The 130,800-nt window shown below is 40.0% G+C and overlaps 1 protein-coding gene across 1 annotated transcript; it reads left to right on the forward strand.

Annotated features, from left to right (window-relative positions):
- Positions 1 to 22,996: 22,996 nt before the first annotated feature.
- PDGFD (platelet derived growth factor D) lies at positions 22,997 to 119,396 on the forward strand. The gene is made up of 9 exons (XM_031066055.1): positions 22,997 to 23,010; positions 28,440 to 28,471; positions 60,588 to 60,792; positions 64,780 to 64,960; positions 65,668 to 65,709; positions 89,158 to 89,217; positions 94,469 to 94,670; positions 105,001 to 105,215; positions 115,939 to 119,396. Exons 1-9 carry the CDS (start codon positions 22,997 to 22,999, stop codon positions 116,071 to 116,073), a joined length of 1,086 nt encoding a protein of 361 aa, XP_030921915.1. The 3' UTR covers positions 116,074 to 119,396.
- The last annotated feature ends 11,404 nt before the right edge of the window (positions 119,397 to 130,800 follow it).

Consider the following 130,800-nt stretch of genomic DNA (forward strand, 5'->3'; position numbering starts at 1 on the left):
TGTAATTCTTCGTACATTTGAAGTACTGCAAACCTAAGGCTTTTTACCTCATTGGTAGGCTGCCTTACAGAGTTCTGGAAATCTTTGGAAATACCCTGAGGCATATGCTCTGGCTCTTGGGGATGGTCCTGTGCAGGGCTGGGAGTTGTACTCCTTGATCTTGGTCAGTCCCTTCCAACTCAGTTGATTCTGTGATTCCATTATTCTATGCTTCTGTGAATGTGAGCTGCATTCTAAACTTTTCCCAATGTTAAGGCATACCATAATGTTCTCCCTCTGGATTGACTGCTGAACAGTGAGGATGAGGCTTTTCCCAGCTCCCTGGGAGACATTAATACAGTCTCTCTTCTCTCTCTTTTCCTGTTAGTCTTCAGAAGGCTTACAGACCTGAAATACCTTTGAGGCTTTATCCTCAATTTAGCCAACAGGTTCAACAGTTATTAGGGAAACTCACAAGTGGGAATATAGGCATAGAGCAAATCCACACTGGTGATGTTATTTAGTGCTTATGGATTAAAAATAGATTTTGTGTATACCTAGAAGTCCATTTATGGAAACATTACAGCATGAAATGAGGCTTCAGTGCTGCCTAAGCTCTCATTTCACGGGAGTGTGGAATAAACTAGCAGTGACTTCAATGGGAATAGAGTATTGAGAGCTTTCAGAAATCCCCATCCAGTCATATTTTTATTTCTGAGAGAGTTATGGGTATTTCAGATACTAGAATTTAAACACGTAAAGGAACAAAGAGTCATAGAAGGTATGGAATTTCTCTTGTTTTTCAAGCAGAGAAAATTAATGTCTCTTTAAAATGGTAATAGTCAGAAGAAATTAATGAAAGCAAGAGCCTGGAAAGATTCTGTTTCATTAAGAATGAACATAAGGTTGTATATCTAAACTTGCCAGTAAAGGTAGTTAATGTATAATTCCTATCTGAAAGTAGAACAGATGCGTAATGTAAATGGCTGTTTGCATGGGAGAAGTAGTAGAGAGGTAAATCATGTTTTGGATATTAGACTGAGATTTATATTGTGTTAGGAACGCCATGAGTCCGTAAGGTTTGTTTTGCATTCTGCAGTGACTCTGAAACCAAAATAATTGCAGCAAGAAACTGAGTATTCTCTGACCATCCAAATACTGTTTCTGGTTCACACATACAGAATTTACAACACAACTAAAATTTTATAACTCAGCGTGCTCCATTTCTTTCTTTTCAAGAAAAGACACAGCCAGTTCTTACCCATCCCTTTACATTATTTTCTTTCAACTACTCGCGTTAAAAAAAACTTATTTGCAACTTGGATGTTTGTCTCCACATATAATCTGTAGTTTAAATGGTATAGCTATTAACTAGTTGTGTTCTCAAAGTTAAACATGAAAACTGATGTACACAAACATTCAGAGGGGGCTTTGAGTGTTGCTTTTTTTGTCTTACTGCTTTTATTTGGTTAAATTAACTGCACCAAAAAGAAAAAAAATTGTGTATGTGTATATATATGTGTGTGTATATATATATATATATATATTTATATAATAATAGTAAAAAACCTAGTAAGTAGAAATGCAGAAGTGAGAGGATGTATAAATGGCACAATACAGAAGAGCTATGCGGCTTTTTCTCTGGGGCTCTTTCTTTGACCCTCTTTGGGAATATGGTGGGACCCAATTTAAATGAAAACCAGTAATTCTGTAGAGGTCTCGTAAGGATTTATTTACTCAATAAATTCACTCACGGAAGTTCATGTGGTAGAAGTCTTGATTCAGAATATTTATAAAGGGTATTTGATTGCATCTTATGTGAGACAAATGGTTTAATATATTTTGAGCAATGCTAAAACACTTCTGGACTTGACCATATGCCCTGGAAGATAAAGACATTACTATTTTTGTTTCCAAAGTTCAGTACTGGACCCTGAATAAAATTGAATAGAAACTGTCCTTAAATTAACCGCAAGTTTATAGGGCTAGGAGTCCAAATAGAATTTAAAAAAAAAACAACAGCAATAAAACCATGAACCAAAAGATGTTTTCCTTTGTTATCTAATATTACAGAATTGCTTATGCCTGTTGTTGTTTTAAGTTGCCCTTTGAGGAACTTGGCATAAGCACTATCAGTAGAGAGTTATCAGACTGAATGACTGATTTGACCTGTTTCATCAGAGTTCTTTCTTGGCCCCTATTATTACACACATCTGCCTTGGCTTTTCTGTTTAATCTAAGTGCAATAATATGTTGGAGATAATGGTTTCTACAAGCTGTGGCTGGTTTTCCTCTCATCTGGTTATTATCTGTTGACACACTGAAAAATTCACTTGGGAGTGATCAGAACCAAAGGATGTTAGCATCAGTCCTCTCTTGGACTGAATAGCTGTCCACTGGGGGAAAGGCTAGTTCAGAATGAAGGAACTGAAGAGAATAATAGCATTTCATATCTCAGTTTTAGTCTGAAAATTGAAGGCTTTCAACATGAATTAAAAGTAAAGCTAAAGTACTCCTTTCTCTTCCTGCAGCTCTTCATCTTTTCACTTGACATCTTCATGAGGTTCACAATTGTTAGGTGGCTTTTTCCTCCTCCTTTCTGGCTTGATCTTAAAAATGCTGAGAGTCATGGCTCAAGTATAGCAACAAATTTAAATGTGTTGAATTCTGGGAGTAGATTACTTGGTGTCCTTCACATTTTGCAAACCTGTGGTCTCTCTACCCTAAGCAATAGTCCACTTTCAGATACTTGTTTTGCTTTATGTCTGGAGTTTCCTTATCTTGCTTGCCCTCTCCCATTCTTCAACTGAACTATTTCTGTCCTTCATTTTCCTGTGCAGCTCATTCCACTTTGTATCCTTCAGTAGGGGTAAGTACCACCTCACACTATCTACAGGTTGTCTTTCTCTTCTCATGCCTTCTTTATTATGCTTTATTAAACTAATTTTTCTGGGGTGTGAAGTTTTTCCCATTAAGAAAGATGAACCTATCTGCCGGCTAGGCAGTATTCCTAATTTCCTGCTCCTCATGCTTTCTATGAAATCGTTTGCTAAAATTCACATACTTAATTTGTGCTGGTACTTCACCTTTGTCCCTTTTCTTGCTGACACTGCAACTGAAAGGGTTGCCTCAGTCCAAGTATCTGTATACAGGTCAAGTGAACTCCATCTTAAAAATAGTATATTCTTTGCTACTGCTGGCACTACTTGGGGGCTGTAACAAAGCTGCTTAGCAGCCTTCCTACCATTCTGGCCATGATTTGTATGTGCCAAGTTTTCATCTGTTTGCTCCCAGATGAACTCTTCCCTTCATGTTGGGTGTTTGTTTGAAATTAACACCGTGGTGTATTTATAGAAAATGAGCATGTTGTGTACTGATAAGCTGACCCTTGCTAATAGGAAGATGTTCTGAGTAGTTTTGTTTCCTAGTCCCTTCTGAATGCAGAACTAGCATGCTGGTCTCCAGTTTTAGCTCATGAGGGCTATACTGCTGTTCAAGCAGTGGACAGCGTATTAAAAGTGGCTGAAGTCTTATAGAGATGACAGATGAATTAGGTTTTGGGTGCTAAGCTATTAAAATGCTTTCCTGAATGACAATAAGTAGTTTTATGAGCAGTGAGCTAATAAAGATTGGTTTCTTTAGGGTTTTCAGACTTCTTGATTAGAGCCAGTGTGGATTCCCTGATACCTGGTAAGGGTCCTCCAATTGTGCAGCCTTTTCCTGAGCCAGTGTCTTTAGCAGAATCCCTTTTTCTAGCTGGCATCCTGTTTTCTCTTAACTTGCAGAAATACTGTACTTTGCAGCCTCTTTTCCTACCTCACATTGGTTCCAATGGGCTTGAAGGTTAAAAATCCAGTAGTGGATATTGACAAGGAGGCATGGTAACTTAGTGTGCTTCCATGGGTAACCAGCTCTAAAATTCTGTGTGTAAATGTGTGCCTTGTACAGGATCCCTTTGGCTGTTGAATGCTATTGTGCATGCTTCAGTCAAAATGCAACTACTAAATTATAGCTCACCAAGTGAACATATCACATACTTAAAAGTAGTAAGATAGTTTGACAAAAACATATATGACTAAAGAGTTTTTGTGGAAACAGTTGGAAGGCTGCTCTCCTACCTCTGTCTGTTTATCACAGTTCTTTGTGGAAAGTGGAGATAACATTGATACTCTTGAAATACCAGGCATACACAACCCATTGAGGTGGTGTTAGAGCTCTAAAGCTTTGCACCTCTGGGGTTTTCTGTTGGCTTGAGTGGAAGAAAGTGAGCAACATCCTTGGACACTCACAGTTTACTGGGTGTTAAATACTTAGAAGAATTCTCCATCAGGGTCTCAACTTCCAGTAGCCATTTTTTGAACCTCTTGTTTTCTTTCAAGAGACATATTTTTTGGCCCTGAATCAAGATAATACTCAAGCACATACTCCCGTCCCATTGACTCAGTAGCATTAAGCTTCTTTATGTCCCTATGTGTACATCCTAAACAAAGGGCTGATTGCAGAAGTTAAATGAACCAGTGGCCTAAAGGTGAAAATCTCCTTCTGAGATGCACTGTCAAATCCTCATACTTAGGAGTTCACAGTGCTGCTGTGTGCTAGCAGCTAGAACTAGAGGGGCTCTCAGCAAATTTTCATGTTACTGGAGGATGAAATGTGATTAATACTTGCATTTTTTCAGAATTCCCTAATATATTTGATATTATTAGTTGGTGGGGTTTTTTTTCTGTTGAGGGGAATAATGTGTTTTAAGAATGAATGAGTTTAACATAAACAGTATAATAAAAGAAACTTGAATGTTATTTTAGGGTGGAAAGACTGAGGAATCTTTCTCTAACACTGAAATCTCTTTCCACGCCGTCTGTGTATTACTGTTATTTCCATTGTGGTTGCTGATCACCATGTGGATGTTGAATTGAAACACCGATCTCACCATCTCTCTCATTTCTAAACAAAAGCTGTGGTTTTTTTGAGTCTTGGAGACCTTTTTCTTGTTTCGTGCCACTGTAGCTTGAATGATTTCAGCAGAATTAGGGTGCTACAAAGGAGAGGCCTGATGCATTACAGCTGCAATGCTGACAGTGGCCTTTCAAATAATGCCATTGTGGTGGGTTCACATGATTGGTGTCAATGCAGGAGGTTTTAGCCCAGGGTAGTTATTCTACAAGAGTTCTTGCAGAACTGGTAAGCAAGTTATAGACCGGAAAAAAACACTAGATTGATTCTGGCATTCTTCATTAAACAAAGTGCACTGTTTCATCAAAAGGTTACTTCATTGCAATGACATATTTCTGAATAGGATTAGAATAAAATTTTTGTTTCATTACTTAAAAATCTTTTTAAAAAACATTTAAACTTGCTGGAATCCATTGTTAAGTTATTCCACTGGTTTGGAGTTAATTTAATCTCATTTTCAGTCTGAATTTGTCTAGGCTTGTCTGAACTGTAGCAGCTTGCTGTGCCTCAAATGTAAATATTTGTGATAATGGTAATGAGAATAGAAGATGTGTACTGGCTAAGAAAATTTTCAGTCTGTGAATTTGCTCTAGTGTGAGAGACTATTCCCAGCATTTTAAAGCAATAAAACAAGTTGTTCTTTATGTCAATTTTATATAGTTTTGTCACTTAAGAGACTGACTGGAATTCAGATTTTTCAAGATAACTTTACACTTTATTACTAAACTTTAAAATAAGATGTGACATGAAGTCAAATAGCCCTGCTGTACTTATGTGAGGTATATGTCAGGATGATTTCCAGACTCAGAGCAGCTTATGATCTACCAGTGAAAATCATGGTCATAACACAGCTGCTTTGCCTAAAAAACCTACCTTGCTTTATATCCTGGATCCTCCATGAAGGTTGTTGTTTTGAGAAGAATTTTTTCCCCCACGAAGTTGGGTCTGTTCTTTTCCATATAGGAGAACTCTGGAATTGGCTATTTTCTAGCCGATAAAAGGGGAACTCTGTCTCCTGTCTCCTCCCTGTTAGGGCATGTTGCTTTCCGTCTGACGTCTGCTGCCCTCTGCCCTCCTTACTGCTGAAGAAAGTCTCACATAAAACTTTAAAAGGAAGACACGGTTCGGTGTTTAAAACCATGTCTTCCTTTTTCTTTCCTATCATGAAGAGAGATGTTTAAGTTTTGTTTGGGAAATATTTTAATCCAACCACTGTCTCCAGTGGTGGTAATCCTTCAGATTTGGTGTAGCTTTATGATACTTCATTAGCTCCACACATAACTAGTCTGAGCTGTTACCTCTTGCTTAACAGAAGCAAGAGATTGTGGTTCAGAATGTCATTATGAAAAAGGAAGTAGTGAAGTTCACTGGGAATTATATTAATCTATTAATTGTTGTAATGAAGCTTTCAAATACCAAGATAATATTCCAGAGAGTTTGAGAGTCTTGCAGAGTCAGGAAAGAGGGGATATCAAGTAGTTTTCCAGATGAAAATAAAAAGAATAGATTGTGGAAGTGGCAGGCTTCCTGGTTGGAGAATATTTCTAGCATTTTCTAACATGCCAATAGGACAGTGAAACTTTGGCAGAGATCTCTCTGTATACAATGTTAAATATTGTGCTAAAAAATGCTAACATGTGTTGTCAGTTAGTGATTACAGGAGAAATGCTGATGAAATAGTTTGCCAGAGAGAATGAAAATAGAAAGTGATATCATCTTGTTTATAGGGAGATGCAATAGAACACAGACTTGCAGTGGTTTCAGAGTCACCAACTGCACAGATGTTCCCTGAGGCTGCCTTACAGATAGATTTTTTTCCTCACTGAAGAATATCCCACTGAAATGGGGCAGAGTTGGTGACACCTTTCAGTTCATCTCACTCAAGCAGATTTAAGCATTGTGTATGTGAAGCTGTTCATCTGGGTTCTGTCTGCAGGCAGTGAACAGTGACGGGCTCATCCTGAGAAGTCTTTACCACACCTCAGACTGATGTTAAGGCAAGATGATACTAATCCCCTCATCTTTCCTTTTTTTCTTTTTTCCTAACCTTCTGACTGTGCTGTGGGACTGGTTTTGTGCAACAGAGGTCTGCGTCCCACGGTTAACATTTCAAAGCACGCTAGATGTTTCTGACTTTCCATTCGATTAAAAACTTTGGTTAGGGCATTTCTTTGATCTGTGACCTGTCTTCTTTCTTCTGTTCCTTATTTTATTTGCCCTAGTCCCCAGGGAAAATGTATTAGTTTACATTATTTTTTCAACTTCCTTTCTTTCTCTTTGTAAATGAATAGACTAGGCCAGTGTGCTCTGAAGACGCTGTAGCACATGAAAGATGTTGCACAACTGGGACCAAAAATGGCTGGAAAAGCTGAAAGCTATGTTAAGCTGCCAATTGCTGTGTTTGTGTCTTGTTGCTAGAGAGAAGTTAATACAGTTAATATATGGTAAAAAAAATTGTGAAAAGACACAGAGTAGAGAAAAAATGAAAAATCACTTGGAATGTAGAATGTTTACTGAGAGTCTGTCCCTCATAATTTTAGCATCTTAGGTTAAATTGGACTTTTCCTTGCACAGCACAGGCTGGAAGCTGCTGCACTTTTGTGCAGCAAAAGTGGGTAAATGTGGTAGCAGAAGTTGCAGAGTGGAATGAAGGGATTCCAGTAGGTGTGATCATGAATGACCTCACTCCTTCACATCCTCAGGAGAGCCACACTATAACCAGAATAGATGCTAGATAGTTGCATAAAAGTAATTCTTAATAGGGTTTTTTTTGCCCCCAAGGAGAATGGACTGACCTTTCATTCAGAGGTCTGTTACTTGCTCGTCTACTACTATTCTGTAGTACATATGTATTTTTTCTAAGTATACCAATAATAATAGCAAGTAGCAGCATTCAGCTAAAGGTCCTGAAGGACAGGAAGCTATGAGCTGGGGAGAGAAGAGCAGCCTGTGCTGTAGCTGGGCTTGGTGAGAGGAAAGCAGGAGCAGGAGCAGAGCAGGTGGAGGGGGGAGCTCCTTGCTCCTGCTTTCCTTGCTCCACTTGCACAGGAGATGGGTGTTAGACCTGACTGTCAGCATCTTGAGGTGCCAGCTGCAGTCAGTGTCAGGGCTGGGGAGAGCTCTGCTGAGCAGAGGATGTGCTTCTGCACCCCATTTGCTACAGTGTGATGCTTGTCTGCTAGGAAATTCCCTGAATTTAAAATATTCAAAGTTCACTAAACGGCTGCGGTGGCAACACTCTCCTGTGAGTAACAGCTGTGCCTTTTGACATTGTTCAGTAACACTGCAGTCATTCAATTCTCTCCTTCCATTTTGCATAAAGGAGAGGAGATTGCTATGCCTTAGGGATAAATGTGGACATTTCTCTTTCTTACCCTTATTGATTTCCTGTTATAACTTGTAGCGTAATAGTGGTAATAGCTTGAATGCACTGTTTTTCTCAGCAATAAATGATGTGATAAAGTACTGGTCCTTTTGTCTCTTAATTTGGTCTGGCAGCCACATTAAGGCTTTTCACATAGCACAGTGATAGTTTTATTACTTTATTCAATTAGAACAGCAGACAAAGCTGAATGAAGTATGGAGGTACAAATGTAGTTCACGTCTGGTACCCAGAAAATCTCATGTCCAGAGCTGGATATTTACTATTACACACAAAATGTCAGCTTTAGTCCTTGCTTGGCCATTCCAGCTCTTTTGACTATGGAAGAAATCCAAACATTGAATTAGATGGGGTAGAAAGCTTCAGATGGCTTATCCCACCTAGTAAGCTCTTTGGCTGTAGGGACTGCATTTGTGTATACCCAGTGTAACATCGGACTACCTTAAATGCATTTTGCCATCAGCACACATATAGAGTTCTGGATAGCTGGGGAAGCTTTCCCAAGGAACTGGGCAAATGCCTTGGTAGTTATTTCACCTTAAACTTTGTGGTGCTGCACCTGTAGTGTTATAGGTATTCAGATTTAGGTGTAGTTTGAAAGATAAGGCAGGGGGTTCCATGAATTACTATTGCAGCGGAACCTGGCATAGTCATGTCTGTGTTCTGCAGTCTCTGAGACAAGATTGATCTGGAAGATACTGCTTATGCAGTATCTCATCTCCAAAAATTTCTGACATGATCCATGTAAACTTAGTACTGTTACTTTGAAGCTAGTACTGTGTAACAATTGAGAAGTGGCTATGTCATCTACATCTCATGCTCAAAGCTGTATAGCTTTAATACAATATTTTAATATACTGATGATTTTTTTAATGTCAGGTTGCTGTAACAGCTACTTCTTTGTACAATTCCTAAAGAAAATGGATTTTTAATAAATACTTTTCTTTGGGGTTTGTTACATGAGATTAACTGATGATATGTAGAATATGATATGCAGGATCTTTGCACACATGTTATCAGGGTTCATTGAGTGACCTTTAAACTAGATTTGAAGGGGAAAGGATTAAAGCCTGGAGATATCACACTGATGTTTGAGAGATTGTGTGCTAGCATGGTCATTCTGTCTGCCATCTCAGTGGAAGTCGTGGATGGACATCCAATCAGCAGCAAAGATGGAAGGGTTGGTGATGTGCCTGAGAATGGTCACATTGGAATTAGGACTTCTCTCCCCAAAAATGCAGTGAGATCAGTAGCCTGTGAAGTGCATCAACAACAATGCACACACCATGGGCAACAAGCAGGAGGAAATAGAAACCGTGGTCTAGCAGGAAAACTGCTGTGACATTGCCTTCACAGAAATGTGGGATGACTCACACAACTGGTGTGCTGCAATGGACAGCTACAAGTTCTTGAGAAGGGATAGGCAAGGAGTGAGAGATGGTGGGGTAGCCCTGTATGTTGGGAAGTGTCTTGATTGTCTGGAGCTTAACGATGGTGACCATAGGGTTGAGCATTTATGGATAAGAACCAGGGGGAAGTCTAACAGGGCAGCTGTCCTGGTGGAAGTCTGTTATAGGCCACCTAGCCAGGATAAGGGAGGACATAAAGTATTCTATAAGAAGCTGGGAGAAGTTTCACAATTACTAGCCCTTGTTATTGTGGGGGATTTCAATTTACCAGATGTCTGCTGAAAGTACAACACAGCAGAGAGGAAACAGTCCAGGGTTTTCCTGGAGGCTGTGGAAAAGACTTCCCTGAAACTGAAAGCTGGTGAGGGAGCCAACTAGGGAAGGTGTCCCCCTGGACCAGCTGTTTGTGAGCAGAGAGGGACTGGGGGGCAGTGTGTTGGTTGGAGTCTGTCCTGGGCACAGCAGTCGTGTTTTTGGTTCCCGGAGAACTTGGACTTCAGAGGGCAAACTTTGATCCATTTTACAAGGGCAGCCAAAAGTGTCTTTGGGAGCGAGTCATAAAGGGCAGAGGAATCTAGGAAGGCTGGATGTGCTTTGAGAAGGAAATCTTAAAGATGCAGGAGCAGGCTGTCCCCAGATGTCAAAGAATGAGCCAGTGGGGAACGGTGATTCTTGGATGGCTGAATGGAGTGATACGGGTGGAACTTGGGAAGAAAAGGAGAATTTGTAACCTTTAAAAGAAGATGAAGGCAACTCAAGAGGACTACAAATAAGTACCCTGAGGTTATGCAGGGAGAAAGTGCAGGGAGAAGAGCCAAAGCCCAGCTAGAACTTAGACAGGCTAGTGCCATAAAAAACAACAAGAAATATGTTTTCAAATACCTTAGCAGCAGAAGAAATGGTCAAGGAGAATCTCTATCATCTGCTGGGTACATGGGGAAATACAAGCTCTCTAGGGAAATGGTGGAGTCACCACCTCAGAAGGTATTTGAAAGACATAGTGCTTAGGGACATGGTTTATAGTGGTGAACTTGGGAGTGCAGGGTTAATGGTTGAGCTTGATGATCTTAAAGCTATTTTCAAATCTAAATGTTTCTATAATTCTATTTCATGGTTAAGACATATAAACATGAGCTAATTATTTGTCGACAGACCGCTTGCATGTTGGTGATGGCAGAATGAGAACTGAGGTCACATGCCTTCCCAGGGGCCACAACGACATTCAGTGCCTAATACAAAGTAGTTTCTGGCTTTCTTGGTGTGGCCTCTTGCACGCAGAGAGGCTCTTTTCAGTTGTGCAAAGACTGCAATAACACAAGGTCGAGCCAAGGCATATAAAATCAGAAGAAAGCTGGAGACATTTCCTCTGCTACACTATCCCAACTTTCAGTAATCAATATCACTGTGGAGGCTTGCTGAGCCATAGTTTGCATCCAAACCATATTTTACAGCTTATGATTAATCCATCCTCTACAACTGTCTAATATTTTTTAAACTCATGTAAACCTTTTCCATTTCCTGTTACAGTGAACTGTACAAGGTAATTATGTGCTGCATGGAAGCTATTTGATTTTGCTGCCTGTAAATGTTCTGCTTATATTGCACAATATTTATTTTCCTCTCTGTGATGCGACTTTCAGCCTGTCCCTGTGCAGAGGGTAAGAGGTTTTGGAGAGTGTGGCTCAGAGTACCTGGCTGAGCATGGGTACAGGGTGACCGTTGTTTTGCCTCTCCTGTGCCAAATTGTGTGTGACTGGAGTGATTGGCTTCTTTACATGACATTCCTTGGCTATAGGAAAGCAAAGGAATATCCTTTTCATTTTAAGTTCAACCCAACCATTCCTTGGTCTGCTTTCTTTTGGCAGAAAAAGGTGTCACTGCTTTCTTTTGGCAGAAAAAGTGGTACTTTTGCTCACTTCCTGAAAAGAGACCAAAGTGAAGTTATATTCAGTGGAGTGTCTGACCTTCCCCACACCCTCTGTGTTGCTAACATGCTGTCCTATTTTCAGCCTAGGAATAGGAAGGCATTTAATTCTTAAAACCACCAGCCAATTATTTCAGTTAGTTTTAGTTAAGCCTCCTAAACACACTTACTCCTGCTAATTAAAAAAGAGAAACCTAAAGTCACATGTAAAGTATTTTTTAATAGACAATCAATTGTATTTTAAATGGTGGATAGCAATAGTATGTGAGGTGAAAATTAATATGCATTGAGATCTGAGTGGTTTCTATTGTTTCTTTTTAAAACAAAGTTGAGGGAGAGGGGTGTGTGTTTGATATTGTGTTTGAATGCTGGACTGGTTTCTTAGCTTTCACAAGAGAAAGGAGCAGGGAGGAGGTGGCATTCTCTCTTAAAGCCAGTGCAATGTGATGCTCCTTGCAGAGCCGGTGCCGATCTTTGTGCAGTAGTGGATCCCTCTGGTAGGAGAGGGACCCTACAATGCAGCAGCATCAACTTTGCAGTGCAGCATCTTCCCAGGTCTGCCAGCATTGCTCAGAAATGCTCAAAAGCCCTAAATGCAAATTTTCAAGGTCTTTCTGAGTTGTTCACTTTTTAGGTGGAATTCCCATTTGTCTCAGGATGGCACTTTTCCTGATTCCTTTTGATTGTTCATTGGAGACCTTCCCACATGTGTTCCCACAGCAGCCATCTGCAATAGAATGTCTATGCAGCTCAGCTCATGCTGTTCAGGAAAGATTTCCCTTTCTCTTCTCCTCACAGAAGTAGGAGGCGAGGTGGCAGGTACTTCATCTCTTTCCTGTGCTGGGCAGCTAGCCAGCAGTTTGTGGAGAATGTGTCACCTTTTGCAGAGATCTAACAGTGGAGGGAAAAATGTCATGGAGAGACCTTTCAAATGCTTTTGGACCACCACTGGACTAACAGACAAGGATCTCAAATAAACTCTATAGGAATAAAATGCTTGCTGAAAGCTCATAAAACCTTTAATAGAAAATAAGAAAAATAAAAAGTTATATTGGGAACATACTCTCAAAAGCTGCATACCTGTAGTATTTTATATGTGATAGGTTAAAAAGCTAACAGAAAGTTTAACACCTTCTAATACATCCTGTGGCTCTTTAGAGTAATTCCTCTTGAACTCCTAATATTTCTTTAGGTCCTGGATGTACAATACCTGTTCCGCAGGACTGCTCTGCTGCAGCCTGGCTTGCTTTATAATATTTTGGGGTTTTTTATGTTTCACTGATTATCCATGGTGCTGTCTCCTGGCATCTCCCCAAGGAACTTTCTTCCCTACCTCAGAGACTAAATCCTGCCTTAATTCAATGATTCTCAATGAGATAATTGATGATCTTGTAGGATAAAACTTGGCTTTGGGAGATACTGCTTTTTCAAGTTCAGCTGGGCGGAGAAGCTTGGGTGTTGGTGAGGAACGGCTCCACACCCACCAGAAATGCTCTTAAAGGAATGTTGTCTGTGTTTGTGCAACTCCTTGTGCTCAAGACACACCACACAGGGCCACCCTGGCAGAAGCCAAGAAAATAAACAAAACAGCTAACTCCTGCTTTGCCTTGGGAAGCCAAGATGCTTCAGCAGCTTCTGTTCCCTCACTGAGGACTTGGGAATTAAGGATGCTCGAGTTCAGACCTCCTACATCTCATGGGTAGCATTGCAGTGATGGTGATGCTAGAGATCATGAGAGCAGCGAGGGGTCTGTGTCATGTATCTGGAAGTGCCAGGTACTGGTTGCCTGTGGTGGCAGCATGGGGAGTCAGGTGGAGTTAGGATTGTCCAAGATTCCCAGTTTTGGGGTTGCAACTCTCTGCACTGGGAGCTGGAGTCACTCAATGAACCGCTTGTCCTCCTTCTGACTCCCAAAATGTATCTGGGCAGCTCAGTGTGAGGAGAGTGGTGGGGTGTGTGGGCACTGTGCCTCTCCTCTCCAACATCTCAGGAACAGCAAAGTTGTGTTGTAGCCATATGCTGTGAAGTAAACCCTCTTGTTTTACTTTTTTGGCATGAAGCATTGAAATAGGTTGTTTATACAGGTATATACATGGTGATGAATGATCTCTGGTTTCTGCTACTGGAAATAAAGCAGGCCAGCATTGTTTTAGCTTTTGTGACCCACCGCTGACTAATTCTTGCTGTTTCTCTCCTTGCACTACAGAAAGGGGTTGGTATTTTTCTAGTGCCAAACCATGTAATTCAGGCAGACTTTCTTGTCTGACACAGCAGCAGTCTTTTTCTTGTGCCCAAACAGTGTCTGACATGACCAAACGTCATTTGTATATTGAAGTTTTAATGAAGTGGTCTCTTTGAAGAAAACTGCTTAGAGTCTTTCCAGCAATTGAATCTCTGCAGATAGTGGCCAGGCGCTCCTGGACTCTGCCAGCCCTTCATTTCCAGCACAACTCTGAGGGAAGCTGTTGCAGAGCTGTTCAAGGACAAGCACTCAGGAGGCTGTATGCTACATTGAAGCATTCAAAGCTTCACCAGTGATGGCATTTTATCTCTTTTATGCAGTAATACAGCAGAGCTAAGAAAAGACTGCATGACTGAGTGTCAGGTGAAGATTTTTTGCTTTCATTTCTTCTGGATACAAATTAAGCAGTGTAAATTTGTCTTCTCAGAGTGATAAAGGACCTGTGATATTTTAAATTCACAGTTTGAAGAATTTTAACAGAAAGCAAATACTTCAGCAACATGATCTCTGAAAGAGGAATTCTTCACATTGACTTTCTTCATTTTCTTATTTTTTGCACTTAGTTGTGATGATCATTTACAGGTTTGAATCTGCTTCTATGGGAGCAAGAAGCAGTTTTGAACACCTTCTTTTTCTTATTTGTTTAGGTACTCTTTCTTCAGTCAGTTAAAGTATATGATGTATATGTTTCACTATTCTTTTTGCAAGTTTTCTTGTTTATAACAAAGTAATTATACAAAAGAACATTTTAATTATTGACTTAATATGTTTATTTCTAATAACTGCATTCAAGGCTTCAGAACTGCAGTGCTCATCCTCTCACCCTGTGCTTTTACTCACAAGATGAAATTAGAAAGCCAGCTATCTCTGAAGCTTTTTGTTTTGGTTCTTATTTCCTCAGCTCTTTGCTGGTTTCAGCTTTTAATGAATTATTCAGTGAACCAAAAATACTTAAATAAACTGTCAAGAAAGATACATTATGTATATTTGCAGAAGAGACTAGTGCTGTCAGAATCGGTTTCAGCACTTGGTATTCTAGGTGCTTAACCACTGTCTTCCATTTAACTTGTTACTAATAAACCACTTCAGGTATTTGACTTGTTTTGAAACTTTAACAAGCATGTATTATTTCAATATTCCAGTGTAAGTAAAACAGTATTACTGTTATATGTTTTAATAGACATAATTGTTCTCATTTTGAGTTTAAATAGGGTTATTAGAGACAGGTGAATTCAAATGGAATAGCATACTTTAAAAATACAGTTTTTACATTCTCCTTGGTCCTTTCTTAATTGACCTTTACTCACCTGTAGTTGGACAAGAGGCACCCTGGAGAGCCAAGTTCCATCTAGTTCTTAGGTTGGAGACAGCTGAACCTTGTGCAGGGGTTTGGGAACACTAAGCACCCATTTATGGAGTCACAGAACCTTTTAGATTCAAAAAGATCTCTAATGTCACCAGGTCCAGCTGTTTACCCAGCACTACCAGGTTCACCACTAATCCATGTCCCTGAGTGCCACATGTAGAAGTCTTTCAAATACCTCCATGGGCAGCAATTCCCCTGCTTCCCTGGCCATCCTGTTCCAATGCTTGACAGCTCTTTCAGTGAGAAAATTTGCATTAATATCTAATTTACATCTCCCCTGGAGCAATTTGAGGCCATTTCCTGTCATCTTTTCACTTGTTACCTGGGACAAGGGATCAACCCCAACCTCTCTACAACCTGCTTTTAAATAAGGTCCCCCCAAGCCTCCTTTTCTCCACGCTGAACACCCCCAGCTCCCTCAGCTGCTCCTCACAGCACTTGTGCTCCAGACCCTTCCCCAGCTCCATTGCCCTTCCCTGGACACGCTCCAGCCCCTCAATGTCTCTCTTGCACTAAGGGGCTCAGAACTGAGCACAGGATTGGAGCTGTGGCCTCAGCAGTGCTGGGTACAGGGGGACGGTCACTGCCCTGCTCCTGCTGGCCACAGCCTGGCTGATCCAGGCCAGGATGCCATCGGCCTTCTGGGCCACCTGGGCACACTCTGCATCATGCTCAGCTGCTGTTGACTAACACTGTCAGGTTCTTTTCTGCTAGACAGCTTTTCAGTGACTCTTCCCAGTTCAGTTAGTAGTGATTTTTTATTTTAATCAGTTTGTATTTTCTCTTTAGACCTCCTCTTCATTGTAGCCTTTCCTATCCTTTATGAGGCTTTAAAATTGTTCTGTTTCAGGAATCATGGATCAACTCCAGCTCACTTTTTATTATGATACATAAAAACTGCTCTCAAAGTTTATCTTGAAGTGTATTCTACATTCAAGGTACCATTTTAGCCTACCTTCTTCACTTCCATTCATGGAAAAGAGAGGTTCTGAATCTTGTGGTCTACAGTTCGGGTAAAGCCACGTCTTTTGTCAATTTTTGTTCTTTTCTTCTGTACTATGTGTCATTCTTTCTTCTGCAATACTTTGCTGGGGATCCCAAATGTTCATCAGGAATAGTTGTCTTGTCAGAGTCCCTGCAAAACAGCCAAGCTGGGAAAACAATAGTTGAATAAATTGATGGATTGAGCAAACATTTAATGAGGACCAAGGGAGCAGAGGAGTGAGGCTGCAAGGAACATCTGAAGTAGTGCATCTGCCCTCTGTCTCTCTTCTCCATCACTTTGCTTGGCATGAAAGAACTGATGCCAGTTGCCTTCTAACACTTAAATGCAACAAATTGTAGCAGATGATTTTCGTCCCAGACAGTCTGTGTATGCTCTCCTGCCAGCATAGAAGTGCCACAAACACACTGCAATAGGGCTAGGAGAGCAATCCTATGACACAGAAACAACTTAGTAGCTTTGTCACATAGACCACAGACCTCATTCTGAAATGCAGAGAACGCCGATTCACTGCTACAGAAATTCCTGACTTCATCTGAAGCTGGAATTACCCTGAACTGATGTAGACCACTTCTATTTTAGTATTATTTTGGCAGCCATTTCACTTCTTGTGTAGGAAAGAAGTTACCTGAAAAATTACACATTTCACCTAGTGGGAATTTGTTATCCAGTTTTGTCCATTTAAAAGTAAATGGACACCTGTAAGTAAATTTCACATTTTCTAAGGTGTATGGAGGTTGACCTCCTTTCCAAGGCAGCCTTTCTTGGCCAGCTACAGAAAAAGCCTTGACGTGACAGAGATACCTTGGCTCTAGATGACTATACCTGGATGAACCCCACCTTGGGTAACATAACATGCATTTATTTTCTACTACTTAGAGGGAGAGAGGAGAGAAAATTACCTATGTGTGTTCAAGCTGCTAAGTATCTTGGACTCAAAGTGGTAAGAGGGTGAATGGATCATTCCCCTCTGGAGACTTTTGGGCTAGGGATAATTGCATGATATAAAGAAGCCAGTTCAATCTTTCTGTTCAGAAAGCATCAGCAACCAAGTGTCAGCTTTGCCTTCTTCTTCTGGATTTTTTTACTTAGAAGTCCTGCATCTTTGTAAAGGCCTGCATTCCTCTCTGTTGCAATGTTGATTTCATTGTGGCTTTTCTTGTTGAGAAACTTTATTGATGATCTTTCTATATCCAAACGTCTGAGCAAAGAGTGGCCAGAATATCTGTTTCAAATCTTGTTTAACGGCAGAACTGCCAGTTTTCTCATCGGGGTTGCTCTGAAAGCTCCTGCCTTTCCACCTCTGTCATAGGTCCCAGCTGTCACGCCTGCTGCCGAGATCTCTGCCAGACCTGAGCCTTGCTGGAGGCTGGCAGCCTCTACTCTGACCTGGAGCCAATCAATCTCTGCCTCCAGACTCAAGCCCAGTGAGACCAAGAATGAGGGGAGCTCAGCTCAAGGGCAGGCAGTGAATTTCTTTTGGCCTCAAGGAGGCTTTTGGGGATTTTTTTTTACAAGCAGCATACCATTTGCACATTTCAATCCCCTGATAATGCCAGATAGTTGCAGTGAGTGAAACCACAGAAGGAGCCAGAATTAGGAGAAGCCTGTCAAAAGCAAAACAATATCAAGTTGTGGTACTTTGCCAAAATGTGTTAGGCCCAGATTGTATCGAAGTCAATATAAAAGATTAAAGTAGGGGTCAGGGACAAGGTCAGGTATCAGGCTGAAGGTTCACTTTAGCTAAGAGGCAGCAATTACAGCCTGTCAATAAGCAGAAAGGACTTGCCAGACAATTCAAAAGCTTTATGAACAACCATGGCTTGTTTTCAAAGGAATATGTGTTACAACTGTTGTTTGTTTTTATGTTCATGAGATGAGAGATTCTTCACATCTTGGTGAGTGATTGGAGTGAATAGTGTGTCTTGGGTTTCTCTTCTTGCTTAAATACATAGAGCTAAACACTCTATACAGTATATTGTCAGATGTGAGAAAGTTGGCATTGATGCAAAGGCACTTTCCAGTCCTCTAGTAAACTAATCATAGGGCTCTCACAGCCTCAGACAGCTGAAATTGCTGTGCTGCTCTTGTAGACATCTTTTGCATTTGGGGTCAAGGAAGTGACCTTTATTTGTATGAACAACTCCTACTGAAAGGAGTGGCCTCACAGTGGCCTCACTGACATGATGTGAATTCAGGTTATTTGGAGGGAGCAACACAAGAAACTGCAGGGTTGTGTTGGTGCCGTTGGCATCCATTACCTATGCTCCAAAGAAACTTGGTGTCAGTAACATCAGGGGGGTGGGTCATGGTGCATTGTTAGCATGTGGGAGGGGAAAAAAAAGATTGCAAAGAGGACAGATGGTAGAACGATCCTGGGTAATCAGGGAATGATGAAGTTGACCTGAGGTGTAATAGTTGTTTTTTTAAGGATCTTATAAACCTTTTTATTAGGTGTAGATTGTACCCCACCTCCTTCTATGGCTTCCTTTAAGTTATTATGAAGTTGTGCTGAACAGCCACTGTTTCTGAGAAGTCAGAGCTGTAAATGCCTGGGGCTGGGGCCAGGTCCTTGCCCCAGGAAGGGAAGTGTAGCCCAGTGACTGTCCAGGGCCTTCCACCAGCCAGCCCTGGGTGACTGCTGTGCTCTGATGTTCCTCTGTGACAAGTGCCAGATCCCTTTCCTGCTCAGACTGGTATCCAGCTGGTTTGGGAGATTTTAAAATTACACCTCAAACCTAGGGGAGGCTTCATCAGTCTTTCTCCACAGTTGATGGAAAGAGTTACCCACCTCTGTAAGAGGGTCCATCCAGTCCTAGCATCAATATCTCTGGTGAGTGGTGTGAACCATCCACTGTCTATTTCTGGTGACAGCAAGGGAAGCTTCAGTCTGATTTCATAAGACTAAGGTTTAGCCTTCATTCTTTTTTAGATGACAATAAAGCTGGGTTCTGGAAAGGGCATTAGAGTATGGCTGTGTGGGTGGTGTGGAGCAATGATTTAGATACTGTCTTGCATGGAAAGAAAACAAATCACAGTCATATTTAAAACTTGCTGGTTTCAGAGGTAGAGATACAGGTTTCCTCTGCATTTCATCAAGTGCAAAGTGAATCAGTTTTAAATATATTCAGTTTTCGTTCCTTTTTTTGAGTAAGATTTTCATTGTTAAAGGAATTAAATGCTTAAATGGTTTCATTTTTAGTCTTTTAATAGGAATAGGTTAGAGATGTTGTCATTAAGTTTTGTTGGCTTCTAGGTTTTTTGGTCCCATTTTTAAATAGGAAATGCTCATAAGTTCCCCACCATTTTTGTACTAATATTTAATACTACTTTAATGCTTAGCTGTGATCAAGAAGAAATTGCACCTACTGTGCAAGAATTATTTTTCTGAAGCAAAAGACCAGGGTACTTAACACCTTTTGACAAAGCTGTTTTAAACATAAGCTAGTAAAAGCTGACTCTGTTATCGGAGTCTGAAATTCTATAGTTGCATGTAAAAATGTGTGTTAGAACTGTGTCATTGCCTCAGGCAGAGGCATCCCTCTGCTTTGTGACTGATGAATGTCATCTGTGCCTGCAACATCCTGTCCTTCCGCCCCATAAACGCACTGCTCAAACACAGTGAATTTTCAAAAGTACAATGATTGTACAAAAAGTATAAATGTTTGAAATATTTGAAATATCTGAATTATATTATAGTGGAAATAACTGTGTGTTATAACTGAGACTCTGCCAATGTCTCCTCTGCAAGTGTGTTCTGTTTTACATTCCCAAACACATGCCAGACTTCAACCACAATACATTTTTCTTTTATCCTTAACATAACCATGCTATTTAGATATGTACTTTTTTTTAATGGACTAGCTTTTGCCATAGTTTTTGACTGTACACAAATTATCCCTAATGCATTTAGGCAGTAGACTGTAACTGAGGTGAGGCTTTTGCATCTTCTCTTTTAGTGTGGAAACAGTCATTATAAGGCAAAAGATACCAGACATAAACTGGAAATCAAAATACATTTCCACATTATTTCCTAGGTTCTTTCTCTTTACTCATTAAAAACTTAAAGAGGCTTGAGTTCTTGATATGAGTTCCCCTTTCTCTTTTTAAGCTGATAGTTATGGGGGAACAGTAGTTCTGTAGTAATAGTTTGCTGTGAAGTCCTATGCAGATGGCAAATACCTGCATGCAGATGTCTGCATAAGTAGAATGGGAGAGGAGTATGGCTGCTTTAAAAGGGATGGCTGCATTCAAAGAGTTAGGGTCAGTGGCTCAGGGTCCAGGAGGAGACAGTGGGATTTAGTGCATTCTCAGAAAGCTTGCCATCGACACCAAGCTGTGTGGTGCTGTTGAAAAACTGGAGATTTATTTCTTTTAGTTTTGTATAATGACTTAACTACAACTGCCATTTAAAAATAAATACCATGTTTGGTGCCAAGAGTAAATGCACTCTCTAGGTTGAGATAATGGCAGTGTCTAATCTGTGGTGGGTTTTTTTTGCTTTGAAGCAGAATGAATTGCAACAGATCAGACTAATTTTATGCTATCAAAATAGCTATACTGATTAAATTATCTGTAGGGTTTTGTTGTGAACTAAGCAAATTATACTAGAAGGTAATGAAATTCAGAGGCTCCAAGATTTGTGTTTGGAACTTCAAAGCAGATGAAACAGTGCAAGCAAAATCATTCCTATGTTGTACTTTTTCACATCATTGATCTTTGTTTAGTTGGTAATTGCTTTTAATGCACTGAAGATTCCCTCATATTTTTTCCTTCAGTCTTATACAATGTTCAATATTACAGCATTCATCACCCAAAATTTCAGTGATATTCTTGTGGGACATTGTAGTGGAGCATCTTATTGAGATAGTATATCATTTCATCATAGATAATATTTCTAGAAGTTGAAGCTCTTATGTGAAATAAAATAATTTCATTTTCTCTGATCACAATCACAAAACATTTAGCAATTTTAAAAATGTCTTCAAACCAATAGATATTATGGCTTTGATTTCAGAAGAAGCTTTAGCAATGTTAAAGGAACAATGCAAGTTTAAAGTTTTTGTTGTAGTAAAGTAGTTGACCTTTTACTGTGGATAGACATTTCAATCCTGTAGGAATGTGGTTTGTAGGTTGGTTACATTCTGCAAGTGTACTGAAGGTGAAAGGATCAATGACAGGGATCAGTCCCTGTTCAAAGTCTGGCCTCTGGTTCCTGCACAAGCGAATAATGTTGCTGTGCTCGTGTTCCTGATACAATGAAAAAAAGGTTAATAGGGTGCAGAATTTCTCAGTAAGAAAAAATAAAAGCTGTTTTGCTGAAGTGTGTGGAACAAGCTGACATGAAAATGTACCCAGGTTTTATAAGCCCTTCTCAACTTCAAATATACCTACAAATAGACCTTCTAGTTTTACTATGATGAGTGAGTGCTCTTGGGCTCAGATTTGTATACTACATGACGTGTCTGGAGGAGTTACAAGCTCTTGAAATGGGAATGGTTTGCTGTTTGTTCTGTGTGTATGTATTGAAGGGTGTAGGTAATTGCATATTGACCTTTTGATACAGCAGCCCTAACAACTGCTGCTATAATAATCATCCTCCTTTCAATTCCATGGAAGAATAGAAACTGCAGTTCTACAGATGGCTTCTAATTTTATGTATGAGCTTGTTTAGGGTCATCTATCATTGAAGAACATGTTGTCTCCTCATTGTGGCTTTTAAAAAGTCTGTTGCATGCTGACTGTATTTGATGACATACGATGCTGGATGCAGGCAGATCAAGCCATCATCGCATGTGCATCCTGGCATCAGCCAAATTGAGTTGCTTTACTCCTCTGCCCATGATGAGAGGTGGTGGTGAGCACTGCTGCTCTTCCAAGTGATGGTGAGTGATGGCCCTGCCCTAAGTGCTGGCCAGGTATGGAGTGGGGCTTCCTTCTGTAAGGATTGTTCTCTGCAACCTTCTTTAAAACACTGTGGTGACTGGAAATTTATTAGCTTCTGCTAATAGGATGTGGCTCAATGTTGCTCAAAGGTGTGGTATTACCTTTAGGGGCATAGATGTCTTTGAGAACAGTTCTTGACTTGTCAAAGACCTGCTTTGGTTTGATTTTGGTTGGGTTGAGTTTTTTTGCTTGTTTGGGTTTTGAGTTTGGAGTAAGGAGAGAGCGTGGTCTGGTTGTCTGTGGTGACAAGAGAAGTCAGTGTCCTTCTGTGACACTAATTCAAGAAATACCTTTTATCCATATATCAGGTTTAGTGTTCTGGCACTGTGCCCAAATCCATGAGCTGGTTTCTGCTGTCGGTGTATAATCTCAGTGAGCCAAATCCAGAGCTTCTGGCAAAGCCCACATTCAAGTAATAGTCCCATGGCTTTTCTGTAAATGTTAATATTGTTAAACCAACAGAATAACTTCAGAAAGGATCAAAGTACCGGGGGGCAGGAATGGGGGTCCATGGAGCTGAAGGAGGGCTTGGCACTGGGACTGCACTGTTTGGAGACATGAAGGCAGAACTGTTAACATGGTGGGAGCAGAAAGTCATGGGCAGATTTTGAGGGGGATCAAACACAAGGTGAGAGAGTCAACCATGTGAGAGAACTTCCAGCAAGTTAGTGATAGGATAGAAAAAAAGTAATGAATATTTTATAAGACAGAAAATAACAGGAAAGGTGCTACATCATGACCAAGGCATAGTGATGCTGACATTGCAATGTGCCTCCCTTCAGAGGCCTCATCATGAATGATTACAGGTATTGAGTTATCTTTGTGCTCTGTGCTCCTAGAATTGACTCCAGTAGGTCCAGGAGCTAGTGTATTCTGGGGATATCATGGAGAATGTTTGCATTGTGTGCATGCATACTGCCAGTTAAAATACAAGCAAAAGCAGTTAATCACATTTTCCAGGTTGTTGTTTTGAGTTTCAGGCTTTTTTTTTCCCTCAGCTTCTCAGTGTTTTCATCTTTCCCTATATCCACCTTAGGATCCTGAATTAGAAGTACGAAAGTGGTCTTTGTTTCCCTGCTATATGGTGACTGTTTTTGTAAAAAAGAAATAGGAACTGCTAAGAGGAATCCAAGGAAACAGCTCTTTCCACGCCTTAAAAAAGCTACAGCAAGTTCATTCCACTAAAAAAGAGGCTGAAAGAAATGTGAAGGACTCAAAGGAGCTACGTGAAATTTGGCTTCAATTACATTAATGGTAAAATTTCTTAGATAGCCATGGAGCTATCTAGTGTTGCAGCTTTGGATTTAGTTTCCATTGCTGCCATTAGAAGTACTGCTGTTACCCTGATGTAAAATGAACGCTGTGGCACTTTCCCATCATTGTACAATATTGCAAGGGTCACTGGAAAGAAAGCCCACACTAAATCCAGGTATTTGCTTCGTTTACAAAGCGTTGTTTTATTGCTGATTTATCATGGGGTAGAAAGTGTGGGGAGGTTTCCCAGCTGTTTCCAGACACCTCCTGTAGGGACTCTCCCCTTCCTGACAGCTGAGGCCATATCCCCCTGTCTGGCACAACAGTTGTACTGACAAACAAGAAAGATAGCCACGCAGAACTCAATGTCTTTAGTGTGTGGCCTTAATTCCCCATCTGTCTAGCATCCTGCAGCTATTAGAGATGGTTAATTTTCCTGCAGAGTGGGAAATATTCCCTGGAGCTATGGATCATATGGGATTAGGGGTGCCATTACAGGGCCACTAGCTGAAGAGGGTCTTCACATCTCAGGCAGGCCCTTTGGTTTGTTATCAGAAATATGTGGAGTTTTGTAGTGACTTTTCTGATATAACTTGTCTTAATTTATATTGTTCTCAGTTGCTGTCTCTCAAAGCTTTTCTAGCAGCTGTTTATCATTGTGGAAATGTATCTCCAGTGGAGAGGAGCAGATGGGCACCTCACTTCAGACTCTCTGGGGAATTAGCTTTGTGAGTCTGTCTTATAAGCAAGTTGGCTTTAGAATTTCCCTTTGTTTTGAAAGCAGAATTATACATTTGGCCAGAGTACTACCTTGCCTCGGAGTGATGAGGTTAGCATGGGCCCAGTGAGTGTGCAGAATCTGAGCTTCAAATACATTTTCCTCTTGATTGTCCATGTCCACCACATTCTCTCTTGGGTTAATCAAGTTACTAACTGTATTTTAATATGAATTCTGATGCTGTGTCCCTTCTGTCTGATACTTCATATGTCCATGTATCTAGATAAGTTCATATGCATTTGTGGAAAATTACCTCATAATTTTGCATAGCTATAGTAAAGTAAACTTTACCTGAAAAATTGACTTGAGAGGAACAGGAAACTGCCAGTAAAAGTTTTATTAATTGGTAGAGAAAAAGCTAATGCCTCTTCTTCATATTTACAGGAACTTTCCTGTTTACAGGATTCAGGCAAAGCACTGAAGGTGCTTAAGCAATATCATGTCAAAGAAGTGAGTACCAAAGGAAGGAATGTGCGGGTTTGGAAGGGGCCTGCCAAACTGGTAGCTCCATCCTTGTGATCTTGCATACATGGTTGCATGGCAGAGTGGCTGCAGTTTTGCGTGTAGCAGAGAAGCTGGGCATCGACCAGGGCGGGGCAGTGATGTGCTCACACCTGAAGTGGGAAGGTGGGAAATTAAATAGCATAGGACTGTGGTACTAGAAACAAGGCATTTCATCACCAGTGCTGTTAGAAGGAATTTATGGAGATGCACTTGTGCAGAGTGATCTCGACAGCTGGATCCATTCTGTGTATCCCAGAGAGGGCCACTCCCTGTTTCTCCCCCTGAAGCACCAGCCACTCTTCTAACAGCATCTTCCCATATCCACACTTCCTGCACAAGAACCTGCCTTCCCCACACCCCAAGGCAGCAGCAACCCACTCACACCTTTTCCTTCCTTACGTATGCTGCCCACCCCATGGGCAACCAAAGATTATTCCCTCTCTCTCCCACCACCAGAAATAGCAACTCTTCCCATCTGCTCCCTCAGAGTCAGGCAGAGGAGCCCAGAGGCCTGTGAGCTGGCGTGGGAGGAGGGTTGGCTGCTCAGCCAGCCGTTCTTTGTGCTGCCCCGGGAAAGGCAGCCAGCTAAATGTAGGCACTGATTTGACACTCCAGCTGCCAATTGGGCCATGCTGCTGCAGCACATTCCAGCCATGAGCAGTGTAAAATGATACACCAGGAGTACAGATGTGGTTTGATGGCTGGCGCTTGCTTCCCAACACTCCTGATCTGTGCAGCATGCTCATCACACTTTCTCTCTTTTCATTTGAGTGAAAAATGATGAATACACTGCTTTTCTGCTGTGTAGGAGCTTGGATCAGCTCTCTCTCTTGGCACAAGAACAGAGGTTGTGGTACAACTTCCACACAGCATTGCTAGCCTGTAAAGGCATCTGCTATTCTGCTTGTGTAGACTGCTTGTGTGTGTGCAAACATGTACGCCCTTGGTGCTTTTGTGCTCTTAAAATGCTGTGTATTTTCACACTCTAGGAAGGCAACTATCAGGATACTAGGAGAAACAGAATTGCAGTCACAGGATAGTTGAGGTCAGAAGGCACCTCTGAAAATCATCAAGACCATTCAAAGCAAGGTCAGCTGCAGCAGATCACCTAGGGCTGTGACTAGCTGCATTTTGAATATCTGTAAAGATAAAACTCCACACTTTCTGTGGGCAGCCCTTTATAAAATTTGACTATTCTTGAGACTAAGGTTTTTTTTTGTCTAAATGAAGTTCCATGCATTTCAGTTTGTGCCCATTGCTCTTTTTTTTGATAGTCCCCCAGTAAGAAGATTCTAGCTTCATCTTTTTTACACCCCCATCAGGTATTTACATTCATTGATAAGAACCTTTCCTTCTCTAGGCTGAGCAGAACCAGCTCTTACGGCCTCTCATCATATGTGCTCCAAGACCATAATCATCTTTGTGTACCTTTTCTGGATTCTCTCAGTATGTCCATGTCTCCCTCAAGCTAAGGACCCCAGAACCAGGCACAGCACTCCAGGTGTGTCTCAGCAGTGCTGTGCAGAGGGGCAGGGCCACCTGCTGGCAGTGCTCTGCCTGATGGAGATGTTGGCCTTTGTCACAGGGACACATTGCTGGCTTGTGTTGAACTAGGTGCTTAACCAGGACCTTCTCTGAAGAGCTGCTTTTCAGTTGTTTGATCAGTCTGTCCTGGTCCTTGGCATTATTCCCTCACAGGTTCTTTGTTGAACTTCATGAGGTCCTTGTCAGCTGATTTCTCCATTTTTTTTTGAGGTCTCTCTGAATGGCAGCAAATCCATCTGATATATCAGCCACTACTCCCAATTTTGTATCATCTGCAAACTTTCTGGTGCGCTCTCCTCCATCATCTAGGTGATTAATGAGGATACTAGGCATTATTTAGTAGATGCCAGTATGAACTATAGGGTGCACCACTGGTGACTGGCTTTCAGGCTGGTCTGGATTTCATGTCACTGACCACAGCCCTGTGAGCTTGATGGTTTTCAGTTACACTCACTGTCCACTTACCTAGACTATGCTTCATCTGTTTATAGCTACAAAATGCAGTTGTTTCCTTGTCCTTTGTTAGCAGATCTCAATTCCTATTCAGCAGTAGGCTTGCATTTTCCTTAGCTTTTCTGTTGTGGATATACTTGTGGAAGCTTTTGCTGTTGCCTGTAATCAGATTAAACTCCAGATTGGCTTTAGTTTTTCACAGCCCCGTTCCTGCACGTTCAAGCTGTTTCAGCATTTCTTCTGTCCTTGCTTCCACCTCTTACACTCTTTGTTTTTATGTTTGAGTAGGACCTTAATCATCCGTGGAGGCTGCCTGCCACCTGCATTTGACTTCCTGATTTTTGGGAATGGACTAATTTTGAGCTTGGAGGAGGTGATCCTTGAAAGGCAAGCAGCTCTTAAACACCTCTTTGCTCCAGGATGATATCCTATGAAGTTTTTTGAAGCAGATCTCCTAACAGGCCAAAGTTGATTCTCTCAAAGTCTAGGGTTGTTATCCTTCTGTTTACCATGTTCCATCTTCTCAGGAGCCTCACTTTTCTCATTTCATGGTCCTGCAGCCAAGGCTGCCCCCAGCCTTCACATTTCTGATCAGTCCTTGTTGATGAAGATCAGGTCCAGCAGAGCTGGACATAACTAAATAATCCTCAGACAGAGGGGTTTTAAAGTTTGTCTGTGAAATGAGTTACATTTTCCTGAGTCATTGGTATCTTGTATTCATTACTTTTTATTTTTTTTCAATGAATGAAAATTCACAGCACCATTCCCCACAAGTCTTGGTCCAGAAGATTTGTACTGTGGCCTGTTCTGTTTTTGTAGGTGCCATTGCATGAACATTACTTCTCTCGTCCACTAAGTATTATCCTGTATTTCTATGCAGTGGCACTTGGGGAAGCAGAGCCACAGTGTAGTTATTTCTGGCCAAAACTTTTAACATTATTTGGAGACAATGTGGCCTTGAATGTGGAGCATGTGAGCACCATTCTTTCTGAAAAGCCTTTTTAAAGATAAGCCAAAATTAAAGACATAAAATCATGTCTTTGTTCCCTCACATTGCAGAGAGATTAAGTTGGTTCTGTTGTCTTTTGTGTGTGCTTGTCACATTGATCTCTTCCTAGCCTGTTACCTGTGCCAGTATGAACATGTCTTCCTGAAACTGAGCTTTGGGAAGAGACATTAGTACACAAATACCTCAAGTCTTTCATCTGATACTGCTTTTACCAGGTTCAGTTTGGCTTCTTTTCCTAGACTTGAATTCTTGCCCAAGGACAAGCCAATGTTTGGCTCTTGCCTTTTTCACAAAGTGCTGGTGGTGATATCATCAGTTCCTTACTGTCAGCGTGTCACTTTTCAGTTGGCTAGCACAGCAATAGATTAAAAACTTAAGTGGGTGGAAAACCAGCTTTACTTAATTCAGATGGTTCATAATTATTTCTAATGTTACTGTTCTCTGAGGACATAGTCACCCATGAATATGCTGCATTATTTTAAAAAAGACTAATTTCCCCAAAAGAGAAAGATAATTTTATATAAAAAGCTAACCACTCACTATCTATGTAGATATTTCCATTTACTTTTTTACTGCAAGTAAATGTTATTAGCATAGTTCATAAATGAAGAATTGAAGTGAATAATATAATCCTGCCTTTTTCTCCATTTGTCTCAACTCATGGACCTCAAAGTTGAGTGGCTTTGGTGAAGCTGGGGAGAATATTTGCCCTGGATATATTTAGGTAAGTAAATTTTTTATTGATAAGAAGCTGTACAGACCATAGGACAACATGGAATGTTGTGTTATTCAGTATTATCCCTTTCCCCCAGAACATTTTTATGACTGTCCAAGATTTTGATCACCATCTTTTTACATGATCAAATTCACTTTCTGTGTCTAGAGGCTACAGAGATTAAAAAACTGATATCTCTTAGAAAATTAAGCTTCAACATCCATCTTTGGTATCTCTTCCTAGATCTGTGGCACTCCCTCTGGTGAGTACTTGCCAGGAATAGTTTTCATGGGTATTTATAGCAGTATTTTTTTTGAAACTAAATCTTTTATGATAGACTTTGGCTTTTGGGCTCATTTTTATTCCATATCTCTACTTCAGTTGCACAAGACCTGTGACATGTGGTAATCCAGTGGAATGAGAAGAGTTTTCAGTTTAATATAGGTTTACACAAGTTTTGAGACTTTGTGCAAGTTTTGGAATATAATTCAAACAACTTTTTCCAGTAGCATCATTGAAGTCTTCCAAATATTTCCTAATATACTCTAATAATTCTTGGCTTCATAACATATTGATCATTAAAGTTATCTAGCTGAAGAAATAACCTGGGTGACAATGAAGATTAGATGAATGAGATACTGAAAATGCATCAGTAGGGATATTTCTTAAAGAAAAGTAGATAGATCAAAGATCTCAAAACAGGAGGAGAGGGAATTGACTGACAGCTCATCTGTCTGTGTATACTCCCTTGGGTGAAGATCTCTGATCCATAGCACTGGGTCACTAAGATAGTGGTTTATGTCAAACAAGGCTGACCAGTAAGAAATCTCAGAGTCTGTTTTGCAAGTTGTGTTGTCAATTCACTGATGTTCTTTCTGTTGTATACATGATGCCTGATATGAATTTCCAGATGTGGGCAATTTCCCACCATTAATAGCTTGGAAGTGTGCTTATCTTGAAGAAACAAATAGTCTTAGATGTTTCTTGCATGATACCTGAGGGCCTTCCTCATATCTATTCATTCTGCTGACCGGGCCTCAGTCACCTGAAAAGTCATCCCTCTCTCACCTGAAAGTAAGCGTATGCTTTCTTGGTTTTCTGGGAGAATTTAAGCAAATGTGTTAGAGTCCATTACATAACTGCAAATTTAGCTTCCTTTAGAGTCCTAAGTTTTAGTAAAAGTAATGACTTCCCAAACTTCCTATCATTTGTCATCACATTTCTATGTAGTTCCCAGCCCTGGGAAGTCACTCAACCTGATACTGTGATCCCATTCATTTTGTTTGGGTTTTGTTTTGTTTTGTTTTTAATTTTTAGCTGTTGACTTCAATTTGAGCAGATCTAGGCCAAAAGATTGTTTTACCTGGTAATATGGAAAAAATAGTTCTCAGTAACCTGAATAACTTAAGAGGCGAAGAAGCCTGGGTTTTTGTTTTCTCCCTTCAGCTAATTCATAATGGTTTTCATCCTTTCTTCTTGTTGTTTCTTTATTCTCCCTTCTTCGTTTGTAAACTCAAAATAGTTACAGTAAATATGAAAAAATAAAATAGAAGAACCCCTCATTACAAATGCTGCTGAGGTTGTAGCTCTCTTAGAAATACCTGTGGTAAGTTTCAAGGAGCTGCAATATTCGGCATGCTGTGATGTGCTGTGTGCTATGATAGCTACCCTGCTATCAACACTGAGATAGCTAATTTAAAGATAGGTCCAATATGTTCCCTTGAGCTCTGGTGACTCCTGGAGTGTTGACTGTGAATAAGTATTCTGATTACACAGTGAATGAGTATTCCATATTATATATGGGGTATACCCAACAAGATAATAGAAAATGGAAAATGGAAAAGGAAGAGTGCTTTTCTCCGTTTGCAGGTATTCAGTTTGACTGTAGGAAATGAAAAAGGTGAAGGAAATTATGTGAGGGAAGTGCAGGACACCATCATAAGAATTACTGTCTTTTTCTTCTTGTGAAAGGGCAGCATTAAAATTCAGACCATCCCAGCAGCAGGAGCAGCATCAGTGCCTTTCAGGAACAGGGAAATGCAATTCAACAGTGCTTGCATTTGTCAGCAGATCATGGGATTGGGAAGGGGGAACCCACATTAAAGATGTCAGCATTTCTGCACTGACTTCAGGTTCCAGAATAGTGTATTGTATCATAATTATTTCCTTTACATTTGATCCAGTGAACTTTACCCCACTTTTGCAGTCCCACATCTGTTTTGTTGCACAGCTGTAACTGGTTTAGAGTCCTCATAATAAAAACGAAACCTCTTTTCTTTCAAAGCAATCTGTAGTTTGGCAGGGAATAAAATGGCTACTTCAGCACTGGTGACAGAAAAATCTGCCTTTCATTGACAGAAATAATTTTCTCCAGACTCTTGTTTAGGCACACTGTCTGCAAATATATACCCTTAAGTACCTTAGGGGTTAACATGTAGCATAGAAATACAGTTTAATCTTTTATGCTTTGTAATAATTTTCTTTACTGTGTTTCTCTGTGAATGCTTCTCCCTCTTATGCTGTAGTATTTCGTTCAATTTCATGCATTTCTCTGCTGCAAAGCTATATTGCAGTTTCACTTCTTTATCTTTTGCAATAAAGCACTTATTTTACTTTATAAATAATTTGAGTTTCTCTGCTGGTATTTTTTCCAGAATCCTCATTTCCTATTCTGAACAGAAACTGTATGTAGTAGGGTGGTTTTACAATCCAAGCAGTTCTAGAAGCCCAGACCTGACCTGCAAAAATTTCAGGTTTGTAGTTCAGAAATATAACAAAAATAAATTTGGAGAGCAAAATGTTATTTGATGATCCAAACACAGCACAGCCTCTGAATGCTCTCTTCCTACTCTCAAACCAATGCAGAAAACAGGGACAAAACACATAGCACCATTTTTGTCTTGCATCCTGAAATATTTTTCAAATTTCTAGTTCCTTCTCAAGCTGCAGACTCAGCCTTTGGTGAGAAAGAACGTGAAGTTGCCTCTGGGCAGTGGGATGGCAGATTTCTGCAGCAGTTGTCTTCTTCAGCCAATCTGTCTTCTTCTGCTTTCCACAAGTTCACCTCAAGCCATCCAGCAGGGAATTTACAAGCTATAAAACTGCATTATTCAGTTATGAAGTAACAACCTCATCATCATGACTTCAGCAAGGGCTCGTAAAAGGCAGCGTCAGATTTATAAGCAGAGGAGTTGCCAGCTGTGTCTAACAGATGGTTTGCAATGACAGACTTGCTGGTTTTTGTAACTCAAGAAGGTAAAATTCTGATTAGGTGTTCGTTGATAGTCTTTCTTTGTAAATTATTAAATGGGTTAAAAATAAAGGCAATACTTCATGTGGAACACTTCTTTTGGGGACATAGTATTGTCCCCTTGGATGTGATTTTCTGCATTGCAAATGAACTTCCACATTCTTTATTGCTTTTTGCAAAAGCAATCATGATGCAGAAAAATGCTGTTCTTCCATGTCACAGTTTGGTCACTGTCCCATGTATAGTTTGTCAATTTTCTGTTCTTTTGATGCTTTTTCAATATGACACCCAAGTAGCATGTTCACCCTGTGGGTTAAGTAGAGGGCTGGGGACCCAGCTGCCTGCCTTTGGAAGGGTAAGAGGCATGTTGCTTTGCCCTCCAAGTACTTGTTAACTCTGTTTTTGAAAAACAGAGGCCACATTTTCCTTTTTCCCTTTTTTTGGGAGCTCACCAGATCTAGGCGGTCTTTCAAAACTAATTTCCAGTGGCTCAGAAAGTTCATTAATTTCCTTCTCACTTGAGGCTGTATTTCATAGCATTTGTTAGTGAACTGAAAAATATTAATGAAGGCATCAAGCCAGTTTTTTTTTTTTCCTCACACTCACAGAAGCATGAAAAAGGGTGAAAGACAATGATATCCCTTTTATCACCCACACATATCAGACTGAGTATTTGGAATATCTAAGGAATTGTTCTGAGACACAAAAACTGTTAGTGCCATCTGGACCTATTATTAAGGACAAGCTGGAACAGAGATATTGAGGGGGCTTTCACTTTACTTCAGAATAGCTTTTTTCCATTAACCCTACCAGGACCTTCTAATACTGCAGAAGTTGTTAAAAGGTATTTAGAGATCATTAAAAGATTAGGCATTTAAAGATCATTTTGAAGGTACAGAGTCATCTACATGAATCTGGAGATCTTCATAAGTCCATGACTGCCACTTCTTCTCTTTTACAAATTAGCCCTATAATATTTCAGTAGTCATGAAATTATGACATATTTAATTAGAAACATTGAGACTTCATGATAATATCAACATAGTTCTTATAATTTTTCCTGATTGCATGAAATCCTGTAGCTCGTGGAAGAGTGGGATGTTGTCTCATTTTGGCACCAGTGGTGTTCTGGTGGCATGAGTCAGTGACAGTTTAAACAGAGACCGTGTCTGCTTCTGCTTGCTGTGATTGCCCATCTGTTTCTTCTCTATCTTTTGCAATTATTTATCTCCAAATTGAGGAAATAAAAGATGGTTATTCTGGTCTTGTAATAATGGTATTCAAAGTCTGATTCCACACCATTCTGAAAATAATAGGATCCTGAGTATAACATTATGCAGTGCAAGATGACAAACAAGAATAATTTCAAGAAAAACACTCAATGCATAATGAACTTAGCAAAGTTAATAGTTGCTGACATTAGTGTTTGCCTGAAGGTTAGAGTGACAAGTCTGGTTGGATAGAGGGACACTGTGTATCATCATAAGCCTACGGTGGCGTGGACGTGTTGATATTGCCAACCCATCGGTGTACTGAAAATTATTTTAAGGAGATCATTGGTGCAAATCATAGAATCACAGAGTCATTAAGGGTGGAAAAAACCTCCAAGATCAAGTCTAACCTGAGACTGAGCACCTCTATGTCAAGTAGACAATGACACTAAGTGCCACATCTTGTCATTTCTTGAACACCTCCAGGGTGTTCAAGACTCCACCACCTCCCTGGGCAGTCCATTCCAATGCTTCTCAACCCTTTCAGTGAAGAAATTCTTTGGGATGTCTGACCTGAACCTCTGCTGGTGCAGTGCGGCTCCATTCGCTTTTGTCATCCTTTGTCCTGTCCTGTTTTCCCCCTGGTTGCCTGCAGGAAGAGGCAGACTCCCACCTTGCTACAGCTTTCTTGGGGTTGTGCCAGATACGGAGGCTGCTTTTGCACATGTGGAGGCTAAAGCTTGTTAGCTTTTGTACAAATTGATGAATGCAATATGGGCATGGGCCCTGCTGGGGGTTTGAGTACAATTAACAATAGAGTTGCATGCTATTAAAACCTGGCATTTATTAAGCACAGACAGACTCCCAAGTCTGCTGCAACTGTGGGCTTGGGTGTGCCCTCTCCTGTGGGGTGTCTGTCATCTTCCTGAGCTACACCAGCGCTGGTGGGAAAGCAGGGAAGGCTGCAGGAACTACCAAGAGACCACTTAAACTCTCTTTCCAAGGCAGTTGTCAGGATCCTGGGAATGGGAAGCTCAAATCTTCCCTCAATCTAAAATTCCAGGTAAATGCCGAACACATTGAGTTCAAGAAGCCTCACTGATTTCAAGAATTTGTCTCTGTCATTAATTTTTGAAATTGTTAACTGCATTTATCTAAAAGATTGTATGCATTTTCTACTGATTTTATCATGGCTTTCATTTAATATAAGACAATTCCTACTTACTTCTTTCCTTAGAAAATGCTCAGAAGTCAGTTTTATGCTGGCACATCAGAAAATGAGACCAGTTGTACTTCAAAACAACACTTCAAAGGTTTTATTGATTTTTGGGGTTTTTTTCAGAGGAATGTTTCGTCAAGGGCTTTCAGTGAAGTTCTTTCTTCAATACTTATTGTAATATACAGTGCTCTGGAAAGTCATAATGTTGTCTTCTTAAATGATTAACCTTTGAGGGCAAAAGCGTCTATGCCTGAGGAGTAGAATAAGTTGAGACTCATGTATATTAGTTAGTAGTGAAGGTTTTTCTACTTAGATTTACAGCATTTAGAACTATATCCTGGCAGCAAGCAAGATGTGAAGGCAATTTTCAGTTAAAGGTGTCTTCTCTGGGAGTACATGTTCAGCTTCTCAGTTTGTGTGGATGTGTGCGGCTGTGTGCACATATATTTTATTCAGTCTAAATCTACAAAATCTGAATGTTGTAATGTGATCAGCACTTCATGGTGGTCTTACTTTTTAAATTTTATACAAGATTACACTCATGAGTTGCATGTGTTTATAGGTAGAGAGAAGGGTGAGAGCGAACAAGGAGAAAAAAAGGTGTTCTGTGGGATATGAGATAAAAATTTTATTGTGAGTCTTACCGGGTCTGTCTGTATTGCTGGAGATGAGCCATGGCACAGTTATGCACTTTTCTTGGAAGAGTGCTGATCAACCCCTTGTGTCACACCAGAGCAGAGGGGGGTCTGTGGTGGAGATGGATCAGGGAAGCTCCTGAACAGTTACAGTGCTCTTAAAAATTATCTGTAGGATTATTGCTCATATCCATTTGCTTTTAAAGCTACACTTGATTCAGTCATATGGCCTGGAGTTTATCCTTCTGCTTCTGTGCTTGGAGAGAGAGCTCAAGAACTGATCACCATGCCCCTGAGAGCAGCCACCACTCAGCACCCTCCAGAGCTGGCTGGCACTCCACCCACCGTGCGGTTTGCACCACCCTCCAAACACCCCCCAGCGCGTCTTGGAAGGAAGGACTGGCTCAGCTCGGGCCCACTCACAGTCCCACTGGGCATTCTTAGGAATGACATCTCTTATGAAGACTTCATTCACTTCCTCCTTTCTCTTTGTCTTTTTTTTTTTCTCCTCAAGATTGATGACCTTGCCACACTTTGACAGCTTAGGATGAGTTTTTCCAAGATGAATATGTGCCCTAAGCCATATGATTTTAATTATTTTCTTTAGGAAAATTATGACCGGAAAATGTTGGGAATTTCTGGGAATAAAGCAGGGGGCAAAAAAGTTTGTTTTCTGGTCTTGATAAATGAGTTGACTTTGAGTAGCTATACCTTCTCTGTATTTTGATGAAGGCATGAAATTTGTTAGGGGGTTGTTGGTGGTGTGGACGAGGGGCTGAATTTCCTATAAAAAAGTAGGTTTTGTTGTGCCACTGCTACCCATATCCAAGAGAAAAGTTGGGTATTTTTCTGTGCTGAGTGGATACTTTATGGAGCTCCTGTGAATGAAGCCATGTGGAGCATCTCCTGGTTGAGGCTGAAGATGAATTTCCCCGTGGTCACACCAGGAGCTTCTGTGCTTTCTGTGACATCCCAGCTGGCAGGGTGGTGTAGAATAGTGCTGTCTTGTGTAGGGGAAGCACTGTATTTGCCAGCAATCACCAGGAGGAAGGGAGTGCTCAGGAGGGAGCCCGACACTCTGCTCCTCCATCTCCAAGCAGTGGGTGATGTGCTGCCTCATGTCAGGTGTGTTGTCTCCCGCACAGGAACTGGAGCCTGCACCTGTGCATCATTGGCTTCTACAGCATTTGGGGTCTCTGGTTCACTCCTCACGGCTTCCTCACAGACTCCTGACTCCCAAGTCATGGTACTCAGAATACCCAAAACTGGCAGCGCGAGGTTGGAAATCACACTCCTGCCACTGAACCCAGCCAGCAGTGGTCACTGATGGTGGGAGTCCTGTTTTAGTGTGTGCCCTGTTTGTTTCTAGCCTATGTAAGTGTTCAGTGGCTTTATCTTGAAGGTGAGGTAACTGATATACACCCCAGGGGTGATTTTAGATGAACTAGGCACTTTGTCTCGTGTGTGCAGGTGAGTTTTTTCAGATGTAAAGAATCACATGGTTTGGGGGCTGGCCATCACATTTATGTTAATAAAAAAAGGACGAAGAGCCAAGGTTTGTGATGCCACAGCAGCACCAAATGGTGGAAGGGTGAAAAAAACATAAATCAAACCCTACTCTTTTTAACCTCTTTATTCCACCTAAGGTGTGCTAGTTTGTGGAGGTTTATGGATAAGAAACAAGGAGGAAGAAATGCCTGCATATCCAAGCCTGTGTGACTCAGTGAGAACACAGAATCAAACCTGGTTTTCAAGAAGTCAGAAACAATATATTTCTACAAAATCAGATAAAGTTGTCAGTGTTGTCAAGTATTGTAGTGTGTATCAGATTGTGTCAAGTCTGTTACAGCCCAAGTGCTGTCTCTCTGGTTTTGAGTTAGTGGAGGGGAAGAAAAAGACCTGAAGTGTGTGGTCTTGTCCAGAAGATAAAGAACAGTGAATCTTTTTTAAATTTCTGCAGTCCCCAGTTAGGCATGATCAAAGTACTCCTGAGGTAGTTTAGCTCCCAGCCTCACACTAAAACTTAATATAAACCATTCACTGTGTGTGAGAAGCCCCCTGTTACTCCAGTGAGTGCAGGGTATTGACAGCAGGGCAGGCAGACCAGAAAGCCAATTAATCTTTCCTGAAATCCCACTTGCTGTTGTTAAAGAAGCTATGTTAAATTCTAGTAGCTGGTTAAAACTTGTGGCAGTGGTCCCCAAAGTCCTCAGCTCTCTTGGTAACACCAGATACTGTGATGGTCCTGGTCAAGGTATCCAACTGTGATGAAGGGGACCAAAGCAAAGAAGGTTGTTGGACCTTGCGCAGGAGTGAGCAGGCCCTTGGTGGATGGGATGGGTGCTCCCCAGAGTCCCCAGAGTGGGGTTGGAGAAACCAACAGCCTCATGCCATCGCCTGCAGCCTCCTACTTGAAGGTGGGCATTGCTGCACTAAACAATGAACATCCTAAAGTGAGATGATTCACATGCTCCTGCCAGCAGATAAATATCTTAATTAATTCCTAATCCACTGAATGTAAATGGAGCTTATGTGACAGGTTTAGTAGGATTTTCAGCAGCAAAGGTATGACCTTCAGCATTCCAGTCCTGGTTCTGCTTAGGTCACATTTCCCAAAGATAAACCAGTCTTGTCCTCTGCCATCAGTGCCATTGGGCATCTTTCCTGTCCTGAGTGTGGCATGAATGAAAAAGAAGAGGAGGTTACTCTGACCAGATGGAGTCCAACACAGGCAGTGTTAGATTAAATTTACAAACTGTTAAGAGCAGTCCTGTGGAGAAGGACTTCAAGGTACTGGTGGCTAAAAAATTAGAAATGTGCAATGTGCACTCACAACCCAGAAAGCCAGTCATGTTCTGGGCTGCATCCAAAGCAAGGCAGCATTGCCAGCAGGTTGAGATAATACCCACCTGAAGTGTTACATCCAACTCTGAGGCCCTGAGCCCAGAAAGAAAAGCATGAGTCTGTTACAGCAAGTCCAGAGAGGGGCCTTGAAAATGATCCGAGATAGGCTGAAAGGGTTGGAAATGTTCAGTCTGGGGAACAGAAGGCTAAGGGGAAATATTACTGCAGGTTTTCAACACATAAAGAGGGCTTATAAGAAAAAGAGAAACTTTTTACCGTGTAGTGTCAGTTCAAGGGACAATGGCTTTAAACTGAGACGAGGGTAAATTTGTATTGAATGTGAGGAAGATATTTCTGCAGCGATATGGTGAGTTTCTGGAACACGTTGGTGAGAGAATTTGTGAATATCCTATCATTGATAGTTTTCAAGGCCAGGTTGCATGGAGCCTGATCTAGTGATGTCCCTGCCAATGGCAGGGGGATTGGACTAGATGATCTTTGGAAGTACCCTCCAATGCAAACCATTAAATGCAAACAAGTTAGCATAATAGCAAATATCTGGTCTGACCTAGTCATTGTAAAGTTTCAGTGGGTATTATATGCAGGAGAGTGTAAGGGAGTATAAATGAGTTCCTCAGTGGCTGATGGGGACATATTTCTAAGTTACATAGCTAACTAATTATGGCAGTCAAGGACTGAAGATCATAGGACATAGTTTATAATCAAGAGTTGATAGCACTTAAGAAGTTATGAGTAAGGCATAATAAATTATACAGCCTTTGGAAGTCAGGACAAGTACTGTGTATGTGCTACAGCAGAGTAGAGTGGGTCAGTGAGTGATGTATAGGTGATGTAATGTGGTCAAAGGCATAGGCCTGAGAAAATTATGTTTGCAGGAGTTTTCAGGATAGATATGAATGGTGTACAAGTCCTTGTGATGAAGGTGGAGATGACAGCTTAGACCGCATTTCAGCTTGCTGTGAGACAACAGGTACAGCTTATGCATGGCAAATACAACAGATAGAGGACCTGGAGCGAGAAGGTGCTGTCTGCCAACACTACAGACCAGAAATATGATGGTAGAACCCCAATAAATGAGATGTAAGGGACTACCTGTTTCTCCTTATCAGTACATCTTTTGTCATAGATATCTACTTTATTGGATACAGCAAAGCTCGGCATGTGAGCTGTTAATTGAAATGAATTATCCCAGGCTTGTGGTGTGCAGCAAGGCTTTGATGTCTCACTGCCTGGCAGTGATGGTTTCTTAATGACTGCTGTTGTATTATGTGAAAAAGTATGCAGAGAAGTCTGTGAGCATTTTAGTGTCAGGTTTGGTAATTTACTCCATATTCTTGTTTAGAATTACAGAATATCAATGTTTTTAGTCCTCAGAAATGTGACACTTGTACATGATTTGTGACTGTCGCATTAGAAAGGAGCTTGGCACTCTGTCAGTTTGGCTCGCTGTTGACTCTGCAACAAACTCTTGAATGGGGGAAAGCAGGCAAACAAGGAATTTCAGACTCTGGCCCCTGAAAACCATGATCATGGTCTTTTAAAATAATCGTTTGTCATAAGTTTGGTTTTGAAGCGCTTCAAAAGGACTTACATGACTAATAAAACTTTAAAACTTGAACTTGTTTTTATTAGAGTTTTACCTTTGGAACAAAGCAAGTCTTCCATAAAGATCCCATTTGTTCCTGAAATCAAAAAAAACAAACCCCTTTTTTGGGCTATTCCTTACCTTGGAAAAAATTTTTCTTGCATTGTAGCTCTAAATAATTTTTACAGCTGCTCTTTTTTTTCTGACTGTGGCATGTCAGAGCGCCCTGACCTGAAGTCCAACATGCTATTCAGTTCCATTATAGAGCCTTGCTTGCTTTGAGTGCATGTGGACATAGGTGTGCAGGACCACTTGCTTCCACCAAGACGGCTCTGTCAGATTAGCATCCTGACCTGGCTCTGGACCTCATGACCCAGAGCAAACCAAACAAATTGTGAGTGGCAGAATACCACCATCCCATGGTCCATGGCTGGCTGAGCTACACAGAGTTCTTGCAGCAAGCATGTGCTACAAATATGGTATAGCCCATTATTTAATTTTTGACAACCAAATGCACACAAGCTTATCTCTGCTAGGACGGATAATCCTGAGAGGGTAGGGAGTGAATTTTGCATATATTGTTCATGCTTGTTAGAAAACAAAGAGAATGCAGTGACACTGGTCTCGCTCCAGCGTTCAGGTCCATATGTAATTTCAGAGACGTGAGAGGTTGCACCAAGTGCTGTTGAGGGGCTTCAGATCCCTTTGTCAAAGGACAGGAACTCCCTTCACCTCAGTCTCACCCTGAGCATGGGTGAAGCTCTGTGAATAGCTAGCTGGTTCTCAAGGTCAAAAGTGCTCCTTATTGAATATGGACTTATGAAAACAGCTATTCAAAAAAATATTTTTTTCTATGCTATATGCCTGACTAAGTGTGATCTGAATGTCTTCAGAATATTAAGGAGCAGCTGCTGGGTCCCATAGGAGTTTTATCTGACTCACATTATAAAGCCAAGGTGCTGCTGCAAAGGAAAAATTCTGCAAGGTTCCTGGAAGTTTTTATAGGGTCACAGGAAACTATCTTCCCTGTAGTTGAACTGTACATACCTGTCTTATAAATTGGAAATTTTTGCTTCATTTGTATAAAATGGCGGGTTTGGAGAAAAAAAAATAAAACTCACAAAAAAGACTGCAAATAAAAGCCTTCTCCCCTCATAGTAATTGACATCTTTATTGCTTGTTTGCTTCTACTACTGCTGTTTTAAGACATTGTCTAGATTGCACAAAATTTCACGATGTTGCCACCATAACATGAGTTTGATTATTTGTTATAACCCTCTTTTCTTTACCCAATATTGTTATTGGCTTTTTTTCTAAGTTGACCCTTCCTTTTTTCTAAACATGGGTTCCCTATGAAGGCTATGCTAAAAGTACCTATACAAAAAAAAACAGACAATACTGTTTTAGCAACTTCTCCTTCTGTACACATTGACCTTTTCCATCAACAGAACAACCATTGACGCACATGCTCCTTCCAATGCTTAGAATCCAAAGTGGAATAAATTGATACAGTTGCTGATCTATTTTTCTGCTTTTTTGATATGTGTGTACTTTCAAAGCAGAAAGTAGGAGAAGTGGTTGGGTTCCAAAATGAATTGTGACAAGTAATGATCCTCATACCTGTCAAACATATATATATGCTGTCACACTGGATGCAGCTGAAGTAGAGATGTTGTCTGCTTTGCTAGATAATTTCTGGAAAAAGACAGGGTTAGAAATTAATGCAGCTTGAAACTACTTTCTCTGCATTCCTTTTCCACCCTTAATTTTGCTGATTTGAAAGATACTTTAGATGCCATGTGCAGTCCCTGAGATGTCCATCACTGACACACCATTTGGAGAATTAAATTAATACCTGAATTTAGTGGAAAAAGAATGTCATTACTTTTTTTGATGTAGTTTTAATTAGTTTTGCTCATTATCCCTTGAGGCATCTAGAAGAAATCAGGTTTGTGAACATCTATTCCATCCTGCTGCTGGAATCAAGCTGGGGGACTCCTGTGTGTTGAGTTGTTAATATTTCCCTGTAAGTAGCCAAGTGCCATATCTCTTTCCCATATGCAGGTATCAGTTATCACAAATATTTGTGTCTGCTAGGCTGTTCCTCTCACATGTTCTCATTCTGCTTTTCTCTGGCCACAATTACATCTGTGCCATAACTTGTATTTTCTTCTTAAAAACGTCATCGTAGAGGTGTTACCACCATTTCTAATTGCCCCAGCCTTGGCCAGCAGCAGCCTCATCAGATTTGGGGGATTTGCCAGAGATTGGCTCTGCCAGACATGGGAGAAGCATCTGGCAGCTTCTCACAGAAGCCACCCCTGCTACCAAAACCTGGCCATGCAAAATACAATGCAGCATTTTGTCAGTTAACTCCTGATCTCTGATCTTCACAGTTGAGGTTAAGAAAGGGCAATTCTGGCATTATCTGATTTCCACAGATCTCTCTGATCCCTCTTATTAAGACACTCAGTCTGAAACCGAGAGTGAGGCTGGCCTTGGAAAATGCTCACCATGAACCCTTGAAGGTCAGGTGCTTGCAGTTCATGTCAGGTTATTCTGCCCATTCTGCCAGTGTTTTACTGCATGACCTTGAAGGGATCAGTGAAATGCTGCAGCCATAGCATCTTTGGGACCTCTTTGCTAGAGTGGTCTTTAGAATGCTGCCAAATGCTGTGAAGTTAAGTTAATAAGGAGAAACACAAAGACAGCAGAATGTCTTAATATAATTGAACTCAGAAGTTGAGAAAGCAAGAGAGAGGCAGTAGGAAACCAACCTTCATTCATTTTTCTGGGCAGAACCATTGTTTCTAATCTAATACGTTTTGACTGTGGGCTATAGCCTATATGCTGTCAAAGTTAAAATGGATGTTCATGATGTTCTGCTTTGATTTTATCATTTGTGAATTTTTTGTCTAGCAATAATGTATTTGTTGATTCTTGGATACATATCAATACTTACCTTGTCCCCATTTTTCTCTTTCCTTTTTTTTTACTGACACTGTGATTATAACCTGTACATAATGGATTTGGATAATGATTTGGGTTTGGCATGATTGGGTTATTAGTTTATTTATTAATTAGATAGCTAACTGCAGCCTGTTATCTCACAACTGCTCTGAAATCAGCTCTTCAGTGAGGTTTGAAAGAAGGGGATCCCAAATTTTGCTTCTTTTTTCTGTGTATTTTACTCCAGCTTAAGCCATGGACCTTCTGAATGAGGGAGATCCTGCAAGTCCTCAAGACCTGTCTAGGTATTACTGTGGTGTGTTTTAGCACCTTTAGGAACAACTAAGAGGCATGAACAATAATTCTCTTCATACATTATTGAGTTTCTTTCTCACAGTAGTATTCACCAGTTCTTGTATCAGTGATGCGTATAAAACACAGAGAAATAATACTGCTCTGAGCTTCGGTTATGACTAGATTGTTCTCTGTAGAAATTCTTCCTCTTTGGGAATTGTTTATCTTAGTGCTCCATAAAGCTTGTTGATTGTCACAAAAGTATATTTAATCCCAATTTTAAACTTTTATTTCTGGAAATTTGATATTGTGCAAAGACTTCACTGAAGCAAAGAGTGCATCAGGTTCAGATCTTGGGTCCCTAGTCAGTTCTGAGTCTCTTTCTCTAATGTAATTGCTATATCTAGACATAGAAAATGTCATTGAAAATGTTGCAGGAAAGCCTGATTGTTATAAGAAAAATGTTCTGAATGATTTGAATCCAGTCACAAATACATGTAAGACTACAGTAGGCATAAGATTTTCACTTTTTGGTGGTGAAGAAGACCAAAATAGTGTTGCCCATGGTTTCTCTTTAGCAGAAATGAATGAGTATTGCATTAAAAAAATTTATTCTGAAGAGGAGCAAGTTTTTCTTCTTACATCATGCATAATGCTTATGCAAGATCAGTAATTTTTGATATTATGAATTCTGTCCACTGCTTCTCTTCTCTTTATTTTCTTTGCCTGTACTCCATGTATTTTTCTAAAGAAAGGTTTGGAAGTTTTTAATGCTGATACTAATGTGTGTTTTTACCAACCACTTTCTAGCGGTAAATTATTCACAAAAATTCTAAAAAATGGTGAAATAAAAGTTATTGATGTCATGCTGGAGTGTTTTTCCTTTACAGGTTTAGGAAAAGGTCTGTTGAGAACACAGCTTTCTAAATAATAATTGAATCTTTATATTCCCCATCAGATGTCACTTTAAAAGGGAAAATTTAACATTTTTTCTTCCTGTCTTTCTCTAACTACTTTTGAGCTGTTTTTACCATAAATACAGCCCCATTTTTCAGCCTTTTCACTTCAAAAGAATCAAAGTCAAGAGTCGATTGCATCTATACTGTTTCCATGGCTGGAATGCAATTTCTTTTTCTTCAATATTTTAAGCATGTGCTGCAACCCCTGAATGGACACATTATTGAACAATAGTGAGATAATACAGAGAAATCTTCAATCTCTCATTGTGTTGAAAATATTTGCTTTATTCTTCCTTTAAAGATTAATAGTTTTGCTGGGATATATTCAGTTCCTTTGATGTTTCAATATTAGAAACTATAGCTCTTTCAGATAACGTTAAACAGAAGTGATATTTCTGTTGAAATCTTGATGGTTGGCAGAATTCTCTCACTAATATGTGAACCAACTGAAGGGACCTTGTACACCTTAATCTGATTCTCATACTAAAACACTTGGGTTCAGAGACTATGAAGTGTATGGTGACTGGGTGACTGGATTTTAAATGTGCTTTGGTCAAGGTTTTAAGTTTGGATTTGATTTTTTTTTCTTGTTTTTTAATCTGTCAAATTCCCTGGGGAGTTTTTGCATTTACTTTAGTAGCATTTGAACAGGGCACATAGGAGTCTGAAAAACACGGTTACTTTGCCAAGGAGTTGCTTTCCTTGATCTATTTAACCAAGCATTGATTTTGCTCCCCCATGTGCTCTGAATGCACTTCAGAATTAAAGCCTGCTTTTATTAGCAGTTTTTAAGGCAGGGAGCAGTGTGATGTCTTCCTGAGCATCTTTAGAGAACACCAGCATCACAGTGCCTAGAAGAGCTTTGCAATCTATATGTGTTAATTACTGCTAAAAATTCTTACAATAAAGTAGGTATGATTCTACTTACGAATTTTGCTAAAAGATGGAGTCCAGCCCTGACATCTCACTGGCATGCAGTAAGGAAGCCTGTTGTTTAAGACAGGAGTGGTTTAGCTCTTCTCCATTTTCCTCAAGATTTTAATTTCCAGGAGAAAAGCTCTGGCCCCAGTGGTCTGGAGAGTGTGCTTCGTCTGCCCTTCCTGCACTCACCAGCCTGGCATGAGAAAAGGGAGATCTTAAAAAATCCACTTCTAAACCTCACCAGTGGGACTCGGACACAAAAACAGAGAGCATCAATGAAAATCCTGTGTGCCCAAAGGCATTCTGATTTTTTTCTTTTTAAGCCAATTCAGTTAGTCTAACTAAAAATGTTATTTTTTCTGGCGAACTTCCTTTTCTACTCTCAGACCACATAATGTTTTTCAACTGGCAAATGATGGACATATAATTAGTAACGGATGTGAATATGACTTGCTTTTTATTCTATTACTTGTCATTGTTGCACTTACCTGGTTTTTGTGCTCCATCTCTAGTTTGTTTCCTGTCCTGGCAGTTGTCATCACAGCAGCTTTTGTGGAAGGGTTTTGTGTAACCATATGGTGCCTAGCTCAGGAAACTCCTTGAATCCTGAGGACTACAGGCTGCTGCCTACATGATGCATTTTAAGAGCACCAACCATGTCATGGAGAGACATGTTGTCACTGAAGGTGTCCCCAGCAGATGTGGCGTGCTCGTCTGCCAGCCCAGGAGGAAGGCTTCCAGGAAGCTGTAGGCACGTCTGTCCTGCATTGTACACCACACAGCAGGAACCAGTGGGGCGTTTTTTCTGGAGTATTGTGTATCTGTGATTTAGTTAGGTGTGAAAACCTTCTGTAGACCTTACTATGTTCAAAGGGGAAAGCAGATTGAGAAATGTGTTGCCTGTCATCCTGACCAATGATATACAAGCAGTCTGCTGGGGTTTTTTGTGTGATTGCAAAAGGAGGGGAGGGAGGAGATGGAAGGCTCACACAGCAGATGATGTGATTGATCAACATGTTAACTAGTGTAGCAAAATGCCATCTGTTTATATGATTTACATCTTTCCCAGCTATGAAGCAGGGGTGAGGAGAAAAGAAGCACAGAAACAAAATCCATCATAAATGAAAAGTTGGAGTCCAGTCCTGTTACTGATGAAACTAGCACAGTTTCAAGAAGAATAAGACCATGTCTTAAGAAGGAGTCTACATGAACATTTGCTAATACTATCCTCCCCAAATTCTGCTTGGCAAGAAAATGGGGCTTTTTCTCTCCCAGCCTCTATTTTTCGTTCAAAATGTATTAAAGCCACTGGGCGTCTTCTGCAATATTCAAACAGAATCTAGATTAAAGGATATTATAACAAGGGAGCCTTTCATAACTAATTGCTACTCAATTGTGGTTGGAGTTTTTCAGTTTCTGTCTTCTTGGTTTCTCTTATTCCTGGCAATGGAAGTGAGCGGGACAATAAAATATACTGAGATCCACACCTATTCTGACAACTGCATTTCTTCCTGTTAAAATATGATGGCACTGGAAAAATTATTGGTGCTGTGAGCAGATTCTATGGAGTAACAGCACCATGTCTGCCTCGCTTCTTTCCATAGTTTCTACGAAAGAAGTAGCTGAAGTGGCTTTAATTCTGAATGAAGCAATGTTTATGGTTTCTGTAATCACTGTTTACTTTCAGTAAGAGAGCTTTTTCAAGTAATGGGAGTAAAATATATTCTTCTATCAATCTGTCTAAACATTAAGAATGCTATGTAGAAAACTATTATAATTTAATCATAGATGTACTCATCTAGGGGGAAAAAAATCACCAGAGGCATACATGAAGAAATGTCTTAGCTGTGTATGCAGATTCTCAAAAAAAGGGCTGTGAATGTATAATTCTGCATGCACAGAAATTCAGACTATCAACATTTTGACTTCTGTCACAGTATGCATGCTCCATGGCGTGCCTGATAAAAAGCTTTTGTAATCTGCCAGAAAATAACTATGATCTCTTACAAACACAGAATCAGGGGTAATTCATGTCCAGTCAGTCTTTGAGATCTCCTGGATGTGGGCTGGGGCAGAAGGTGGAAAGTAAAGACCTGCAGAATGTGTGATGCTCACAGATACCTAAGAAGAGAGGTGGCAATTTTACAGTGAAGTTAAGAAATACAATTCTGCCAGAACTGTAGAACAAATGTGATGCCCAAGTGGTATTTTTGGATCTAACCACGATTTGGAATACAAATAATATGAGTAATGACAAATGTATTTGTTCTCCTTATAAAGTAATACAGTGTCCAGTCTCCCTGAATAGCAAATTTTGTCTGAATCCTAAGGTAATTTAGATTGCTTTGGTGGTATCTCTTCAACATATGGCCTCCTAGGACTCCAGTCTTTTTCCCATTCTGTTTGTCAACACCTGCCATATCAGAATCTTGGTCTTAGTCTGCAGGAATAACTGTGTATTAAAAATATTTCTGCTGCTACCATGATGCTAATAATTTGTAGATCTAACGTGTCTCATATCTTTTCCAGCAGGCAAGAAAACTCCCTGCTCTTATCTGCCACTGTTTAATTTAGAGAGTAATAATACTTTCTTTCATGTTCTCTCACTAACCTTAGATATTTATGGTAGCATCAGGTGCCTTGAAAGTCTTTGTGTCCTGCTCCTTATTTTCTGTATCTGAGAGAAGATAGAGTCTTCTGGCTTCCCCATAATCAGCCATGTGTTATGTTCTGGTAGAAAGCTGTTCTCTGCAAACCTTTTTCTCTACAACAGTTGGTGAAGTTTATGAGCTCTTGTCTTTTTGGGGGAGAAAGAAGTTGATCTTTACATCCATTCTATTCATTCTCATTTAAGAAAAAAAATCCCTGCTTTTTAAATTTTTTCTTTTCTTTTCAAACCTGTAGTTGGCTTGAGTTGTTTGTTGGTTTTTTTTTTTCTGTTAATATTTTTTTTTGAAAAATGGTGCTGCCAATGGACTTTTTTGAAACCACCTCCTCCAATTTTTTTTTTTTGAGCTCTTGGATTTGGCTCTTGGATTTCTTCATTAATTGTTATAGTACATAAAGACTGATAATTCTGAATCTTGACAAAACAGCCACATGTATTTGGAGAATGTGAAGTACTCAGCACATATATAATTGATTCCTAGGCTTTTAATGATTAGTTAGCATTTCTTTCAGGACTTGGTTTTTAAAAGCAGTCTTTTTATAGCCATATGGAAATATTTCAGATTATTAAAGAAAGAGAGGAAAAAAATCCCTAAAGTTAAGTATCATATACAGGAATCTGGCATTGACAGGATTTTAGGTGAGTTTTGAAATAAGGCCCTGAAAGTATCTATGTGTTTACATCAATAACAGACATTACATTAGTTTTTAAACATCCACAAATGGTATAGCATTTGTGTTTTTATAAGTGGTAAACTGTGTATTTCAATGTCAAATTCTTATTTCAAAATCTGTGTTTTAGCTCTGTGCAGTAGTGGCAATTTTGCTCAGAAGGTGTTACCAGGAAAGGAAAAAACCATGATAGGAACAATTGCCTGGTAAAAGCTCCATTTGGGCCACATGAGCAATACTGGTTTGCACTGGTTGAGGAGCTGAAATTCTCCTGAATCACATGGGAATCCCCAGTGCATGTGGGTGAGACTTTTAAGGGTGCCTGACTTGCTGATCCCAGCAAATTCTAACAGTGCTGAAGGTCTGGAAAGAGAGAATGAAAATCACAAATTTTGCTGAATTCAGCTATTACATTTATGTACAGAAGATAATTTGGAAATGACAAAAAAACCCCCAATATATTAATCTTTGTGTAGAAGCAAATGCAAATGTTTTCCTTTGAATCAAACAACTCAGTCCATGTTGATATAATTAGGAATCTTCCCCAACTTAACCTGCAAATAAAAAAAAATGCATAAGTTCTTCAATTCTGTTTAATATGTCAGAGAGGCACACCTTGAATTTTCCCTATGAGCCAATTTAGTTCAATTTCTTGTGAGTTCAGTGTACCACAGCACTGGGCACTTACTGCTGCTGGTCCTGCTCAGATTAAATTTTTCTCTCCCCCTTTTCACCTCCTGCTTTGGTCAGATCCTCAGCTGGTGTAAATAGCTGTGATCACTGTAGGGATGCTGCTGATTTGCACAAGCAGGTGGTCTGGTTCCAGGCTGTCTTACTGCTCTATGAAAATGGATTTGGTGAGCAAGCTTATTTTGTAAATGTCTGAGCTGAGTTTATTAACATCTTAGTATGCCTCAAACAAGCAAGGGGTTTTTTAGAGCGTTTTCATTTTATTTCTTAGGAGAATGTTATGTTTATTCTTTCTTTATTACTTAAAGGCTGCATTGGAGAAACAAATTGTCCATTGAGATGGGTTTAGTGGGGCATTTGTTTTGTTCTTGACAGAATGGTTCCCTGCATCCATTAAAAAGTAGGGGAAAAAAAGAAAGGCATTTTATTTAAAGCTTTATGGATGAAATAACCAAGTAAATGTGTATGTGACTAGACTTGAACTGGTAGGTGGGGGATCACCAGTCCCTTAAATAAAGTGAATGAATCAGGGAAGACTCTCAGCCTTTACCTTGCAGCTGTGTTGCAGACAAACCCTTAGCTGGTGGGAACCTGGGGTTCTGCTGGGCTTTTAGGGTTTCTGGATGCTTTTTGGGGAATGCCACCACCTTCTGCCAGTGCATGTCAGGACTGACCCTTGCTGCTCCTGGGCAGGGAGGGAAGGAAGGAGAGAGAGAGAGAGAGAGAAGGATTGCCTTCTTCTTGGCAAATATGTGTTGCACAAATCATGGTAGTGATTGCATATATCAGTGTGGGCTTAAAAAGCTCCTACAGACCTGTAATTGAGAGAAGTGCATGGATATGGGCAGCCTGTGCCATTGCATGCTCCATCCTGTCCATAGCCCGTGATGCCCCTGGGGAGCGCAGTGAGAGTGATGGCTCTGAAAAGCTGCCCCTCATTTTGGGCAATGAAAGGGCAAAGACTGGGCTGGCAAATCTGCTGTGTGGGAAGAAGGTGGTGTGAAATGTCTTGCTGTGATTCCACCAGTGCTCTTGGAGCCTCTCTTAGCTGGTGTCTGCTCCCCTCCCCTACCACTGTAGCCAAGTCCAGCATCTCACTGGTCCTTGCAGCTGCCCAGTGCTGCTGGGAGCAGAGAGGAGAAATGGCCAGTCATGGAGTGTATCAGTGTCTGTAACAGCTCATGAGGTTTGCCAGGTGGGAACTTTGTTTTAGTAGCAAATGAGGAGTGAAGGTCTGAGAAAGATGGAGCTGTTGTGAGATGGGGAGGGCCATGAAAATGCAAACAATGAACCACTTTAAATAAAGTAAGCAGTACATAGGCCAGCAAATGATAGGACACTAGTACTACATACTTAAACTTCTCAAGCCTGATTTTAGTAACATGCAATGAAGCTGTCATTTACCAAAGTTGTCAGTTACTTAATTATAGTTTATACTAGATGTTATTTAAGATCATACTTATGTTATTTTCTTATTTACAGTCTAAACTATAAAAAGTCCCAGAACATTTCACCCCAGGGAATCCAAAAATGGTTGCTGCTATGTTATCTAGAGTGTCTGCTGTAAAGTAGGACTTCTGAACTCTCTAAATCAAGAAAGGTTTAAAATGTCGTCCTTTGATGGACTTTTCTTCCATGGCTTCCGTGGAAAAGCCTGAGATAAACTAAGGACAAATAAATGAAACAGGTTGGAAGTTCAAATAAGAAAAAGAGTGGTCTCTGGAATTCTTGCCAATATAGATATCAGAAAAATACACTTTTGACGCCAAATTTGTCATTAATCCAGTTTTCATATTTGTTCTTCCAAGATTAATTTTTTTTTCCTTTCTTGTGTCAAACACATGAATGAAAACATTTTTCTCACCTGTATATTCCGTTGCTGTTGTAAGTAGAGATTTTATTTTTGTCTTACTGGACTGTAATTCTAGTTGCCAAAAAATATGCAAAGCCAATTGAGTAGAAGCCATTTGTTTGGGTAGTCCAAAGAGTGCCAAGGTATCCTTATGCATTTCAAGCATTAGTGTGGAAAACAGTTTTTTCAGGAAATGGTGCAATATGTCCCTGTCTCCCTTCAATAGCTCTGATACAGGGTGTTAATGAAATGATGTGAGAGTACTGTATTTACTGGACTTTCTCACCCTTTTTATCTCCCTTACATAAGCCTCTTATCTGGCTCCTCTTTGCCAAACAGCTGCTCGGAGCTGTGTTTAATAGTCAGCACACAGCTGTGCCCTTTGAATGGACAGGACCTCAGCACATGGTGTTCACCCAGATGTGCAGCATCAGTATCAGCATGAAACTGGGGTGACAGAGGAGTAAAATAGTTCCCTTTGACCTCGCCTTCTAAAACAGATGGAGGTTAGACCTTCTCACCTGCAGGCTACAAACCTCACTGGCTTGGTCTTGATCTCTTGGGTTTCGCAGCCTCTCAGGGACCTATTCTGGTCATGCCTCAGCCAAGCATCCAAGTCCTACCTGCTGTGCGGTCATGTGCATACCGCCACTATGTGCATTTCTCCTTTTTTGCTGTGCAATCTACATCAGGAAGTGTAAAGCAGAACCTGAGATTGCTCCCTTAAATCCTCTGCCATGATATCTACAGGCGTTTCTCCTCAGTATTATGCTTTCAGCTAGGTGGCGACAAACTGGGTTTGGTCGGTTCACTGTGTCTCTCTGGAAGCTTTAATGTGAGGGGATGCTGGTGATGTCTGCTGGCTACCCGTAAGTCATCTCATGTGTCTTCTGAAAGCTGGAGGAGTGAAATGTGTCCCTTGTGTTCCTGCTGGTGAGATCTGTAGCCAAAGCTGGCTGAATTTTTCGTTGTAACCACTGCATTCTTCTTTTAGTCAAACATTCCACTGAATCCACAGTCAAAGGATGACTTTGAAGTTTGGCTTTGTCTCCAGTGCAACTGCACAGGGGACTCCAGCTTTCTATTTAAAAGTGAGAGTTCATTGAAGGTCTATGAAAGTGAAGGATTATTTAATTACATCCTGATTTGCCAACAGTATGCTCAGCCCTGCTCAGAGCATAAAGATACATAATGTCTGCTCCCCGTGGAGTCTTAGAAAAGTTCTGGTTATCATTGCCTCCACACAGGTTTCCGTGTGTTTTCATCTGCTCACATAGGATCTGTTGTGCCTCTAACTTAAAAAAACTAAGAGTAAGTTAGGCTCTTCCTTTTTTTCATCAACATCTCCCCATACAGCCTAGAAGGAATGTTTCCAATAACTTCCTCTTGGTAATGAGCCAGACAGCTGTTTTTCCAGAAAGGGCTTGGGAAGCTGAGGTGTGTAAATCAAACCTTTGGAGATAGCTCTTTTTCCAGTTTTGGTTTTGGCTTATGGTGTGTCTGTACTGGTATGAGAGATGGTTGCTGCCTGTGGTACAGCAGCTCCTGAGCTTGTGGGCTATGCTGATACGCACCAGTATCATCTTCCCAGCCACTGGTCCCTAAATATTGGCAGTGAATGAGCTCTCCTGCACTCCAGCCACATGTAATTTTTTTCCTAGGTGAAGGACTAAGGAAATGCCTAGATGATCCTTTGGTGCAAGATCATAACAATAAAAGAAGGCCACAGCCAAGAATTTTATGTGCCTGGAAACTTTGTTGAATTGCAGTATCTATCCACATGACAGCTCTGCAGCATTCTGATGCCAAACCTCCAGAGAAAATCCTAAGCACTTACAGGAAAGATCCCCCGCACTTCAAGTTCTCAGTACTTTCAGTATGCATGACTTAAACTACTTTCCGGACTGGGAATTTTGTTTCTCAACATGGGTTTTATCTAAATGATGTAAAGCCGCCCTGGTGGCCCTGCTCGTGTTCTGCTTTCATTCCAGGAAAAGATCTCAATGTCTTCTGCTCTCCTTGCACCAGTGCTGTGGTTTTCAGCAGAGGAAAACTGAGACATGGGGGCAAAAAGAGGCTGTGGTGTGCTCTGCTCTGGTCTGAACTGTCAGAGACTGATGACAGAGTGTCTTAGAGTAAAAAGTAGAAAAACTGCTGGGCCTTTAATTTTTTGGCTTTGAGTCCTAGTCCTTGTGCCAAGAATTTTTCCTGCATTTTACCTCTGTCCATTCCTTGGAAAATGGACAAGCCATCATTGAAGCAATATCCAGAACCTATCCGTCCCTTGAGAGGAGACTGAAGTGGTCTGAATTTTCTTGAGCAGATAGAAGAATCACAACACAGGCTTCTGTTTCCTTGGAGGAGATTAAGCTGTGTCCTGATTTTGAGAATGGAGTTCATTTTTTAGCTGTTAGGCTACTCTACAAAAAGGAACAAACTGCTAACAATCACACTTTAATGCAATGAGATCTGTCTTTTTTAAAAAAGATCAAGGTAACTTTATGGTGTTAGGTATTTAGTGCACCTGCCTTAAAGAGATTAAAGTATCCCCCACAAGCTTTTATCTTTGTGCAGTTGGTTGGTATGTGGACTCTTAAGAGACAAAAAAACATGCCCATGGCAAATGGAATCCAAGGAAAGGATGTCTATTAGAATACTTTTGCCAGACTTTCCATTGTAAGAAGTGACCTTTCACTCCCTTTCAGAGTTTTTAGATCTTCAGTGCTGACATAGAGGGTAAGGAAACATCACATCACAAGAGAAAATTGCCTTGATTTGTCTTATGGAACAGATCTCCTTTTACTGCCTAATGTCCCAACATGTGACCTCCACTCTGTAATTGCCTATCTATCTGCTACAATATGTTCAACATGAGAAGACTTTCCCCTTTTGATTGGATTTTCTTTTTCCTTCTGTCAGCATTTTTTTTCTGTAAGAAGATTCCATGTCTTGTTCAGATGTAGAAGTGCCTGAGTGAAACAGTTTCTAAAACAGTATTTTAAAGCAAATTCTCTTTTAAGACTTAAGCTATGACAGACTTAGGAGGCAAAAAGTCTTGTTGGTTTGTAAAAAACTAAAAAAAAAAAAAAAGAAGGGAAAAGGAATATGTTTTTGTATATATATGGAGATACATTTTCAGGAGAATTTGAAGGAAGCTTCCCATAAAGGTCTACTTTCTTGAAGCCACTGCCTAAACAGAAAAATTCAGAGTGTCTAAGTTCACAGTTTGCTGTTTCATTGCAAAACATTAAAAGCCGATGTCCAGTGTTAGTATTTGTGTTTAATAGCAATTGTGTCTCTAATTGGCACCATCTTCTCCAAGGCACTACACAAGTTATATACACCAGCCTTCTTACAAAGATGTTGGCACTCACTGCAAACATCTGCTTCAGTTAACATGTTTCCCTTAAGCTCTTTGCAGCACCAGGAGAACCATTTCCTTCTGTATTTTTTTTTCTCACTGTTTCTCAAGGTTTTATGTGTTTTTATGCTCACAATCATGAGGATATATGCATTAGTCTTACTGCACATCATTAGAGCTACACATTCTTGATATACACATTTTCTTCTTTCATGCTTACGAAATCCTAAGGAAAAAAATACATAAATATACAAACCTTCAGTTTGCTGTTGGTTTAAGAGTGCAACAGAGGTGCATTGCAACACTACCACCCCTCAGGAATGAACTAGCAGTTAACAAAGTGTTTTATATGTTGGTCTAACATGTGTTACTTTTCTAAAGACACTTTTGCTTTACTATAACACATTCAGGATGTTATTTTGTGTAGAAGAAAATCTCTATCAAGAAGTCAAATAAAAGTAAGTAATACAAGTCACTGCTAAAAACAAACTGCTCTGAGTTTGGTATCTGTGTAAACATGATTAAGGAGTTGTTTTCTCAGTATTCATCTGTGGAAGTCTGAGCAAGTCCCCCACCGCAGCAGACAAAAGGAGAGCCTTCACCTCACCAAAATGCAGTCCCACCTGTTCTTCATTTCAGGTCTATTTTTTCAGTTCTGTATGCAAAATGCAATTATGATGATGATCATTTCACTGGGTGAAATCGTATTATTAAATGCAAATAAACCTATGCTTATTACAGTGAGAAGCATAGAGACAGACTATCTCTTTGAATTATATGCCTGGACTTCCTTATCAGTTGCTCATTTACTATTATCATAAATGGTCTTTGCTGAGGTCATGTTCAACCACAGATTGTGTACCACCAAGACTAGTGGGGTTGCTCTGCGCAGAAGCACAGGCAGGCTACTAACACTTCTGTTACGAAATGGATGGTGGCTCTGAATTGAATTTCAGATGTCTTGAGTGTTTTCATTTTTTGATACCTTCTGTACTGGTGTTGTGCCCTGGCTAATTTTGTTTCTTTCAACTAAAGCTCAATTTTGTTTCTTTTGTAAATCCTCTGTGGATATATTCTTCTAGCAAAAATCTGCACTTGGAGTGAGCTGATTACATGTGAGGTCTGGATTTAGCTGAACATGCACAGAGCATCTTTTGATATTAGGATCATGACAGAACAGGTTGTGTTTTAGATTTGAACTGTGATACTGCTGAAGTATCTTTCATGCTCCTGATAAAAAGAAGAGGCCTGTTAATAAGAGAAGGAACAGGTACCTGGAGCTTCTTTGAAGTCCAGTGGCAAACCAACTAAGTTGATAGTCTTTTATCAGCTCCTGTGGGATTTAGGTTCACTTTCTAATTGCTCATTTGCTGGGTGGTAAGTGAGATGTTAGGTGGTGTTAAAATGCTGTTCTCTTTTTCTGGGTCTTGATCCAGCAAACTCCTTATATATGTGCTTAACTATGGGTTTGTTGTGTTCTTGAAATAAATGGGGTTATTGAAGTTGTATAAAACTGAAAGCAACTTGAAGTGATGTTTTGGATGGATCCGCTGCCTTAATGTATTCCTACATACACGTCTTTATACCAGATAGACTGTTTCTCATTTTAGTGCCTCTATAAGAGACAATTTGGATTTTTTTAGCGTGGCTGGGAGTGTGCTATACCTGTTTTATCACTGGCCATCCCAATCCTTTCCCTCCTTTGGTTTGCCTTCTTGGAGAACTGCTGGTGAATAGTGATGGTAGCAGAGCTGACTTAGGTGAGTTAGGCCTCTGTCATTAAAAGGACAGAGATGTATAGGACTGGTACTACCATGTAGGATTACAGTCTGCATTAGAGAGCAGAAGTGCAATGTTGTGTTCACTGTCTAGGATTCACTTTATTGTTTATATCCATTTAAACAAACAAACCCACAAAAAATTAAAAAGGCAAATCCAAAGAAACCTCTTTTTTTAGCAAGGAAAATGATCTTACAGTTTTACATCTTCCCAACAACATTCCTGTCCCTGAGATGAGCTGATTTGTGGTCTGGATTCAAAAATGTTTTACTGTTCTTTCTCTGTGGATTCAGCTATTTAGATCAGGCTAATTTTTAACTGGAGGAGCTGAAGAGCTATTATTCTTCCTGAAGGTTATCTCATTTGTTTAAAAACTGGTGGCAAACCACTGACTGCTGTATTTTATTTTTTTTAAGACAACAGCAGTGGGGGAGGAGAGTTATATCTGGAAAACCCCCACGTGCAAAATCCCAAGGTCCTTTCCTGAAATAACAAATACTTTCATAAGTAATAAAATGAACTTCACCATGGCTCTCAGAAACTCTCTCCTCAGCTGTACCAGAGGGATGAGCTGATGAGGTTGCGCTCCATGGCATTTCAGAGGGTGTATTTCTTGTCATAATACATTCAGAATATGTATTTTTTCAGCCTTTACTGCTGTATCAAAGTTGGTTGGCCAACTTTCCCAAGGGGAAGAAAGACAGAAGCAAACTTAGAAACAAAACAACACCTTAGGAAGTGTTGGAAGTGTTGAAATTCAGAAACCTTAAAGGGTGGAGCTAAGTATTCCATATTGTTGGTTAGGTCCTTAGACAAGGTAATTTTCTCAATTTTTCTTCTTTCTAAAGGAATTGACACTTACAGACTCTCCTTGCTGGATATATTACAGAACAGATGTCAGATTAGCTGTTATCAGTTAGAAATTGCCTTTTAGGTTGGTTGGGATTTTTTAAATTATTATTACCATTGTTTTAGTGAAGGACTTCATTGCCTGTTGAATGGTGATGATGATACAAGCAGACTTCTGTCTGTAGTAATAGGCATGTCATGACTAGGAGGAGTAACTTTAAGAAGAAAGTGTTGATATATTGCTAAAGCTCACAATGAAGAACAGGTATCCGGAGAAAACACAGGATGAAATTCATCTTTCTGATTCTTGCTGCTCCTGCAGCATGGCCTCGCTGGGAAAGGGAAACATTGGATGCACTGGGCATGCATGGTGAGGACTGTCTTGAGACAAGTACATTCTCCTGAATACTGAACTGTACATCCCAGTTCCAACTCTGACATCCAGCTGCACTCCTTGCAGAGGGAGGAAGGCAAACACTTCGGAAAATGCAGTTGCCTTGAGTATTTAAGGGGGAGCTCCTCTAATTTGGACAGCTGGACTATCATGTATGCCATTATGTTTAAAATTAGTGGTTGCGAAAGAATTAAGAGGGAAAAAAAAGGAGAGATTAGTTCAGATTAATAAAATATAAAGCAAGCTGCTTCACAATCAGCTCAGACTCTCTAAGGGAATTGCCTCACCAAAAAGGATGTCTTCCAGATTCCTTCCCATTCATCTTCCTTATGAGATAGTTTTTCTCCCCCAGTGCAAGGATGTGTTTGAGGCTTCTGCCATCTAGAATATCCTCCTTCTGTTTATGGCCTAAATGGCCTTTTTGCCTTATGACTTAGCACCTGCTTTTATTCATTGTGAAATTATTTTATATGCTTTTTAGTAAGTGTGACAGGCAGTGCATTATGCACTGTCGTGTTTTATTTACTCCCATAAAGCATTATGGAATACAGTTAGAATGTGACATCCAGGACACGGTGTAGTGCTGCATTGGGTTGTGTTGCAACATGGGACAGTTCAGTGCCTTGAAATTCGCACTGTCTTTTCCTTTGCTTATATCTTTTATTAAGTGTTTTTTGTCCCAACTTTTCCTTGGTGAATGTGTGATTCCCATGAGCTCCCCCAGTGTATTTGATGAGGACAATACTTGTCTGCTTGGAAAGGTCTTATTTTAGTCTCATAGCTTTGTTGATACAAAAGGTACGAGAGTTGCTCACATCTCCTCAAGCTGTTTCCCAGATGCTTGATGATTCATGAGGAGCCAACCTCCTGGGAGCAGCTCTGTGTTGACTGTGTTCTATCTGTGAAATCCTAATGAAAATCACCTTAGAAAATTCTGTGGTGTTTGATTACAGTGCTGGCTACACCACTTCAAGTTGTAATTTAGTGCATGGTGAGGAGGATGAGAGGGAATCAGGCTGTTTCAGAGCTCCTGAAGAGTCTGCTCCAGCATCAGGTGAAGGCTCTGAATAGCTTTAGATTTCATCCCATGTGGGCTATAGAAATAGTATTTATGGCCATTCTTGTCAAACATACTTTATTCCATTATGGAAAGGGCTTTTCCTCAGAGTGGAATATTTAAATATCTCTAATTTTTCTATAGTGAGAATTTTCTCCCCATGCTTCTCTCCAGCCTTTCCTCTACAATGACTTTATAATTGCTGCGTTTACCATGATGGAAATAACAAGTCACTGTGCTTTGATTTATAAGCTTCATAACACGTGCAGCTCTATTGCTTCATGTACCTGTACAACTTGGATACTGCAGAGCTGTGCCAGCCGTGACATTTCAGCACTGGTCTTGGTCAGGTGTGACTGCCTTGTAGGCATAGCACTGTAGTCTGTACGATTCAGAGTTTAATTTAAATGAAAAGCTGTGACAGACCCTCTTTTTGATGTACAAGAGAGAAAATAGTGTTCATTCTCAGTTGGTGTGCTGTGTGCACAGATGTTTTGTTTGGGGGTGTATGTATGAGCACGTTTCAGAGATACTGTCTCCAGAACTCTTAATTTCAGCAGCTGACGACACGAGAGTAAAGCCTGTGCTAGGACTGCCCGGGAAAAGGGAACCTTTCCCTCAGAATCATGAACCAGATTGAACCACACAGTGAAGTGCACGGTGACAGAGGGAAAATGACAATAGTTTGCTGTTCAAGAAAGAAGAGTAATGGACTCTCAGGCACAGGATGAGTTTTGCCATGTTTTACTGCAGTAACTTTTGTTCCGACTTAGGGAATGGTTGTTTTTCACTAGATTTGTTATCATCAAATCTGGTTTATTTTTATCCCTTTTCTTGGACGTTTTGGATAAAGTCCTGTGAAATAGTGTCCTCATAGTGTACTGGGTGTTTTCAGAGTTCAGAGGTCCTCAGGATTTCAGTAAGAGCTCAGTAGTGTTGGCTGGACATTTTGTTTCATTCCAGATCAGGGGAAAAAAGCCCCACAGATGTCTTTTTTGTCCTTTTTTTAGAATAAAAGCAAATACAAAACAGACTTCAGTCTAGATGTCCCTGATGAAAATCGCAACAAAACTAATAGGTGGGTGGTCTTTATTTTCACCAAATTGGCACTTTTCCAAAGCAAATTGTTTGGTTAAAGCAGAACGAAACAAAACTGACTAGTTCTGCACTTTTTGAACTAGGGCTGTGTTTGTTTAGAAAGGGTGGCTTAGAGTGTGAAAGTATCTTAGAAAGATGTCACAGTTAGATCAGTGGAGATAGTTTTATAAGAAACATAGACTTTTTTCTTCTGAGTTTCAGGTTGTTTGGAGCTAGAATTACTGTGCTGTCAGAAGAGTACAATGAATGGTTAGACAACCGTGCTTTGTTTACAGCTGCATGCAGGGAGGTATTTACAGCCAGGAACCAGTGAAAAGCAACCTGAAAAATAGATGTACTAATCAAGAAGTTTGTACCATTTGTCTGGATTCCTGGTTTCAATGAGCATTTATAAAACAAGTATATTTATTTCATATAAAGATCTTAGAAAAATTCAGTCACACATTAGCTTTTATTTTAAAAGTGAAGACTTAGATTGGTGTGTGTGACAGATGGCTGTGGCTGGTTGCTTTGGTTTTGTATTTCCAGTGTTCACAGAGTGGCCTGGTGGAGATATTTTCCCTCATTTGTTCTTCCTCAGTAACCAGATTCAGGAGAAGGAACCAGTTTTCTATTTCTATTGCTTGCAGTGGAACTGGAGGTTGGTGTGGCATTCAGCAGAGTGGAGTGATGTTCAGTTTAAGATAAAGACACCAGAGTCCGGGTGTTTACATGCAAACAAGTGTCCAAATTCATGTAGATCCCCATACATCATGTGGGGAAGGAACACAGGTAGCTGTCCCACATGTGGAGGCTCAGGGATGCATGTCTTGACAGGGAACTGAAACCTGCTGTCGTCTGAATGTTGCCTTGGAGCCTTCTGATCCTCAAAATTTCCCCATGCTAAAGTTGTCAATGCACAGAAGAATGGTTGTTTGCAGTTCTTTGATGCAAATTGACTCAAATTCCCATATCAGAAACAGCTTAGCAGTGGAAGTGCATGGTGCAACTGAGAAGATATTTTGGCTTTTAGAGATCTGAGTCTTGACACAGTTCCTGTAATCCTTGGAGCCATGGATTTACAGCAGCAGAGGTTTTACCTCGGTAAAAGTAAACTTTAGGAACAATTGAATGTTTGCTCAGGCAAAAATTGTGGAATTTTTAATTAAGTAAAGACTTGGCTATTTGTCTTGAAGTTACTGAGTAAGATGGTTGATGGGATAGGATCTGGCCTCAGTTACATTGGTATAAGCATGGAGTAGCTGTTTGAGTAAACAGACCATAGGCAGAAAATGGTTCAAACCGTATAAATAAAATCAAAACATGACCTTACACATGTTTCTGGGAGGAAATACTTAAACACAGTAAAGAAATTTAAATTCACCCATACTCACTTTTCTGCAGTCCTTCATTGCTGCTTTTGTTCAGAGGGCATTGCTCCCCAGAGCACAAAATTTGGGAAGCAAGATTATTTACATTTTTCATTTCAGTCTTTCTTACTTCATTGTTCTCCAGCTTTTATTAAAGCTTAATTCTGTTTTAAAACCAAAGTGGTGAGAATGAACTTATATAATCAATATAAATGTAAAAAAATAATTGTAATTTCTTGTAAAATAAAGATTCTATATACTTGAGCTCTGTTGTTCTTACTGTTTAATAGGGGATTGAATTAAGAGAAAACACAATGTACTTCCCATTTAATAATAACTACTCCTAGACCCAACATTTTATAGACTTGAAATGCTAATAATAATTGTGCTGTGTTATAAACTGTTGTGTTTTTTGCCTTCCTGTAACTGGAACAACATACTAATTTCTACAAGTTGTGACTACTAACAGAGAGCAATCACCTCACAGACTTGTACCGAAAGGAGGAGACCATCAGCGTGGCAGGGAACGGCTGCATCCACAGTCCTCGCTTCCCCAGCAGCTACCCCAGGAACCTCCTGCTGACATGGCGCCTCCACTCCCCAGAGAGCACCAGGATCCAGCTGGCTTTTGATAATCAGTTTGGGCTGGAGGAACCCGAAAATGAGATCTGCAGGTGAGTGCCAAGTGAAAGTTTGCCAAAGGCTTCTTAATACCTTTGAGCTCACTAGCATGAGACTGCAAAGCAAAATCGGGGCATCTCTGGATGGGTTTAGGATGTCCTTGCAAGGAGGACAGACCTTTAAGGGGCCCTCCCAGTTGAAATCGGTCTTTGAGATCATAAATAAACTGAGCTGTGCTGGACCCAAAGCAGTTTTGTCAGGTTTTAGTCCTTCTATAACATTTTAAGCACAAGGTACTTGTATGCTCAAATCCAGCTGTCTAACAACATAGGTGCTACTTTAATAGGATTTTGTCCTCTATCACCTCTGTCGCATTTCAGCCAGGCAAGAAACATCTTTTTCAGTAGGTGGAGGGCTCTGGAAGGTTTGAGTGAGTAGGTAAGCATTTATATTGGAGTGTAAGGGACAGATAAAAATGTATTGAAAAATAGTATTATGTTCAAATTACTTGCTTATCTGTATTTTTACTCTTCACTGGTACAATTCCTTTTAAAATTTTCTAATGTGGGTCCACAAACGTCAGTGTACTGATGCATGCTGATGTATCTGTAAATCTGCCCTACCATATCCCAGTTGCTTTGGTTTTAATGTCACTTTTAAGCAAAAGTGACCTTAAGTTCAGCTGATCTGGCTGATTAACCTAGGTGGATAAACTGTTTTGCATTAGTAGAGTACAGAGGTAAATCTTGCCAGCATTCACTAAAACAGTATAAATCCATGTGTTTATATTTCTGTTATTCAGCTTTCTTTTCTGTGGGAGAAAACAGGCTCAGGATTCCCATGCCCTCCAAAAGGCAGATTGCTGTGATGCTGCTTACTTGAAATGCTCAATTCTCAGCCTCCAACTCTGTGTGATCATGTTGTTACTTACACCTTATCTATGCACAGAACTTGGTTGTTAGTGTTTCTGCACACCCAGCCTCTTCTTATCTTATCTTTGTCAATTAATTTGTGTTTGTAGGACTTGGCATCTCTGCAGGCATTTTACAGGATGGATTTTTTTCCTTATTTTTCTTTGTTAAATTTTCTGCATTACTGATAGAGGGAACCATTCCTGCAGGTTTGTTTTCCTTGTAGCAATAAAAGAATGCAGCCTAAAATTGGCTCTCCTTCCCCGCTCCTTGGCAGGTCTGCTCTGGTGATGTTGGTCCAAGATCAGCAGCAGAGTCAGTAACAACAGTAACCTCCCAGTACCCCAAATGCTTTCCCAGATTCAGAGCCTAATGCACACAGAAGCAGCCTGTTAATATTTACATAGTGGATAAACTGTGGCTGACCTTAAAGCATTGCAACTTTGAAACAGAGGGCTAATTTACTGTGGAAAAAAAGATGAAGTATTGTCTGTCAAAAGCCATCAAAGGTGGTGGCACAGTGAGGGAAAGTCAAGCTGTTACTGGCATTATGTGCTTGGAGAGCATCTTGGAAGACAGTCTGCTTGCTTTTTCCAGAGCAGCTAATTTAGAATGCAGAGAAAAGCAAAGACTTTCCATCATCCATAGTGCTGGAGAAATATCACATCCTTTTCTGCAGGAAAACTTTCCCTAGAGTTTCTGGAAGACCTTTGTTTGGGTAGTATTACTTCCAGAGGGAGGAATTTTTTGGTCAGACAGATTGTGATGGCTTTAAGTCTCTTGAATACCGTATGCATTTGGATGTTTTGCTAACGCTCAATATATTTTTCAAAACTAGATCCCTTCTGCAGCTTCAGTCCCTGACAATCCCTGCAGTGCTGCTTTAGAGAGACAGCCAGGACTGTTTTAATTGAAATGATTGCCCAGAGCCAAGCATGTTCTTGAAGGCATACTGGACAAGTAATTCAGGACCTCTGCACCTTACCTTGCTTTTGTGTTTGCTTTTGACCTTAAGCTTTTTTCTCCAGAAACTTCCTAGTGTTTTCTTTCAATTTTTTATTAATGCTAATTATTGTAATTTGCATACTATTAAGACTGACCTGATTGAAATTCATTCAGGCTGAGGAATTAAAAGGTATATTTTAGCAGAGCTATATTTCTTCAGAGCTTCTGAAGAAGGAGAGGAAATATTCAAGGTCTTACAGAATGTTCAAGAAGTGCTGTTAGCATTTCCACAGGCACTTGATAAGAGATGATTCTGAAAAGCAATTAAATTACCCGGCCTCTGAGGCTCCTTGGATGCACAGAAGCAACTGAGAATACAACTACTTCCATGATCGTTGCAGCAAAGCCTCTGCTGTGGAAAGCAGATATAATCCTTGAAAGTCCATGGATTTCCCCTGTTTTTTCTGCTTAGTCTGGCTTCTGGCTTCCAAAAGTTGGGAGACCAGTCAGGACAGCTTTCACCAAAGCTTACAAGGTTATCTGCTGCTGAACACCACAGCCCCTTGTGTTGCAATAGGCATTCACAATTCCATGCTTCCCAGGGAGCCAGGGTGGATGCTTGTGAGCTCTGCTGGGTACCACATCCATTGCCATCAAGGAGTGGGAGCTTGGGATGGTGGAGGGAGATTGAGACAAGTTTACCTCTGCCTGACACTAAATTTTGATGTGCTTCAAAAAAAGAATATTTCAGCAGAGTTTGGGCAGATTTAAGTGGTCATAGTGGATCTGTTATTTTCTGTTCTGTGCAATTTGGTGTTGGTGAATAGAAAAGCAGTGGAGCTGATATTATCAAGCCACATAGTACTTATAGTACTTGTGGTTTTTATCTCATGGGCTCTCAGCAGAAAAAGAAAAGCAGGTCTGTTATTTACAGAGCTATTCAGCTCCCACAACTGTGCAGGGAGGAGGGTGCTTGGCTCACAGACTTGAGGGTGGGAAGCAGTGCATTGCTAGCAAAAATCACTCAACAGTCCTGAACTCCTTCTTTGGAGGGAGCAGATGCTCTGATAATAGAAAATATTCCTGGTAAAGACCTCCAGGTTTTTAAGGCTTAACTGTACTGTGAGGATGGCACTCAAGCTGCCCCTCTTGTCATCACCTCTGCCTCACTGGCAGCAACGTGTGAGGCCTAATTCTGCCTCCAAAGATATTGAGAGATATTTTGTCGTAGATTTAGTAAAAGCAGAACTTCATTCTCTGTCCCTTTATTCTCCAGCTCAATAACTGTATTCATTTATGTATTTATTTATATGGTCATTTATACCCAAGCAGGCAAATGCACAGACTGGAGCAGTGAGTGCTGCCACTGTGTCCCTTCATCCCTGGGGTTTAGTGGCTTCTGCTCCTGGCAGAGCCCTCTTTGGGCTCAGGGACCCCTGCTGTGGCATGGGTGCCTGGCCAAGATGTGACTTTTCACAGAGCAAGATGTGCTATTGCATTTTCCCCACTGCAGCACGCACATGAACTCCCCACTGCAGCACGCAGAGCAGCACCATGCTTTCCTGCTTGAAAGCTAGACATAAATCTTTCCAAACCAGCTGCAGGAGCAATGTGCCACCTACAAGGAAGGTCTTAAAAAGCACCTTTCAGTATCATGCACTGCCCTGTGTCCCTCCAGCATCTCCCTTTGCTCCTGGCACAGTGGCTGCCCCTCTATAGCCATCTGACCGACACTGCTGGCGCCTGTGGCTGCTGCTGCTGCAGGGAGTTGGGTGACCACCAGAAAGTGCACAAGTGCTTGCAGCTGCTCAGGTTGGGCAGCTTGCCTTAAATAATATTCTACCAGGTCTCTAAATTATTTACCCACCACATGAAACACAATGTATATGCTTACTGTATACTAAGCACATGCAAGTGCCTCTTATTGCTGTTTTAACGTGGTAGCAAATACTGTCATGTTCCAGGAGCACAGAAATCAGTCATTTGAGCACTCAGGCAGTAGCTTGCAGCTGAGTGTATTTAGTGGCACACAAACTTGTCCACCATTTGTAATATTTAGTCTGATGTTTTGGAGTAGAGAACAGGGGACAGATGTCTTTGTGTCTCCAGCTGTGCTCCTGTCAATTTGCAAGCACCCTCTGTAACCAGAGTCAGCAGAAACTAATTCTTCATACTCTTTTTCAGGTATGACTTCGTGGAAGTGGAAGATGTATCAGAGACCAGCACAGTTATTCGAGGACGGTGGTGTGGACACAAGGAAGTACCTCCAAGAATAACATCAAGGACAAATCACATAAAGATAACCTTCAAATCCGATGACTACTTTGTGGCTAAACCTGGATTCAAGATATGTTACTCTCTAGTGGTAAGTCTCCTAGGTGTAATAGGGGTAAGAGACAGCTTGCAGTGTAAAAGAGCATCAGTTCTTGAAGACTGGATGGTGTAGCTAAATGTGGGATCAAAACACTTAATGACTGAAAGTAATTTTATTCCAGCAACTGCATTAATGCAGATCAAAGTAATTTTGAGATCGTGTCATTAAAAAATAAAGTCAAGTTCAGTTCAAGATTTACTCTAATTACATGTTTCAGAAGCACTAACACTTTCTACACTAAAGCTGCACTGCCACTGCCTTGAGAGATGCTGCAGAAATAGCAAAGAAATGGCTGCTCTGTGAACCCCTTTTTCATGTTCATTCGAGGTCAAATAAAAATACCTTGAGGGGTTATGGCTGTGATTCTCAGATAAAGAGTAGTTTATAATGTATTCAATAAAAGTCTGCATTCAAGACAGTGTGCTAAGGCTCAGACTGTATTTTTAATCAGATATCAACATACCTCTGTATTTGCAGAAGCATTAGTAGTGTATCATGTACTGTTTGAATGAGATGAAAATCTCCTCTTTTTTTTTTTTTTTTTTTTTTTTTTTTGGGGGTTTTGTTTGTTTGTTTGTTTTGTTTTGTTTTTTTTTTTTTTTGGTTTTTTTTTGTTTTGTTTTGTTTTGGGGTTTTTTTGTTTGTTTGTTTTTGAATGGAGTATTGCCCTGATTAATAATATAATGCTTTTGGTGCAGTGTAGCTCGAAAGAGGCAGATTTTGCAAACACTCAGGAAATGGTAAGCAATAATTTATTATACTGTCATCATTATATTTTCCTATCCATCACACTTCTTATTCCCTTTTTATTAAATCCACTGTCCTTTAACAAGAATAAGAAAGCCTGGAATAGCAATAATGTTCTAACAGGAAAGATTCATTGTTTGAGTCATTTCACTTCCACCTCTTGGCTTTGCATGCATGTATGCCTGTGTATGCTAAAAAGAGTCCATAAACAGCACATTGTCAAGACAGAGCAAAGCTATAAAGATTTTGCTCCCTTGCATTTAAATTGTTAGGCTTCTAGTGGAGGAAGGCATTAAATTTTAAGTACATCCTGAGCTCTAATTTGAAGATAATCTACTAAAACTCAAATTCAGGCAGAACAGTCTATGAAAGGCCACTGGGCATAAAAATGAGAGTGAAGCAGCAGCCTTTCTTTATACTGTTTGTATTTCGGCACAGCCACAGAAACTCTGCTGCATTTAGCAAGTTTTATTCCAGAGAATATACAGATAGTCTGATAGTATTAGGCTTTCCAAAAATGAATGTTATCACTCATAAAACACAGGACTCTCTGCACTGGAAAGCTCAGAAAAGGCTACTTTATCTAATTTCAAAACAAGGTAGTAAACTGAGAATTTGCAATCTAGCAAATCTATTTACAAGAATAATCTCTCAGTGCACCCTCTGAATGAAATATTGCTTTATTTCAGAGAAGAGCCCTGGTGATTGGTGGTATTTGTGAGATGGGGGCTGATTTTCAGTTAGCTGCTCTTCAGATTCCGAACCATACAACCTAAAAGTGCAGGATTAATTCTGAGCAGAGTCAGCCCTTATTCCATAGTCCCCACAGTGCCTAGAGTGCAGTTCAGAGATATCCTGAGCACTGCTGACCCCTGAAGGTTGGACTCGCTGTGTGTTTCTAGTCAGTAGACCAGGGAGCATTAATGAAGCATGCAAAAACATGGTATTTTCTATGAGATGAAACTAAGGACTTTTACATTGCCCTTTTTCCTTCCCTTCGTAACCTTCTCCAACAAAGGACTACTTCTGAGGCCTTTCTTGGAACATGGTGCACAAGATATTCTCAAATCTCTTAATTCCTGTGCTTTTTCTTATGTTTGGAGTTTGGATCTGCATGGTAGTTGTTTATTTGTATACAAGACTCTGATAATCTTCCAGAGAAAATAAGTGATTTGGAATTTATTGATCAGCTCCATCTTCTGTGCATCATGCCAGAATGACTGGGTGAGTTTCTTACAGTTACTCATGCAGCCAAGTAGCCTGGCAGCCTGACTCTTTGGCCTCTCATTAATAAATCTTCAAGGAAGTCAGTGAAGTTCACTACATTTGATGCAGATCAAGCTTTTACTTAGGTCAGCACTCTACATGAGGCACAAATAAGGCACCAGAGAGCTTAGCTGAAATGTCCTTCACTATCTTTGTATACTTGTTTTTCTATCAACTGCATATTTCAGTACTATTTAGAGAAACAAAAGGGGATTATTTTTCTAGAGAAGACATAAGTTAGACTTGCATCACTTGTATCCATTTGCTTTTGTGAAGGCAATAGGAAGTAAACACTCCATGTAGGATGAAAGGGCTCGATGGGATTAGAACTCAGACTGATTCTGGAAAATTAGACCAAAAAAGATACAAGGATGGTCTTTAACAATATAAGGTTGAAAACTGTATGGATACATGTAAATATTTAACTGTCCCAATATAAGCTAAGGGACAGGGGACAAAAATCTGTGCAATAAAGTCTGACCATCTAATTACAGCATTTAGCAAATTTTGTTTGCCAAGGCTGTCTCCCTCCACCTTCTTCTTCCTCCTCCTCCTCTTATCCTCTGTGTGTTGGCATCTCTGCCTCTGCTCTCCCCTCTGTGGGTCTGAGGGACTCAGAAGGGCAGAAGGGGAGAAGTGATGGGGGTCTTGAAGGCACAAGACAGGTCCTGCATGCTGCTGCCTGCTGCCTGTCCCAGATCTGCTCTTCCTTCACAAAGCTGTAGCACTCCCTGGAGTGGGAGCTCCAGGGTGGACCTGACTCCAGGAGTTCATTAGTGAGTTGAGTCTGTCCCACTTCCCACTGCTGACCTCAAGTTGCCTAAGAATCAAAATTGTCCTAACCTCTCTGAAAAAAGTCCCTCCTCCTGTGTGCTGGTTGCAGGAGGAGGTAGGTGTGCACAGCTGGTCTCTACATTCAACACTTCACGTTCAAAGGCCCAGGTTTGTTGGCTTGGTCTGGGAATCCACATAGAGAATTGTTTCCCTTAAACCTCTTCAAAAATTGCCTTTTTCTTTAAGGCTCACAGATCTGGAGCAGAAATGGTCTGGAGCAAGACCTAGACAGCTATTAGGCATGGCCTCATGCGATTGCAAATTTGTTTGAAACTCCTCCCTACCGTTATCACCTAAAGCCATTATTTAATATTTTTAATCCTTTCCTTGAATTGCCTTAGAAATATTAAATTGTGTTATAGAAGGAACTGAGGTATTCTAGGGTGGTGGTTTTTTTGTTTGTTTTTGTTTGTTTGTGGGGTTTGGGGTTTTTATTGTTGTTGGTTTTTGGGGTTTTTTTTCTTACATTACTTTTACGCTAAGGACATAATCATTCACAGCAAACAGTGTAGAAATCCATGAAGTAGAGGAGGATAAATTGATATAATCCCCTTTTTCCTTCTGAATTTCTTTCAATGTCATAATTCTGGAAAGGGATATTAACAAGATTCGATTCCATGTTTTACAACTTCATTTGCATGGACATTTAGTGAAATAGTCTAGGAACTCATTCAGGAACATGTATCAACAATAAAGGTGAATGTTGGAATTAAAATTCCAACTCTGCATCTAATTTCATTTTAATGAGACAGCTAGAAAATGTCGGATTCCATTTGCTAATTAGAAACATTATTTTAAGTTTATTGTAAACAGCACATATTTGTTATACATTTACAACAATAAATTCCCATTGCTGTACTAATTGATTTATTAATCCTAAATGAAATCTATACTTTGGAATTTTGACTAAAATCATTATTGGAAACATAGGCTACCAAAAAAACTAGGAACATATGTATATGTACTTGTATAAACATGTATGTATATAAAGGTGTAAGGATACATATACATCTTTTTTACATACATACACATATACTTGTGTATGTGGTATTAAACAGGAGAACATAACAGCATTTGTCCCAAGATAAGCTTATGCATCAAAATATCAAGATGTTAAATCCTAAGTAGTTTTGGCTTGTTTAAAAATGAAGTTTTTTAGATAAGGGAGCCATGAAAAATTAATGGAATGGAGGAGGGAGGAACTTTGAGTTTGGATCCATATGTGAAATTTTACAGGGAATAGCTTTCTGCTAACACTCTGTATATAGGTCACCACACCTATAATCAAAAAGAGAGCATTAGTTACAAACAGGGGTAAGACACCACAATAAAATTCACTTTCCCATGCAAAGAATATTGACCAGTCAAAGTTTGCTCAAATTCTAGGCTTATACTGTTTAATACTTGCCAGTTAAGCTCAGAAGAAAACAAACAAAATTGGAAGAGCAATCAGAAAATGAAAATGGGAAAAATAAGAAGCTGATCCTGAACTTGTACTCATTGCTATCACTCTGAATTAAGTGACTGGTTCCCTGTGTTTTACTACACTTATCTGCACAAGTAGTGCAGCAGCAGGCTTAAGGGTTTTTTTTAAATAAGTCAATAAATAAATGCCCTTAAGAGTTAACACGATCATAAAAAGACTCACCAGTGGGAATACAGATCCATAAAGATCATAAGGAATGATTAATTCTAAACTGAAGCCAGTCTGGATGGTGCATGAGTCTGCTGCTGTACTTCTGTTTTAGCTTGTCACTTCTTTCACAAAATGGATAGATAATTCATTTCGGTATCCAGGACAAAATACTCTGCCTCAAACTCCATGTAATATATCTCATGTGACAACAGGAGTGATAATGGTGCATCTATCCCTTCCCTGCTATTAGATAATCCACAGAAGGAATCCCAGTAAATTGCTGGGAGTACTAAAGAAAGGGCATGGGGTGATGTGGCATGTCTTGGTTAATAAAGTGATTGAACATGAAATAGATTTCACAATGAAGAAAGAAGAACTTAATTGTGACCTTTTGTCAATTCTTCTGCTACTTTCTCTGATTTCAGTTTTGGTTGCCTGACTTTATAAATACAACCCATGTGCAAAACAGTTAACCATCTATATGATGAAACTTCCATTTTCTTAAGTTTTGACAGAAAACTATTTTCTGTGTTTTGCTCAAGGCATACTGTCCTCATAAAATTATTTCCCAAAGGCTTATCATTCAGGAGAGAAGTAATTAAGTCCTAGGTTCTAATTAGATAAGGCTTGCTCAAAATCTTTAATGTTACTTCTCCAACTTCACATAAGCAGGGAATTTAAGAGATTATCTATGCAAAATTAATTTTTTTAATTTAGTTTGGAAGATGTTAAAAATTTTAAACACCAACATAAGATGACAGCATGTTAAAGAGAGATATTACTTCTTAGTTTATCTTGAGACATGGAGTATCTCAGAGTAATTTTATATGAGGAGGAGGAATGCTTTCCATTTAATAAGGGTTCCTGAGAGTCCAGCAATCCTCAAGCTGCTGCTTAATTCACAGGACCTAACCTGTGCTTTAGCAAAGTTTGATGAAGAAAGGAAGGTGGCATGGTAGAAAAGCAAAGCAGTGTGGTAGGCTGGCAAATTCCAGTTCTTCCAGCACTCAGAGCAGAACAAAAGATAGTGAAGGATTCAAAAAAAAAGCAAAAGTGGGAGTCAGATAGCTTGGCAATAAGGAAAGGGTATTCTTGGATTCAGAAGGCGTGTCTGGATGGTCAGTTTCACAGGCCGCATTGGCTGCTCCAGGGAAAGCCAAAGTTTCTAATTAAAAGATTCATGCCGACATTTGCATCAAACTCAAGAGTTTTTTCCGCTTTCAGCATCCTGTCACACCTTCCAAAACCCTAAACCTTTACTGGCTAACTCCTAAGTCTTGTCCACCCAGTCTCTTTTCCTCCAGGGTGGGAAAACTTGCAGGTTTTCAAATGTGAGATGCACCAGCTGACTGTAGCACATGAGTCACAGGCAGCCTGGGGGCTGCAGCCAGAGCAGCCAAACCTGACATGACCCAGTGCTTCACTGTTGTTGTCCCAGACTGCATTGTCCCCTGCTGTCCCCTAGGCTGTGGTCCTAATGTAGTGCTTGTCTTGGCAGGTCTTCTGAAGGTCTGATGCCCCTTCCATATTTACTCTTGTTTCAGACACTAAGATGGGTCCCAACCCTTCTGCTATGTGACTCTCTAAATTTTAAACTTCATTGGGAGTCTCCTTGTTTTGTGTCTTAATTTTTAAAGGCATTCAAAATTCAGAGGTTTCAGGGAGAAGAGGAATCACATGCCAGCTTGGCATTAGAGAGTGCTGCTAGTATTAGAGGGAAGGACTGATATAGGATCGTCCGGGAATGGCAGTGAAACAGTGGCAGCACCAAAGACAAAGGAAGACAGTAAAATACAGTCCAAGTTCAGAAATAAAGGTTTTTGTGGGTAAGGCAAACACGCATAGTAGAAGAGTCAAATCCACAGAGAGAGAGAGAAGGCAGCAGAAACACCAAAATGCCGTGGTGGGAGAGGTAGATGAAGCCCCAGACGAGCAAATATTCTTGAAAACTAAAGGAAAAATTACAAAACCGAAGGACAGAGAGGCTGTGACTAACAGTATCAAACTTGGCAAGCACACCATGAAAGAAGGAGGCTTCCCTCTTTACTAGGAAGGCATCCCCATGTCACTTGTTCTTTACAGTCACGTGAATACAATTTCACTTGGACTCAAGAGGGTGAATGGCAATAGGGAAACATTTTTAACAAGGCAATGAAGAGAAGGAAGGATTTGAGTAACACAGAAGAGTCATGGTGGCATGGTTCAGAAGGAAAAGAGGAAAAGGAATGGGAGATTTTAAAGAGGAAGTGGTCTTGAAATAGGAAGACTTTGTCCAGGAAAGGAGGGAGGGCAGGTATGGATCAGATGGAAAGCAAGACAAAATAAGATCATTTCCCTAGATCAACCTCTTTTGGCAAAACCTCTGGCTGTGAACTTGAGGACTGGGTTTGAATATATTTCAGAAGTGAAAAGAGTTGACTGGGAATGTGAATGAGGAATTGAGTTGTGGCCAGGGAAATACAGACCTTCTTGCATGGAAGATAGCAGAACCAGAAGCAATGGGACCATATAAACACACAGAAGCTCCTGGAAGCTGTCAGACTTCAACTGATAAAACAATTGTTTTAATCAGAAAGGAAAATAGACCTTAATGCTTGTGTTTTCTCAGCTGCAAGCATGTGTGCCTGGCAGTTTTGTTGTTTGAACAGCATGAGGGAGAACTGGCCATTTGCTCTCCTCTGTCCTTGATTTGTTGACAGCTCAGTTAAAGTGTGGCTTCTTTGCAGGATGTTGTCATTGATCTGTCTTAACATAGCAGTAGTCCTGTTAATGTCCAATTCCTGCGTCTCAAGTAATTGATTCTAACAAGACTTAGAGACATTTAGGTTCATTTAGGACAGCTTTAGATTTTGCAGAACTGCATTTCCTGCAGTCAGAACTTACCTGTTTAAAGAATTCCTGAGGAAATTGGTGACCCAGAGGAAGTTTCCACTTTTCCAAGATAAGTTAGAGGAACAAAAGACACCAACAGGAAAAGATCATCATGTGCAGTACAAGAGGGTTACTTACCCGTGTTAGACAAAAATAATCAGAGACTCACAAGCCTCATTCAGTATGAGGATGATTTCTTGCAAAATACAGCAGAAGTAAATTGGAAAATGCAGATTGCAAGAAGCACACATTTGTATTAGCAATGAGATCATAGCATGTAAGAATAGCAGATTAGAGTCACAGGAATGTTGCAGTTGTTCAAAAGTGTGTGTACTGGTAGAACAGTGACTTCAGTATTTTAATTGAATGAAGGGAGCCATGGTATCATAGCAACTGGCCATGATCTTGCCACTGTATTTGACTAAGTGAGGGCATGTGGGAAGATTCACAGTAAATCATCTGCCCTGTTAGCTTTCATGCTGTTGTGGTTTAAGCCCAGATGGAAATTAAGCACCACACAGCAACTCACTCATGCCCCTCCTCTCTCCATCCTGGTGGAATGGGGAGGAGGATTGAAGTAAAACTTGTATGTTGACACAGGATCAGTTTTATAATTGAAAATAAAGTAAAATACAGTAATAATTATAACAATAAACAGTAAACAAAAAGTTATGTTCTATGGTGTGGACTATCCCTTTGGTCAGTTTGGGTCAGCTGTTCCAGCTCCCTCCCAGCATAAGACTAGGAGAGAAAAAAAGAGTTTTTGACTTAAGATAAACATGGCTTAGCAAAAACCTAAATCTGTGTGTTTTCCACACCATTCTCTTTCCAAATCCACACTGTGACAGCTACTGAGAAGAAATCAACTCCAGCCTAGCTGAAACCAGGACACACGCCTATATTGCTTCCTGGTTTATAATCACATTTTAGTCATAATTTACCCAGATGCATAAAAAAATTCAGTATGAAAGCTAATCTTTTCCCTGTTCATCAAATGTCAGTTATAGTCAAGAAATCTCTGTTAAACAAAAGTACAGAGTACAAGAAAATCAGACTTCCAGTGAGCCAGAGTTCATGATACAGGTTGTGGCAAAATTGTTCTATTGGACAAGTAAGAAATTAAACCCATTCCCAAACTTGGGAAACTCTTATGTAGTTGTTTTAATAAGGGAAACAAATAAATGATTCCTGGTAGTCTAGGAATTTTTAGAATTAATTTTGGTTAGAAAATGGATGGAAGATATTAAAGGTATTGTTTATTAAAACTGCTCTGGGTAAATCAGTCAGTTTTTAAAAAGATTTAATACTTAAGGCTTTTTTTAGAGCTTGCCAGTGTTAAAATCCATAATTCTACTTACCAGGTGTGTTGGACAGCTTTCTCATGGAGTAAAGCAGTATTTTTAATTAACATTAAATATGTGTAGGTAGCAGAAAGTTAGGATGAATCCAACAACAAAAATCATAGTGCATGAAATGGAGGGGTACATTTTATGTGCCATAATGAGCATAACCTGGGAGAAGGCAAAGACCACCCTGTTCACTGGCTCTGCTTCCCATGTCTGTGCAAATAAGCAGAAAATATAAATATCCTGGAGCTGGTGTTTTGACACTGTACAAGAGACAGACCAGTCACAGCTTTAATTCAGTTTCTGTTAGAAGACATAGAAAGGCCTCATAGCTAATTTGTCTGCTTGGAGTTGACCATTAAGAAGACACCAGAAGAAGAGTTGGCAAATGCAGTAGCAAACTGAGCCAACATAAACACCCAGTCAGTACTGCTGGTAGACTTGTGATCCTCTTTTGTACCTGCACTAAAGAGGAGAGTACATCCAACCATTCTCCCCTGTTAACTAACCCTAAACAGCACATCAGTATGCATGAACGTGAGGTGAGTTTACGCTGTCAGACTTTTTTAATGGCACTCATTATTAACCTGTCGATCACATGAGCTGTTTGTTTGAAAAGCAGGACTGTTTTAGACCATTCCCTTGAGGATGTAATGCTGTCTCTGTAAATCCATTTTCTGTCCTTTACTTCCACTTCAGAAACAGTTGAAGAATTTTGGCATGTGAAATGTTCATAAAATATGAAGAACATGGTTTGGTAAATCTAGAGGGTGTTTTCTAAAAATGTAGTTAAAATGGAAGATTTTCTGGGAGAAGAGAGGGTCTGTGTTTGATTCTGTAAAAATTTTAATTCTATTGCAATGCTGCAAAGAGGTGTTAATTAACTACTCCTGGATCTTCAATGTGGCAACACTAGTCTGACTTTCTACCATGGCTACAAGGGAAGAGGAAATGGCCTGTTCTTCCCAGGCCCTGTTCCTATTGAGCAGCCTCTGCTCTAGATTTTCTACAGAAGACAAAGGTGCACAGCTTAATTTAAGTGTACCAACTGTGTTGGAGAAGAGTAGGAAGTCAGTCTGCTTCTTCTGGAAGTCTGTCAGAAGCAAATATCAAAAGTGGTATGGTGCATTGAAACATGCTAGACCTCCAGCTGCACTGAGGAACTTGTGAAAATCCATCACAGCAGGTGTTGGTTGCAAGTTGTCTTTTAAATCAAAACAAGGATTGCGTGTCTTCACAGCCTTGTGTAGAGAGAGGCTCGAAGGCACAACTTCATGTTCTGTGCTCCTCCAATACTATTTATTTGACTGTGTGTCAGCACCTTGCAAAGCCTGGCAGCACAATCCTGCTCTTGTACTGTTCTAGCTGAGTTTGGCTTGCAGAGTCTCTTTCAGCCTTAGCACTGTTCAATGTGTTTTTGTCATTCTTGGCAAGCCACGGAACACAATGCATTGTGTATAATGGGTGTTTAATTGCTTACATAATAAATCTTTGCCTTGTTTGTTGCAGCAGCTGTAACTGCTGTAGACTACTTACATCTCTGGATCAGATGATACTGATTGTTTTAAGATTACTTAATCTAAATTTAGGCTTTTTTTTTTCCACTAATGTCTAATGCAGACAAACCTAGAATTCTGATGTGAGGTGATTCAGTCAACTTTCCTTCAGGATGAGAATCTTCTGTATTATAAATTCATTACTTGATCATATAGTATAATTTTTAAATATAACAAGCACATACAGAATATTTAACCATGGATTAATAAATCACTGTTGCAAAGACATTTTTTCTTTCATAATAAGTTTTAATTTCCTTTTTTTTAATGCCATACCATTGTCTGCAATTATACCTCTTACTGATTTATGATAAAGAAGTCTATTCATTTTGTTGTGGGTGTATATCTCCCTTAGATATTTGCTGTGTGCTTTCATGCTTCTTTGCTTTTGCTTAGTCAAGCAAAGATGTCCATATTTAGCTTTTAATCTTATCCAAAAAATCAGGCTATTTAATCCCCTCACAGTTTTTGATCTTTTTATCAGAACTGCCCCAGATTTTCCTAACTTTTTACAATGTCTCTGTGGTAGTGAACGGAACTGGGTCTGGTGGTTTGGGCATCACCAGGGTGGTGTTATTGTCAAAAATCATTTTGGGATCAGTGTCACCTATCAGGTTACACGTCTTAGGCTGGTCTGCATGACAGTTGCCAGCCTGTCTACCCTAACACTGGGAATGTGTCCTTTAATGGGTTTTCTTTTGTCAGCTCAGTCCATCTTTGGGCTCCCAGGTTTCCTAGGCTCCTTCTTCCATTCAGCGTGTAGTCTAGAAACACATTAAGTTTAGGCTACGTCTTTCCACAGCAGACTTTCCTTGTGTTGGGTTATGACACCCATGCAGTGATTTTGCATGTCCTCAGTGAAGATGGCTGTGCATGCAGTTGCAATTTCCATGGGTTTGGATGCAGCATCATGACCTAAGGGAGGTTTCTGTCTTCCAGGCCAGGCTCCACCAGTGCCCTAACACCTGCTCACAGCCTGAGACCTTCTCAGCTCAAAGACAGGCACATCAGTTGTAAAATGCCGCACAATTAACTTCTAAAAGACACTACGGAAGGAGGTGGTGTTCCAGCTTCCAGTCTGGGACACTGCCAGCAGGATGGGCTGCATGGTCCGACCAAGAGTGATGAACAAAGAGATTTTGTCTGCTGTGCTCTTTCTTTGGATGCTCACTTTTCCTGTGCCTGCCAGATTTACCTCGGTCCTCTCTAGTGTAAGAAATTACATGCCTACAGAATAGAGAACAGCAGTCCCAGATTCCAAACCAGGAAGGTGAAAGAACAAAAATCAGCTTCAGACCTCACTGAGCCACTGGTCTGGTGGGTGTGAGAAAGCTTGTCACTGTTCTCATCCCTGCCTTCCTTCTTAGGTGGCAGTGATGACTGGAGCTCTTGGGATCTCCACACTTCCTTTTAACAAAGCTTAGTTTGGTTCTGACTCTGTAGCCCCCGGTACAGGTCATCAGAGATTGTCCTTCCTCCCTGCTGGGGAAGCTGGTTTGCTCGCAGGCTGCTGCTGTTTGCTCAGCACATTGGTTCTGGCTTCAATAACCTTCACAGCCTACACCACATTTCCAAAGACAGTCATGGTGCTGTGTAAATCTGACTTGTGTTTTGTATGCATGCGTCTTTATTAGATTTACAGCCTTTGGTTTTGCCCTGAGCACTCGATAATGTCCATGCATGTCTTCATAATAAAATAGGTGACAGATATGGCAGGGTGTTTTTGGTTTGCCCTTACACATGTATGTTTACATGCACATCTTTTATTACTTGCAGGGTTCCTGTCATTTTTAGACTTGATAGGATAAATCTTAGTTGAAGATTTTTGGCTAAATGGCACTGTTATATAAAATAACTCAGCATGTTGCTGAGCTTTGTGCTACTGAACTGAACACCTCCTCCAGCCTGGGGCTTGGGTTGTTTCATCATTCTTTGCCTGCAACCTTGTCTCTACTTCAACCCACAGATTTCTCTCCATATTGAACTGATTTTGAACATACATGTCATGCCAAAAAAAAAAAAAAAATCATATTTCCTATCTCTTGTAATACCACGAAAAATTCAGTTCTGTTTTCCTCAATTGTCAGTTTGATAACTAGTCAGAGCTTAATTAGAGAAGGTCTGAGCCTGTAACAACACAGGGTCAGATTTTGCAACTCATCTGTAGCACTGAAAGCTAAAAATAGCTTTTAGGTACATGGAATTAGCGTATCTTCTTGTTAGATCATTTTCAGCAGAATCAAATAACCTCCAATTTTTCTGTGACTGGTAACAACAGGGTTGGTGGTTTTTTTTTTTTTATTTTAATAGTTTTTGTTCAGGAATATAGCAAAATTGTACAAAATGGTATTTTGTGGCAGATAAAACTTATTTTCCAGGTCCCTTTCCTAACCTGAAGAAGCCGGGTTTTTTAAAATAATACTTCTGATCTTGGCACCTATAAAAGCACTTCCTTTCAATCAATATTTTTGTCCTGATCTAGTCCTTAGGTCATGTTTTGTGAAAAACAGTAATAAACTTTTCTTTAGACTGTAGGAATCAGGCACTATATTGTCTCATTTTGTGTTCCTGATTTTTGGCACTGTTGTTGTCCAGCTGTGAACCAAATAAATGAAGCTTAAATGCACGCTCTTGCAGGATCAGACCCTTGAATAAGGAAGTCTGTGTATCCAGAATTGTCGGCAGAGACTTTTCAATGGGATGTATGTAAGTCAAGGAATAGGCATAAGATTGTTTGCACCCATCACATTTTTAGCATGGCTAGTTTGGAGCTAGCACAGGCCCTGGGCTGTTTCTAATGCGCAGTTTGTTGTGGCCACTCTGTTTTACTGGGTAATAGTTGTGTCTGAATGAGTCACACTGTATCTGATAAATCTCTACCTCATTTTACCACTTAATATAGATGTAGCCAAGAAGTTATTATATGGAAGTCATCTTTTCTCTCATTTTCTTGTCACTCCTGGCAACACTGTGAGTGACACAGTTAACAGCATTTGTGAGACCTGGGATTCAGTGTTTACAGACTTACAGGTAAGTTTGAAAAAGAATTTTATCTTTGAGGAAAGAAAAATGATAATAACAAAAAAACCCTGAAACTTGAGAAAACAGCTTAGAAAGTATGAGGCTAATTTTTCCACTGATGTAGGGCAGGGTAAAAAAAAACCACCTTGGGGCTGCAAAAATTTATCTCACACCAAGGTCTGGCCAATAAACTTGAAACAAAAGAAAATTCTGAAGGAACCTGGACATCATGAGGACAAGTAGTCTGACTGCTCTCTGTGGTTTGTGTTGCATGCTGAAGAGGCCACTAGTGATAGAAGTAGGCTACGGAAAACTTTGCTTTCTCTACAAAAAATTGAGAATGCTCTGTTGGTGTGGGAAACTAAACCAAGCACAAAGCAACTGCTGTTTTTTACAGATGAGGTGGAACTTTTGTGCCTGACTGGAAATGAGATCCTGGTTCAAAATGTGCATTGTACTTACATGTGTGTATTAATCTCTAAGCCGCCTCTCCTCTGAGCAGGTGTGGTGCACACAAGGTCTTGTGTGCTTATCTTATGCTGATGGTTAGGAAGGAGCCTGTGTACATCAGTCATGTTCTTATTCAGGCCTTCCACCTCTTTTTTCATACGCATGAGTTGATACAGAAAAATTGGCTTTATTAAGCTCTGAAGAGAGAGCAAAAATACCAACTCAGAGAAGATAATGTTAGGCAGCAGAAATGGGACACTCTGCTCCCTATACATATAATTTATCTCTGTCAGAAATACGTGAAAATAAACACTGTTTTCTCACCTTAGCAGCAACTTTGTGTGCTGACAGTGCTAGCTTGGTGCTGGTTCAGGTACATTTTCCAGGTGCATTAAGGAATAGATTAAAAGCAGAGACAACGCTTGTAATAGCAGCTGCTGAAATTAGGAGTGTTGCATGGGTGCAGGCCTACTGCTGCTGCAGTCCAGGGCTAGTACTCCTGGGCAAAGTGGAGAAAGATGGACGAGGTGGCCAGGAGGGCTGTGCTAAAAACCAGCAGTACCAACTAAACAGTTTGTGGGTCTGGTACTTTAAAAGTGCTGTCTGGTGTTCAGGAAATGCTCAAGAGTTTTTATACCATAGAGCAATAAGCCTGCATTGCTGATGGACCAGCTGAAATGCCTGGCCTGTGCAGACCAGCACTGCAAGGCCAGGATGGCAGGGGTTTGGTGTCACCTTGGAATCTCCAAAAGATGGGGTATGTAGCTACTTCCTGCAATTTTTATCAATACTGATACCATGCCAATGCAGTATAAATCTAACTGTGCCTGTTGTCTTGAGAATACCCATCTTCAGTTTCCAGAAGAGCTGCTTGCACCCACAAAGTTCACTTTTTTTCTGAGCATCCACTTTTTTTCTATTCTGCACCCATAGGAAGGTGGTGAAAGTGTGCAAATGCTCACAGATCCCTCCCAGTGAGGAGAAGCCCTACCTGTGCGCATGGTTCCTTGGGAGCTGGTGGTTTATGGTGATGTGGTATCCCCTTGGTGGTGATCTCCCTTGGTATGGGGAGAGCATCTCTTTGTGCCTGGGGAAGATCTCTGTGTGTACAGGCATAAGTCACCCTCCATGCTGTGCCACTGTGTTACATTTCAGATCAATGTCATGCTTTTTTATCTTTGTTCCATTCAGTCTCTTGGCACCAGTTCCTTTCAGAGTCAGTGTGTGTCATCAAATAGAGTTTATGGCGTGTACCTTTTTCTCCACTTACATTCTTTAAAGTGAAAGCTTGTTTTTCTTAGCTGCCACTGCTTCTGACCTCTGGTAATCCTACCATTTTTCTTTGTATTAAATTATGTTTACAACTTCTTTTTATTTTTTTTGCCAGTTCAATTTTCTGTGACATTTTCTATGTCATTAGTATAAAACTGAATTAAACTGTTTGTCTTGATTTTCATCACTTGAAAATATTTAGCCTATTATAATTTTACAGCCACCCTTAGTCTTTTTGGTTATGCTTATGTTTAGTCAGAATTCAAATAAAATGTGTCACACACTAATTGTGGCCCAGTACACACCCTCCTGGTCCTGAGATTATGGTCTCAGTTTGGTGTTTAGAAGGATTTTCAAGGCCATTTTTTATGTAAACTAATCCCAAAACTGTTAGCATTGTTTAGTTAGATTATTTGCAAAAGGTGGCAAATGTAAGGTGTTCTTTACCTGGTCTTTACTCATAGTATCGCTTACAATTGATATTTGCAAAATTATGCATAAGAGAAATGAGAAGCTTAACTGCTCCTAAAGTACTTGTATTTAGCTTTAACAGCAGTGGTATTTCTGAGGAATAGATCTGAATCTGGAAGTTCAGTTGGAATAGTTTGGATTTTTCCTTAATTTAGTTCTTTGATGTTAAACAAAATCCCCAATAAGCAGTATCCTGTGCTGTGTGCAGTAAATTAACTGCTTTTGATCACATCAAAAACCTGGAAAAGCTATGAGAAAATAGTTCTTTTATTCTTCAAAGATTAGGTTTTCTCTCTATTTTTATGATTATTGAACATCTTAGAAAGCTTGGATAGCAGTCCTTTTTTGTTGTTCTAGAAAATGCAATGCCTTCCAGTCAAAGCAGGAGGGTGAACAAATTGCTTTGTTTTGCATTATCTGTGAAACATAACACATGCTCCTGCTGCATGCTTACTGCAGAATTAAACACCATCCTCTGACAGAGAGCTCAAAAACAAATGGATCCTTCACAAAAAATCAATAGGCTGAGATTACTGCTAGGATAGCTAATGTCCCTTACCCTTCTACATTGTGTCCTCAGCTTCAAAATTAAATTTGCTGAGCTCCATTAGAGTTTTTTGTTATTATTATTATTGCTTCCATGTTTCTCCCAAATCACGTCTGAAGATGTAAGTGTGCATGTCCGAGCACTTAGTAGATCATATTCATTTAATATTCCAATGGAAAACTTGGAATATTAAATGAAATTACACTGTATTTGTTAATGATTATTTTTCTGTGATTATGGACCGTGTTTAAATCTATAAAAAATGTGTAGAAACCCAAGTGGAAAGAAAATTAATACCTTGCTCCTAGGAGGTTTTCTCTCATTAGTATTTTTCCTTCTATCCCTAGTACTGAGGCCTTTCAGTACATTCTCATTTGGTATGAGTCACACCAAGAAGGAGGACCTGAAATAACCAGCTGTCACTGCCTTCTGTTAACTCTGAAAGAGTTTTTTGCCCACCTGGACACTACGGGCAAGTGAAGTATCAGCTTTTCAGTTTTGCTCAGGGCAGAGTCACCTATTACCAGGGAGGCTGCTTCCAAAACTCTGCCAGTCAGTGTGGCAGAAGTTCACCAAAGTCCTCACAAGGGCACTAGATACTGACCTGACATCAAGTTTTTGGCTCATGGGATCGCTCCTCCCAAGCTCTTTTCCCACTCTGATGTGCAGCTTTGCCCTGATCAGGACCCCTCTGGATGTTTGCTTCCCACTGCCCCAGCAGAGCCCGCATGGGGCATTACAGGGGGACCAGCAAGCCCTGCAAAATGGGATGCCACCATGGCCCAGGTGTGCTTAGACACAGACCCAAGGTGAGCAACGAGCCCAATTGCCTTCCAACTGCTCCACTGTCACTGCCAAAAGATGGGCACTGCAGACCATAAGGCACCAAGAGTCACTTCTGAAAGCAGCTCTCCTTTGCATACAATAGGAATAGAAAGGGAGTGAGGACCAGATGCAGCGTGAGGGTAATGTAGCTGGATTGCATCCCTGGATTGCAGTAAGGTGAGCCAGGGCTCACATGGAGATGGTGAATCAGTGGCAGGAGAGTGGCCAGGGCACCTTCACACTCCTAAGTCTAATCTAGAATGTTTATAGGGCACTTGTTAGCAAAAAAGGTGGTTAAGCATGCAGGAATTTAGGAATAAAACTCCACATCTCTTTATCAAAGAAACTCATTCCAGATTGAAGGATAGCCTGGAATGGAAGGAAGTGCTGTCTAACAAATGTAATTGTACTGCAGAGGAGCATCTTACCCAGTGTCACACACAAAACAGTCCCTTGTGCTGGAGAAGATGGCATGTGGCAGTCAAAGGGCAGGCAGTGTTCTGTAATGCAGAAGGGAGTATCCAGCCAGGGACAGCTTGCTAATAGAAGTTTGTAAAAAGTTAATCTCATAGTCAGTTTTATTTTTAGGATGTTTTAGGGACCAGAGAAGAATCTGCAGAGTAGCATTTTAGTGGTTTTTGCAGCACGCACAATGCTGAAGTGCATTGCTCATGAATGGGAAAATCAGAGTATCAGAGAGGCAAGCTGGATGACCTTGAGCAGCACAGAATTGATTTGCAGTGAAATGGAACAGCCCAAAAATGAGCAAAGAGGTCACTCATGTAGAGATTAATAGCAACAGTATTTGCTGTTAAATGGCGTGTCACTGGTTATTGAAGAGGGGAAAAGAAAATTTCTCAGTGTACTAGGTATGTGACCAGTGAGGCTGTAGTTGCATCTCTTCTGGAATACTTTGTACAGTTCTGGTCTCCATGGTACAGAGCAACCACATTTTTCTTGGACTGAGTTCAGGGACAATGGGGGAGAAGAGGGCATTTCTTACTAAGGGCCAAGACAGCTTGGCTTGCTTAGTGTAATAAAACGGATGCTGAGAGGAGATATAACATCTCTTCAGAATTACTGCAGGAAGCAAACTTGGGAGAGAAAGAAAAGGATAAAGCTGGTACTTACATAAGTGCAATAAAGATAATTTTAGCTTGAAAGTCTGAGGGGTTTGGAAGAGACAGCCTGAGAGAGAGAGCCTTTCAAGTTTTGTGTCCTGGTGTTTAACTGCAGAATCAAAGTTTGCCATTCAGATAAAAATGGCAAAGGAGGAATTGCAGAATATTTACAATAAATATTAGTTGATTTGTGTTTTGTTTACAATTGCTTAACTGCAGTATGGAGCAGATTAGCTATTAGCAAATCCCTTGTACATGGATATATGAGGACAGGTTTCTGTGATAAATGGAAAAAATAATGGTAATGCATAGTTTGCACAGCTTGGTAATGAAGTCCTTGTGGGTATGAGTAGCAAACAGGATGCTCATAGGCATAATAGTGTCAGATGACATCTGATTTTTCAAAGGCGTAACTGTCATCTCATTTGAACAAATATTATGTGACCTCTTAGACAGATCATTTAAAGTCAGTGTCTTGGACATTCTTCCAGTATGCACCCAGCAATGCCTATTTCCAGGGCTAGGTGAAGGTTGAAGAGGAGTATTGACAAAACATAACTTATTAAATATATTCTTCTACTTCAGTTTTACTTCAGCTTTTCATGAATTAATGTAACAAACTGCAGCTAACCCAAGTCATTATTACAGCCTTAAACTTTTGAAATTTTAAGTATCTTATGTTTCCCATTCATTTATAGCTAGTAAATGTGTCAGAAAAAAATGAAGAGGGATTTTATATATTACCTTGCACTAGTATTAACTTGGTTGATGAGGTTGTAGCTACTGATATGTAGTGGCAACTGGGCTTCAGAAACTCAGTTTATGTCTTTTTTGAGGGGCAAGAATCACACTCTTATACTTGAGATCAGACAGTTTGGTGGCTGTCTGACCTTTTGTTACTGACTTTAAAATACTGTTGTCATGGATGCCCTGCCTTTATGGGACTGCATCAAAAAGTAGAAAAGAAAATTCAATATGATTAAAGTTATTTCTTGATTTTGTTAGCTGTTCCAGTAATTGCTGGCGTCAGTGGTAAAATTTGCTCATACTTCCAGTTTGGATACTACTGCCTTCACATTACAGCTACCTGGATTTGTTAATGCTTGCTCTGCCAAATGAAAGAACTTGTTGACATTGGTAATAGGCTCTTTTAGCAGAGTATGGGTTATTATCTGGAAAGACAAGGTCAATTCACATCTAACCTTTGTTAAAAACACTGGCCTGCACTTAATGTTTCATTGCAAGGCATGATTCCCAGATTATGAGCCATCATTGTTACTCGCTCTCCAAATTCAGTAACTTTTATTTTTATTAATGTCTGGTCACCAGAGCTGAACAGAGCAGCAGTGGTTTGACCATTACTGTAAGAAAAATGTATCCTCTGGCTTCCTAGTAGCCTGCTGTAGGTATCTTTCAGCATCCTTAGGAGGTGTTAATAAATATCATTCTGATACTAAATTAAAAGCCAGCAATGTGACAAAATGAAACTATGGTACAAGAAAAAGATATTTCAAAGTGTAAATCTATATGCTTGTATTTATAGAAATTGGAGTGTCCTAAAATGCTGCATGAGAAATTAAATTTAACCAGTTGAAGTGTACAAACATGAATATGTATCACAGCATTTTTTTGAATGGAACTACGATTTTTCTTTTACCTCTAACTTATATAACACCATTTCTGTTATACAGCATGCTCTGAGTTTGGAGTTTATTTGCTTGAAATATGTGTCTCTTTGTATAGGAAATGTAATACCTGTAAATTTAATTGTTAGTGAGAATATAGGTACTATTGCTTGTGGCAGGAAAAAAAAAGATTTACAGGCTATTATATTTTGTTGTTACTATATATAAATACAAATTTATCTGCTTATCAGCGACCTGACTGCGCATAACTCTGAATGCAATAGATACATGTTGACTGTTGTTCAACAATGTGTGTTATTGAGTTTCTGTTTATTATCTAAATGTTAGGATAATTTTGTCTCTTTTTTCTTGAAGTTGCGATTTACACTAATTTTTCCTTACAGACCTTCCATTGTCCTTCATCCCTAATTCTTTCATTCCAGGGGGAGCTCACAACTTCCTTTTGTTTCTGTACTGGACCTCTTTGAACATGCTCCATTTCACCCATGATTTGTTTCTGCAGGATCTTCTGTGTGTCTCAGTACATCCTTTAGCCCTGTTCTTCTGTAAATTTCTATAAACTGCTTCTCTTTTGGGTCATTTACAATTATGGTGTCTAAATACCACAAATGGGGTGGCCACAGGCAAAACTCAGCACTTCAGCTTCTCTGTCTTATTTTTTTCTTAGATTACTTCATTCTTCCTCTTTCTCATGCTTATTTCCCCAAGACCATGCCTGCATTTTGACCCTTTCTCCTTCACTTGTCTTCTGAGTAGAAGGGTACAGCAGAGAAGGTGGCTCCTTCAAGAAAGGACCCTACTGAATCAGTGAGCCCAAATCATCAGTCGGGGGTACTGCCTGGAATCTAATTCTTAATCACAACTCCTTTGAGAACCTTTTCCACTCACTGAGGTGGAGAGCATCGCCTCAGCTTTCATGTGCAATAGTTTGTAGTTGCTTTGTCAGATGAACAATTTTTTTACCAAAACTAGTCCAGTCACCCCAGAAACCTGTAGATTAGGGAAAAGAAGAAGGTTATAGAGATGTGAGGCTGCTTCTTTGCACTGGAGAGAGCTGTCAGTGTGTTGTGCCCATCCTGTGGTGGTTATTGCCTATCACAGGCATCCTTCCTACATGCACCAAGATGACAAAAGACTAACTCACAGTGAAAAAATATGTAAAAAAGGTGAAGAATCACAGTGCTTCTTGCTTTTAATTTGAGGATCAGGCATTAATTCAGCATAGCTGGGAGGACTCGCATGTTTTACCACATGGATGGTTCAACAAAGTGAGTCATGACAACATGCTTCTAAAACTGGTGAGCTTCCCAGCCACATCCCGGGTGTTTTCCTGATGTCTCTCAATTCCTACTGACCCTGCCAAGCCCCATGGCTTCAACACAGCAGAGCCTGTGCTGCTGCAGGTCATGGCTGCAAATCATCTTCCTCAGGAACCAGTGCTATATGGCTCTGCAGTCTCATATATCATTGACAGCTTTGATTTTGCATCATGATCTCCACTTGGAAAGTCCTGTGTAAAACAGGGATTATTCCCTGTGACTCCTTGTCACTTAGTGGCCATCAGTGGTGGGAGACAAGCTATAAAGTCTGTCTGCAAAGGAAAGAGTAGCTTTTCTTTGTCCAAAACAGAGCCAGGAACAATATATCAATGTCCATACATATTTAACTCTGAGGACTGACTCAGAATTTGTCTTGCTGAGGTGTAATTTTGGAAGTTGGTGTTTGGAAGTAATTTTTCTTCACTGAGTGTAGCTGCTATCAGAAGGTGATTGGTTGTTCTGTTGTTTTGCCTGTATTTTTTCTGATTGTAGAACAGTTAATTCAATGCTTTGCTGAAGTCTTTAGTAAAGTTTTTATGTTACCATGACACAAATACAAAAATAGAAGCGCTGTTGTCAAGGTGATGTAGCCAAATTATTACCACCCTGTTGTTCCTGATTCAGTAAGAAAAGATATGAGAATTTTGATGGTTTTTTTAATGTTTGAACTAAAAGTTTTAATGTTGTTTCAAGTAATAAAGAAACAACAGCAAAATAACAGCCAAAGCGATCACAGGCAAATTCACATGAACGAGGTAGAATGAATTGAACAGATAGCACTGAAAATAGATTTGTCCTTCAGCTTTTTCTAGGGGCGATGGTGAGAAGGAGAAGAGGGTTTTGTAATGATGAAAACCACTTTGATATTATTATTTGAAATAACTGCGAGCAGAAGCCATAGATAGTAATAATCTCCAAACTGTAGAGGTTGAAAGCACCGAGAAGCCAAGAATGACTGCAGCTGCCTTGAGTGGTGGTGGAACAAAGCCATAGAGTTGTGAATAGTTTATGCAGATTGAATATAATCAGAGTTGAAATGTGCAGTCATCAGGTTTGAGATCCAAGAAGCAGGTGGTACACGTCTATATCAGGATTTTGGAGGGGTTTCCTGGCATGAACCAACTCAAAGACTCACAGACTAAAGAAACAGTTTTGATATCCACATTTAGATAAAAAAAGTGGCCCATCCCTTTGAACATAAGACTACAGTCTTCTCAAAACATTCAGTGAAGCAAATTTTTTCTGTTTTAAAATAATGCTTTAGAACTCAATGCCACTTTTTTTCCTGGAAGTGCTAAATGGAAGCTAATGACAGAGAGAAAATTATTTCCAAGTTCTGCAACTGGCAGACTTTACCAGACGATTAATGAGCTTTTCAAATACATTTTTATTTAATTTAAACTGTTGCTTGTCAAGAACTGGGCAACCAAATGTGTAGAGAATGTGGCCAAGGGAGGCATATGCAGAATGGTGTATGATCTGATTATAGCTTGCAGATCTCTTTACTATTTTTAAGAAAAAAATCTGCACTGAAAATTTCACCAGTGTTTTTCTTCTGTATTCTTAGCAGAAAATGGCCACATAGCTATTAATGTTTTTATTGCTCTGCAACTTCAGTGGTCACTCAGTGATGGGATTTCTTAATTTCTTTGAATCTTAAATACTGAAGAAGAAACAGTAACAATTTTGAATAAACAATCTTGTAACTTTTGAGGCATCTAAATATTTTTCTACAGCAAATGAAAAACATTAAAAAACCAAGTATATTGATTCTGGATCTGAAAGCAGCTCTGTTCCTTCTTGAGTAAAGGAACATTTTATTGGTGAATTGGCAAATTATGAGCTCAATTTTCTGTTTTCCATTCCTAAAAAATAATTTAATATATGCATATATATATATATATATATATGTATGGTGCAATACAGGATCAAGTCTAGCAAGCATCAGCTGTGCAGTTTCCTTTCCATTTCCCCTTTCAGTTGCCAGCTTAAAAAAAAGCTTATCAGATACTGAGTCAGTGTGAAATTGTGAGCAAAGGCATCCTCCTTAAACATTTTCATTATAAATTCTATTATTAGAAATTAAAATCTTGGCATGCTGTCACTTCAGTCCACTTTCCTTACCTGCATATTCATGCTGATCATTAGCTATTCACTGCATGTGTGTGTTTAATAACCATTCTGTAATGCTGACTTTTTTTTCCATTTTTCACAGTTTAGTTATTCCAGTCAAAAATGAGTAAAGCTGTCAAAAGATTAAAAATGGCTTCTTCATTATTTAAGTAGTGATTGCTCATCACTGGTCAGACAAGTGGATTGGGATTTAGGTGACCACATGTCAATATCTACAGTTTTGACATCTGTTTCTAAGATCAGCCTCCCAAGTTCCCTTTATGGAGACAATGGAGACAAAAATGCATTTTCAGGGTGCACTGTCATCCCAAGTAAAGCTTCTAACCCAGATCAGATGATTTGCACCCCAGAAATGCCAGGTTTAGTTGATCGTAAATGGAAACAAGACTAATTTAGATGTAGGGCACAGAGTTGTCCAAAGATAGATTATATGAATGCCATCCCTGTGCTCAAATTAATCATAAATGCCCAGAGATTGTGTGCAATGACACTGTTAATGGCAATGTACTGTGGCTGGGTATTTTGATGTAACAAAACGTAGTGCAGTGATGATCATGTACTGCTCAGCACAAGTACCAAAAGCAGTACAGTCATGTTAGGAATACTTTTCAGATGGATTAGATGATCCTGCTTTTCACCTTGACTAAGTAGTACCATGGAATTAGCATGTTCACATTCTTTCCAACAGATCAGTTTGGCAACTGCATTAATACTCTGGTTGTAGAGATACAGAGATGTTGTTTAATATTTATGTTGGCAGATGAATGTAATGTCCTTGACCAGATTAAGTCTTGCTATGCAAAGCAGCATATATCAGATTGGTATTATTATTATTACTGTTATTGTGGTTGATGATGATGATGATGATAATAATAATAATAATAATAATAATAATAATACTCATCCATTCTTGTCCAAGAAAGCTCACAAGGATTTTAAAAACATTGAAAAGGGAGGAACCTGAATAGAAGTAGCTTTATTGAGGGGTGACACATAGCGAGGGACTTTTGCATTAAAAAGGGTTAGAAAAAGTGACAGAAGTTGAATGCTGAAATTTTTTTTAGATTTTGTAGTTAATTTAGGATATTGCCTTAATGGTGATTTTTCCTGTATGTTTCTCCCCTTAGGATGATTTCCAGCATGCAGCCTCAGAAACCAACTGGGAGTCAGTCACAAGCTCTGTCTCAGTAAGTAATTTTTCACTGTTTTGCCCGTCAATGGATTGATAGAGTGGCTTGAAACCAAGTCAATAAAATGGCATCTGTACAGAGAAACTGTGTTTTCACCTTTGAATAGAAGATGAATTCACCTTTGAAAGAAGATGAATAAAGTTTTAATCCAACTGATACTGGACTCAAACAGTATTTTTTTAGGGATAAAAGATTTAGTATATGCCCTTTGCTGTTGTAAACACATGAGACAACCATTGGGAAACATTTCTTGTTTTCAAACTCGTCCTGCCAGTATGAAAATACCAGATACAAACCTAAATTTTTAATCATTGAATGTCTCAACTTACATGGAAGACCATATGTAAAGCAGGCTGGCAGGAAAATGGATCTGGCATTTCATTGTCAATACTGAGAATTTTTTTTTCTAAGCATTTCCAATAAAATATTATATCTGAAGTCAGATACAGTTACTCCATATTCAGCAGTGAATTGCAGCTTGGAAGAAAAATCAAGATAGAAAAAAAACAAAGTAATCTTGTAAAAAATTTAATTTTCTCTTCATTGCACTTGATTTGTGTCGTTGGCAAAAAATCTGCCCTCTCTGCCATTTCCCAGTGCTGGGGAATGGCACAGTAGCATGAGAATTCATAATATGGGCAGTCCTCTTCTGTGTGCTTTGCTGCCTGCTCCACACCACGTCATGGTTCTTGTTAACTCCTCTTAAAACACATGAGATGGGGGTAAATTCTTAAAGCAGGCTTGAGACCAATGTCTGAAGCATTCATGGAAGAGAGCTTAGTAATAGTGCCTTTGTTACAGCAGCTGCCAGGAGTAGCTAGTGAAGGAGCAGTGAATAAAATATGGGTTAATTCTACTGATAGGGGTCCAATCAAGGCAGCAAGTAGAGAGAAAACTCTGTGCTGCCAAAATTAGAAGATGTTAAGCCAATCTCACTTGTGTTTACTCTTGAATTTGCTAATGACACTTGCCCTTCATGATTCACTGATTGCCTGGAACCAACTGTGCTGAAAGTCTTGAGGAGCAATGGTAGCAGGGCTGAGACCTACTGGATGCGCCAAGCAGGAGATGATAGAACAGGTTTCCTGAAAGACACAAATCCATTTTTCATTCTAATGTGGGCATGGGGAAAAAAACTCAGTGTGATGAAATATTTTGTTTAAAAATACGGTAGGCTGATGTTTGAAAAAGTAAGCCTAGGGCTCCCTCATCAGGTAAGTATGTAAATGAGACTAGACTAAGCCTATGGTAAACGCCATGTTAGTTATCATCCTTAACGTCATAAAATGCATAATATGCCATACAATAACCCAGTATCCTTTTCATATTGAAAAATCAGGCTCATCTTTTTGCTTCTATTTTCTTAAAAATTGTTTTTAATGTGTTGCAGCTAAGGAAGTGCAATACAAATATTACAGGTAGCAGGCTGATGTCCAAGGTCACATGGAAACCTACAGCTAAAGCAGAAGCAGAACCTCGGTTTCATTGGCCTTTCTGTGTCATTCCCTATCTAATGAAATATACTTGCTCCAGCACATTGCACCCACAAGTTCTTTTTGTCCTCAGAGAAAATAAGGCACGGAGATTGAGCAATTTTTCACAAAGGCACCAAGGAAAATGTCTGAGGATATCCAAGTTCTTCAGGAGAGAAAGATTCAGGGATTCTGGTATGGTCTTGAGAGGCAGAAGGACAAACTCAGACCTCTGAGTCTTGGACAAGATGGCATACAATTCTGCTGATGCTCAGGTAGAATGGCAGGTCTGAGTTTCTCCTCTCAAATCCACAAGTAACTCAAAGACTCATTTTAGGATATAGACACATTACAACTCTCAGAATAAAAATTTTAGAGTGAGCAAATTCTTTTTTCCATGTCTGAGGTCGTATTACAGAGTTATGTTTTGGTTTTGTTTTTTTGTTTGGGTTTTTTCACAGAAAGTTAAAAAAATGCTTCTACCCTTAACCCATTGTGGCAAACCCAGGAAAAAAAAAAGGGGAAATAAAATCTAACTCCTTATAAGGTTAGTTTCCATTATATGTAAAGTAATTTTATGACCAACAAAAACCCGTGATGCACACTGAATTGCCTGTCAGGCTCACAATAGAGATAGGAAAGTGAAAAGAATGAGTGAACAGAAATTAAGGGCAAGAGCACATACAAAAAAAAAGATACCTTTGTGTTGCAGTAAATTAAAAATGTACTCAGTGCTTTTAAGGAATGCAAAGGAGGTACATAATGCGGAAGATCTTCGCTCCTCATTGCTTCTTACATTTCCTCTTGCCCCCTCTTTGGATGTGATCTCAGAAGTCAGATTATGACAAGCACAAACTCTCCCAAAGCCAGCGCCTCATTCTTGGCAGGACAAAAGAGAGGCAGTTGGGTTGGCAGCTTTGAAGTTGCTTTTGGGCCTGTCACATGATGTTGCTGCCAGGAGGCTATCTCAGCTGTTGAAATAATTCCTCTTGATTTGGCTGTCACTGAGAAAAAGTTAAGCTTTCTTCTGTGTTTGAACGAGGCTGCACAAATCTCTTGAGTAGGAGCTTTTATTTGAAAAGAAAATGGGGAATCCCAGCTGCCTGTATGAGTTTGAAATGCCCTGCATATTCACAGTTTGACCTCCACTTCTGTAATGGAATGTGCAGTTGAACATGTGGGAAAAAACCTGCACTGAGTAAACCATACACCTGTGGCCTGATTTTTATGCTCCTGTTTCTTCAGCATCCTTAGAGCATCTCTCTCACTTTTGAAAGGCAGTCAGGGCCTGATCTTTTCCTACTGGACTGTCATGAGCTCCACTAAGCTCTCCTTAGTATGAAAGTGGTGTTTAGGTGTCTTTTCCTTTTGTAACCCCAGCCCCTGTGTTAGCACGCTGCATGATGCTGGCTGCAGCACAGTCTCTCCTGCAACACTGCTTTAGATACCAGTGCTGTGTTCACTTTGCTGCTGTGATCTTTTCCACTCCTGGGACTTCCACCCCTCTGACAGTCTCTATTCCCAGCCATGTAGAAGTCAGGAGAGAGGCTTCAAGGTGTGCCTTCTTTTTTAAGGGATCATGAATTTTTACAGGCCTCTGCACTGTACCTTGGCACTGCACTAGAAGGGCACTGCAATCCCAAGTGGGCCCACTGAAACTTCTTGGGCTAAGCTGTAAAGTGCAGCTATGCTTTCTTGACTGCACTATTATTGTGTTTGCTGTTTCTTCTCTTCCTGATTTTAAAAGATTTGGACTGTCCATTTGGAGTTTCCCGCAAACGTGCAGGAAAATGTAAAGAGTTGTTAGCTCTGTGATATAGCTTACCATTAAAGACAAGTGTTTTATTTAAAAAAAAATATATATATATACTTTTAAAACCATTATAGGAGGTATTGAAACACACTATCCTGCAAACAAGTGAATGAATTTACCCAAATGAGTTGAGCCTCCCATTATGACCCAACTGAGTGAAGTTAATCACAAAGATTAATAGTTTAACATATGCATTTACTTGGGAGATAAGGCAGAACAAATATTTAGGGAAGCCATTAATTTTAACTGGCATATTTCTGCTGCATTACTTCAGAGCTGGGTTTTCATGAAAGAATTTAGGTTTCTAGGGGTTTTTCCCCAACGTTTTAACTTACAAGATGAAAAAATTTGGGTGCTGTACTATGCCTGTTTTTGGACAAAATTGATTGTGGTCCTTTGGAAATTAAGAGATCTGTATTAACAGTTTTTCTAGTACATATTTTACATACTATTTGGCCTTGTGCTTGGATAATGGAAAAAGTGATATCAGGATAGTGAACATTGTGATTCTAAATTAGGAGTTTTAACAATGTTTCCAGTCCTATCCAATAAAACTGAAAATGCTGCAGTCATTCTGTCAAAGTCAAATTGTGCCAGAAGTTCAGTGGGAGCACTCAGAGAACACTACTTGGTTCTTACTGGTGGAAAAGAAATATTCCATTTGGTGTTATGATATAATTGTGAGGATACTACTATGTTAGTCATCCAAATATCCATTGTTACATTGCTGAGATCATAGAATTATAGAATATCAAGAGTTGGAAGTTTCCTTAGAGATCACCTAGTCTCAATCCCTTTGCAGTGGGCAGGGATGCCTTTCAGTGGACCAGGCTGCTCACAGCCCTCTCCAACCTGACTGTGAACACACGAGTCAGGGATGGGGCATTCACAGACTCATTCAGCAGCCTGTTCCAGTGTCTCACCACCCTCAGAGTGAAGAATTTGTTCCTCAAATCTAATCCAGACCTGACCTCTTTCATTTTAAAGTGTCTTATCACTACCCGCTCTTGTAAAAAATTTCTCTTCATCTTTCTTGTAGGCTCCCTTCAGGCATTGGAAGGCCACAGTTAGGTCACCCTGATGCCTTTTCTTCTGTAGGCATTCCAATTCTCATAGTCTTTCCTTCATCCCGCTAATCATCTTGGTGTCCCTCCTCTAGACTCACTCCAACAGGTCCATGTCCTCCCTGTGCTGAGACCCCAGTGCTGGTGGGCTCTGAGCAGAGCAGAGGGGCAGAATCCCCTCCCTGGCCCTGCTGCCCACGCTGCTTTGGATGCAGCCCAGGACACCACTGGCTTTCCTGGCTACGAGGAAATTGCCAGGTCATGTCCAGCCTTTCACCCACCAACATCTCCAAGATCCAAATATTATGTTTTTTCTGTTTGTTTAGTAAGTTGTATTTTTGGTAAAATGTCAGTTCAATGTCAATTCATCATTGTTTTGTAATACATTTAATTTTGGGTAATGAAGGGCCATTTTTCCAAGTCTCTAGCCATGCCAAAATTGTTGTCCAAATTGACCAGAGAAAGATTATCTAGGGAAGGCCTTGCATTTGCCTTTGCTGTGGTCCCTGATCTGCCTCATGTGAAATATCATCAGAACTGGCATCTCCATTTCTGTGGCCATGGCCATCACAGTGCTTTCAAAAGACATTTTCATTGCATCTTTGTATATATGCAAACCATCATTCCCTTTGAGGACTGAATTTGAATACTGACAGTCCACCAGTGGCAGTACTTTTGCTCCCTGCATCTCCTCTGGGATTCACTTGGGAATTTCTTGTTATCTCTTCTTACAAAAAGAAAACACAGGTATAAGAAAGTCCTGGCCCAAAGACTTGAAAAGATGGCCCAAAGTAACTGTTTCACTCAATAATGAAACAAGCTTGTCAGTAACTGTTTTCAGCTGTTTAGAGTGGTGCTGTAATTTATTCCATGTACACTGAGATGTATGTCACTCTTAGGGGGTATCCTATCCCTCTCCATCAGTGACTGACCCTACGCTCACGGCGGAAGCACTGGATCAGACCATTGCTGCCTTTGACACGGTGGAGGATCTGCTCAAACACTTCAACCCAGACTCCTGGCAAGAAGATCTTGAGAATCTGTACACAGACAGTGGGCACCATTATCGAGGCAGGAGCTACCATGACAGGAAGTCCAAAGGTAGGAAAATACTTTGGGACATACTTACACATACTTTGGGAAAAGGACAGGATATTCCTTCACTCCTCATAGGAGGATCCAGCAGTCAGGTGTTACATTCTGGTGCTCATGTTCCTGTTGGAGTCACAGGGCAAAGTACCACCTATTAAAACCAGGGATGTGTCGTTCAATCATTAATCAATTTCCAGGTAGGATGTCACTTGAAAAATCAGACTGAAAACTGCCCTTTTTTATGATAAATTCACAAATAAAAACACAGGTCCACATGTAAAGACAGATGGTTCTAAGCTTTACCCTCTTAATCATTGCTTTGTGTGTAAAGCGTGGGGCTCCTAATTACCTGTGTTATCATCCTTCTTTAAATACCCTGCTTAGGGACTGTTCTCTGTTGAGTGAGGAATAATCACTTTTATCACATGGTGCTTAGGGAAGCATCTGGTGCAGACACCTGTATGTGCAGCTGGTTTTTTTAGGATGTGAACATTTCACTGTTTTTCATTATGTTGGCAGGGAACATTATTATGGTTTAACATCTTTGTAATTGAGCAAAGCACGCATTTCTGGGTTATGTTTCTTGTTTCCTTCTGTTAGTTCAAATCATCCACCAAATGGTAAAGCAAAGGGGTGTTTAGCTGGCAGTTCAAAGCCATAATGATAAAGAAACACTATTGAGAAGTCAGAGTTGTGCTCTGGGGTAACCATGCACTGAAGGGCCTGATGAAATTGCCCTTCATGTGCACTATAGATGTAGGAGGTCTATTAGGATTCTTCAGGATGACAGCCACTGTAGTTTTCAAGCAGATCTAGAGTTCAGAATTTTATTTAATTTCTCATGTTGTCATCTATTTTCAAATTATGTAATCACATGCATTCTTATTTGTAACTTCAAAATTACAATTCCCAAATCATAGTTCCAGTTCTGTGCAATCTACCATTTATTTACATCCCATCCCCCCATACCTTAAGCATGTTCTAAGGAGCGAGAGAGAATTGTAGTTCTGTGTTTGTAACTTACTTGTTTTCAAATTATGAAGTTTTGCTCTTAAAAGGGATAAATAGACTCCATCCATATTAGGGAAAACTGTGTCAAGTAGTGTTCCCAGGCCCTGAAATACAATCACCATATTGCTAAATTGTCAGCCTGGACATTGCTGGCCATGAACCAGGATCTGGCAGAGGCCACCTGCCATTTATGTGCCCACCTTGACTTGGAGAGTAAGAGGTGAATGGCAGTAATGTGGGCTGTCCTGTGGCTCTTATCCTTGGAGCAGGAGAGTAACCTCAGGCAAATACAGTGTATTGGTAGACACAGTACTGGTGTATAATTTTCAAGACAAGTTGGCTTTCTTTGTTTCTGGGCTCAGCACTTCAAAGGAATCTGTGATAAAGCCCTGGGAACCCATTCAGCAAAAAGTGAACCCCTTTACTTTGCTCCCTTTTGGCGCATCAAAAATTTCCGGCAAGCATCACAGCCATTGTTGGGGAAAAACTTCACCTAAGTGTCACTGCGTGACTTTCAAGAGTGTTTTGATCTTCTATGGGTGTGTGGAACATGATCTGCGTGTCCCTTATTCATCCAGGCTGGATTTGACACCAGTAGATATATATAAAAAAGAAATGAAGGGTCTGTTCTGTTTTTAATAGAAGCTGATTAGAATCCTGTGTCCTGTACTGGTTCTATTCTCCAGATATCATTTCATTCTCAGATCCTATTTGGCCCAGTATCCCATATATTTAAATAACAACATTAATATACAATAGCATTTGATGCTTTATTGATGCTAATTATGCAGGCTGCAGGTATCAAACTGATCTGATAGTGCTCAGAAAATTCAGATGCATAACATTTTCCAGTTACAGTTTTAATACTTGATTTGTTTTAATAGGTTTTTTTGGTGGTGGTGGTTTGGTTACAGGAAAAAGAAAAAAGGTTTTATAACATTTTCCTTTTGTTTTCGAACTAAAGGCCAAATTCCCTTTAGCCTCTCTAGGCTAAAGTACCTCACCACAGTGAAATCTTTTAAAAATTTCAGTTAAGAATTTTTATTTAGTCATAAACTTCTGACAAGATTAAAGGCTTGTTCTTGGAGGATGTGAGGAGTAAGGAATAGCTTTAACAAATCTTTAAATTAGAAATGCTTGGTGGCTTTTAAACACAGAGTGGATCTCTGAGGAATGTTTATAGGCACTGGGGTAACCTTGGAGCAAAGAGAGCAGTAGATTATTTCATAATTTATTTCAGATACCTATCTGTTTCAGTTTACTGCTTGGGTCTTATTTTTTTATCCTAAGTTAGAACAGCCCTGAGGCAGGTAAGAACAATTTGATGTAATCTCTGCCTATCTTTCACAGCATTTTCAGATCACACCATGTAAATGGTATAAATCAATCACTAATACTTTCAGTCCTATCCAACCTTCTACCCATACCAAACTCTGGCACAAAATTGAGCTAAGAGAGGCAGTGTTGCTGAATACTAATTCTGATAACAGGGACAGGTGATAAATGATATTTTAATGGTGTGTTTTCTTAATTCGCTAGTTAATAATCTACAACTATCAAGGTCAAGCAAATAAGAAGTCAGTATTTTATCATAACTGAAACTCAAAGAATCAGGGAATAGATGAAGTGAGAGGCCACCTCAGGAACTTCTATTGGTGGCCCTTCCTCAATGCAGGGCCATCAATAGAAGGTTGCTCATGACCATGTCAAGTCATGTTTTTAATATCTCCAAGCATGGAGGCTGCTCAATCTCTCTGGAACCACTCTCTGAACAAAAAAAAAACCCAAACTAACAAAATGCCAAAATCTGTTGTCAGCATTTAAATAGGTTTTCATATGTTAAAATTTGAGTCCAGAACCTTTTGTTCTTTAAAAGTAGTCGCTGGCTCCATTCTTACTTCCTCCCATCTTTGCTGCATTGATGCAAACTGTATGAGGCTCAGCAAGGCCGAGTTCTGCATCCTGCCCTTGGGTCACAGCAACCCCAGGCAGTGCTGCAGGCTGGGGACAGGAGCTGGAGAGCTGCCCAGTGAAAAAGGCCCTGGGGCTGCTGGTCAACAGCAGCTGAACATGATCCAGGGTGTGCCCAGGTGGCCCAGAAGGCCGATGGCATCCTGGCCTGGATCAGCCAGGCTGTGGCCAGCAGAAGCAGGGCAGTGACCGTCCCCCTGTACCCAGCACTGCTGAGGCCACAGCTCCAATCCTGTGCTCAGTTCTGGGCCCCTCAGTGCAAGAGAGACATTGAGGGGCTGGAGCGTGTCCAGGGAAGGGCAACGGAGCTGGGGAAGGGTCTGGAGCACAAGTGCTGTGAGGAGCAGCTGAGGGAGCTGGGGGTGTTCAGCCTGGAGAAAAGGAGGCTCAGGGGCACCTCACCACTCTCTGCAGCTGCCTGACAGGAGGGTGCAGCCAAACTGGGATTGCTCTCCTCTCCCAGATAACAAGTGACAGGACAAGAGGAAATGGCCTGAAGTTGCAATGCGGGAGATTTAGATTGGATATTAGGGAAATAAATTTCACAGAAACGGTCGTCAGGCATTTGAATGGACTGCCCAGGGAAAGTGGTGGAGGCGCCATCCCAGGAAATGTTCGAAAGGTGTGTGGATGTGGCATGTGGGGATATGGTTTAGAGATTATTATGGAAGTGCTTGATTTACGATTGTATTTATGATTTTTGAAAGTCTTTTTCAGGCCAAAGGATTCTATGGGGTTTTTTTATTCGTACACATTAATATATGCATATACAGATCAGTCTTTTCCTGGATAGCTCTTGCAAGTACTTGAAAGTTGAAGAGTGTGTGGATTATATCCATATTTATGGTAACTCCATTCAGTCTACAAAATCTGATCTCACTCCCCTACAATACTTACGCAATTCTATTGAGTTACGTGCATTTCTTTCTACTGAAATCAAAATTGCATTTCTACTATTGAAGTGAGATATTGGTATGAAATGTGTCTCACTAATAACCACGTGAAGTTTGCAATTTAATTCTCTGTATGTTCAGCAAGGTTTGCTGTTAACCACTCCAGTGAAAGCTGACCATAAAATCACAGTGCAATCCAGACTGGCAGAATGGGACAGAAAAGAAAGGAGAAGATACATTCAGATTTTCACAATTCTGAAATGAGAGGCCTTGTATAAGCTGTAAATTATGGTATACACCTACATGAAAATATGACACTTATTTCAAATAACCTCTGCAGTTGTAAATATACTCATAAAGGTTTGCTACCAATTTCTGCATTTTAGAAACTCTGAAAGTACAAATATTCAGCTATATGTGCATCCTAGGTTGTTAGAAAAAAAGCATTATTTTAAGATAATTCCTTTTACATTGCTGGAATATATTGATGATCTCAGTGTCATAGTGATTTGGTTATTACAAATATTAAGCATCTCCAGAAAGATACCACTGGCTTTTGGGTTATTTAATACTGTTCATGGCAAGAACACCGGTAAAGAAGTGAACATCCATGCTTTGCAATTATGTTGAACTTCTTCACAGTCAGGTTTCTGTTCTTCTAGGGACTCATGAGGAGAGTTCAGATGTGTTTCAAGGAAGCATCTTCATCCTAGTTTCAATTTCTGAAAGCATGAATTTATCTGGCTAATAGTATTAGAGGAGCTTCTACGAGATACTGTTGCAAGCAGTTCCATCCATCAATTAAACATTATTTAACTTTTCCCACATACTTGTTTGCATTTATGTTTTGCTATTGTGTCTGATTTTTTACCTCCCATTGAATAAGGATTTTTAATTAAAAAAAAAAAAGTCCTCCACTTGTGAAATGGTTTCCGTACAAATGACAAAAGAAAGGAAAAAGAGCAAGATCACTGTTTCTCATCTTAGAAGTAAATTCAAATGTCATGGGGCTGGTACCCAAAGGAAGGGCTTGTCTTTAGAAAGGAATGGAGTGTCTTTTTTGTTTTCCCATAAATAAACCTTGGAAGCAGGAGCACATGTAGATAGATACCTTCAGGTAATTAACAAGACTACCCCTTCCTCTAAGCTAATTTTCTTTTTTGGAAATAATACACAAGAAGCCTTTGGCTATCAGAGGAAATTAATCAGGTGGGACATTCTTGCAATAGCATGTCTCTCCAGTGACAGCTTTACAAGTTAAATAAATAAACACTTGCTGGCATAGCCACACTGCTTTCTGGAAGGAGAGTAGTGAGGTCAGACCATGAGTCTTCACAGAATGTTTCTGCTGTTCATTGCCAAATCAGTTCCCAAGATCAGGCAAGTTTCACCATGTCCTTAACAATAGTTTTTAATTGTTCGTACTTAAAATGGTCCAGCAAGAAGTTAAAATTTTAATGTTATTTCTTGGAGGCTTGCAAGCAGTGGCCAATAAATTACTGCAAACGTCCATGCACTCTTCCTTGAAAGATTCTGGGATGGCTGCCAGCAAGTTTCAGTGCACTAGACAGGGAGTGCAGGCATCACAAATGCTGAATGCTTGCTCATTCATGGCAAATTTGAATATTCCAAGTACATGGAATACTTTCTTAAATAGCTGATAATTTAAAGTATTCCCTGGACTTAAAAACCAGAATGTTTCTCTCACCCTTCTTCAGTTAGGAGCCAAGTTGTCTGTTGCATGCAAACTGCACACATTCCTTTATTTCACAATCTAATTCAGACCTACATTCCTACCTTCCCTCTCTGTGACAAATGAGATTTTCCCTCACATGTTACGCGATGTAATTGTTGGTCACTGCAATGAAAAATTTTCTTATTAAACCCTTTTTTAAAATGCTAGTGAAACTTACAGCATGTTATTTATCACTGGAATAAGATACTCTTTTCCATTGATTTCAGTGAAGCTGTGTCCAATAGTTTGGCCTGCTTTTGCTACTTGACCTGTACCACAGCTGGTAATTGGTTTGCCAGTCCATAATAGGCCTATATATTTTGCCCTTTGTTCCATGAAAACAGCTATAATCCTACTGAAATCTTGATCTTTTGTTCCTCTAAAATAATAGCTGCTGTATTGAGGAGATTTGTCTTGGTGCTGTGATTCTGCAGTAAATGCAAACTGCAAGATCTTAGATCTTCTTAGCTCCCATGGGAAGGATTTAGATAGCTCTCAAGTTTCCAGGTATATTTAACAAATTGCTTATTGTGATATCATTAAGCATGTGCAGTGGAACAGTCAAAACCATCAGCCATATGTGTTGAAGTCTAAAAGCTACAGGGTTTGGTCAAAATTTGGTATGGAGAATTATTTCATCAGTGTCAGAGCATTTAGATGATTTAACCAGTGGAAGATGAGATTGGGAAATTATATTTCATTTGTTGTTGCCATATAATTGTAAGAATATCATTATGTTGGTAATCCAAATATTCTTTGTTACATTGTTGAGATCATAGAATCACAAAATGGTTTGGACTGGAAGGGACTTAGAGATCATCCAGTTCCAGTGCCCTTGCTGTGGACAGAGACTCCTTGAACCAGACCAGGTTGCTCAAAACCCATCCAACCTAGAACACTTCCAGGAATGGGGCATCCACAACCTCTCTGGATAACCTTTTCCAGTGTCTCACCAGCCTCTCAGTAATGAATTTCTTCCTAATATCTAATCTAAACCTACCTTTTTTTTTTTTATGAAGCAATATCCCCTTGTCCTATCACTACTTGCTCTTGTAAAAAGTTCCTCTCCAGCTTATTTGTGAATTTTCCAACTCAAGTTCAGCCACACCATAGTTTCAGTCAGATACAGCACTGCTCTGAATGTCCTTGATGGCTTTTGCAGTGCCTCTAGTTTACCTGCAGATCTTTAGCAGTATTGACCCCAGTGTTACCCTGTGGGGAACACAAATATTAACCAGCTACCAGTTGTACTTGGAATTGCTGACTACTTTCATCAAGTTTCAGATATTCCAGTTATCTACTGAATTTGTAGTCCACCTATTCCATTATATCTCAGAAATCTGGCTGCAAGGATGCTATGCATCACCTTCAAAAATCAGCAGATGCCTCTGCTGCTTTCACCTCATCCAGCAAGACAGATGTCTCATCAGAACCAGTTCTGAGGTTGGTCTCGTTAAATCTATTCTGTATGTTCCCAGTCACCCCCTTGTCTGTCTTATGCCTGGGCATTGCTTCCAAGAAGGAATTGCCCCTTAATTTTATCATAGGCTGACCAGTCTGCAGCTGCCCAAATCCTCCTTGCCTTGCCTTGCCTTGCCTTGTAGATGGCTTTGACGTGTGGTATAGGAATGCCATGGCATGGTGGCTGCCATCTCTTACTCCTTAGCTCTGCTCTGTGACTGATGCATGAAAAAAGTGTAGAATGATCGGATATGATGATGTTAAGACCATGTGTGAATTTGAAGCTTATAAAGTGTTAAAAGCAACCCTAACAGACCATCTGTCTTTTTAAAATTAATCAGTGATCAGCAACAGAGGTTTTATTCTCAATCTTTAAGGCCTCCCTTTTTCAGAATAAAACTTGGCATTAGCTGCCATCTCTGATTTCAGTGTCTGCCTCTGATTAAGATCATAGAATCACAGAATATTTTGATGAATGCTTCAAGGTAAACACATGCCATAAAGCTATGTGAAATGAGGATGGTTTTAATCAGACGATTTAAGGGAAGGAAGGGGCAAACATTGGGCCCCAAGTATCCAGTTTAGTGCTCCAGTGCATCTCTTTTATGTTTGCCTTACTTTTAAGCTGTCTCTGATGCAGACATTCTGCAGTAGCTCTTGGGAATTATTTGCATCCAGTGTAAAGAACCTTTTAGTTCTAGTTTTAAATTAAGAACTCCAGTGGTTTCAGTCCTTGATAAGTAAAGCAGCTGGATTTCACACCAATCACACCAAGGCTTGGTTACATTTTAGTCACAGCAGTGAAGTGATGCATGAAACTGACTGTACTGTAAAATCTCATTCCTATATGGATGAGGAAATGGACTAGCTCCAGACAGTAAAACAATCCAAAGACAGGAAAAACGCATATTGAAGTTTTCAGCAGAGAGAGTTCTTTACAATAAAATGTGCTCTTTTGTTGGGGGGCAATAAACTGTGGTCTAGAGTTTAGCATTTAATTAGGCAATGGGAGCTGTTCTTGTGTGTCAGCATGGTGCTACCAGAGTACAGGATACATTGTTCAGAGTACTCTGCATGCTCACCTTATTCCCACCAAGCGCTGCAGTTCTGTAGAGGCAGAGTAAAGAAGAGTGTAGGTGTTTACCTCCAAAATGAGTTTTAATGGAGGATAACTTGTGTGTCTCTTAAATTGTTTTTTAGGCTTTTATTCTCTGCTTGAGATTACTTATTTTAATTTTCAACATCACTAAAATAAGACCTTTCTGCTTATCTGAGTATCTCATAGATATTCCCCTGGATTGCTGCAGTGTCAGTGTGAATGATCTGGGCTTTCCCCTCAAGCAATCTCATTAGTAATGAAGGCAGCAAATTTTCAGCCCTCTTCTTCCTTTAGTAGATTTTTCTGTCACATCAGTTGGCTGAAGTGAATAGTAGCCAGCTAGTGCTTTCCTTTACCACTTAGCAAAGCTGATGGCAAAGGTCCTGGTGAGAATGTTTAGAGGTGTGGGAAACACTTCCTTGTGGAAAGAATTAGCCTGAAAGCCTGCAGTGAGAAGAGTTGGCTTCGAAGAATGACAGTGGAGAAGAAAATATTATCTGTTAAAACAAAGAAATCAATATACCCTGGACTTGCCAGTCCTGGCTAAGGACAGTCACAGTGTATTTTTCTCTCAGTGCATGAGTATACCACCAGTCCCATTGATTTTGTGCTTATAGCAGGAGGATGATCTATACCTCTTCTGGAGAGATGCTAGCTCTCTGGAGAGAACCACTGAGATTTCATGGGGAAATGTATCATAATTGCTATAAAATAGCAATTTATCTGCTAAAATCCCATTGACTGAGATAACACCTTGTCAGAAAAAAGTGAATCTGCTATGATTTTCTATAATAGCACTTCTGATATTTATGTATCCTTGTCTCTTGCATATCAGCCTTGTGATTATCTCCAGGTTAGAATGTAAAGGTGCATGATGTTTACAAATCAACAGCTTTTTCCACAATTAACTTAGTGGTGTTGACAAGGCCTGAGTCACGGAAAGTATGAAGTGTCTTTTTTGTAAGGTTTCACATATTTGTATTAAAGCCCAAGCATAAGTGTTCTCAGAGGTCATGTTGACCTGTTAAACATGCCCTGAAAATCTGATATGTACACAAACACTAGACTGTTACCTCAGTTCTCATTTGAGCCATCCCTATTTTCCTGTGGATACTTCTGTTAGCAAATACTGTTTGGAGTTGAACTCAACACAAGTTCACATGCCCCCCACTCCTAAATGAATTACTGAGCTTTGAACACTTAGTTGGTGGACAGAATACTAAAGAAAGAAGAAGACAGAAAAGGAAGGAAAAATAAATCTATTTCTGTAGAAATAGAAGCCATTAAATTTGTTGCTTTTGTCTGTGTCACAATTGTGGAAAATGTATTTATAAAAGCGAGTTTTGGTTTTATTTTAGCTTTATAAGCCAAAGCTAGAAACAGCATTTAACTCACATTTGATAGTCTGTAAGTTATTTTTATGGCTGGCTTTACTACTTGTTTACATGACAGATCTCACATACTAGGCATTTAAACATCAACCAACTACTGGCATTCAATGGGCCTATTAATTTTAATTGTATTTATTTGTATGCCTCTTATAGTAACATTTACCAGATAAAATTAATGCTGGTTAGATTGGTTTCTCCATCTAAAAATGAATTATCTAAATTCTATTCATAAACAGTATAGACAGGCAACTTGAGGAAGAAAGTCATGCAGGCTGTCCTAAATGCTCTGGCCACGGAAGGGATGAATCACTCCCCAAAAATGTTTCTTTAGTGACCACAGGAAGGGCCTTGTTTTTGCTCATAATAAAAAAAAAATAGATCTTAGCATCTAAGTAAGCCAGGTATAAACAGAGAAGGGGAGAGAGTGTCAGAGGTGGAATCTCATGCCCAAGGATCCAACTATGTGGAATGACAAAGCAAATAAAATTACCAATCTTCAGCTTTCAGGCCAATATTTTACTGCAAACCTTCCCTGCACCTTTATAGTCAGTGATCTGTGCTATAGCAGTCAGTGGGAGAAGGATGACAGCCTGGATGGCCACCTGTAATGATTTAAATTTGGCAGGCTTATGTTTATCTGTTCGGAAATCACTCCTGTAGTTCACATATTTTTCAACCAGCACCCCATCACTCTGTGATATTGACTGCCTGGGGAGCTGCATCAACCAGAGGAATGTCCCACACTAACCTCACTAATGAAGCTTCTTTTGCATTGCAGTTGACCTGGACAGGTTGAATGATGATGTGAAGCGTTACAGCTGCACCCCAAGGAACTACTCTGTCAATTTAAGGGAGGAACTGAAGCTGACAAACGTTGTTTTCTTCCCCCGCTGCCTCCTTGTCCAGCGCTGCGGCGGAAACTGCGGCTGTGGCACTCCAAACTGGAAATCCTGCACCTGCGTGTCAGGGAAAACAGTGAAAAAGTATCATGAGGTATTTTCATTCTTTCTTTTTTACTTCTTTTGGGTAGTTGTTGCTTCATGGACTCTGAAGTCTTTTCTCAGAGCTGTGTGTGCTGCTTGTTAATGGACTATGTAGGTATGAGAACGGGGTGTTGACAGTATTTGTGTGTAAGCTAACTTAGAAGAAGTTGGAGAGAACTTTTGCCACCTCTGAGTGGATGCCACCATAGTGAACTTTGAGAACCACTCATCCTAGTGAACTTTGTTTCAAGAATGAGCCTTATGTTGGACTGATTTTTCCCAGTCAAGGACTAATACAAAGTAATGTATATACCACTGGAAATACTCTTTTTAGTAGCACAGAGACATGGGTTCCTTGAGTACTTGACTTCATTTCCTCTTTCTTAAACTTATGCTCACACTTGGAAATTACAAAATTACAATAAAGTCACTTGTAAACTCTCTTCCCTTCTAGATTTATTACCTATAGGAGGCAGCTGAATCATTCAGCCTTAGCTTTTTTTTTCTCCACTCAGCAATTTTTCAGGAAGGCGAAATTTTTGCATAGGAACAATGCCCATTATTTTAGTCCATTCAGGATGCATCTAGAGAGGAAAAACACAATGAAAGAACATTTTGTATTCTTACCATTAACACAGTATTTTCAGATCAAGACATGAGCAATATTTGTTCCCTAAAGTGAGTATATCTAGGAAAGTTACTTGGTAGTTGCCTTCCAGTTATTGAAAGGTAGGGTAGCTGCATGCCATGCTGACTCACTTCTGACACATATCTCTTGTAAGAGCCTGATTTACCACTTGGCTTAAGGCCCAAGTGAAAATGGACTTGATGGACTTTAAACCTGGATGCAATGTAGACTCATAACATTAAGGCATTATCTTGAGAGACCCTGGGGCTGCAATAGCAGAGGGTTGTTGAGGGCCAGAGCAGTGTGGTTACTCTTTTCAAGGTAAGAGATATTTTCTCACACATAACTGCACGCTCCACATACTAGGACTGGAGAATAGTTAATATTTTCTCTTAATTTTAAACAAGATGCAGGGGATGACCCTAGTAATTACAGAGCAGAAAGCCTTATCTCAGTGGTAAAAAAGTTAATTGGAAAAAAAATTAATAGTACAAAGCACCTAGATGACTATGAGCTGATAAAATTAACTCAGAATACCTTATATATGAATAAATATTTATACAGCACCACAATATTGTACAAGAATGCTAAAAGGACTGGCACCTCCTGCAGAGAGCAAACAGTCAGCCAGACAAGATCAGACATGGATTAGAAGCTGGTTAAGAGATAAAGAGCAATGAGGTGGAAGAGACAAGCAATTTTCTAAATGGGAAAGGGCTATCTGAGGGTCCCCCCAGTACAAAGATTATTATTTCATGTGTGTTCATTCTGGAGGGAGGTGAACAGAGAGGTGGCAGAAATGACAGGTGGCACAGGAGATAACATACTTGAACAGCAGAGAAGGCTGTGAGGAATTTCAGAAGGTCTTTGTAACTGCTTATTAATGCAGGTTAGAAAAGCAGCAAGCATTAGGATGAGACATCTCAACTATTTATTCATATGACTCTGAGTGTGTGAGGGGAGGAGGAAGAAATGAGGAGTGGAAATTGGGCTAAAGGTCAAGCAGTGAATCACTGTGAAGAGCTTCAAGAAAACAGTTTAGTGCAGTGATAAGAAAAAGACAAGTGGCAGTCTTCTGCAGGAATGGAGATGAAGGGGTAATAACACAGTAAATATTGTGGTCTGGATAAATTGGTGCAGGACTTGACCATTGGTGCCTAAAAGGACAAAGGCAGGACTAGAAGAAATAAATAGAAGCAGCAAGCATACATCATGAGAGATGTAGGGGAAGATACAGATCAAAAACATTTTTAAGGAAAGTGGCTCAAAAGTTTTGGATCATCTCATTTAGAAAAAAAATCTAAAGAGAGGACACAGTGAAAGATAGGAAATAATGAATAGTGGCTAAAGGAAAATTAGACCCTCCTAAGTAATCTTTTCGTTAAGAAAAGGAGAGAGACTGGAAGGAAACTAAATTAAAATTATAAAAAGGAATTGGGGTTTTTTTTCATGGTAAATCTGTATGGAATTTCAACACTTAAATATGAGTTGTGCATAATTCAGAAGATTTCTGAAAGAACTAGAAGTCAAATATAAACTAAGGAATCCTGGGTTACAGCTGTATCAGAAATTAGGTCAACTGTTGACAGTAGATAGAAAGAAAAATGCTGATTATGAATATGTTGTAAAGCACTTTTTTTCAGGTGTTTGGAAGCAGGTAATGCTGAAATACCAGTATATCACACTAGCCAGGGATTGCTCAGCATCAGGATGTCATGACTTATGACTGCCCCAAATTAATCACTAAATTCAGGAAATTCAACATTCACGCAAATATATCACTGCTAATTTATTTTCCTACTCATTTCTACTCTGAAAACCATTCAATTCAAGACAGTGTTTCATCTTTAACATTAAATGGCCTTTGTAAATTTAAATTTAAATTTTATCCCTTAGGGACGAATTAACAGCTCACTGAGCAGATATTTAGCCAAGTGTCTCCCATTAACATGAGTGGAAGTCATGCAGATAAATTCATGTATGACATACTAAAGATGTGTCCATTAATTTTAGTCCAAAATGTTTTCCACTTTATTATTATTATTAGCCACACAGTTAATCAGTTTTATTCTTATTCTCCTTTGACACTTTAATTTTACTTAAATACCAGGTGGAAAAGGCACTGAGGAGAGGCCTCTCCACATGCCAGTTTTAGAACCATAGAGCCAGTTTACCCTTTTAAAAGCCAATTTGAAACCCACTAACCTTATCTAAAGAGCTTTTACTTGCATAGTGAAGGATGGAGCTTTACACTTTATGAAAACCCCAGTACCATTAATTTGGTTAAAAAGCTCAGCCTTCTACTGCAAGAGGACATAAGCCAGATTCAAACACAAGTCTCAGTTAATTTGATTTACAGAAGACACCAGAAGGAAATAGTAGGTGATGGAGCAAAGAAGGTGTTTGAAGTCGCTGGAACTGAGTCCTGCAGACCCCAGACCCCTTCTCTTGCCGAACTGATTTTCCCTATCCTGGAGCTTCTTCTGCTGAGCTCCTGAACCTGCAAGAGCTTTGTGTCCTGCACATGGATATGCTTTTCCTCAAAATGTAAAACTGTCTCTGGAGATCACTTAAAAGTTCCCTGGCATTTCTGAGCTACCCAGTATTTCTATATGAGAAAGACAGGAAAATTTTCCAGAAGCAATAGGCTCCTTTTTGGCTTTGTAGCCAGTGCTAGAGTAGCTGCATGTTGGTAGCTGTGGGGACCTTAAAGTCCAGGGTGTTTCTTGAAAGAGAGGCTTCTAGTCCAGAGAGATGTCAAGGTTATCTTCTCCTTATGCTCTTAATGCTTTTTAGTTCCCTCTCAGTTCCTGTTCAAAGCCTCCTGGTGTAATCACTGAGCGCTCTCTCCTAGCCTGGCCTCTCAGCACCAATAGCTGTCATGTGGAGCCTTTAATTTTCCCAAGCTGGAGAGTGCTGCTCCAGTTTCCTGAATGGAATGTACAGCTCTTTTCTGTCATGTCTGACTATAGGAAGTGATGCAAAAGCAGGGAAAATGAGAACATGAGATGGCCACAATAAGGGGTGGCTTTTTCTTTATTGCCCTGGGAGATGTTAATCATGAGATCTTCGGTCTTCTTTATAGTCTGGAAGTTTGCCCTGACTTTACCAAAATACTCAGCTGTTTTCAGAAATGAATGGGGTCATAACTTGGGTAAACAGATAGTTTTATTGGTGGGGTTGGATTTTTTTTTTCCCTTGCAGGAGTCTTGTGATGCTGTGTGGTTTTCCATGGCTTCTGGGTTTGCTTTGGAGCAGAGCAAATACTCTGGACAAATACTCATGACTTCCCACATAGTGTCACGAACCCTTCAAACCGAACAGACCAAGTCCTGGCGGTGTCTGAAAATGTCTCTCAGGCATAGTCTGCCGTGGGCAATACTGAGTTACGTTGCAATGCTCTGTGCAAGGGAAGGACAAAGCAGTACATGGAAGTGGACTCAGCACACCTTAATCAAAGCTCAGCCCTACAGCTGTCTGTCTAAAGCAGACCTGGTATAAACGTGTGCTTCCCATTGCAGTTCATTTCCTTAAAAATTCCTGGAGCTTCTCTTTAAAGAGGCACAAGCTCTAAACTTGGAGATTACTCAGCACAGAGAAGGTGTGGGGGAACTCAGGCCAGGACTCAGATCAGCTATGGCTGTGCCATCCAGCTGCATGCACATATCTCAGAGAAACAAGAAATCACTTTCCCCATCTCATTGCTGTAACTGATGAGATGTGAAATGAGTTTCCCTGGGGAATAAGTGCTCTTAAGGTAGCAACCAGAATTTGTCAGAATGTATAAACCTCTGCAAACACAGTGCTGAGCTGTGCACCTAAGGGACATAAAAGGAAAAAAAGAAAAGTGGTGATAGCTGATTGCAGTTTTTACCTACTTATTTGTCTCTCCTGTAAAGCCTGATGCGTTGTCGACTGTCTATAAGGTGATTCTTCCCCCACCCCTTTTTGAAGCATTATGCCTCAATTCAAGTTTGATATTGACTGCAGCTTGTCTGGTGCCTTCACAGGACGTAGATTCAGTTAATTGTCAGAGAGAAGGTTTTGATCAGTGTTAGGGTGGCAATTTCATAACCTTTGGTTGCCTTGAGAGGCAGTAGGTACCCCAGAGCACACAGTACTATATCTTGACACAACTTGCTGGGGCATAAAAACAGCTTCAACTGAACCAAACAGTGCAAAGGGAAAATAAGACAGAGGGAATATTATACAGGAGAAAAGAACACAGGAGCACAGTAGAGAATTAAAAAGTAGAACTTCAGTGAGACAAACTTACTGCAGTGGAGTTAAGAAATATAACTAATACAATTTGATGCTGTCGGGGCTTTTTTCTTCTTTCATTTTTTGGAGAAATGAGAAGCAAACCTCAAGGAGGCACTTGAGAGAGAGGCCAATAATTCTCAGCCTATCCTTACACAGGGAAACATAAGAAAACTGGTCAAAAAATGATCCAAATGCTGCTGACAGAACAAAGGAAATTTGCTAAGGGATTAAAAAGAGCTAGAATCATCAAAGCGGTGTGCAAGGAATATGGTCTGATTGTTGTATGTCCTGGAGTTGATAGTACATATAAAAGGTTGTTATGGTAATAAAGGCATAGAATTAGCCTGACAAAAGACTTAATTCATGGAATATTGTACAAGAAGCAGCAATGGGATTTATTTGGAATGCAAGTACAAGAAAAATATTGAGTCAGAAATTACTGCTAGGTCACGGGATGAGCAGAGAGAACACAGAAGTGCAGTGAGAGAAAAAGGTTCATTTTGAACTGGATGAAAAATTAACTTCTTTGGTTGACATCTGGAAGTTAAGTGAGACATCCTGTGACATGTCAGGACAGAGAGGCAGTTTGTGAAGGAGGAACACCTGTGTCTAGTCAGTGAGAGAACAACAGCTGTAGCATAATGCACACATAATTCCTGACAAGAGCAGAAAAAGTGAGGGTCTTGTTGATGTCATATATGTCAAAAACATCATAGCTTTAGTGAGTGCTTCAAGTACTTGAGTTTTAAACCAATTAATTTTTCCCATGTTTGTTGTATTAAAACCAGGTGTCTCTTATGCATACAAATAAAAAAATAGAAACAATAATCCCATCTATATTTAATAATCCCTTAGTTTGCCTGCTACCAGTGATCAGCAGGCCAACTCATTTTTATTGTCCCCAATACCCTGTATTTATCTCTGGTAAGAAAGAATACATCTTTGGGTCTATGTCATTGGTTTAGGCTATGTTCCTACTAGAGTAAAGGTCCTTGTGTCAAATTATGAACCACATTCCCATAATGCTTGGCTTCTTATACTCAGAGCACAGCTAAACCATATGTGACCTTTGGATTAGATAACTTTCAAACATTGCAGGGTAAGATTTTTTATGTCTATCAGAACTTGGATCTGTGTTGAATGTTTTGCACTTCTGATGCTTCCTCTTTCATGAATCTCAGACAAATATAATTTGGTTTTCATGCTAGAATGGTGTTATTTTTAGATGTGCAGAAGGAGATTAGATAATGCTGCATAGCAGAATTTTAAAATAAGTTCTGCAAAGTACAAATTTCACTATCTAAAATAGCATCCAGAGTTGCTCACCATCCTCTGTCACAAGAATATGAAGCTAATTAGATATTGGGTAAGCCATAGTCATATTATTGATTTTCTGTAGGCTTCTTAAGCTAATCAGAAAGAAAAAAAAAGCTGATTTTTGAGTGAGGCTTCATTTTTATGTTGGTGCTTAAAATACTGGTCAAGAATTTAAAAAAACAATGTTACTGCTGTTACTAATAAGTAAATGATAAGTCAAAAATGCCTGTGGGGAATTTTTTTTAAATTTTGACTGTGTTTGCTATCCCTATTTGCTTTTTAATAAAACAGAAATCAGCCATCATGGACTGTCCTGGCTAAATGTTGCCTGACTGCAAGGGTCAGTGATACCTGGCTAGGATCATCAGCAAATGCTGAAGGGATGGTTCACCTCATCTGCCTCTACCCATCTAACACTTTGAGTCCAAGCTTTGGGCTCCTTTCCTAGATCCCAGAGCTAGCCCTGCCAGAGGTGGGTGTTTCAGGTGTATCATGCTCTGGAGTTGCTGCTTTATTCCAGCTTCTACTGGAGACATGCCATGGATGGATCAGGGTGAACTAGTTCTCTCCAGCTGGGTCCTTTTCCTGGCAGTCACTGCCACTCTGCTGTCCTCAGCCCCACATGTTAAGAGTTCTTAAGTGTTCTTACAGACCTGCTGAGATGAGAGGGGCCATCAGCCCTGACTTCCTGTGCTCCACAGGCAACAGGAGAGCACCTGCTGCCCCCAGAGCACAGCCCATACACCTCCTGGAAAGGCAATCCTCAAACAGGCTGGAAACCCCCCAGTTCCCTGGAGGGCTGTCCAGGTGGTGTGTGCCCTAATTCCACTTGAAGATTTTCTGGCTTCAGCTTCCAGATCCTGGTTTTTGTCATGGCTTTGATCTCATTTAAAGAGGCTTTCAGAAACTGGCATCCAAATCCAATACATGATCAATGAGCAAGATTGCTGGTAGGGAAACATATGTAAGCATTTTCTTTGTATTTCCTAGATCACTGCCCCCAAAGAAAGTTACGTGGTAGCTACAGTCATCTTACCTTGGAACTTCTCAGATAGATGCTCAGGCACATCTACAAAGTAAATTGCCATCCAGCATATTGGTGTGCTGCTATGGGGCTGTCTGCACAGAAAATGCCCTACTGCCCTTTTTCTTGTATTACCTATGAGCACCAAATCCAGCTGAAAAGCAGAATAATCTGTCTTCATTCTATTTTAATTATTTAATAGTTTGATGACCATAATTTACTCAGTGTTTGCTGAGAGGGACATGACTGTAGTTACATGCTCTTTGTGAGGCAATGATCTGAGTAGCTGAGGCACTGCAATTGGGTGAGAAGTGACAGACACTGATCCTTTAATTTGAAAACTACAAGGTTGTTCCTTTTCACCCCTAAAAAAAAAAAACCAAAAAAAACCTCAAAAAAATCCAAAAAAAAAAAAAACAACAAAAAAAACCACCAAAAACAAGCCTTTTGACCATTCTAGACCTGTCATATCCATATTTTCTTACAGCTACTGATCCCATGAAAAAATGAAAAATGAGTGATAAAGTGTCCTGAACAGAATTTATTTGAGCTGTTCTCATTAATTCAGTAGTTCCTCAGTTTTAAGGACATGACTATGTGATAAATAAGCAGCAGCTATTTGCAGAATAGAGGGTTGTCTTCCTTCTACTGTGGTCACCAGAAATGGCCTTATTTCCAGATTCTTTTCAATTCCCTTGTACTTAGATGAAAATAAAACTGTTAGGTGGGAGTGAGACCGGGAGCTTTGAATATCAGCTCTGTGATCAGCTGTTAAAGTAGCTCTGGAGTGGGATCTGGACAGGCTGAATCTGAGACCACTTGTGTGAGGTTCAACAAGGCCAAGTGCTGGGTCCTGCGCTTGGGTCACAGCAGCCCCAGGCAATTCTACAGGATGTGGCAACGTGCCTGGGAAGCTGCCTGGCAGAACAGGACCTGGGGGTGCTGGTTGACAGCAGCTGAACATGATCCAGTGTGCCCAAGTGGCCCAGAAGGCCGATGGCATCCTGACCTGGATCAGCCAGGCTGCGGCCAGCAGGAGCAGGGCAGTGACCGTCCCCCTGTACCCAGCACTGCTGAGGCCACAGCTGCAATCCAGGGAAGGAGAACGGAGCTGGAGAAGGGTCTAGAGCACAAGTCTCAAGTCTGAGGGAGCTCAGAGTGTTTAGACTGGAGCAAAAGAGGCTCCGTGGGAACCTTATCACTCTCTCCAAGCGCCTGAAGGAGGCTGTAGCAGGTGAGGTGCACCTCTTCTCTCAGATAACAAGTGTCAGAACAAGAGGACATGGCCTCAAGTTGCACCAGGGGAGGTTTAGACTGGATATAAGGGAAATTTTCTTAACTGCAACAATGGTCAAACATTGAAACAGGCTGCCCAGGGAAGTGGAAGAGTTGCTATTCCTGGAAGTATTCAAAAAGCATGTGAGATGTGGCATTAGGGGACAGAAGTTAGTGGTTGACTTGCCGGTGCTGGGATGAGGGTTGGACCCAATGATCTCAGAGGTCTTTTCCCACCTAAAGGACTCTATGATTTGATAATTTCAGTGTTCAATCACTGTTTTCCTGTCTTGTCTGAGGAAGTGCCTGACAGCTCATTTTCTTATCAGCAAAGCCTATATACTGTGCTAATGCTTCTTGATAAAAAACGAAGAGAAAGTCCCCAAGCTGTCAGATGGTCTGTTAACTTAAATACAGTCCACATCTTTGCTCTCATCCCATTGCATACTTTGATTTGCTCTCAGCTGGAAAAAATCAGATCTACCTACCCTATGATTTTGCAAACTGCCAGTCATCTGGATTGGTCATAATTTGCTGGAAGACTTCTTTAAATAAGGAATTTATCATGGGTTCAGTGTCAGTATCTGTACTTGATTTTTAAAGTACGTTTTCCTTGAAAAAGCAGATTTGAAGTTGTGCTCTATTTTTAGCTCTGTAATAATTGCAGCAACCTGATTGGGTTCAGTTCCCTTGTGCTTGGGATGACAGTGTGATACAGCAAGTTGTTCTAGTGTCCATCAGGATTTATTGCATATATGGATGCAATGAATGTTTGAAATCAATTCAAAGATACTATATTTTTGTTGCTAAAAAAAAAAAAAGTAAAATTATGTTTCTGCATTTGTAACAGGGCAAAATAATTCTGTTTTCCCAACACAGTACAGCAGCATGTCTGTAACTTGCTTAGGCACAGTCCTTCCTTTCAGTATTATATAGGCTAAATATAAATTTCATCACAAAACAGAGAACAAAATAATAGACTGTGTTCAGTGCTTATCACTTTTGTTATATCTCATGGCTTTTCTAGGCTCAAGCAGAGGCTAAGAGAACAAATGGTCGTGTCCTGAGACCTGCTAACCTGCCTGCCCTTCCCCACCCACCCTACACAGCATCTCTGGTTGTTCTTTTGCAAGTACTTCACATTTGCTTTCTGGGGCTTTCTAATTCTATTGAAAATGCTAATAGTCTGTTGATCTGGAACACAGCCTCTTACTCCCTGTCATTTCCAAAACCATCTCAACTCTGTATGGTGTTATGACATCAAAATACAGAAACTGCTTTGTAAAAAGGAAAAAAACCAACCGATTGTTGAGTAACAGAGTGATCTATTAGTTATAAACCAGTATGATCTGTTAGGGCAGAAACGTGGGTGCTTCAGTGGCTGAGGTGTTACAGACATTTAGGTCCCACTTCCCAGCTGGCCACTGGCTTTGGGAGGACATGAACTTATCAGACATCTCTCCATCTTTGAACAAGCAAGAGAAATCCAGCTGATCTGTCAGTCACTTGGCCAAGCTAGCTCCTTTTCACAACCTACAACTGACTTCCTAGGGGTCTTGAGATCATCTTCCCTAGATGGAATTTTTTCAGAAGTGTCTATTAAGATGCAGACTTCCCTAGGAAGTAATTTTGTTTTCTTGTTTGCTTGACATATTCACATTAAATTCTTCAGAAATCATTTAGGTTGAGGCAGAGATTTTTAAGGTAAGCCAACAAAACTCAGATTCCACCGAAACTTGATGGTATCTGACGCATATTTTATGCAAGCTCCTTCATCTCCTTCTGCCCTTCACAAGTATTTAACTTTTGGACCAATTCTAATTTCAAATTGTGTAAAAAAATGTTCCTTGTCTTAAGAGCAGAAATATTCTGCAAGGGAGAGGAGGGACAGGGCAACTCAAATAGGAATGGGACTGCAAAAATGAGCCAAAGGAAACCTGCTTGATAGTTCGCATGCAAAAGACCAGCTCTGGACATGGTTAGGAAACTGCATGATACAAAGATACCTGGCGTAGGAAAAAATACAGTCTGTCCAAGCTCCAGGACAAACAATACAGCAGGATGTCAAAGTGTGAGAAGAAAAAGCTGGAAATAAAACAAAAATGTGTCCAAATTAATGATGGTCAGGGTTATTAAGGCTGTTGGTGCCCTTGGGGCCCCAACGTTCTCATACTCAGATCTCCAACAGCGTTTGCTAATTCAGTGCATTTTTGTTGATCCTCCCAGGTGCTGAAGTTCATCCCTGAGGCTGGGCATACCAGAAGAAGAGGCAGAATCAGGAACAACATGTCCTTGGTAGACATACAGCTGGATCACCATGAGCGTTGTGATTGTGTCTGCAGTTCAAGACCACCCCGATAAAAAAGGAAAAACAAAGAAAGAGAAGAAAAAGCCAGACACAGAAATTGCATCTTACCGGACATTTACTTTCAAGCAGGATTGCTCTGAGGACCTTTACTCACTAATCATTTGAATTTGCTACTAGCCTGCCTTTGCAATTAGCAAAAATCATTGCTGTGCTGATTAGTGTCATGGCAATTAAACAGATATATCATACATTTATGTATCAGCATCGAAGGATTTAGGATTGTGGTTATCTGTAGCTAGATTCTGAGGGCTGAGATTTTAAAAGCTCAATTGCAGTCCTTTAGGCACACAGTGCCCACTGAATTTAAATACCAGGTGTGTAGGTTTTTGTGGTAGTTGGCAATGAAATAGAATTTTGTTTCTTTTTCACTCACCAGTTCCTACACTCAAATTCTGCTCCCATTTCTACCTCCTCAGCTCTCCTGATGGTAGGTAGCATTTTATGGTGGGTATAAATGAGGAGAGAATTTGAGCCTGTAGGAGTGCAAAATGGTTTGCCCCACTCTCAGAGGGAACTTCTCAGCATTCTGGCCTGACAGAGTGATATAGAATGCTTCAAATACATCATTACATAAAATCACATGTCAGAAAAGTCAAATCTCGCTGTTTGTACTTGAGCAAGTCGTGTGCTGAAGTTAGTAGATGCTTTGCATAAGCCAGGACACTGAGGGTGGTAGGGGATGCCAAGGCTGGCAAGGCAGCCATCGCCCAAGTGCTTCTGCAAGAGGGGGCTCCTGCCAGCTCCCCAGGTAAATACCTGTGGGCTGGAACTCATTTTGGTCACTACCTACCTGATCTGGATTCTGGCCCCTTGCCCAGAGTGGCCCCACAGTTGCTCAAGAGGAGCCCCCTCTATGGAAGAAGGGAGAGCCAGCCCTCCCCTTGGATCCTCCTCGCAGCAGTTCGAGGAGTGCCGTGCTTTCCTGTGGAGGAGATGAAGATAGGGTGCTTGTTTGTTGAAAATATTGATTTGTTTTGCAGTTGTGTTACTGGGAAACAAAACTGTGTTTGAGATTTAATTATCATTATTTGGTTTGGGGTTTCTTTATTTGTTTTTAACTTTGCCATATATGCATTAATCTTAGTTATCTGAGGTTAGTTGTCTCATTCCAGCTCTGTGTATTGCCATGGTTAAAGTGTTGACAGTGAATTTCTTTCTTTTTTTAATTGCATTTTGCTGAAGTCTATTAACTCATTAAGTAATGTCTGTCAGTCATCAAAAATGTGCATCATTTATTAACTTTCAGAAGAATATTACTAAATACCACCTCATAATAAAATTAGCACTTTAAAAGCTACAGCATAGCTTCCTATGTCTTTTAAACTATTACAAAAGTGCTCTAGATGAAAAACAAAAATGATCCTGCCAAACTAGCTTTAAGGATTTTCAAATGCTGCTCCAAAAATGTAAAAAGCACGCAGTTTTAAGAATTGGAGTTTTGATCATGAATGTAACAGAGGGAATAGGGTGGCACATTTAATGGCTGAGGTTTTATGTTTTACAGTAGACATAGGCTGCATCAAATCATCTTGTCTGTGTTGGCTCTTGTCTTTCTGTCTCTCTGAAAGAGTGAAGTAGGTTGACAATAATGCATTATAATTTGTGGAAAATGGCATGTGCTATAAAATATAAGGCCTTCAAACCAGTATGTTTTAGTACTCCACAGGTTTGTTACAAAAGCACCCTAATGTTCTCATTTTCCCTCTTCATCAGCTCAAGTGTTTTGTAAGTGCTTTTTTATAATTTTAGCAAAACTTTGCTGAAAGGTCCCTTAGAAATGTTGTGTTACTTTCTTTCCTGTACTTTAACCTTGGAGATTCAGAAAGTGTGGGGGTTTTATTATTTATATTAATTTTTCCTCTCTGGCTCCCAGATGTCTGTTTAAAAATGCTCCTGAATGCTTACTTGGGAAGTGATTCATCATTTTTCAAAGCAATTCACATTTAAAGAACAGCCCTGTAACCAAAGATTACCACCTTCATTTTGTAGTTCAGGACTATTTAAAGAACATCTCATTCTTTTTCTGTCTCTAGCTTAATAACAAGATTGACCCAGCCCTTCCATAAGTTTTAGCTAAGTTTGGAATAAATTTGCATGCAAGACCTTGGCAGTACGGATTGTTTCTGAGATACTGAACTCCTGTTTTTCTCTCTGTCTGAATCATGCCTAAGCACTCTGATTTCATAGTTAGCATTGGCTGCAGGATACACAAAGTATCCTTTGATTCCCACCCTCCAAGGGAACTGGGCAGCAGGCAGTGCTGCACCAGGTGTGTGCCACGCAGCACCGCCTGCTTGCCCAGTCCCACCCCAACAGCCACGGGTTGTGAGGGGCACTTGTGCCTCCTGATCAGGGGATTCCAGCCTTGGCTGGGAGCCTGAGTTACCCCTAGAGGCAGCTGGGAGAGGCTCTCCCATAGTGTGCCTTGGTCCAAAGGTTGAAATCACACAGTTTGGGAGCATTCCTTTCTCTCCTTTGACTATATAGAAAGATTAGAGATTTGGTTTGGATATCTAAGTGGGATACACAGAGGTAGATAGTATGAATACTACTTTTAAAGACTGAACAGCTGAGAATTCAGCTGAGTCAGAAAAAGGCAGCAGTGAGTGCCAGGGTCCAACAGAAAAATTCAGACGCAAAGTAAAAAAACATCCTCTTGCTTAATGATAGGTTTGCCTTCTTAAATGTAAGCTAAGCTTGTCACAAAGTTTAAAGTATTACTCCTGGGACACTTATTAATTAATGGAACTATTCAGTGCTTCCTGCTGCCATACAGACACCATGCTCCCAGCCAGTGCAGGAGGGTCAAGGATGGGCTTTGTGTGGCAGTGTGGGGATGATAACATACATGAGAAATAAGAAAAACTCCCCAAAACCCAAACCCCGAGATGCAGTGACCCTGGTGAAACCAAAAAACAGCTAAGTTTTTCCTTTTTATTTATTAGCAGAAATTGCAAAGGTGTGTCTTCATACTTTTTTCCCTCTTTTGTCTTTGTATAATTGTTATGTTGTTTACATACTTAAAGAGCAAAGATGTTAAGAAAACCTAATCTGGTTCAGTTTTATTTGTGGAATTGGAAACCCCCCAAAAACAAAAACATTTTCAAAGGCAATTCAGAAAGAGTCCTAATTTCAAACCACTCATCAGCTTTTTATTTACTATATTCTTCTGGGATAGAGCCTACTTTCTCAAGTGCAATCTATGTATATTTTTTTTATCTCAGTTAAATGCAGCTTTTCTAGCAGTGCTTTTTACTTGGTGCAGTATGTAATGTGTCTTACCTTGATGAAAAAATAAATACTGCTTTTGAAAGAAGATACTCTGAGTGATTATTCATATTTGGATGAACAAAAAATGAAAGACATTTCCACAACATGACACCATCCTTGTGTACTCACAAGGTCTCCTTTCAAATTTTAGCAGTCATTCCCAGGAGCATCAGGGAAGGACCAAAGTGCAGTTTTGGGATAATAGAGTTTGAACCCCCAAGCTGGCAAAGCTGACAGCTTCCTTTTGGAGCAACAGCAGTGTGACAGCAGCACAGCATTTCTTAGAGTTGGATTAGGGCACCCCCCATATTTGGTGCTGATCTCAGCCCCTGCAGGCTTGGCTTGGCTCCAGGAGAGACATCCGCACTCATCTTGCTATAGCTGCTCCTTACTGCCAAAGGAGGCTGCTGCAGGAGCTCTGCATCTCACCTCAGCAAGGGCAGAGCTGAGCATCCAATGCCTGCAGGGCAGCTGGAGGAGCCTAGGGCCTCTCGAGGTGGGAAAATTCGAGCTGTGCTTCTGGGTTTGGGCATTCCCTCCGGCTTTGCCAGAAGCAACTTTTGCTGTGTTGCGGCAAGTAAAAACCTTCAAAGCTTTGGTACCTACTTTCAATTTAAGGTTCTTGTGTTAAGCTGAAGCTGCCTTAGGCCTTCACTGGATCTTGGACTGAATAAGAACATGAAATTTTTGCCCAACTGATTATTCACGAGCCAGATCCCCTGTCTGATAAGGGAAATACAGAGAGCATACAGTTGTCTGGGAACCCAGCTTTTTAGTCTGTCCTCATGCATGAGCACCTTTTTCTGTACAGTAATGCTACTGATCTGAAGCAGTCAGCCATTCAGATGAGCATATTTATCCTGTTTGGTTTGCTCCTTGTTACTCAGAGAAAAAAAAAGATATTTTTTCCTTTTTTTTTTTTTTAAAGGCTGTCAGAAGATACATTTGCTAACATTTGCTAACAAAGGAATCATTTCTCTTGCATACAGTGAACAGGGCCATAGTTAATGGGTAGAGGAGATATTTTTTGCCTTTTGGAAATGCACTGAATAAACTTCATAGACAGCAACTCAGCAACTGCAAAATGTTCAAGGATGGCATAAAGCTCCTCCCAACTGGCATTGCTACACACCTCCATAACTAATGGCTAGCTAACACCGGTTTGTCCTCAAGGAGCGCGTAAGTGAAAGCTTTAATAAATCTGAAACTTTTGAAACAGCTCTGCATCTCTCTTAATGTGTAAAAGTATATGGTTCACAACGTAATTCAGGAACTCACTATCACCTCTTTCTAAAGTAGTGGGTTTTTTAAACATTCATCTTCTCTTTTTTGAAGAACACAGAATCTTCCTCTAGCTAATTTTAAGATCTGTAACATCTGTAAAAATACTTGCCTGTAAATTCAGTTAAGATTTCTCTTGCTCTTGTCCAGAGTGCATTGCCCATACACACTGCTGTAATGTAAATTCAGCAGAGGTCCAATTTGTACTTATTCTCCCAGGGACTCCAGTGCAGCACATAATGAAAATTTAGAAATCAGTATTCCTGTCTCTCATTATAGGAGTTTGAACTTTGTTTATTGACAGTCTTGGTCAAATATGCTGAAATAAACATTCATAGTTTATTTAGTCGTTCATTGACAGGCTGTGAAAGTCTGCTTTAAATGTTCAAAGTACAAATTCAATTTTCCATTTCTTTTCAAAGAATCACAGAATGTCTTGGGTTGGAAGGGACCTTAAAGATCATCTCGTTCCAAATACTTCTCCTAGAAATGGAATTTTCAAACCAGCAAATGTTCTGCCATGAATAATAGGAGGGAAATATTCTATGTTGACTCTGTCTTTTAAAACTGATTTGACTTAAGATGGTCTAAAATTCTTGTAGCAAAAATTTATATTTCAAAACTGAGTTTATATAACCTGATTTTTGAAACTGAGTTTTAAAGCCTCATTTATGTATTGCTTATAGAAACTTGCTGTGGCACAGACATGCTTTAATAAAAATGGAAATAGTTATGTAATAACAGTTAATGTATTTGATGCTTCAGTTTCAAGCTGACAAAGATTTCTGCTTCACTTGAAAGAATTTCAGTTTCAGAGCTAGTACAAAGCAAACAGGATAAAAAGGACTGGGTACCTTCAAATATTTTGACATAAATGGTCAAATTCCTTGACATAAGGAAAAAACCCTTAACTTTTATTCATTGCATTTCTTTAGAAAAATAATAAGAGCAGTCATCTTAACATTTTTGTTCTGAGTTTGGAGAGTATCATCTCAAGTAGGGGATACACTGAAATGAGCTCTCTCATTTCAGTCTAAAACCAGTTTACCCTTTCTGAGATGAAGGTGGTCTGGAGAACCACCCTTCATATCAATGCAATTCTGTCAAATCTTTCTTTGTGCTCCCATTCTCATTGCTTCTTGTCAAAGAATAAAAAAAAATGGTTTGGTAACACTGTCCTTCCACTTGCATGTATTATGGGAAGAAAGAGGATTCCCTCCCCCAAAATGGGGGACCATTTTACGTTGAAGAACTCCAGGCTGGCTGAGGTGGGAAGGGACCTCTGGAGATGGTCTTGTCCAGCCCTCTATCCAGGGTCATCTACAGCACTACAGCCGTGCTCAGTCCTGTCCAGTTGGGTTTTGAATTTCTTCAGGGATGGAGATTCAGCTCTTTTTACTAGATTATGTAGAGCAAGGGTGAGGCATTAGTTTTGACAAATTGTGTGGAGACAGAGAAAAGTCTGACGAACCCTTGGACTTCCACTGAGGACTGTGGCTCATGGAAGACTCTCCAGTGTGTGATGAGCAGGCCTTTCTCCCTGCCATATATATCCAACAGTATCACCAGGATGGTAAATTCCAGGACCAGAAAGAGTATCTTAGGTGGTGTGGGGAGAAGGGCCAAACATCCATGCTGCAGGATTTTCCTCCAAGGTACAGTAACAAATTTTTAGCTTAAATGACTAAAGACTTCTGCCAGTGCACAAGATGAGTGCACTGCACAACATGGCCCAGGAGGGAGCCCCAGTCACCTCACCACAGCAATGGAGACCCCAGCACCCTCACTCCAGGCTGCCCTGGAGAGTCTCAGGGATGTGGATACCCATCACCACAAGCTAAGAGGACAGGGTCTCCATCCCACAGAAGGGGGGAGTGGTCACTGCCAGGGGACCATCATGGGAGGGTGAATGCATCAGCCTCCATCCAGCTGCCAGACTCAGGAGCCACTAACACTGTTCAGCAAGCCATCACAGGGATCCTTTATACATCAGGAAAAGACTGGAGACTGCAGTTATTTTGCAGCTTCCAGACATATTCTCTCATTAAGGCATAGGAAAGCAGATTGTCCAGCTTTCCCAAAATATACAGGTCAGATGCAGCACAGAGCTGAGCCCCAGAGCATCTTCCTGAACTTGTAGAGCACCTGATGTAAGAGGCCTTCATTAAACTGTTCTGATACCCGACAGATGGCATTCATTGCAACCTTTACATCAAAATACCAACCCTTGGATTCTGTTGCTAATTTATTTCAAAAGGTCAGGCAAGGATTTGTGTGCCCTCAAGGAATTGATCGCATTATAGGAAACTGCACTTTCAGTATTCAAATAACCCCACATTGGCAAAACACTGCAATTTTCTCAGTTAAACTGTATCTGAGCACCAATTACACAACTGATTATTAAATGAAGATAAGCCATGTAGGCTTGCATGAAGAAGACTAATTGTTTTTTTCAATTAAAATAAAGACACTTGGGTCCAAATTAGGACCCTGACAAGAAAAGGTAAGCAAATTAGTTTCACTGGGAAATGCAGCTACGGCATACCTGAAATGTTCAGGAGCAAATGAGTCAGCGATTTTAATAACCAAAATGGAAGTATCCCTTGAAAGGTCCTTCTACATACAGCTAATTCAAGGAGCAAATGAAAACTAGTCCTTGCATTTTAATATCATAGCTGATTGCAGTGAGCTACGGCCAGCATCAAGAGCTTTTTATTTTATCTGAGTTCTGGCTGACAAGCATTTTAAGAAGATATGAAATGTTCAGCAAATACCAAACTGATGTTCTTTACCTCTCACAAAAGTACTTATTGAAAAACAGAGACCAAGGGTACTCATTGGATAGACCAAAGCTCCCATGGGCACACAAATCTATAAAAAAAAAAAAAAAAAAAAAACAGCATGTTTAGAATGATTGTGGGTGTATGCTGAGGGAATTTTTTTGTGGCTGATGTGTTTACAGGCAGCAGTTTGCTTTTAGTTCCCAAAACACCATGTTGAATATTCATGTAGGACCCTACTGAATAATCAGCAGTGGCTACAGGTTGGCAAAGTAATAACCCACCTATCAGCTGAAAGTGATAACCCACCTATAAACCATATTGAGGCATCTGCTAAGTGAACTGTTCCTTCCACTGACACCTCCTGCCTTTTCCACTGCATCCTGACACTAAACCAGATTAGCATTACACAAACCACAATGATATTGACCTTCAGGAACATGCAAGTAAACACTTGACAAGTGGTTGGACCGAAGAATCAACCTGACATTTTTTAACTTATCAAAGTGAAGGCTGACACACAATATTGTTATTTAATCTTTATAAAATGTGTGTAAGCCACAAAATTACAGGCAGCATAAAACAGGTAAAAAGGTGCCTATAGATTAATGCTGGAAATTTTAAAAGGCCATTTTACAGCCTTTAACTCAGAGAAAACTTACGGAGGCTGCATGCTCCAGAAAAAAGAAATTATCTAGGTGGTTCTTGAAAACTGCAAAGGACCTTATGAAGTTTCCTGCATGTAGAGCACCTGATAAGGTACCAAATAACAGAGAAACTTGCTGTACAATAGGGTATAATAAATTACTCTTTAGATGCAGTGATTTTTATTGTCTCAGGAAGTTTCCAGAGTAATTTCTTTAACTGCATTTTGTTCCGAGCAGCTGCTTTTCCTCAGTTTAATAAAAAAACCCCAACAATTCCCTGATCAAATGCATCTTGGGAACTTATCTGTGTATGTATGAGTATAGTCACAATATATATAAATTTTTAAAAATATATATTTTTGTATACAAGTATAGAAACTATTCCATAACTCTATATTTAAAAATAGGGAGAAAAGTTCAAATTCTCCACTAAGATAAAATTCATCAGCAGGCAAAGAGAAATATTCTTACACTGTAGGTAGATTTCCTTTCTTTAAAAATCACTGAAGGCTTTTAATACAAGTGCTCTGCAAGACAGTCTCATTTTTCTTCCAGGCTTCCATTGTTCACACAAGAAATCCTGAGATGTCTGCTCAGCACAGTTACTGAAGGTTGTTAGTTGTAGTTCATTGAAACTCTTCAGCTGAATTTCTTTCTGTGAATTTTGCAGTTTGTCTTTTCTGCACAAGACTTGAAAGATTGCCAGCAGCTACACTTTGTCTTTTGGGTGTTTAAGCCTACATCAAAGAAATGTGCCTTTGATAGAGAAATGCAGTGCACAAGAAAAGAGGAAATGCTACATATACCTCTGCCAAGGTCTTTGAATTTTAGGCATTGCTCTTGACCTCAGATCTCTGTTAGAAGAACCCCGAGGTCTACCTGTCTCAAGATATAGCAAATGGTGAACTTCATGAAAGCATGAACACCCTCCTTACCTAATTTCACTTGCAAGCAGCAACCTTGAGCTGTGACTCCTAGGAAACCCTCTAGCACTATCATTTTCATCTACGGTGATAATTAGTCTCAGGTTCATAGGGCCACAACCTATGGAGAGAGGAGACCTTAAAGAAGTTATCCAATATGTACTACAGCAGTCTTGACAGAGTGGGAAAAGACACACAAGGGTGAATGATGAGTATGAGCCTTCCTTCCTCTAAAAGCAGCAAGATTAATCTGGCTTTGAGAGGCTTTGCTTCCATTCTATATCATGATTGTACACTGCTTATCAGTTGTTAAGACTGGATAATTAACAGAGTCTTTGGCCCAGAAACCCAGCATTGTTAAAATGTCTGGTAATGCATCTCTGGCCCGGCCTTGTATCCTCTGACAGTCACAAGGCAGAATCAGGTCGATGCAGGGCAGCTTCCCTGACCATAACACAAACATCTAAACCAGGTCAGGGAAGGAGAACAGAGAGGAAGAAGAACTGCCTTGTCAAGGTCATCCAAAATCTCATTTTGGTACAACTACAGCTTTGGTTCCTAATGCATACGGTTGATTAGCAGGTGGTACCATAAGAAGCAGGGACTGGTGAGGCATGGAAAAAGTAGCTCATACAAGACAATACAGAGGATTATGAAGCCTTTTGATGAAGGTTGAAGGCTGGTCCCAGTAGACACATTTGTAGATGGAAAGCTGAATAATTGGACTGAGTTGTCACTGGTAACTAAACAACATCTCCCTGAGCTTTGAATAAAGGTCATGTAGATTAACTGTTCCTACTTGATTGTGTAACCATTCCCCACCTCTTCCTTCTAAAACAGTGGTTTTACATATTATTGCTACACAGGCCTGAACTGAATATGAGATTAAATGCAGTTATATTTGTTAATTATGGCCTTGAGGCAGCATTTACAAGACTAGAATGCAGATATGTTGGCATGTTCTGTAGAGAGTAAGGTAAATTCAAGCACAAGCACACTATTGCATTGCAAATAAATAATTTTCCTCATTGAAGAAAATTACTAATACAATACTGTTTATTCACACTGCCTAGTCCAAGGCGGTTTCTGCCAGCTAAACTGGCCATGATGATTACATCATCCATTATTTCACACTAAAATCTGTTGAAACTAAAAATAAATGCTAGATCACTGCAAAGTCCTCTCCCGTATCTATTGGCGAACAATGCTCTCTGTTCTTTCCAGTGATGACTGAATGGCAGGATGCAATGTAACAAAAAAGTCATAAAAACTGCAGAAAACAGAAACTTCCCGTCTATTAATTCTAAGCTGCCTCTTCATTCTGAACAGTTAGGACAGAGTGAAGCAATGGGCAATTCTGAAGTACATTCTGACTAACAACAGGAAGAGTGAGTTCCCCCAAAAGAATTATTACGAGAGAATGTACAAGTGGCTGGGAAACCTACCCTGGCCAACTGTTGTTTGGAATTCAGCTGAAATGGATTGTGTGAGGCAGAGGAAGCTATAGAAATTCCTCTTTCCTTTGGGAAGGATGGCAGATGGATTTATCACGCTTGTAGAGTACTAATTCTATTGAGGCGTACAATGTCATATATCATGTCATTCGTGGTGTGGATCTTTACCATTGTTTCGAGAGGTAGTTCTGCAGGAAAATACCAATCCCTAAGCCCCCAAGCTTAGTTGGAGTACATGCTTAAAACACATAGCTTGGTATTTCTATTATTTCTATTCCAACACAACCAGTTTTCTCCACGTTTTTCAGGTCCCTCCATATCAGCTAGTGTGCAAAAGATTTAATTTTAACCCCATGTCCATGTCAGTTGTTTTCCCCAGTGGATTCACAGGTTAACTGATTCTGGTCCACAAAGAAACAGTTATTCCTTCTGCGGTAGTCCTGCTGATTATTTTACATTAGATCTTGACTGCAATAAATTTATTTTGGTGGAATGACAGGGCAAATCTCTCTGTGCAAATCAGAGCAGCCATGCTTCTCTTGAGCCATAGTTTTCAGCTTGTGCTATTTATTTACATGGATCAAAGTGACATCACCACAAGCTAGAAAAACATTCTAAGAGCACACACCCAAAAATGAATACAACTCAGGGTTTCAGTTTCCCCATATTTCCTGATGTGTGATCTTATTTGGAAAAATAGTGAAACTTAGAATAAATATATAGATCCCTTCTTCATAAATATTTATTTTCTGTAGAGGCTTTCCTGAGTTTTTGAAGATAAAATCCCACCTAAAACCATTTTTTTTCTGAGAAAAACAGCCAATTTTTAAAGCAGGTTCCTTTCCAACCTGTGCACAGCTGGTGATTTGCAACCCCTGATTCCACCTACAGTCCCTGCAGCAACGTTGCTCAGTCAAACCTCATAGGCATCAGCCAGTGCTCATTCCTGAGCAATGGGTGCCAATAAAACGTGCTAGAAGAAGCTGAACTCTTGAGCACTCTAGGAAACTGTAGATATTGCAGATGTAATGACAGAAAGCTGGCACTCACAGGATTATTTTTTTAAGAGACAGATATGCTAATTCTGGCTCCAGAAAAATAAAAATATTTATCCAGCTGTCTAACATAGCTGATTATAAATTTCCAGTGACTGTAAAGACAAACTGGATATTGAAAATCACCTTTGAAATTCAGAATTTTTGTAGAAACCGAATGTGTTCATTTAATCAATGTTGGGCCAGCTGAAGTGTGTGGTGCATTAGTAAAATCCCAAAGAAATAATTTAGCAGAATAATAGGGACAGGATAAGCAATATGAATTTGGGAAGAGACATTAGACTGAGAAACCATGGTGCAGTATGCCTGGTGGGAACTTTGCAACAGCCAAAAGCTCTGACGATTAACTCCCCGTGACATTCCGGTATCACAGAGGGTAGAACTGGTCTTATTAGTTAAGGAATGGGTCAAGGAGCATGCTATAAATTATGCTTTTGCTCTCTCAAAAATCTTCTCCGTGTTTCTTACTGTGCTAAAGAAATCCTAGATTGCAGAGAAACAAATGACAGAAGCCTTGCAGGAATTAAAGTGCAAGATAGGTACTATGGCATCTTATTTCTAGTGCTGTATTTCTTAGCAGCACTGGCAGAATGATAGAGAAGATACCATTCGATTTAATGCTGCTTCATGCTGTAGAGAAAGACTGGATTAATTTTGTTTTGATCCAGTAAACAGAGACAGATTCTAAACAGTAAAACAAATTTGTGCTGCAGTATATTTTGCAAAACATTTTTTTAATTATAGACAGTAAATATCATAAGTGAGCTTAAAAATAATTACCTGTGCAGTTTTTGAGACAGCAAACAACATTATCCAGAAGGATCACTTGCAAGAACTGTTCTACAATGAGGTAGAAATATTTATATACAGAATATATAAAGTATCAGTTTCCTGCAGTTTAAAAGATTTTGGGTTTAAGATATAACTTTAAAGAAAAAGAGAAGTGCCAGAGGGGTATAAGTGTCCCATAGCTGGAAGCTGAGAAAAATTCATCATAAGCTGGAAAACAAGTTAATTTCTGTGTTGTTAATTCTGGTTTGGTTTCATGGATCTGAGCGTGTCTAGAGGGTACATCTTCAGTCTCTGAATTGTGACTTGTTCACAACGGAATTTCAGCAAAGCTTGTGTGTGCATGCTTAAGCTAATTTCTTGAAGGTAATGAGGTTTGGTAATGTTGTCACTTTGACTTAGGATGGTTTGTACTTCATTCAAAAAGCTGTTCCAGTTGCTTTGATATCAGTCTAGTGGACTTTAGCTTCTTCGGCTTGACCTCCACTGTTGCTAACACATAGTCATGAAGTGAGCTACACCATGGAAGTATCAGCATTAAAATAAACTGAAAAGAAAAAAACCCAAAACATCAGAATCATCACTTTAAGCTGTTAGTAAAGGCTGGCTGGGAAAGGCAGTATCACCTTGTTCCCTGACAGCATAGTGTGGAGCTTATTCAGCTTTGTATTTTTGCAGTTCAAAGTGAATTCTTTATCAGAAATTATGTAATTTTAATACTTAATTGTTTTAGCTAGCTAAACTTAAGTTTATTGGTCAGCATTTAAAGAGAGAGGGAGGGAGGGAGGGAGGGGGGAGAAGAAGGAAGGAAGGAAGGAAGGAAGGAAGGAAGGAAGGAAGGAAGGAAGGAAGGAAGGAAGGAAGGAAGGAAGGAGAGGGAAACACATAAAAAAAAAAAGAATTTAAAAATCCAATGCCTAAGGAGAGAGCTGCAACTGCAGAAATTATGCCTTTGCATGGAGTTGCAATAGCACAAAGTGAGACAATTGTGAAAGACTGTAAAAATCCTGAAAGTTGAAAAAAGTAAGTGTTCTGAAAGTGATCAGTCTTGCTTTAATGCCCTTTTGATTGCAGCTTTGTGATCCTAGCAACACCACCTGTCATGTGGAATAATAGCCAGATCAGGAATTAGTGTTATTAATAAAATATGATCTTTTTCATTGTTTGAATGTTCATACCAGAACATGCAGGCATTTAAATATGTAATTAAATGTTACCTGACACCCCTGCTGACTGCACAGTAAATAGTGCCAATTTTTCAACAATTTTTTTTTGAGTAATGCTGTGCTGCAGTCAGCAAATGATTTGTAAAACTCTGCAGTCAGAACAAATACGCTGTAAGTTTTACACAGTCTTTAAAAGAGGTGAAACTTTAACCACCTTATTAGTTGCCAAAAGCATACATTACCAGTTTGGATTTTGAGGCAAGATTCAACAGCTTGCCAGAGAAGAAATACTATCTGAGCAGTGCACACCAGCACTTTCCATAGAACCTGAAGAATTTTACTACACCAGGAGGGGTGTGTTTTACAGCAAATAAAAGCATGATTTCATTAAGGAATTTTATCATATGCAACACTACATAAACTACCTCTTTTTTTCACTACGAAAATTCTCACTGAGAACAACTGGGCAACTTTCCAATTCCCAGAGTAGAATTCTATGTAACAAACAGAATATGAAACAGTAGAATATAGTTTTATTTCAAACAAATTATGATTTCTAGGTAGTGTCTGGCATGCCTTATGAAGAATCCTGTTTCCCCACTGAAGTTCAAAGTTGTGGTTCCATAACACAAAAAGGCCTCTGAGCGCTCTCATGCTTATGTCAGGGCTCTTCTATGCTAGAACATTGCTGAGGGCTGCAAAAGAAATTCCACATCAATCAGAAGCAAGTTTTTCTGGGTAGCAGATCCCAAGTAACAAGAAATAGCTGAGAAAAAAGTAAAGACCCAAGGAAACAGCAGGAGGTTGAGTTGGCGGACATTTAGGTTGGATATCAGGAAAAGGCTCTTCACCCAGAGGATGGTTGGGCACTGGAGCAGGCTCCCCAGGGAAGTGGTCACAATGCCAGCCTGACAGAGTTCAAGGAGCATTTGATCTGATATTTGGAGCCACTCCCATTCTTGCAATGACCAAAATGTAAATCAGAAATGAATACAGCAAAGATGGATTTAAGTCGCTACAAAGCATTTAGATATTTGACAGCAACTGATAAACTTCACTTGATCTGAGGTCACAGAAATCAGTGAGAGACAGCTTTAATTTCATCGCAGAACATAAAAAAGAAACATATTTATTCAAATTACATTTAGGCATGGAAGTTTGGAATTTGTGTAAACCATGAGATCCGTCTATAGTCAACAAGGGTGGGATTCAGTTGACCAGGTGGAGATGTCCATAACATAAGCATTCACAAGTAAATCAACAATAAGAACATCCCATATATGTAACCAAGAGAGAGAAACAGAAAACTTAAGGTGGATTTCTACATTTAGCCAGAATAATTATGCCTGAAAATG

Source organism: Geospiza fortis, unplaced genomic scaffold (assembly GCF_000277835.1).
Source record: "Geospiza fortis unplaced genomic scaffold, GeoFor_1.0 scaffold16, whole genome shotgun sequence".
Taxonomy (NCBI): Eukaryota; Metazoa; Chordata; class Aves; order Passeriformes; family Thraupidae; genus Geospiza; species Geospiza fortis.

Excerpts from the sequence above, each read along its gene's own strand:
- PDGFD (XM_031066055.1), top strand. Across the intron at positions 64,961-65,667 it reads AGATATGTTACTCTCTAGTG|TGTAGCTCGAAAGAGGCAGA; the intron begins GTAAGTCTCCTA and ends CTTTTGGTGCAG. Across the intron at positions 89,218-94,468 it reads CAGTCACAAGCTCTGTCTCA|GGGGTATCCTATCCCTCTCC; the intron begins GTAAGTAATTTT and ends TGTCACTCTTAG.